The sequence below is a fragment of the Lygodium microphyllum genome, chromosome 30, assembly GCF_053477565.2.
Source record: "Lygodium microphyllum isolate KBCC chromosome 30, Lygodium_microphyllum_v1.1.10, whole genome shotgun sequence".
NCBI lineage: Eukaryota > Viridiplantae > Streptophyta > Polypodiopsida > Schizaeales > Lygodiaceae > Lygodium > Lygodium microphyllum.
The window spans coordinates 76,443,548-76,587,726 of NC_141164.1; the positions used below are offsets into that span (position 1 = coordinate 76,443,548).

General features: G+C 41.5%; 1 protein-coding gene across 7 annotated transcripts; it reads right to left on the bottom strand.

Moving 5' to 3' along the window:
- Positions 1-6,698: 6,698 nt before the first annotated feature.
- LOC148010011 (transcription factor HBP-1b(c38)-like) lies at positions 6,699-70,508 on the bottom strand. 7 transcript variants are annotated; one of them, XM_087672396.1, is made up of 11 exons: positions 69,936-70,506; positions 39,145-39,576; positions 30,927-31,134; positions 30,622-30,804; positions 30,400-30,480; positions 29,951-30,010; positions 29,796-29,873; positions 29,568-29,604; positions 8,254-8,525; positions 7,682-7,918; positions 6,706-7,188 (listed from the first exon to the last, which is right to left on the bottom strand). In XM_087672396.1, exons 3-11 carry the CDS (start codon positions 30,972-30,974, stop codon positions 7,039-7,041), a joined length of 1,146 nt encoding a protein of 381 aa, XP_087528522.1. In that variant the 5' UTR covers positions 30,975-31,134; positions 39,145-39,576; positions 69,936-70,506; the 3' UTR covers positions 6,706-7,038. The 7 variants fall into 7 exon arrangements, with proteins under 7 accessions (XP_087528526.1, XP_087528527.1, XP_087528525.1 ...); XM_087672400.1 differs by lacking the exon at positions 39,145-39,576 and having other exon boundaries at positions 6,699-7,188; positions 30,400-30,474; positions 69,936-70,508; XM_087672399.1 differs by lacking the exon at positions 39,145-39,576 and having other exon boundaries at positions 6,701-7,188; positions 30,622-30,801; positions 69,936-70,508.
- Positions 70,509-144,179: the final 73,671 nt, after the last annotated feature.

Genomic DNA, 144,179 nt, shown 5'->3' on the forward strand with positions numbered 1-144,179 from the left:
TATGGTCTGTTTGGCTTTTCACTTTTGATTTCATCCATTTTAGTACATATTAGTGATTTCTCTATTTTTTTAATAGCCACTTGTAATGAAGTAGTACTTTGATTCCCTTTACATTCAACCACTGTAAATAATCTAATAATATTTTTTAGGAAAAAAACTTATTTTGAGTGGGGATGGGAAATAGGGTACATAGGGTGGAGGTATAAAAGGTGAAGGTAGTAATCATTTTGTACCAGTTTTGACATAGTACAAGTCTTTTCTTGATTCATCTCTCTCCTCGCAGCTTTCATGGCTGTCATCTTCCATTTTTTGTGTTTTCTCTCTCTTTGTCTAGTGTTTCTCACACTTATTTCTTCTTCTCTCTCTTCTTGCACTCTTTCTCTCTCCTAGAATAGACTTTATCTCTCCTGTTCTTCTCTCTCCTAGTTCACTTCATGACAAATTTAAAGATCATCAATGTCCTTTTGAGTCACAACTCTTCTTCAATAACCTTATGTTTAACATTCATTGTTTGCAAGGCTACATAGAGCCTCTCTACCATGCAGATCTAGGGAAGGAGTCCCTTGTACATGTGTGGTTGCTATACATCTCCACCATATTGGTCTATCCACTTAATCTAACTTCTTGGATATTTGAAGGGAAAAGGATAGCCTATTTAATAGCTAAATAAGAAGACTTATAGGCCACATCAAGGCTCTCTCTAGTCTAGATGGGATCAACTATACGCTCTTTTACTTAGATGGAAACTTGATAGAGTTAACTCATGTCTCTATCTTTAAAAGGAATTCAATGCCCACTTAAATTTAATGTTGTGAGCCTAATATCCTTGGATCTAAATCTTAGAAAGAACCTCAATTTAGACTCTACTTAACTTCCTTTGTATCAATCATTTGAAAGAGTATAATCTGCTGCTAGCATAACGAGAAGTAGGGGTTCTACTAGTCCCTTGATGGAAGTTCTTTGACTAGTGCTCCTTTCCATTGTCTAATATTCACATTCCTTTTTTATATTAATTTTCATCGGTACTAAATTTGACATCAATTTCTATAACTTATCGTGCAATGATTGGATTTTGACCCCATAATAGGAGGGAACGCTTCTTGCGAAAACTCCAATAACTAATGAACATCAATGATTGGATTTTGACCCCATAACATGAGGGAATGCTTCTTGTGAAAACTCCAATAACTTATGAACATCAATGATGACACAAGACAAGGCGCATTCAAAGGATGTTATTGAATGCAAGAGCTACAAGGTCCTCACAAGATTCATTGTTAGATCATGTGTAGTGATGTTTGTTTGATCACAACAACATACTGCAAGTAGGAACCCACGTAGCTCAAACTTTCTTGATTGAATTTGAGAATACATTAGGAATGAGGGATCAAGCAAAGATTCTTCTAGCGGCCAAATAGATGGATAAATATAGAGCTAGGGATAACCTTAACAACTTCATTGAACAATTCAAGTAAGTCTGTGGAGGGGAACAACTCATGGATGACGCCAAACAGGCACATGCATTCAGATTATGCCTATGAAAAAAACAAGTCAAACATCACTTGCCAAGCTTGGTGCCGCTAGAAAAGCTTTAGAGTCACATTGCTTGAGGATCACTTCATTAAGTGCTTTGTAGAGGCCAGGTACAATGATAACCTCATTGTTTCACTAATGGACAATATTAAGCAACAAGAAGAGTAGAGTATGACAGACTATATCTCCCAAAAAGAAGCTTATTTAAATGTGCCCCCCATAGCAGAGATGTAGTAGAGACAAACACCTCAAAGAGTGAAAACCAACCCCTCATGAATAGCAACAACCCACAACATAGATGGTCGAGCCTCACATGGAGTCCCTCTCATCAATGCCTCTCTTCATGATGGCTCCTGACTCAATGTTATTTAATCAAACCAAGGGTTGTCTCACCCTATCTAACAGGCTTGAAGTATGTAAGTTATTAAGCCAATGGCAACCTTGGTTCTGAGGTAAACCTAAAGCTAACATATAGATATTTGCGAAACTAAGAATAGTGCCAATCAGCAATGGTTGAACCTCCACCAAGTCTTATTTGATTGTTGCCGAAGTGACCTCTTCATATCCCTAATGGGAGAGCAAGATGTCAATGATGAAGAGAAAATTGAACTAGAAGAAGCATTGATGGAGGATGAGAGTAAAGATGAATCAAATAACGACTTTATTGACTACAACATTGTGAATGAACCTTCACCAAGTTTTATTCAGTTATTGAAATGGCCTCTTCATATCCCTAATGGGAGTGTAAGGTGCCAATGATGAAGAGAAAAGTGAACTAGAAGAAGAAGCATTGATGGAGGATGAGACTAAAGATGAATCAGATAACGACTTTATTGACTACAACTTTGATGATATAACAATAGATAAGATCTTGGTTAACCCAATGCCCTCTCAAGCTAGAAGGTTTAATCCCTTGAAATGCTAATGTGAAAGTAAGCAGGACATTATTTTAGGCCATCTGGTATCCGAGAACAGCATTCCCATCAATACTAGCAAGGGTATTATCGGTGCTTCATACTAAATTGCATTATAATAGCAATACCATCTTATAAGCTTCTTGTTACCTAGGAATGAACTTATGAATATTAAGATTTCTATGAAGTACTTGAAAAGAATCTAATGATTGAACCTATCTTACAAGGCCCAAATTGGATAGCGACTTTCCATGTACACATTGATTCATCCAAGATTACAACGGGAGTGGTATTGTGCTAACCTAGTGAACACAAGAGGAACTTCCTTGTGAGTCTCACCAAACACAACTCACTGAGGCATAAATGGATTATTCAATAATAGAAAGTTTCATGACTATCTTTTGGCCACACCATTCACCTTTTTTTAAACCATCGAGTGCTTCTATACTTGGTACATAAACCATACACTAAAAGAAGAATCACTAGATGGCTCTTACTCCTATTAGAATTTGACTTCTCTCTGGTCATGAAGAAAGGAAAGAAACATTTTATTTTTTATCACATATTACACATAATGAGTGGAGAGAAAGAAATTGGGATTGATGATAACCTCCTTGATGCTCACCTATTTAGAATATAATAAGAGGCTCAACTATTCAATGCAAACTTAACACCGATTGTGTGAATAATATTGTATATATCTTACAAAATGGATTGAGAGAGCAACCAATCGAAAAGGCACAATCCAATCATTTGCTAATCAAGGCTTGACTCTACCAAATGATCGTTGGTCAACTAGATATGTTAGGGTAGGATGATCTTCTTCAAAGATGCATATGTGAGCATAAAATTGAGGATATGCTACAATAAGCACACTAAGGGATCATAGATGGTCACTTTGATATGAATGCCATGACAAGGAAGGTATTATAATCCCAGCCGTGGTGGCTAAAAGTGCCCCTTTTTCCCCATGGGAAAATGTATAGAACGTCTTGTGCTAGTCAACTCCTAAAAATTTGCATATGCTCATAGATAATGGCATTGACTAGTTTGCCATAAACCATTACGATGAGTCCATGTTTAAAACTATGTTAGGAGGCTCATGATATCATACCTTTCTAACAACCTTGTAAGTAGATGTGTAGCTCTATTTATCTACCATTGCAATGCATAAGGTGGCCCCCCAATTAAATCTTTATTGTGTATTACACAATCAAGATAATAAGACCTTATTGTGGTTGAAAAGCTACATTTACATTTTTTGCATATTAAAACAACACATGACAACATCCTAAGTAACCAACCTTACAAACTCAAAGCTCCCCAACCATCTCAAAATTCATTTTGTAATTCATTATGAACTTGTTAAAATCCTATGCACCCAATCCCATACACATTCTAGATTATGAGAAAATTGTAACAAATACACAAGGATTATTAGAGATGCAACCTAACAGAGTTCTAGACAGTAGGGTAAAGTTTCTTAAGAGTTTATATACTATATGAATTCCTAGTCCAATGGAAAGAGCTTTAAGAGGAAGATGTTGTTGAGAAACACGGATCTAGAGCTAGTTAGCTATGCTGGATGCAAATCAAACACACGATACATTATCAAAAATGAGAGATTGTAACTCAAGTGAATTAGGTTCCAAGATAGATTAGCTTGGACTCATAAACACAATCTTGAGTGAATCAAATTGATAGTGCCGTTACATTGAAATGAGTGTCAAGTACATGCTTATATAGCCTTTTTGGATAGTACCACTCTTCCTCTCTGTGCTCATGGGATTTTGGACATCTCTTCTGGAGCATACAACTTTTGTCATCTCTCTTATACAAAGCCTCTTCTAGGCATACATCATTTGATTTCTCAACAACAGATATCATACGAGCTCTTATAAAATAATACCCCCAATTCCTGTCAAGATGAGGACATCTCAATCTTTGTAAGTAGAAAGAATGTAATACACTACTTGTTGCTATGATTCTAAAACATTTCCATTTTCGTGTGGATACCTCTCAATGGTTGTAAATGTTATATAGAACAAAGATAAAATGATATAAGATTCTACCTCTCACTCCCTCACATTGCCAAGCATGCTATGAGAAGAGTGAGTAAGTAAGAGTGAGAGTGAGAGGATAAAAAGTTGTGGAGAAGAAAAGAATTCGCCCAACAAGGAGGGTGGGTAGCTTTTGTTCACATGAGGCTATGTATAATCACATGAGACATTTCAAGTATGAGACCATTTCAACCCATGCTACCTTACAAACCATTTTGAAAAACTCCGATAAGCAAGGTAACAGGCAAGGTCAATCAAGCTTGAAAAATCAATCAAAATCTTCCACATATCCCATCATCTCTCTCACTTGGAGTGATGGACTCTACTCAAGCATGAGCCCACAACTCTAACAAAGTTCCACAACATAAGTTTGATATACATTTGTTTATAATTTTTATGAGCTCCGAGAGACAACTTATCTAGATTGATAACCAATAGAATGTCTCATGTAGGAAGGGTGAGAGTGAGGAAGGGAGAAATAGGCTATGTTCACGCAATCCCTCTAGAGATAGATTGTATCCATGGACAACCCTTCTAGTTACCACCCATGAATCAATCTACCCCTCTCCTTGCCTAGCAAAATCCATTTTCTTCATATTATTGATAATACCCCTTCATTCCATTGCTCCTATATATAACCATATTTATAGTCCTAATTACCTCCCCTATTTGTGTGCACACACGTGTGTGTGTGTGTGTCCATGTGCACGTAAAAACTCTCAAATACTACCCAAAGTTTCCAAACAAAGTAAATACATCTACAATGTCATCACAAGGCATTCAAATTCAAGGATTTGACCTCTTGAAGCTTGAGACGAGGACTTTCTCATGGAGGTTGCAAGCAATAAGACATGTGTCAACAAGTGGCAACTCAGTCTTGTAGGGGGTTATGTGCATTACAAGTCTCTAATCAAGTCCCCTCAATTGTGCGGCTCTACTACAACATCCTATCCTTCAAGATTTTTAATCCTATCCTTCAAGGTTTTTTTTTTTAAGACAATAAGATGTGAGTAATTGGAACCAAGTAGAGCAATTCTTGTTCTTTTAAGTCACCATATAATTTAAAAATAGCTTACTCGAAATTGTTATAGCATTAAATCTATTAATGCGTTTAAGGAAATCAGCTAGATACATTTCTCTCATCAAGCATTAGGACTTGGCTTGCATTGCAAGAAATTGAATCCTCTTATTAGAATTTGAAGAGATATTATATGGTATGGATACTTTTATATATGCTAGCGATTAAAAGCATCTTGTGTGAACATCCAAACAAGTGGATTTAATCAATGAAGCATGACAATTGGTCTTCAAAAACTAACAATGTTTTCAAGTTGCTTGTTATCTATATGTAACAATCAAATGACAAGACACTTTGGTGTATAATAGATACGATTAGAAAGGCCATCTAAAATCTTGAGCATTAGGCCACTTTAAAGATCATGATATATAGGTAAGAACTTGTGTATCTTTGCAATTTGTTTCCATTTTGCAACAATGATATATAGGCCTATTTGTGTTGACTCCATCAATCCACTTGAACTATATACATTATATAGTCAAAAGCTATTTCACATATGGTTTGACATGCATGATGCCCTTGCAATCCCTTGATGAGACATCTAATACAAGCTTGGATAATGTAATGGCAATAGGTTGTCTACTCAAACGGATAGAATTGTTATTGTTATGAGAGCACTGAACGCAGCAAATAACAAACTTGGATAGCAGTATAACAAGGTAAAGACACCAATGGCAAGATATGATGAGGATTGCATTCATTAACCGCCCTCCAGTAGATCATTGCACCAGCCTCAAAAAACCCCATTTTACCCTAACAACTTATGACTTGTCCTAGTGTTCATTCATGAAAAAGTTTTTTGAGAACTCGTACAAAAACCTCCGACTTCGAATTTTGTGGGCTTCTTAGTAAGGCTACTATCGGCATTTCACAAAATTGTGACTGAAATAAACCTCATATTTATCAATCTTAAAAGCTGCTCTACAAAAACCTCAGGGTTTTCTTCAAGTTTTTGCAATTCACTTGACACTAAACCTTGGTTTTTCGCGAGTGTGCCTAACCACCACTCCCACGGACAAGTCTTGCAAAAAAAATCTCGATTACACGCCACATGTAAAACGCCGTGCTATTCTAATTACCTAATTTCTACATTAGGTCCGCGCATTTAACACAGCAATTCCTCAGCCAGCTCTCAATCCAAAATTGGTGTAATGATCATGGTATACAATCTCATACAAGATATATAATTCACCGGCCACCAGCACAAACACAACAATGGAAAACTGCTTCAAAACCACCTGCAAGTTTAAAAGGGATTTATTTGATATTTTCCCAGTTTTGCTTTCCCAAATCTGACTAAGTGCTTATCAATTTACAAGTACAGTAATACCCTTTCCTGCCTAGATCTCATTTCTGTGTGAACTGTAGATGGGACACTAAAAACTAGCTGATGTTAAGAGGTATTGCATGAAGACAGCTTTCCACAGGTTTGCAGCCCTAGAGCACTCCGGACTCAACTTTCACGAGGTCGAGCTATCCACAGGGAGCTCAATGCGCGCAGGCGCGAAAAGTAGTCTCCCATGGCAAGCAAACCTCGACCTGCCTGTCGTGTCGTCAGAATACGATGCATCTGCTGGAGTGCCTGTTGTCGTAGATTATCAGCCTGCCAACAACACAATTCCTTGCAGCTTCAGATGTTTGACAGAGAGGAAAGAGATGATGTGGAGTGGAAAGACAATTTCAAACCAAAAAACCTGTTCAATCTGCTTGAAACCACCATGTCACTCAGTCTAGATGTATAAGGCGACCCACATAGCAATAAGCAAATATCATAATTGCGAGCATTCTACGTTGTACAAGATGTTTACTGCAAACACCCCAAACAACGCAGCTTGCAATTATAATATTTGCTTATCTTCGAGACTTATCATTAGAGAGAAAAGAAAGAACAAATACTTGAAGCTGAATATGACAATTACTTAGAGAATTATAGCCATAGCCAGCAGGCTTCCACCCAAGTGGATTTACTTTACCATGGCCCATCTTCACAACAGGTCATTAGCATTGGTAGAGCATATAATTTAGCTGTTTGGCTACATCCCACCCATGCCATTTTGCACACAGAAAGCAAGCTTGGTGCATGTGTGCGCACATACCTGCCGCACAAAGTTCTCCAATGTGCTCAATTTTCCCATAGCTATGGCCATCTGACCCATATAATTCGCAACATTTGGAGTTTCCAAGCAGTTAGCCGACAATGTTTCTGCAAGATTATGCTGCAGAGCCTCCATGCTTTGAGAAAGTGCATCTTCTGCCTGTTGGGAAGACTGTTGCAACTTACAAACAGCTAAAAGCTGTTCCTCTGCTAGGGGTTCTAGTTGTGGAACAAGAATCTGCCCAAATGATGCCGACAAATTCATTAGATTATTTTCATTAGACAAAACATGTTCTGAATTTAGAAAACTGATCAGAAACACAACAGTTCTGCAGTCTGGGACAAACGGGTGGGTCAGTGGTTGGGTGTGGATGCATGTGTGCATGTGTGCATGCGTGTCTGAGTGCACACATGCACACTCAGGTGCATGTGCTTGTGAGAAGGAGCCATGTGTCCTACTAGGCAGTTTTTTAAGCTCTCTACATGGTTTTCATCCGCTAGCCCATAAGCCCCTGTCCATGTGATTTTCTTTAATTGAACAGTCTTCACAAAAGAAGGAAAAGAGGGAGAAACCTTTAGAAGTTCTGAGGGACGAAAACCTCCCATCCACATAAAGCAGCGTTCTGCAGGTGTCTTCCAAATCCCAGAAACAATATGGAAGACATCTGCTTTGATGGCTGTACTTTTGAGCCGGAAAAGCTCATCATAATGAGCTACCCCATGATCCACCAGGACACGCAAGTCATTATCACTCACATGAGCTGCCAAGGCAGATCTTAGCTCTGAGGTGTGCCTGTTTTGTTCATCAACCCACCTTGCATAGTCCATATCAAATGCAGCAGAACCTGTATTACCAAAATACATTACTCAAGCACTTATACCAGGTCACACATGATGTTTGCCACCCTCCAAGGAAAACAAACTCTTAAGTTACCAATTAATAATGCAGTTTTAGCATTTGAAGACTGCATTAAAAGAAAAGCTCATGTAGCTTGATTTTTGAAGGGGGCTGTTTGAAAGCTCAAATTTCTAAATGGTATCAAGGAACTCTTGGTTTTTCTGCTTTTGAAACTGAATTGCAAGCCTAAAACAATCCAAGTTCAAATAGCGAATTTTCAAAAGGGAATGTTTGAAACTAGAAACTGGAAAGAGTAAGGAGCTACTTTATTAATAAAATGGAACATAAACTCATAAGTATTCTATTATCATGCCCTTCAAGATGCCTGTTTGGCACTTCAAAATCTCGTCATGGCCTTCAAGCTGCCTTCCTGACTCTGATAAGCATAGAGTTATAAATGCCTTATAGACCAGTTGTGCACCTGACAGTATCTATATACTGAGTGGATGAGTTACACCTACTACCTTGCCTCCTCCACACATTGTGCAAGACTCTCTCACTGCACTCAAATGAGTATCAAGCTTAACTTGGTTCCATCTCTTCCCAACTTAGCTGCAAGCTAGACATGAGCAGCACTCAAACATGTATCAAAGGGCCAAACAGACCTTGTTGATTAGAAATTTGGCTTTTACTCATCAATAACCCAAAGCTCTCGATGATCGTGCAACAAAAAAGCTTAAATGTGAATCCTTTGATGTTATTGACTCAGTCAGTCCAACATTTCATTCCATGCATAAATAACTCAACATCTGCTTCAATGTTCTACATGAATGCCATCAAAGATGCCAGTTTTGTGTAAGGTTTAAGCATTTAACAATATAACCAATTCATGAGTCACAAAAGGTATGCCCGAATAATAGTGCATGTAAGTGGCACACCTCATTGTTGTAAATATTGTACTGATAAGGGTTTTATGTAGAGGTCAATTTGTGGCATTATTGATATCTATATTACATGACATGGGTGCCATGACATCTTACTAATTATTGAAGACTAATGGCATGTGTAGTACCAATTTGATCATATGTCAATTGACTCCTGAGTCCATGCATTTGTGAAGAGTTGACTGCTTCAATCACGTGAGAAAGTAAGAAAGCTGAACAAAAGCAAGGTAAGACAATCCTGTTGGGGTCATCATTGAGCCTGCCCTCATGTGCAGTGTGTGACTTTTTAATTATGAATTGTCTTTGCAAGATATTTACTGCCTTAGAGCTGGCCCTCCATGGAACAGCTTGAATTGTGAAGAGCCCATTTTTATACCAAGCTTGTAACATGTACAAGTGGCAAGAATTTTACCGTTTTTTATTTGTACTAAAAAACATAGGACAAATTTCAAGGCCCTAAGATGTATGTTACATGTAGCACTAATCCTTTTAATTAACTATCGGCACTCAGCTATATCAAAAATTACAGGTATGCTCTGATAACATGTCAAAAATAACAAGTATGCTCTAATACCGTGTCAAAATAAGTTACAGTGCAAAGAGATAGTAGGGTTTGCAGGGAGTAACATAGTGTGTATGGCAAACATTGAGAGAGAAGAAACTCAGAAACACAAGAAGAACACGGTGATGATGCACTGAATCTGTTAGCAGATTAGTCAGCTCAGATTGAGTCTGTACTGCAAAGGCTACAGCATTTTTATAGTATTTTTACTGGCATTTTCTGGTGCCCTTTTATAGGGCTAGGGAGCATTTAATGCTGGCCGACTTCATTTAATGCTCACCCCATTTTATGCCTATATATTGCCAGGCTCCTACTCCTCTTCAGTACTTCAGCCATCATTTGTAGATTCTTCTGAGGAGAGAGAAGCCGGTGCCAGGGTGCCTACACAGCCAGTGACTCACTGTTGTATGCTACTGTCTCGTGTTCGATATGGATTCCGTTTCCCGGGCATACATCTGAGTTCTCATCTATATTTGTGTTTACTCTTTCTCTTGTCTTGTGTTTCAGCAATTAATTTCAGCATGTTGTTTATGTTTCCATTGCTGCACCACTTCTAACATGGTATCAGTTTTCAGGTTTTGTGTTTCTGCTGTGTTTTTATTGCTGATTTCAGGATTGTTTTCCCTCTTGCTGATCAGGCAGCTGCTGCTCCAATCAGGCGCCGAGTTTTGCCTGCGTTTTTTGCTGCAGTCAGCATCCGTACAGCTTGCACCTTCATTTCAGCCTGCATTTTGGTATTTTTGCATCTCCTCCTGGCTGGGTGCTTACATCATCAGGCCGTTTTTGCTGTTTTTGACTGATTTTTTTACTTTGTGCAGCAAATTTTGGCTTCTTTTGATCAGCTTTTGGGTTATACTGTATGTGAACTCTTGTTTTTTGTAGTCTATGCTCATGGTTTGGTTGTGTTCCCTCTCCCCATCCCTTCTTTTCTCTACTTCTTTTCTACATCCTCTCCAGATGACTCCTCCATGCACATCCACTGATGACAAGCTCCATGGACCTGATTATTACACGTGGAGTGCGGTGATGAAGGCTTGGTTTATTTAGAAGCGGTTATGGTATGTGGTTAACGGAGCTGTGGCACATCCTCGACCACCTTCTCCAGTTCCATCTGATTTTAATGAAGACAACCATGAGGAGACAGTGCTTACATGGGATTTGGATGATGCCCGTGCTTATTCAGCCTTACTTCGATGTATTTCCAAAGAAGTCCTACTGGCGGACACCTCCTGTACAACAGCTTCAAATGTATGGTCGAAGTTACAGTTGATGTACGAGGCTCCTTCCACCATGAGGGCCGTTACTCTCTATGGCCAGCTCCAGCACAACCGAAGTTTGAATCCAAAGATACGATTCAATCCTTCCTACTTCGTGTTACCCAACTCCAAGACCAGCTTCGTACTATGCAGTCTGCTCTATCGGAGGCACATCTTGTTGGTACGGTACTCTACAAGCTTCCTCGGGAGTTTGATGGCGTGGCGAATGCTTTACGGGCGCAAACATCTACGACTCCTATCAGTTTTCTTCACATGTCCTCCATGCTACTTGAGCATGAGGCTACTTTGCAACTACAAGGGAGGCTTCCGTCACATTATGGAGGTTCAGGCGAGGCTCTTACAGCTTCAGAGAGGGGTTCAAAGATGAAGAAGTTGAAAGCCCAGTGTTACCACTGTGGCAAGAAAAGTCATTTACAAAAGGACTGCAAAGAGTTAATGGCTTCCAAGAAGAACAAGAAGCAGAAGACGAAGCGGGATGCAGACTCCTCTAACGAGTCATCCTCTGCCTCAGATTCCGATCCCGATCCTCCAGCCAAGGCGAACTCCAAGGCGCGGAAGGGATCCTCTTCTTCGGATCAAGGGAAGGGCTTAGTGGCCCCTTCCTCAATGCTTTCTAGTGGTGGTGATACGGACATCCCTCACGACTCTCCAATGCCAGAGAGAGAGTATGAGAGGGTGGTGAGATGGGGTAGCCGTTCCTCATCTATATGTCTATGCAGATGCATAGGATCCAGAGAGGGAACATCCCTGACGCATCGCCCAAAGTCTGGCAAGTACAAATCCTGGAACTAGAATTGGCATCCAGGTTCATGATGGGCTGGCTACTTGACAGAGAGCGAGAGGCTTTCGTCTGGAGCCCACATGAGGGGGCACTTTGGCGGTTTTGGCCGAAGGCGGGGATTCCATGGTCACATGTTCAGAGACATCTTTGGCAGATTGGTCTTGTATGTTGAGTGACATAGGTGACATAACACAGAGAGTTGCTATGATTCTTCTCTATTGTCAGGTGGTGCTATTATGATCAACATCGACGTCAGATACTCTTCGAGGCATCTTGGTGGTGGGCTGGCCACTCACTGCTTGGATATCCATGGTTCTTCTGGTGGTTCTATGTTGTATAGTTTATGATACCCCATCATTGTACTATTGTATTGTATCAGATCACCCCTGATCTGAGAGAGGGTGTTAGCAGATTAGTCAGCTCAGGGTGAGTCTGTGTTGCAGAGGCTACAGCATTTTTGTAGTATTTTTATTGGCATTTTCTGGTGCCCTTTTTTAGGGCTAGGGAGCATTTAATGCTGGCCATTCAACATTAAATGCTAGCCGACTGCATTTAATGCTTCCCCCATTTTATGCCTATATATTGTCGGGCTCCTGCTCCTCTTCAATACTTCAACCATCATTTGTGGATTCTTCTGAGGAGAGAGGAGCCAGTGCCAGGGTGCCCACACAGCCAGTGACTCACTGTTGTATGCTGCTGTATTGTGTTCGATATGGATTCCGTTTCTTGGGCATACATCTAAGTTCTCATCTGTATTTGTGTTTATTCTTTCTCTTGTCTTGTGTTTTAGCAGTTTATTTCAGCATGTTGTTTATGCTTCCATTGCTGCATCACTTCTAACATGAATCATGCTATGAGAAAAAAAGCTGATACAGTGGAGCTCAAGCTCAGAATATAACTGCACTATCCTATCTAAATCAGGTGGCAGCACCTATGGGAAATCTGCACAATGAAGAGAGCAAAATGTAGTCCTTTGGGCATTGGGCTATTGAAGTAATTACTAGAAGGTGAAGGATAGCTGTCGAGGGAGCCAACTGCAGTCCTCTCATGCCGTTCAAGATGTGGAATATGATCACCAACTGTCAAGGGGACGAACCATAGTACTCTGATGCTAGGGAATTGGGGAGTGACCTGGGCAGCAAAACGCAAATCCCAGAATGTCGAAGCTATCAAATGCAAGGAGAGGAACCTAGATGTTGATGCTAGGTGGATAATGATGACGCTAGATGATGGAGGACGAGCCTAGCTACAAAAACATAGGTCCCAACAACCTCTGTGACAAATGAGTGACGCCAAGCGATGGAGGAGAAGCCAAGCTACAAAAACACAAGTCCCAGTAGCCCCTGTGATATAGACGAATGATGCCAGCAAATGGAGGGAAAGTTAGGTTGCAAAAATGCAAGTCCCATCAGCCCCTGTGATAGATGAGTAATGAAATCACTGACACTCGGTGATGGAGACTGTCACTAGAGACTAGGATGCTAACACCAAGCTAGAGATGATAACGCCATGCAAGGAGAAGATCTCCACATTGAAAAACGCAAGTGAAGTTGAAGCCTCATGGAAAAGGGTGTTGATGCCAAGCAGATGATGGTGACGCCAGGTGGAAGATGTCTATGAGGGTAGTGGAAGAGGCTAGGGAGATAAGGGAAGTGGTAGTGACGGAGGAAGAGGGGTGAAGAATGATTGAAGGGAGTGGTAGGAGTGGTAAATGAATGAAATTACTGCCTATTTATAGCCTTAAGGTGTCTAGGGTGGCACACTACTGTGTGGACACTCACTAAAAAACTAGCCAAAATGTGGACACTAGCCCTTTTTGGGGCTATCAATGCAAAACCCTAAATGAAGTGTGTAAATTGAAAAAGTGGTTCCTCAACACACCCTCTTAGGCCCAAAAAGGAATGAAGAAAGAGGAGTGAAGAGAGATATGATAAAGAAGAAGAGGATCCTAGAGATCCAAGATCTCCACCTAAAAGGTAACCTGTAGTAAGGAACACTAGACAGGATGAACTATAAAACCTGACTCCACCTTGTGAGAGAAGCCACTAGCTCCGTAACTCCATGCTAGAAGGAATTTGAAGGCCTCGTCACCAAGTCGCAAATAGATCTCCAATGCCCTGATCTAGGTGGTCGTTGAAGATCCTGGGTATCAGTAGGAGAAATGACTGCTCGAGAACAACCATCTGAAAATAGTAAATGGTGAGTAACAAACTTCGCGATGAGGAGGTGCCCCGCTAAGGGTGGAGATGCAAGGGCCCTCTCTGAGCCGAACAAGTAGAAGCCCCCTCTTAATGGCAAAGAGAAGAGAGTACATCCCCCTTTGTGAGAGATAGGGAATCTAAAAACTCATGGATCACAGACTCCGAATCATCTAATGACGAAAGAAGTGCCACCGGTCGTGCCGAAGGTATCTGGGAGGTCAAACGCCCAAAGGTGGCCTCTCAAACCTGGGTAGTCAAGGGTGGGAAAAGGTAAGGCTCATGCAAAGCCAAGGGTGGGCAACAATCGCTCTCTCTCAATGGAGCGGACTATAGAGCCAAAGTAATAGAAGGTGTCAAACAATCACTGTCTCTCGAAGGAGCAGACTACAGAGGGGACAGTATCCAACAATCAGTATCTCTTGGGGGAGCACACTATAGAGCCGCAGGTTGTCGAGGTGGCATTCCTGAAACCCTAGAAGAAATACAAGCAACCTCTGTAGCACATTGCAGCAATCGCAAGGAGGCCATGGTACCAATCGATCCTCTTGTGGCTCGAAAGGGCTTAGTGCGCATCAGATGCATCTTATTGCCTTGAGCATAAAAATCTGAAATCTAGTGCAGAATAAACTCTGTGGCCCAGAAGGGAGAGGTAGCGCAATGAGTGCCTAGGGCTAGACGCATATACTCCGGCGGGTTAGGAAGCAAAGTTCCATGTCAACAAGCAACAATGGGAGTTCCAATGATGCTAGAAGAGAAAAACCCAGTGATCGATCCATCTGCCTGTGGAGAAGTCATGGAACCAAAGTGTCAACCTGTAAAAGGGTGAGTGGAAGAGGAAGAGAAGGGTATCTCTATCTCCTGGTGATGCAACAAAAATAAAGGGGGAGATCAGTAGATGATGCCAAACCCGCAACTTGTCTTTGCCTTCTTTGATAAACAGGGTCTTTAGCTCTCTGAGCTCCTACACTCTAATACCATGTCAAAAATAACAAGTATACTCTGATACTATGTCAAAATAAGCGACAGTGCAGAGAGACAGTAGGGTTTGTGGAGAGTAATGCATGGTGTGTACGACAAACATTAAGAGAGAGGAGAAACTCAGCAACACAAAAAGAACACGGTGATGATGCACTAAATCATGCTATGAGAAAAAAAGCTGATACAGCGCAGCCAAAGCTTAGAAAATAGTTGCACTATCTTGTCCGAATCAAGCAGTAGCACCTATGGAAAATCTACACAATGAAGGGAGTGAAAAGCAGTTCTCCGAGCAGTGGGCTATAAAAGTAATCACTGGAAGGTGAAGAACAGCTGTTGAGGGAGTGAACTACAATCCTCTAATGCCATCGGAGATATGAAAGATGATCACCAGCTATCGAAGGAGCGAACTTCAATCCTCTGATGCCGAGGAGTAACCTAGGCAGCAAAACACAAATCCCAGAATGTCAGAGCTCCAAATGCAAGAAGAGCAATCCAAATATTGATACCAGGTGGATAATGATGATGCCAAATGGAGGATGAGCCTCACTTCAAAAACCCACGTCCCAACAACCTCTGTGTGTGACAGACGAGTAACACCAAGTGATGGACAAGAAGTCAAGTTGCAAAAACACAAGTCCTAGCAACCCCTATGATAGACAAATGAAGCCAGGTGATGGAGGAGAAGCTAGGCTGCAAAAATGCAAGTCCCATCAGCCCTGATGATAGACAAGTGATGAAATCACAGACACTTAGTAATAGAGACTGTCACCAGAGGCTAGGATGCTTATGCCAAGCTGGAGATTATGACACCAGGTAAGGAGAAGATCTCCATACTAAAAAATACAAGTGAAGGTGTAACGTGAAGGAAAAGGGTGCTAACACCAAGCAAATGATGGTGATGCCAAGTGAAAGATGCTCTAAACGCAAGGCTTGATGCTCGAACAGGGGACCTAAAGCAAAAGAGGAAGGTTGAAGGCAGCCACGAACTGCAATGTTCTCCTGAAGGTGTGTGAGGGCAATGGAAGGAGCTGGGGAGAGAAGGGAAGTGGTGGTGATAGAGGAAGGGTAAAGAATGACAAAGAGAGTGGTAGGAGTGGTGAATGAATGAAGTGACTATCTATTTATAGGCATAAGGTGTCTAGGGTGGCACACCACTATGTGGGCGCCCACTGAAAAAGTGGCCAAAATGTAGACACCGACCCTTTTTGGGATTGTCAGTGTGAAACCCTAAATGAAGTGTGTGAACTGAAGAAGTGGCTTCTCAGCAAGCTAGCCACAAGAAGATGTTATCAAGACTGAATTACATCGGCATAGACTTACCAGCAACCTCTACTTTTAGGTGATCTCAATGAAATACACATGCCAAGTGGTGAATTAAAAAGAGACAATAAGCATTCTAACAAATTCAAACATGATGCATGTAAGTGCACATAGGATATAGAAATCTGATCATAGCTTGAGAACCAATTAGCTTCATTAATTTTCCAGTTCTGAGAAAGATTTTTTTTCTCAAAGATGGTAACAATAGAACAAGAAAAGAGAGGGCGAAGGGATGCATCTTGCTACTCTAAATTTAGTTGCCTTCTATTTTGACTCCTGATCAGCAAAGTAATCTATAGTTAGAATGGAAGCCTATGGGCAAAAAATAAAGAAACATGGAAAAGTTTTAACAGCATGTTTCTCAAGAATTGTTGCATTGGAGGTTATAATTGTGGATTATTAAGGAATGGAACCTCCAAATCACCCAATGTCTTCTACAATCATACCACCTAACATCTTGCCATAGCAACATCTCTGTACTCAGCATCTATACCGGATAAAGCAACTGTAGATTGCTTCTTGCTGCTCCAAGTAACTACAACACTTCCAAGTGTAAACATGAAGCCACTACCAAAAGTACCCAACAACTTACACATCTTTGCTTGCCCCATAAAAAATTTCGCATACAAAGCAGACTTTACATACCTAAGTATGCATCTAAATGCGCATCTAGATGAGGCTTGTTAGGCACCTACATAAATTGACTCACAAGTTTGGCCTTGTGATAGTCATTGCAAATTAGACTCTCTACTATCTATCTAAAAATACTAGGGTCTTCTCTCTCACCTCCAATATTAGCACTTAGCTTTACATTCTACTCCAATGGCATTGACATAGGCATACATTCTGTCCTACCATACTTGGATAACATATCCAAGCCATACTGACTTCGAAACAATCAAATACCATCAGTACACCTAATGACCTCAATGCCTAAAATGTATTGAGGCTCATCCATGTCTTTTATCTCAAATTTGAACTCCAAAAGACCCTTGACATCAACAATCTCTCTCATTGTCACTTGTAATAGTCAAATCATTGACATAGATAGCGGTAAAGACCAAACTTATGGTATCCTTCCTCATGTAAAGTGAGTGATTTGCATCTAAAACATAAAAACCAATGTTACAAGATAGTTCTTGATCTTGTCTACTATGCTCTAAGTGTTTGTTTAAGCCCATACAATGCCTTCTAAAACCTACACAAATATGTGGGATGCTCCATATCCTTCTAACCTACCAATTGCTCAATGTACACCTCTTCTTGCAAGAAGGCATTCTTTACATCCATCTGATGTAAAATCAAACCTTCGACTACTGCCAAAGCGATCACATCTCTAGACTAAACCATAGTTGTCATGATAAAATATGATACTAAATGGTACCTTAAGATTTTATAAGGTACGGTACGATAATAGTATGAAAAAAATTAACTTGATTATTTTGGACTAAAGATAATAGAATAGATGTTTAAAGTCTAAATAACAAACCTATCATTTATTCGCCCAACAAACAAGGCAAGCCTGAAAAACTAGATGGGCATCCCTTCCTTATCATTCACAAACAAACTTTTGATTGTAGGCCGCTAAGAAAAGCTCCATTCTGGGTGTCTTCATTCAAGTGATGGTTGGTCCCGTTGCTTTTACGGAACCCCCTTCCTGTATGGTCGAACCATCGCCCATCAGTACTTAGCCAACATTATCAGATTCTAAATTCAAAGAGATGCCTACTGTACCATCTTCATATTCTACCAATTCTCCAGCCCTCTCTCTCTCTCACTGCAATGGTTGCAAATGAGCTATCCCTTGGCCTCTTGGCTCTTAAACCCCCTCCCGGGTTTGGCAAAAAAGTACCAATTTTTTCATACTAAATCATACGAATATATACGGTACGTTAGCATATGGATCGTACCATGCGAATCAATCCATACTACGTATGGAGACAACCCTGGACTAAACGCCTCCTTATAATATATCCAATATGTTTGAGAATAGCCTTTAGCAACCAAGCTTGCCCTATACTCTTGCCCTTAGGTAATGACACTAAATCCCAAGTTTCATTGGCCTCTAATGGAGCGGTCTCCTCATCCATGGCTACATCAATGTGCATGACCAACAAACTCCTCAAAATATATGCACTCTACATCCTCAATAACTTCCATCATGTAAGTATAATGGTGAACTGCATAACCTTCAAGCCAAATCTCTTGATAAGATATCTAGCCTTGCTCGAACCGCATATCACTAAATCACTCATTGGAGCCATTACATGGCCATGTGATTTTTGCATACCTGGTGTCCTAACAAAAGGGATACAAAACTCATCATCTAGACTTTTGAAACCACTAGAATCTCCATTAAGAAATATATGATTGTATATGCATCATTACCATCAAAAACTTTACTTTTTCCTTTATCCATATTAGTTGGCCTTTTCAGATTTCTAACTATAATAGAAGATACTCTTGAAGATGTAGGACTGCTTGTTAGTCTCCCAAACCAAGGGCTAATTACAAATCCACTACTAGATGATATCTTTGGTCCATTTTTTTTGCACATACCATTATCATCATCATCATCATCATCCAATGTATCATCACTAGATGCATACCATTTGCTCATCTTATCACAAATGATATCCTTACTTGCTCTAAACTCACCAATGATAAGGTTATAGCAGTGACACCATTTTTTCTTGGTAAAGTATCCAATAAAGATGCAATGTGATACGTTGGGCTTCCTACTTGTAAAGCATTCTTCAAGAGCCATACCATGAACTGTACTTGTGGGAGTTTTGTTCATAATATAAACATCAATTTAAGCCACTTCTTCCCAATAATGATTTAGTATACTTTTCTCAATCATCAAGGCCCATGCCACTTCTGCAATATGCTAATTTTCCCATTCAGCAACCACATTTTGTTCTGGGGTGTAAAGTAAACTACCCTTTTATGCCATGGATCACCAAGAAATCACTAAAGTCATTTGAGAAGTACTTGTTAAGCTTAGAAAACTGCTTTACCAACTAAGCCTTCATTAGCTAATTTTAACAACCCCTAAACTCAAAACACTCCAAAGTTTCTATGTCCCATAAGTGAACGCCCAAATTTTCGGTGGGATTAACATCTATAAATAGAGAGGCTGTGCCAGGCAACAGGTTACTGTCATCTCTCCCAATAGGTGATTGCTGTTGTTGTTGCGTTTTTGTTGTCCAACAGGTAGCCTACACTAGTAAACACCTCTTCTATTTTCGCCCAACTATTCTTGCCCCAAGTGATCAATTTTAAGTCTTCTTTGGCGGTACACTACTCTATTTACCAGATTTCAGCCTTCAACTGTTGTGTTTTGGTGACCAACTTGCTGTCCTTCATTATTCAACAGTCTCTCATCTCCGACTAGTGGTTACAATACTTAAGATCTGTCTCCAATGGACGTCACTCTTCAACACTACTACTCTGCCCTTGGGTACTCTATACACTTCATCATTTATAGTTTTCATTCACTCAAAGTTGTGTTCTTTCTCTCTCTTTTTGCTTGTGTCCGCTTCTGTGTTTGAGTTTTGAGTTTTGCTTTTAGTGTTTGAGTTTTGCACGTTTGTGTCTGTATCATTGTGTCTCTATTGTGGTCATACACTAAGTGTTTACTCAATGCAAACCCTAGCAACTACTCAATTTTCTTCACCCCCCTCCCCCCAAAGATGTCATACAACAACCATCACTTCATGAGGAGCATGGAAAATAGTCTCTTCAGAGCCCTAGATACCTAGACATATACATGTCACATGAGATGCGAGTAGCATTGGTCAACTCACACCTTTTCTAGCCAGCTTGAGATCGAGACAAGGAGAGCAGCCCACATTCCTAGAGACGAGGATTTGCAGACTGTGTCAAGAGAATGTAGAGAGTAAGGAGCACTATATTTGCAAATGTAGAGCCTATAGTACATTTCGAGCGAGATACCCCACACTATTTAGAGATAACACCTCCCTAAGACCAATCATGGAGTCTCTAGACCAACAATGCTTGGGCCAATTTCTACTTGAGATCCAAAGGCTCTACACAGCATTACTCAAATCGAGCACCCTACATAGAGGGGACTGACAGTTACAACTCAGGATTTTTCCAAAGAGGAGTGACAGTCTAGAGAGCGAAGGAGATCAAACCTGTACATCGACCGATGGGGCAGGGGTGCCAAACATAAAGACTACACCACAAAGAGATGATAGAGATCTGTTGGCAACACGAGAAACACATGACACAGCTGAGGGTCCCGTCTAGATGCTACTCGTACACTCTCGTAAAGGATGTACGACATACTATATCAACCAATCCTAACCAAATGGAGCTAGGTAGGATGGCACGGCATATATCATTGTTCATTACTTAGTTACACATCCAGTCATACAATGCTTTACTCTCTCCTTTTTTTATGTATCCCTACATGGGTGCTATATTGTATATTACTTTACACTCTACTCTACACTATATACCATTGATTAGCATTTAGCACATCACACTTTGATATCCAATAACTATTACCATTATATACTCTTTTGTCTCATAGGCCATTTTTGGCCTCAATAGACTCTCTGTCATGAGAATATATATTTTTTAAACCTCACTTAACATGTGGATTAATTTTTTATCACATGGTTAAGTAAATACCATTGATTAGCATTTAGCACATCACACTTTGATATCCAATAACTATTACCATTATATACTCTTTTGTCTCATAGGCCATTTTTGGCCTCAATAGACTCTCTGTCATGAGAATATATATTTTTTAAACCTCACTTAACATGTGGATTAATTTTTTATCACATGGTTAAGTAAATTTTGTACATGTGAGGCGTAACCCGGATTAGAGTAAGTTTACGAGCCCGGGACCCAAGGAAATCATAAGATGTCACAAACAAAAGTTGCTATAAGTTATGTTGCACAGATACTTGGTGATATCTTGTACTAGTTATTAGCCTAGGTCACTCATTTAGCCATAAGTGTCAGTTGGTGAAACTAGAGAAATACCTAATATCAATTTGATGGTCAAATATGGCACAAAGTCACTTGGGAATGAAAGTTGCCTAGACAATGTGTGTGTGTGTGTGTGTGTATGTGTGTGTGTGTGTGTGTAACCAACCTTCCTTCTGTGGATGGGTGGTAATTTCCTAATTACAAATTAGTTACAGTAGTAACATTTATTACAAAATTGAGAAATGCAAGTTAACTTACAATCTTGGACAATGAATACCCTATTGGCCCCAAAATTGGCACCCCTTCCGGTATTTATTTAACTTATTAAAGAAGAAGTTGATGTACAATGGGATTCTCCCGATCCCTTTTGGTATTCCAACTCCCCTTGCTATCCAAAATGACCAGCAAGTCTTTAATCTGACTTGCCCCTTGATTCGGGTAGTCAATTGGCCTTCATCCACTTTAATGGAGATGGAAAATGCTCCAAATTCATTGATTTGTTGATCCCTCCACTTGAATTTGTCTAAAAACAACTCCAAGTCTTGGAACTTCCAATTTTTGGTACACTTCTCGAGGTTGCTGTTAAACTGGAATTTCTACTACAGATTAGGGTTTACAGTAGAGAAATTTGAAATTTCTCAACCTCTGGTGATCTAAATGTTATAATCTTCGGAGCAAGATTGTAGAAAGGCTAGGAGACGAGAGAGAATGCTGAGGAGAGAGAAAATTCAGACTTTCTTCGTGAAGAATTAAAGAAAATCTATCATTTACTGCTGCTGCTCTGTCTCAACAACTTGTAGATGCAAAGAACTAAAGAAAATCAATCATTTGTTACTATTGCCCTGTCTCAATAGCTTGTAGTTACTGTCACTTATTGTTGATTGCTTTCTCCTACCCCTGGCTGCCTTTTGCCTCAGAAAGTTCTCCAATGGTTGCAAATCAGACTAATAGCATCTCTTTCCTCTCTCTTGCAGGTTGAATACACTAAAAATGCCTCTCTCCAGCCTTGAAAGACGTTTTTCAGTTTTGCATGGCAATTTTTGACAAGTGGTAGCCTTCCTAAATGGTTTTTCCAGCATTATCAATAATTAAATATTAATCTAATAATTATTTTGATGCCTTGAAAAATAATTTGATTGCTCTCTCTCTCTCTCTCTCTCTCTCTCTCTCTCTCTCTCTCTCTCTCTCTCTTTGCAATTATTTAATCACATGAGAAGTACAAGAGTCACAGTAGAGTAGCAAAAGAAACTATCGTATGCCAACAAACTACTACTTGTGCATTTTGTTCATATAGCAAAAGAATGGCATTGTTATGACATTCAAAATTTACCCAAGAGGCCTGGTCTTAATGAATGTAAGCTTGTGACTACTATAGAACTTGGCTTATGCCTTTGTCTTAAAATCCAAGCAATCCTAGCCCATGTTCGAGGATTACTGTTATGGTAGATTTCTTACATGATTTCAGCAGATGTGGTCCAAGGCCGAGTCAAAAATAAAGGCATTACGGGTACACAAATGTGCTAGAGAGTTGTCCATCTAAGAAATTGGAAAAGGCAAGAATAATCCAAATGCAAAGAAGACAATGAAGGCATCTTGCCCAAGACCCAAGAATGGATGGGCATTTGCTGCTGACGAGTCACCAAGGTCCACACAAGAAACAAAGCTCCAAATCTATCTCACCAAAGGGCAAGAGATGAAGAGGTGAATCGGTGTCTCATCACAAGTAGTGCAAAAGAAAATGGCCCTTCCCCCAATAGAAAAACCACCGTTACGCAGCCTCCACACAAAAACTTTTCCTTGATAAGGAATCTTGGACCTCCACAATTGAAGAAGTCTATCCCGCCAGTTCTCTCTACTATCCCAAGCATGCTAAAATTTATTTTCTTTCTTAGTGATCCATCGCTTGTCCTCTACCATCTTGTGGTAAATTTGATTAGCTAATCTTTTCTAAAAATCATCCGGTTTCACAAACATGTAATCGTGCCAAGGTGAAGCAAGCAATGGATTATACTGCTCAAGCTAGTCCTACAAGGTCGACCAAATGTGGCTATAACCTCTAGGCACTTGAAAGGTGAAGCAAGCAATGGATTATACCACTCAAGCTAGTGCTACAGGGTCGACCAAATGTGACTATAACCTCTACCAATCGCAGCCCCAATCAAGCCATCCAATTAAATTTATCTCACTACAACTCTTTATTTGGCCGATGAAGCACCCTGGATGTGGCCAACACTTCTGCATGTAATGAATTAGCCTCCGTTCGAGGATGATCAGGACACCAAACCATAAAGCGAAGTATCTCTTGCCAAGAGGCACCCAAATGAGTTAGAAGAAATGACCACAACAATTTAAGAGGCCTCATAGAATTCAGTACATGCCACCAAGATGCCTGGATAACCATGCGACGATGGGAGATACCAATCTCCTCGATAAAGAATTTTGCAACATCAATCCAAGGATGAGTCTGCACGCAAAGGGTTTGCAAAAGCACCATTCTCAAAGCTATCATGTGAAGATTAACATCCAATAAAGCAGCTCCACGCAACTGTTTTGGAGTTGTAATATGCTACCAAGATATCCACACCTCTGACCCAAATGATTGCCTTTTTTTTTCTATAACGTAAAACGGATAGGCTACACCAATTCCATCAAAGACTTCTTGGTCCAAGGAAGTAGGGGTAGGAAATAAGAGACCACACTAATCATGATAGATTGTGCCACTTTGAGCCGCACATGAAGAGGCCAGCCCTAAGACTCTCTCTCTCTCTCTCTCTCTCTCTCTCTCTCTCTCTCTCTCTCTCTCTCTCTCTCTCTCTCTCTCTCTCTGTGAACATCAGTGAACAAAACTGAAGTAATGAATGCTACCTTGGAAGAAGAGGCTAGGAGACAGGCTATGGTTTTACATGTACGGGTAGTAGGATGGGAGGAGAAGAGCAGCCCACAAGAAGATGCTAAGACACTTGCTGACAAAATTGGGGCTTCTGACGTACCTATCGTCAGTGCTTGGAGAGTGGGAAAAGAGGACTCTAAGTCCAAGGCTCTAATTCTTTGCTTTGGAGACACAAAGAAAAAAAGGACTTCCTCTCCAAGAGGAGAGCCCTCAAGGGCGAGAAGATTTATTTGGATGAGGACCTTACCCCGACACAAATAGCGCATCGCAGAGAACACATACCCAAGGTATTGGAGGCTCGCAAAGAGGGAAAGTGGGCTGTTTATAGGAATGGACAAGTCATCATCACTGACAAAAGGACTTCATGATGGTATGAGGCCTATGAGACACTTCGGATGTCAATATGGAATTGTAATGGAGTCCTACGCTTGGATGCTGGTTACTTTGAAGATAGCTTCCGAAACATAGATATAGCAATGTACACAGAAACATACCAATGTAAAGGCAGCCGACTACCAGACGTGCGGGGATACAGGTGGGAAAGTGCATTTCGTCCAGCAGCTAGAAAACCAGGAAGCACTAGAGGTTCTAGAGGTGTGGCCATACTATACCGAGAAGACCTCAAAGGTATAGTGCAAGTAATGAAAAGAGATGATGATGCACGATACTTATGGATTAGGATACATGCAGGAAGAACACGTGATATATTCATCGCAATATGCTACTCTCCTCCTGCAAATTCTACATATGCCACACGAGATGGATCACCCTTTGATGTACTTTATGAGGATATCATGAGATATGCTAGCATTGGGGACATATTATTAGTAGGAGATTTCAATGCACGCACCAGAGATAGACAGAGTGACTTCTATATGCATGATAATGCCATGTTCAAAGAGATCGACATAGATGAAATAGATCTACGCAGGAGAGCCCAAGATAAAGAAGTGAGTACCTATGGAACACACCTATTGACTTTGGGAAGTGCACATAGACTAGCCATCTTTAATGGCCTGCCACAATGGCCAGGATCTGACAATTTGACATGTTGGAATCACAAAGGAGGGGCAAGTACTATGGACTACTTGATAGCCTCACCAGCATTGATACCAAACATCCAAAACTTTAAGATATCTAAGAGACCAATTGGCATAGCAACAGATCATGCTATTTTGGCACTCGCCATCTCTTGTGTACATATGAAACATGAAACACCCTCCCTAAACATCCCAAGTACTACTTTATAGAAGACACCTCACACATCTACAGTGGTTCTCTGTAGACCAATTTACATACATTGGACTTGAGTAGATCGTTGGAAGAATATACAAGGGATTTAGCAAAGGCCATACATGGATCAGCCATGTATGCATTCCCACACACCTTGCCCCGATGTAGACCCACACGATTTACTGCTCCCCAAAATAGCTGGTATGATGATGAATGTAGAGTCACACGAGCTCGCCTACAGAGGGAAGTGGAGCTAGGCACTCAACACATCGCCAAGCAAAGGCGCTCTTCAAACGCCTTGTGCGGAAGAAGAAACGAGACTACTAAGCGAAAGCAAAAACAGAGATATATCAGCTATTTTTGGGGTGGGATAGCAAAAGCGCATGGAAGATGTTCCATGAAAGATAGTCCTCCCATACAGATTACATCACCAGATGCGTGGCTTGACTATGGGAGACAACTGTATAACCTGCCAAGACAGCCACCTATGCAACCCCCACAAGCTTGTAGGCCAACACAATAGTCATTCTTCACATGGAAAATGGTTAGGGATGCAATTTATAGATTACAAAATGGGAGGGCACATGACGAAGATGGACTAGTAGCAAAACATTTCTCACATGCTTGTGACATATTAGCACCCATATTAGCACATATGTTCAATAGAGCAATATGTGAAGGTTTCCCTATGAGTTGGTCAGACAATACTATAATCCCGCTATTTAAAAATGGTGATCCCCTGATTCCTAGCAACTACCGGACTATTATGATCGGTCATACTTTGCCCAAGATATATGGATCTATATTGGAGCATGAACTCAGTGAGTGGGCTGAAATGCAAGGAAAGAGAGCACAAGGACATGCAGGTTTTAGACGAGGATATACCACGCTGGACCATATTCTCACACTTAGAGCCATTATTGAGGAGGGTCGAACCCGAGACGAGGATTTATTGTTGCTTTGTAGACTTTCGCAAAGCTTTTGATACAGTGCCTCGTACACGCATCATGCAGAGATTGCAGGACATTGGAGTACCAGAGGGTATACGATGGGGTGTCTATGCATTATATGAGGCAGTGACAGGTCATGTACGAGCACCTAGGGGGCTATCAGAGAGGATTGACAGTACTATAGGAGTGAAGCAAGGATGCCCACTTTCACCCACATTGTTCGGTCTATACATAGATGAAGTGTTTGATTACATAGATCAAGGAGGAGCTGGAGCCAGCCTGGCAGGGGTACTGATACCGATATTACTTTATGCAGATGATATTGTTCTCATTTCAAATTCACCAAAGGGATTGCAGTGCCATCTAGATGCTTTGTACATCTTCTGTAGAGATAAAGAAATCACAGTGAACCTTGGGAAGACCAAAACCATGGTTTTCAATACTTCAGCAGCATGGGTGACTAGATCTATGTACCAGTTCACATTTGGGGGAGACATACTGGAGCATGTGAGGGAATATGTCTATTTGGGAGTCACCTTCTCTGGCCCACGTTTTTCGTTGAGAGGGGCATCAGAGGCATGTCTAGCACATGAATATGCAGCACTAGGGGCACTCGAGAGTCAATGTGCTCACATACAGTTCCAGGAGCCCCACACCAAACTCTGGTTGTTTGGCACCCTAGTCACACCTACATTACTATATGGAGCAGAGATATGGGGTTGCAGCTTGTACCACAGGCGTCTTAGCCCACTCACTGATCAGATTGGAACAGAGAGGGATTATTATGATGGTTGGGATAGCGTGGAAAGGCCATTGATCATGATGATAGCACGCATGATTAGGAGTAAGCCCTCCACTCCACATCCCATTGTCAGAGCAGAGCTAGGGGCAATGCCTATAGTTATGGAGACACTCTTCAGGGCAGTGACCTTTTGGCACAGACTATGGGAACTTCCACGCCATAGATACTCTAGATTGGCACTAACCTCATCTAGACAACTAGCAGTTGGAGGCGAGAAGAACTGTTGGTTTTCACAGATGACTATTTGGATAAGCCTACATGGTTTGGATATTGACTGTCTTCCACCTTGGGATTATAGCCTTGGCTGCCCTACACTTTCTCTCAGCCGATCAAAGTTGAACCAGGTGATCAGAGCTGATATCTTGAGGATTGAGACAACAAGGACATGGATCCATCCACCACTCCCTCTTGGATCAAGGATGAAGTTCTACAGGAGTCATTTCTTCTGTCTCTCTAATGATGGTTTCACTATTCGTCCAGCATATATGGACACTCATCTCTCCCATAGCATACGCATTGCTATCGAACAGATTCGCACCTCCTCACATAGACTTCAAATGGAGATAGGCAGATTGACAAATACCCTAGCAGAGGATAGGAGTTGTCAGCTCTGTGGTCGAGAGCCTGAGACGGAGGAGCACTACATATGCAGATGCACAGTATACTATGACATACAAGGACGGTACCACTGCCTCTTCCATGATGGATTTGGACCCCTTCGTCGCATCATGGAGAGGACTAGAGATGCCTAGGTCTTTTCCTCCTGGAGCTCGAGAGGCGCCGAACTGCACTACTACGAGATAGGAGGCCAGCTCACCCAGAGGGACACACACAGAGAGCAGTGACAGACTTCTTCTAGAGAGCCGACCCTACTGACACTACCAACCTAGCAAAGACAGAGCCACCCCGCCAGACACCTTACAGGCCACACCGTGGTGTCACATTGGATAGAGCCACTTGCCTTCGTCGAGCACGACGACCCCGTCTACCAGCACCACGTCGGAGGAGGCCACACCACAGTCAGATTAGAGCCATTATCACGAGACACTGTAGACTCACCACCAGGCATATCAGTGAAGCAGCTAGGGACCGCATCATAGTTGAGATCATGTGCAGATCTTGACATCACCTACAGCCCATAGTCCCCACCACACTTTTGTACATGGTTCTATCAGATCTGGTTCTCCTTTCCTTTCCTTTTCTTTTCTATTGATGGAATAACACTACACATGGTTCAACCCTAGTATAGTCCCATCATATAGTTATTTTCAGTATTGTTTCATAGGCCACCCACTTATTTGTAATGTTATCTTTACCTTACTAATGAGATGACATTAGACATGGATGTACTCTGCATTTTGTCTCATAGGCCACATTGGCCTTATGTAAACGTTAATATCTCTCTCTCTCTCTCTCTCTCTCTCTCTCTCTCTCTCTCTCTCTCTCTCTCGCACAAAAACCGAACCGTACATGATTATTTTCTAATGATTTTAGCAAAGACAAATATGTAGGCCTTACCACCTTTTCTATTAAAGACGCGCCACTTAGACCTCAAGATTTGGGATTATTGTGAGGAACTCAGGAAAGGCTGGTTCGCTTTGGATCTGACTATAAAAAGGTTTCCAGACTTTACACACCCGGATATGAATCTCGGAACAAACAGCATGGAATGAATAATCACAATTTACATGAAAGCAGCAAGATGCTGCTAGTGTGGCACATGGGTGCAGAAAGCAAGCTTGACAATCCTGGTAGTTGTATGTATTAATAAGGTGTATGATTATTATACAACACGATCTAATAAACATGCTGCAATGAAACTGAATGGCTGTTTCAAAAATGGCTGGTATTCAGTTAGAAACTCTATGATCACAAAAACTGAGTGAGCACAACATGAAAGGTGGATAAAAGACCACCCCAGCCAACATTCTGCTTCTTCCATTCAAGTTTGATAGGCAGTTTGTAAGCCCTTAGCAGTGTCTAGTATTCCGTTCAATCTACCCCTTGACAGGTACCTAGGCAGAAGCGCTATTATTTTCCTCACAATGTTAAGATGTGCCTCAAAATAAGGAGTCTAGTAGTATGGAAAATTATTAAGACCAATCAGACTTGCATCTCTGGACCGGACAAAGATGCCTACCTGAACTTATAGATCGACCATGGTCTCCATGTGATCCCTGTGAATATGTAAAGGGAAATCATTCTACATGACAAGAAAAATAACAGTCTTGTTTACTGACCTCAAAAGAATTTAACAAAAACAAGAGCTGGCAAATGAAAAGAAACGTGAAAGGAACTTTCAAATTAATTTCTCATGTAACAGCAATCAGCTTACATTAACCTGCAACATTCAGGAAATATCACCTACATGTTGTCGTATGCGGTCAAGCTCTTGTTCTATTTGATTCAGCTTCACCCGACTTGACTCCAGTTGTTGAACATAAGCCTGCAGACGACAACTCAAACTAAGGAATTGTTTGGAAAGGGGAAAAGCTTGATTTATGATTACAACCAACCACCTGCCTTCTTTCTTAAGCGACTTTTGCGGGCAGCTTCACGATTCTGTGCAAGTCGTCTCTGTGTCTGTCTCATGCAGGTAACATACATAAAGACAATCCCAGATGTTATAAGAGCAACAAAATGAAAACTGTATAGATTGTGAGGCAAATTTAACTGCAGAAGGTGCTTGGAGATGCTTCAAATATCCTCTACGTGATAAGGGTGCTGGGTAACCCTTGGACAAAGTCTTGATCAACAGATTGTTTTTTAGGAAAGTGATGTGCCCATAATACGACAATGACCTGGTTTTGGCCTCATTGCACAATTTTTTATGTAGTGAACCATTCTAGCCCAAATGATTTCAGAAAACTGAGGTAGGTTGCACAACAACAACTAATGTTCCTCAACGTTATGTTGGCCTTGAATGTTCCTGAGGATCTTTATTATGTTTCCCTTTTACTACAGAAAATTACCTTAGAGTCTAATGTTTTTGCTCGTTCATGGTCTGAGGATCCTGAAGCTACCGCTAGTTCTCCATGGTTTCTATTCTGTACCTAAAGGAAGTCATGTAAAAAGCCTACATCAGACTAGCTTATGCAATGCTTACACAACTCAAGACACATTGTATCAGCATACTCAGCAAATTACAAGACACCACAAATTAAAAGCAGAAAAGAAAGCAAGAAATACTATACCCTTTCCTCTCGTGCATCTGCATCCATGTCAGTTGAAGTTTCTGCTCGAGAACTGTTCTCAGCCCAAGGCTGAAAGCGACCCGTTGGAAGGTCAAAACTCATAAGGCCCGTCTGATCTACAGACCTTGGTCCAGAATGTGAATCAATTGTTGAGCTAGAAAGAGAACTCAGCTGGGAAGACTGCTGCTGACAGACAGTATGTACCATACATAAGCTGACAGAATGAATGAGAATGGAAGCGAGGTGGACAATGCAGTATATGTATGAAAATTTGGAATATCAAAAAAGAGTGATGGCATACAAACCTCTAGGGAATTGTCCAAAACTAGGGGATAAACAGAGTGTGTGCTCATTGCAGTACAACCATAAAGAGAATAAGCATCAAAACTCTTTCATGGTGGAAGTGAAACAGGTAGCTAGAATTGTTCAAATCACCAACAGCAACCCTTGTGACCTGAGCAATTTTTCCTTCAATTGGTAAGCTTAGCAGACTCACGTGTAGAAACTTCTGCACTGCAGCAAAGAGACCCTTGACAACATGAGTTTCTGGTTTCTCACAATAAGTAAGCTTTACATTGAATTGATGGGATCTGTATGCATTCAAATAGGAAACTTTCATTCTTTTCAGACACAGCAAAAAGATTCTTACTAAGCAATAATATCTGATCCGTGCATGTTGCAGGAAAAAACATCCCATTCTGACAAAAACACTGCTTTTAGGTGCACATGAAAAATACAGATCAATTTCATAGCTTCTGTTACATGCATGATGTCATAAGTTTAAGGTGATTTTGGCATCCATTATGAAAAGCTAAGATCTGAATCTTTGCATGAAACATAAACTGACATTATTTGATCATGCAACAAGGTGCACACAAGACATCTCATCTGCCTGCTTGTCTAGCTGAGTAGCCATTCTAAGGACTGTGTAACTAAACTGAACAACTGGAAGAGAGCCGTGCATTTGAAGTGCAAACTCGGTCCAACCAATTATGTCATGACTGCTGAGGTAATGCTACCACCACACACATGCTGCACACAGCACTAATAGGATGACATGCAGCTAATAAGCCAAGTATATGTGCCTATGTCAGACTTTAGCATGACTGCTATAATAATGACATGCCACCAGTTCTCAAGCACTACAAAGTCTAGAACAAGCGTTAAAGCCACAACTTGAACTGTGCAATACCCACCTTGAGTTATTGTATCATGGAAAGCTTGGAATGCTACTCCTATGGTTGAGTAGATATAGTGTTCTCTATTGCCATATCAGAGAGAAAGCATGAGAAGGTATGCACAAGAGGGAGAGAGCACTCAAGTACAAGAAGATCTTGCTTAATGGGTTGTTCACAACGACAGCTAGTACACTCTCTCTACATTTGAGAGTGACCTCTAAACTGTTTAAATAGCCTTTGGCTAGCTAGGGTTAGGGTTTCCCCCTACCCTCCAATCCATTCACACTCATTTACCCTTATCCACCCTTGAATACATAGGGTTCACATGCCTATCTCTCAACACCCCCCCTCAATGCCAGATTGGCATTGGATTACAAGACATGTTGATGTTCCCTCCCTCAAACGAATGGAATGCCTTTATAAATCAGGGTACTATAAAGAAATACCCTAACACAAAAACATAAACAGAAACTGTATGACAAAGCACAGACTGATAAAAGAACACAGTTAGGGTTAGGGTAACTCAGAGACAATGAACACAATGAATGAATGAAGTGATATGACTACTGAATATGTGATGCTCATACAGCAAACACACTATGCAGTAAATGAATATTGAACCTCGAACTCCTGTATCTCAAGGATCAAGGCAGGGGTAATGAGCTAGAGAGTGTATTGTACTCCAAACGGATCCCGAATCGCAGCAAGGCAGCCTTCGGATATCGAACACCAACAAACATAGCGGTGAGAAGTTGGATCTGATGCAAACAGCAGTGAGGAGAGAGAAAGACTAAAAACGTAGGCAAGATAGCCTACAAGAGAGAGAAAAATGTCAAACGACACCTGCAGCAGCTGGGCGACAAATTGCAGGAAGCAAATGCAGGGCTGTGATGATGTGGCAGGCTGTACGGCAGTAGGTATGCACAAGAATAGCAGTCGCCTAGCTGGAATCAACTCCAAACTACGTGAAGAGGGCTGGAAATCAAGCGCCCACTGATGGAGATAGCAATGGACAGCTCCGGCTGAGATGTCCTCCACGAACGGGGTGTGGGCAGCAAGCTGAAACACCTGAAATCTGCAAAAACGAGATTAGGGCTGAATGGAGAGCAGCATACCTATTTATAGAAAATTTGGGCCCCCCCAAAAGAGTTTGTGCATATGGGACACAGAAACTCTCTAGGAACGCGTTTCTTTTAAATAAACAAGGTTTCTTCATTAATTAAGCATGTTTTAGGGATGTTTAAGTAAAGCTAATGCATTTTTAGCTCAATACCCCCTCTCAAGCCCTACAATGGTGCTACAAGAATAGAGGCCAGCCAAGCCCTTTCTTGGTTTAACTTTTACCCCAAGGCGTCCCACCCCAAAGTAGCCAAAGCATTGGACAAAGGATGTGCGTTGGCTGTCCAATGGCCTACTAAGACTACAGAGGCGATGGTTATCTTACCAAGGGAGCCCAAGTGATCACCCCATAAAGGACACGGCCTCGAACAAAGGGTGCATATGAGCTGCCCAGTGGCCTACCAAGCCCTACAAAGGCGGATGGAATCAGCTATGGATTTTTTTATTTTCTTTTTTTGGAGGACTTTTTAGGTTTGATAGATTAAGCATTAAGTGAGGGTTTCAAATCAAGTTTCGTTCTATTGAGTATCCGTGCCCCAAACGAGAGAGTGATAAGGGATGGTTAGACCCAAGACCTTCATAGAACAAGCATACTATCCCTACCATTGCTGGATATCGATGATGAAGAAAATGACTAAGATGTGTGTATAGCAAATATGTCAAGCAAGCAAGACAAGCAAAGCAAGCAAGTAAGCTAGGAAAGATTGCCTTGGAGACTGCCATGTACAATGCCACGAATATAGTGGATCCTAGAGTCCACCACTCCAAACGACCGAAAATGGCTAAATACGCGCAAATGCATGTTTACATGAACAAAATGCCAATGTATGGGATAATGCAAAGGAAGATACAAGATATCATGCTCATGCAATATGCTATGCAACAGTGCCACTGGGATAGTGCCCTCGCAGGGAAATTGTTCACTTGTCCAAGTGCCCTTTTACAATCATGTCATCCTAAGAGTGCGGATGAAGTTATAAATGTCCATAATACAATACAAAAGAATAAATGATTGTAATGTCTAAAAAAACCTGTAAGCATCATCACTATCACAATCAAGAGCAGAAGCCGCCCCCTCTCAAACTGGAAGGGAAAGTAAGAGGAAAGTACACTCTCCCCGTCAAGCTGAAGTAGGGGAGGGTGTACCCAAGCCGATCCTGGATAGCGGATATACTGAAGACCCGGCCGGTTGACCACTTTGGTCAAGATATCTGCAAAATTATCTGATGATGGCACAAACTCTAGGCGAATAATGCCTAGCTCAACCTGCTCTCTGAAAAAGTGAAAGTGGACTCCCACATGCCATGCCCGCGGTGTGATGATCAGATTGCCCGCAAGGGCAATGGCACTCTAGTTGTCACAGTAGACAACTGTGGGAGAGTCACATAGAAAGTGAAGCGCCGCCAATAAACTCCTCAAATAGATGGCCTCGGTGGTGCTATCGAAGAGAGCCCGGTACTCCACCTGCGCCATGGAAACCGCCACCATCTCCTACTTACGGCTGGACCAAGAAATAGAAGCCGTGCCCAAGGTAAAGAGGTAGCCACCATAGGAATACCGGGTGTCACGATCGCCTGCCCAATCAGAATCAATATACCCCTACAAACATAAACTAGAACCATATGTCACGCCATAAGAATAAGTACACCACAAATAACGCAACACACGAAGACATACAATCCAATGTAGTATCCTAGGTGCTATGAAATACTGACTAAGTATGCTAACTGAGTAAGCTAAATCTAGCCAAGTGTGAATTTACCAAAGAAGCTTTCCTACAACAGAACGATAGGTATGTTCATCAAAGGGCTGTCCTAGGGTATCCTTCAACAAGTGAATAGTAGGATCTAGAGACGTGGCCATTGGCCGTGGCTGATCCTGAGTATACTGATCCACGAGTTGAAGTGCGTACTTCTGTTGTGACACAAAAATACAGCCCCCAGAACAAACTACCTCCATCCCCAAGAAATAGAACAACAAACCGAGGTCTGTTATCTCAAATGTAGCTTTAAGCTTAGCCTTGATTTCCGCTATGCTAGCAGAATCTGAGCCTATGATGAGTAAGTCATCAACGTATAGCAAGATATGGCTAACCCCCTCTGCAGTAGATCAAACATATAAGTTTAGGTCATAAGGGATAGAATGGTATCCGTGAGTCTGCAAGAACTCATCCATCCTATGGAACCAAGACCGCAGCGCTTGCTTTAGCCCATAAAGAGCTTTATGCAAGCTGAATACCTTATCCCTAGGGTTCCCTAAAGGAAAGCCTGGTGGCTGCTCCACATAGACTTCCTCCTCCAAGAAACCGTTCAAGAAGGCACTCTTGACATCCATCTGATGTATCGACCAACCATGGTGAGCGACTAGTGCAAGTAGCAACCGAAAGAAAGTCAACCACGCAATAGAGACGAAGGTCTCTTCATAATCAATGCCATGCTTCTATCGAAACCCTTGCATGACAAGGCGAGCCTTGTACTTATCTAAAGTCCCATCACCTTTTAGCTTGGTCCTAAAAATCCACTTTGTCCCGATGACTTTCTTGTGGCTCGGACGATCCACCAATGTCCAAGTCCCATTTTGGTCAATACTCTCTAGCTCCTTCTCCATGGCCTATCGCCATTGAGGGTGCTAAAGAGCCTCCTGCCATGTATCCGGCTCTGAATGCACTATATAATCAACTATAAACAGCGACACATGATGCATGAGGAGCAAGCCGGATATATCTTCTAGGTCCCTTAAGAGTGGAATCCACTGGTAGGATCCCCGAATCGCGCATGGTCTATTGGTACCAGCAAAGTAATGGGTCTTGAGGAGGGGGCCTGGGAGAGAAAGAATCTGAAGAAATGTCAAGAGTGGAAAGTAAACCAGGCTCAGTAGGCACGATCTCAATGATGTGGAAGAAGGAATCGGATTAGAATCTGGTACAAAGGACTACACGATATCCCTCTCATCAAAGATCACATCCTGCCTAACGATCACCTTGTTTGTCCGAGGATCAAACAAACGATAGGCTTTTGCTTCAAAGGAATATCCCACAAAAAAATAAGGAGATTAGCTCGAGGAGTGAGCTTTCCTATCTTGTCATCAGGCGCACGTGTGTGTGTTCGCATGACACCCCAAGACCCTGAAGTGGGAAATAATAGGCCAAGAGCCAAAAAATGCCTCATACGAGGTCTTCTAAGGAAGAGCCGCAGTCCGGCACCGGTTGAGGATGTACACCGAAGTGTTAACAACCTCGACCCAAAGGCGCTCAGGGAGCTTTGCTACAAACAGCATAGAGCGTGTCATTTCCATGACTATTCGGTTCCTCTTCTCTACGACTCCATTCTAAGAAACTCCCCGGGTAGAGGTGAGCTAGCGCGAGATGCCATGCTTCTGTAGAAACTCGAAAAACTCATGGGAGATAAACTCACCACCCCTATCACTTCTCATGCAACCGACACGACGACCAATCTGGTTATGAACCAGCAACACCCAAGCAGAAAAATATGTGAAAGCATTTGACTTATGCTTGAGAAAGTAAACCCACATGCATCTAGAATGATCATCCACTATCAAAAAGAAGTATAGTGCGCCGTTCAAGGCAGCAATGGATGTCGGCCGCCCACAAAGATCAACATGAATCAATCTAAGAGGCGCCTCAGCATGATGTGAGGTCTGGTGAGGGAATGGGGTACAGTGTTGCTTCCCGAGCTAATATACTTTATAGACATCTCGAGCTAGCTTCAGGCGTGGAAGGCCCTCAACCAACTTACAACGTGACAATTCATAAAGAGAGTCATAACCAAGATGCCCTAAGCAAAAATGCCAAAGGCGCTCATTGTTCGTAGGCTCCCAAGATGTGGCTAAGGCCTGGAAGCTATGGAACACGAAGCCCGCAGTTGTCGGCTCGGTCAAAAAATGTGCCATGTGGTATAGGCCATTAGACTATGCCTCACCACGAGCAATTACTAAACCAGTCTGAGAGTCAAGGGCCTGGACTGTGATCGTTGTAAAGAAGATTGCTCGCCCCAACCGGCAAAGCTGCTGAACAGATAACAATTTACCCAAGCTAACGGACATGATATACATTGTCCAACGAAGCTAGATCTGGACCCTTGTCAGTGGCAAAACTGATGCAATCTTGAGCCTGAATCTTAACCGAGAAGTTATTTCCTACGCGGACCCGTCCGGCTCCAAGGACTAGGGAACGGACAATGTCCACTATAGGAGTCATATGATGTGTAGCTCCACTATCTACAATCCAAACAGGAGCTGAAGTGCTTGGCTGTGACGAGTGGGCCTCTGCGGTAACCTCGTCAAGAGGCAACTCACAGATGTGGACGAGACTCGTATCTAATGTCTCCATGGAGATAATGTGGGTCTCTGCAGACAAGTCAGACAAGCCCTCTGAAGTTGAGAACATTGTCGATTGAGATGGCTAAGCGGTGGCACTATGAATCTAACTTTTAAACTCCCCTTTTCCATCACCCTACCTCCCTTGTTGGGGGTTACCCGACTAAGGGGCAGGGATCTGCGACTTAGGTTTTGGTGTTGTGCCTCTTGCCTTTGATCGACACTCGTCATCAAAATGGCCAGCCTTTTGACAATGTTGACAATACCTATTCTTTTTAGGTACATTCTGCCACCCAGGTTTGAAAGATTGGGATGTTTCTTGTGATTCCCCGAATTGATTTTGCTTTTGATTTTAATCTTGATTTTGATTTTGAGTTTAAAGTTTGATTTGTTTTCCCTTCCCTTGTTGCCCTTTCTGAGAATGAGTAACAAGAGCCCCCTCTGAAGAGAAATTCATATGAAGCTGATCGAACAACCGTACTTAACGCAACAATTGACACTCAAATTCATAGAATATAGGCATAATAGGCTTTGAAACTATACCTTCCACAAAATTGAAGTATTTCTGGGGAGTTTATTTAGAAACAATGTAACCTGATCGTCAGAGGACTTGGGAGTCCCCATAGTGGAGAATTCAGCGAGAAGACGCCGATACTCAGCCAACTTAACTTTCAAGTCATCCCGGTCAGTGATTTTGAAAAGCTGGAGCTCACGGTCAAGATTAATACAACGGGTCATATCCCGAGCCGCATAGCAGTCAGTCAAGTGTGCCCATCGCTCAGACGCTAAGTCAAAATGCTGAAGCTGAGAATGAAACTCAAGCAATAAGCCCTGTATCAGCTCAACAATAGCGGAAGCATTTCTAGCCTTCCATGAGCGAACAACCTCGTATGGGACAAGTGCGGGATCGGATTGGGGTTCCAACCCCTACACAAGATCCCATAGGTTCTGGGAGTCAAGGACATATCTCATCAAGTTCGACTAAGTAGTAAAGTTTGACCCGTTAAAACAAGTCTTGTCATTACATACATGCTTGGCAGAAGATGAAGCTAGAACTATGAGGTGTCGGGTAGGTGGGGTAAGATGGATGTGGTGGATAAGATGGTGAAGATGGGGTAGGCAGAAGTAGACTGTGAGTGTCCAATGAGTGCCAATTGAGACGGAGGCACTGGAACATGATTGTTTCCATAAAGTGCTGGTGTAGGTGGAGGCACTAGGACACATAAGCCCTGTCCAAAGTGAGGCTGGGGCATAGCAGTATAACCAAAAGGTCCACTAGGTAAACCCATGGAGGCAAACTGTGGAGTCAACTGGTCCAACTCGGGAGAGTGTGGGGGGGATACCTAGGCTGCAGTGATCCCGAAAATGTGTATGAAGTAGGTGGAACACCACCCAGCTGAGGGAAGGATGAGGTCCTAAAGGATGTGCATGTTTCCATAATCCCCCGATGTGATACACGGTGCGATATGAGGTGTCTGAAATGGAAATGTAAATGGTGTGAATGGAAGTGAAGAAGCAGCAGAAAAATATGGTGGGATCGGTGGGTTTTGAAAATGTGGTGTGTGAGGTACAGATGCATTTTGTTCATTTTTAACATTTAATGATTGAAAATGAAAGTGTAAAGATGATGATGCACAATGCAATGAAAAAAAAGAAACACCAAATTCATTCTGATTTTGTGAAGTAGACTAAAAAGAAGAAAGGTTAGAAGAAGAGATACCTCTCTTTTTCTTATAATCCCCACAACGTGTGTTAACATACAAGAATTTGTCCTCAAGAAAACCTTTTCCGTAGACAGCATATTAAACTCTTTATTCCACATGATCTCTATTAAAATATTGCAAAGAAAAAGAGGTAAAAGAAGAAGGAACAAAAGACGAATCCAAAGTACCTTGCATTGGAGTGGACGGAAGAGGATGAAAGAAAGGAACATACTTTGGGTCTTGTTCTCCAAGAGGAGGGCCCATCCCTGATAAAGGTCTCGACGGCCCTGCAACATCATCAGATTTACACGCAACATCTGAAGAGAGAAATTCATACATACCTTCATTTAGAAGCTTTTCTTGAAGCGCAATCCTTCGATCAAGCTCCTCAATCTTCTTTCCTCTATAAGCTATGATCAGTTTGTATTCTTCAAAGATCAGCTTGCCTAGCTTTTCTTCCATGTAATCCGAAGTGTCTTTCACCATATCAGAACTTTGTGGAGCAAGCTGATCACCCCACTCTCGCTCGATTCTCGGCATAGTTGGTTTTGGAGGCTGAATCAGTGTTGTTGTGTTTGAAGTCATTTGAACCTGCTGTTGTTCTTGCTTCTTGTGTAGAGCTTTCAGATCAAAGGCCTAGGTTTCTTAGAGAGTACCACACTCTGATACCATATAAAAAAATACCCTAACACAAAAACATAAACAGAAACTGTACAACAAAGCACATACTGATAAAAGAACACAGTTAGGGTTAGGGTAACTCAGAGACAATGAACACAATGAATGAATGAAGTGATATGACTACTGAATATACGATGCTCATGCAGCAAACACACTATGCAATGAATGAATATTGAACCTCGAACTCCTGTATCTCAAGGATCAAGGCAGGGGTAATGAGCTAGAGAGTGTATTGTACTCCAAACGGATCCCGAATCGCAGCAAGGCAGCCTTCGGATATCGAACACCAACAAACATAGCGGTGAGAAGTTGGATCTGATGCAAACAGCAGTGAGGAGAGAGAAAGACTAAAAACGTAGGCAAGATAGCCTACAAGAGAGAGAAAAATGTCAAACGACACCTGCAGCAGCTAGGCGACAAATTGCAGGAAGCAAACGCAGGGCTGTGATGATGTGGCAGGCTGTACGGCAGTAGGTATGCACAAGAATAGCAGTCGCCTAGTTGGAATCAGCTCCAAACTACGTGAAGAGGGCTGGAAATCAAGCGCCCACTGATGGAGACAGCAATGGACAGCTCCGGCTGAGATGTCCTCCACAAACCGGGTGTGGGTAGCAAGCTAAAACACCTAAAATCTGCAAAAACGAGATTAGGGCTGAATGGAGAGCAGCATACCTATTTTTAGAAAATTTGGGCCCTCCCAAAAGGATTTGTGCATGTGGAACACAGAAACTCTCTAGGATCACGTTTCTTTTAAATAAACAAGGTTTCTTCATTAATTAAGCATGTTTTGGGTCTGTTTAAGTAAAGCTAATGCATTTTTAGCCCAACAGGTACAAGAGTGCTTATAGGTAGAGGATTTATAGATTTAGAAGAGTCGATCATCAAGTGTTTTGGAGACAAAGTTGGTCTCCAATTCTTTTGGTACTTCAGGGGTGGTAGGGCATTACCGATGATATGCCAGGTCTTCTTACATTTGTTGCACTTCATCTTGTCAATATATTTTTTCCAACAATTGCTTACAAGATGTCCCTTTTAATTGCAAAATGAGCATTCAATGGAGATAGTATGAACCAAGAGTTGCTCACGGTCTGTTGAAGTAGATGCCTGACTAGTCTTGCCTTCTTTTTTATTTATTTTCTCCTCATCCAAACAAGATCAGATAGTGCTTTCCAAGGTCAGAGTAGGGATGTTTGTAAGAGTAGCCACAAGGGTTGGAAATACCTTCTTTTTTACAGCTTTCAAGAGAATTTCAATAGCATCTTCATCATGAATTGGAGCTTGACCAAGGATAGTTGTGCCATGAGCCCCTTCATGTGAGAGATGAACTTACCCAAGTCTTCTCTTGCTTATACTCCAGGCTAAAAAAATTCGATCTTGAGGAAAATTTTGGAGTTATTTTCTCTAGCCCCATAATTTCAAGCTAATCCCATTTCTCCTTGGCAATGGAGAGTTGGTCAATGTGATGAATCAAAGATTCATCCAGATGAAGCATGATTATGGCTTGGGCTCTTTCATCATCTTTTACATCAATTGGGTTGGATGGGTCCATAACTTTGGTCCCTTTGATGAAGGGCCAGTAGCCCTTCTTCATCATTTTACACTTCACTAACACCTGCCATGGATGAAAATATTTTCCATCGAACTTACGGATTTGAGGTCTAACATTGGCATAGGCCATGGCCATGACAAGAAGGTCTTACCGATTGCACTAGGTAATGGCAATGTCTAGTCCTTCACACAACGGCCAATAAGTGCGAAAGCAAATGAAATGATTGATAAGTAGCGGGCTCAAATGTGATGTTCTACAAGATAAGGTAAGGGATGATGACAATGGTCCATGTGTTTATAACTAGCACATAGCCTTACAATGATCAATGGAATGATGATACTTAGGCACGTACTGATTCATGCTTAAGGTCTACAACTTTTCAAATTTCTGAAAATAATCAATTATTAGTGCTAAGAAGCACTCATTGCCAAGCATAGGTGAAGCACTTGACATTAGAGTGATTGTAACCAGCTTGAGAAGTCACTTTTGGTTGAAGATGCTCTGAGTTTAGAGCTTTCAGCTTTGCAACAAACTCCACATAATCTAAATCAATGATTAAAATCGCTATTGATGACTTCAATTAGTGGAAAAACTCAAAAAACCAAGCTTTGAAGCTTTGGCTATGGTTGCCACAAAAAACCACATTAGGGTTTTGCTAGGTATGGGCAATAGAGAAGCTGAACCCTTTCAGCTGTAGATAGCTCACTTGGGGAGCTACAAATGCCCCATGAAAGCTCCAAGGATTGTGCCCTGTGCTGCTAGCGCTACTGCTTGATGCACGTCACTGTCTAGACTACACCAGATTTGGGGTAAACTACAATGTCGCGCTGCTGCACCCACAATGTCAGAGTCTGATGTGCCAAAATGCTACATCACGAGCTAAGGAAAAGATCTTTAGAAGGAATCAAGAGAAAATATGGCTTCCTTTGCTCACACCAGCTCCTCCAACGCAGGTGTGTCTAAACTAGCTATGGTGAAAAGAAGGATAAGTTGAAGAAATGAAGGTCTCTTGTGTACTTAAGCCAAGATGTGCTTGTGGGAAGCTCACTGGATCAAAGATGGTTCTAATACCATGTTGCAATATTAGAGTGACATCATGAGAAGGGTGTGCACAAGAGGAAGAGAGAGCTCAAGTACAAGAAGATCTTGCTTAATGAGTTGTTCGCACGTACAACTGGTACACTCTCTTTACATTTGAGAGTGACCTCTAGGCTGTTTAAATAGCCTCTAACTAGCTAGGGTTAGGGTTTCCCCCTATCCTCTAGTCCCTTCACACTCATATACCCTTATCCACCATTGAATACATAGGATTCACATGCCTCCCTCTCAACATTCTTAGCATTTCCTGCTCGCATATTTTGGTTAGGCTCATCTCACTAACTATTCACTTGCTAGTGCAACCTACAAGTGCACCCCAATGATACTCCTTATGTGTGGTCCTCTCTAAGGAACGGCTCTAAACAATCTCTGCCATGTAAAAGGAATTGGAGGAGACTGCAGTCTTTAGATAAATCGTGGGTCACTCCCCATCTCGGGCACAACATCGTAATTGGCTTCATCCTAGCTTGTGCATCGTGATTCAACACCTTGCACGAAGTAGAGATGTTGCTAATGGGACAAGGTATCTTTGCAGAGGTAACACACAAGCTTGTCAACACCTCCTTGCTTGTGTCTGCAAAGGGGATTATTTAATGGTTCTTTGATATAGTAGTTTTACTATCTCCTTCTCTAGGTCTCACCACAGGTTCTTTAGACACCCTATCACTCTCCTCTTCTCAGGTCTTGCAATAGAGTACTACAAGCTATTAAAGGACTTTGGTAGGCAACACTTGGCAATCAAGGAGGAAACATGCCATGCAAGGTTGGGCAGCCTGTGGGGAGGCAGTCTAGGCTGGTTAGCACTCATCCACCCGAGCAAGCAAGACGAAGGGGAGAAAGGTGAGAGAGAGAGAGAGAATTTATGAAAAAAAAAAGAGAGAAAGAAAGAAAGAAAGTTATATTAACGTCTACGAAAGGCCAAGGTGGCCTATGAGACCAAAGCGTTATAGACAAAATGTCTGGGAAACTTTCCAAGTCCCACTATGATAAACTAATTGGGTAGGTACAAGGTGGTATATAGGCTGGGTACAATTCATATGTGTTCCAAGTATGGTGTGGAACTGCTCATGGAGCTTGGTCATCCTAAAATGTCCCGCATGGGTCTATCTAACATCGAGAGGCTGAATCGGGCCCCTCCGGTGGCGGCGTAGTATCCCTTGTATCCTCAACATGTGCCTCTTGCGGGGGCGGGGGCGGGGGCGGGTTGGGCGTGGGCGTGGGCGTTGGGCTTTGCTTCTTGCTGTGGCGATGGATAGGGTGGTCCCCTGCAGCCGGGAGGTCAGTGGGGCTGGAGGTTGCTCAGGAGTGGGGATGGTAGTTGGCTTTCGGTAGAATTCTGTGAGCAGGCATTGGGCGGCTCCCTGTCTCTACTCCGAGGTCCGGAGGAGGTGGTCTCTGTGGCGCCGTATTTCCAGCAGGAAGAGCCCAAGGCATCTCTAGCCCTTGAAATCCATCACTCTGGAGAGTGGCCCGAATCCTTCTCTGAACAAGCAGTGGAAGCATCCCCGGATCTTGTAGTACGCTAGGCACCTGCATATGTAGTGTTCTTCTGTCTCCAACTCGAGCTGGCAGATTTGGCAAATCCGATCTTCTAGGGAGAGGGGGTGGGCCCAGTATCTACCTGTCTCGATCCGTAGCTGGTGTGAAGATGTACGGATCTGTCCAATGGCACATCTAACTCCATGGGACAAGTGTGTGTCCATGTAGCTTGGGCAAGTAATGAAGCCGTCCGGAGATATATGTAGAAAGTGCTCTCGGTAGAAAGCCTTCTTTGTCCCTAGGTCTTCTGTAGCAGTCACCCATGTCTTGGCTGTGTATAGCTTAATGATGTCCATTTTGATGATACAGTTCACCTCCTCCCGGCTGAGATCCAAGTGGGGGAAATCTAGGCTATATTGTAGTGGGGACAGTGCTAGCTGTTCGGACGACTCCAGCGTGAGTCTGGGGTACCGATGTTGGGGCAAGTCCCATAGTCGATGCAAGAAGGCCACTGTTTGGAAGTGGCCTTAGCTACGATGGGCGGTGCCCCCATCTCTAGTCTGATGATCTCGTGTGGCACAGAGGGCTTGCTCCGGATCATCCATGAGATCATAAGTACCAAGGGTCTCTCCATCTGCTCCCATCCCTCATAGGTGGCCTCCTCCTGAGGCAGTGGTTGGTCCTGTGGGGCACTCCTCGTGTAGTAGAGACCGGATGCCCATATGGGAGCCCCGTACAAGAGTGTTGGTGTGACTAGAGTGTCAAATAGCCAGAGCTTTGTACGGGGCTCCTGGAATTGTATGTGGGCATATTGGTTTTCCATGGATCCGAGGGCTGCATAGCCTCCAATCAATCTATCTTCTGCTGCCTTTCTTAAAGTGAATCTCGGTTCTAAAAATGTAATCCCCACATAGACGTATCTTTGAACCACTTCTACGGTTTCCTCGCCGTATGTGAAGGGGGTTACTGACCGTCGAATCCATTGGGTTGAAGTGTTGAACACCATGACCTTGGTCTTCCCCAAGTTCACGATGAGGTCTTTATCCTGGCAGAAGGCCTATAGTGCTTTCAATTGGCATTGTAGCCCTTCGGGCGTGCTGGGGATGAGAACCATGTTGTCCGCAAATAGTAAGATGGGTATTAGTATCCCTCCTAGGCTAGATCCCTCCCCTCCCAATCTATCCATGTACTCATTATTAATCTCATCAATGTAGAGATCAAATAAAGTAGGTGAAAGTGGGCATCCCTGTTTAATTCCAATGGTACTGGTAATCTCCTTTGACAGCCCCCCTAGTGTTCGGACTCGGCCTGTGACCGATTCGTATAGTGCCAGTATCCCCCAACACAATTCGGGCGGGACCTCCAGTTCTTGTAGTCTCTGCATGAGCCTGGCTTGTGATACTGTGTCAAAGGCCTTGCGGAAGTCCACGAAGCAGAGTAATATACCCACCTTCCATGTGACCTGCCCTTCTCTATAATGGCTCTAAGTGTGAGGATATGGTCAAGAGTGGAGTACCCCCTCCTGAACCCTACTTGTCCAATCGCCCGAAGCTGGTGTTGCTCCATCCACTTGCTCAGCTCAAGGTCCAAGATGGATCCATAGAGCTTGGCCAATACATGGCCAACCATGACTATTCGGTAGTTCGTAGGGACCATGGGATCTCCAGCCTTCAAGATAGGTATTATGGTGTTGGCCAACCAGCTGGCAGGGAAGCCCTCACCCAAGGCTCTATTGAACATGTGGGCTAGAAGGGGTGCAAGTATGTCCCGGGCATGGGTTAAGAGCTCTGCTACTAAGCCTTCATGGTCCTGGGCTTGGCCATTCTGTAGTCTGTCAATGGCGTCCCGAACCCGCTCAGTTCTAAAGAATGTAGGTGACTTGGGTCTGCTCGGTAGTCAGGGCAGCGGGGGCTGCTCGGGTATTTGTTGTGAAAGATGTGGATCTAGAGCATGGCTATGGCGGCTTGTAGGCATAGAGTGAACTCATGATGACATTGACCAAGGACTGAAGACCAACTGTTACACAAGTGAATTAGGTTCCAAGATGGCAGCTTGGACTCATAAACACAATCTTATGTAGAACTAACAAAGTCAAGTCACTTAATTGAAAGTACAAAGCATCATGACATTGTATTCATTCCATCTGAAAAGTGGTAGTCAAGTATAATGCTTTATAGTTGTTGGATGGGTACAGTTTTCCCTCTCTGTGCATATGAAATTCCTGCAACCTTCATGTCTTCAACCCAAACTGCCTCATACAAAGAGGCTATATTAGGTGTGATTGCAAATATCTCAATACCCCTCCTCAATCACAACCAGAAAGTACAAAGTGTGTAGAGGCTTTTAGTAAAAGCAGCACCTGCAAAGTGTGGGCACACCATAAACATGGCAAAACACCAGAGGCTATCATAGAAAAAGCTAAGTGTGGGTACCACAAAACATGATGGACATCCAGAGGCTATGGCAGAGGCCTTACAAAGGCTGTAGTACAAGACTACATGAGGAGTTTACAAACTTATGATAAAGACATTTGGGCTAGACATTACAAGGCTTAAAAAGTCAGTAAAAATTTAGATCAAGGACCAGCAAGCCCTTGCAGTTTTTAGCATTACTTTTGATGTAGATCTTCAATTCATTATAGGTCTTCTTGTCGGAGTAGTCCAGCTTGCTCTTTTTGATCATGTACTTGCTTTCACTTTGCTTGCCTCTTCAAAGTCTTCATGATTTTTATGTTTCTTCTTCTTATTCTTTTTCTCTTTGATCTTTCCTTCATGGTCATCATGCTTGCATTAGTCATCTGGTTCTTTTCTTTATGGTCCCCCTTAAGCAAAGGTACAATTTTTGAGGCAGTAGAAATGTCTTCAAACTTTTGTACTTTCATGTCTTCAAGGTCTTCAAATGGATACACTCATGGCATTTGGATATAGGCAGCTCCATGTCTTCCTGTAGGTAGAGTAACATCTTCTATGTAGTGTAAATGGACCATAAGATACATGTTACTCTTCATGAGAAGCATTGAAACTCAACTTCAAATCCTTGACTTTTTGACCAGCAAAAAGAGTTGAAACCTAATGTGTCAAAAGGACACAAGAAGGTAGTGTAAAAACACACTATGCTTAGTGCTAACAAGCAATATCTTGATGGTTATGCTTCTTGTGTGCCGGCTTGCAAATGCCTTCTAATCTTCCTTATTAAATGCTCAAATCTTTGTTGGAGCTTTAGTGAATTGATGGATCTGAAGGTCAAAACCTTGCTTGAAAAAAAAACAAAATATGAGCTAGATGTAACTTGGCTATGGCTTCCACCAAATTAGGGTTTCACAATCGACTATGTTTTTTCTGATTTCAGCTCGTATAGTTAATAATTCCATGCACGGATCACTGAAGAGGAAGCTTAGACCATGGCCTTAAAAATCCCTATGGTCACGGGTCTCGATTTGGCACGTACAGCTCGCAATGATGGTATCTCAGCCGCATGCGCTTTTTGACAGCGATGGCGAATTTTAAGCAATGTCATGGCAAAGACGGGCTGATGTTGACGATTGTGGTGCTAGGTGGTGGCGAGGGCCTGGGAAGTGGGGGGTGGTGGGCCTCTGCTAGGCGGCGGTGGGTCTTGTCTAAGTCGTGCACGGGGGACAGTGGTCCGAGTGGCGGGGGGATGGTCCACGGGCATGGGCGGGTTCTTGGGCGGCTGGTGCTTGGCGTTTGACTGGTCCCCCCCTTCGTCCGAGTGATGACATGGGTTAGACAAGTGGTCCAAATGTCGGGCGTGACGTGGCCCTACTTTTTGTGGGTCGGACAGCAGTGAGCGAGCAACAAGCCTAAGGGATGACGCGGCGACCTCCGAGTAGGTGACACAATGGATGGCTACGCGATGGCGAGGAGAGAGAGATAGATATTGCTCCCGAAGCTAATCAGGCAGTGACGGGAGATGGCGTGGTTGTGGCACGATCACTCAACGGGTAGGTGACGAGAGAAGAAGAAGAAGAAGAGAGAGAGAGAGAGTTGTAGCCGCACGGAAGGTTTAGTCACTAATATTGGCCATTTGGTTTCGAGTGGTTGAGCTATTGATGTCTCCAAAGGACCAACTCTTTGGACATCCCAAGTTTGTGGACCCTGTGGAAGCTAACATGAAAGCGATCTTTCCTTTCTTATGCTTGTCGGGTTATTGGCATATATGGACCATGAGGAATGCATTTATTTTTTGCTCCTCATCAGGCATGCAAAGCCATATAGCCCACTTGAAAGGGCTTCTTCATTGGCAGCTAGACTTGATTGAGTTAACAGATATTCTCCCTAGAGAGGATCCACTTGCTTGGCACACTACAGTTTCTTCTACTCCCCTTTAGTCACTCTGCTTCCTTTGTAGGCCATCTTGAGTTTTGTAATTATGTAATCTTGTACTTTTTTCATAATTAGTACAATTATCTTTTATGGAAAAAAAAAGAGTGAGTCGTAGCCTTTTGGCTCCTTGTGTGTTTGCTACCTATTTTTAAGTGTGCTTGATTGGCCAAAAATGTTAGCAATTACTACATTTCGTGGAGTCTATGCATGTATAGTAGATTGTGTGCTAGATATGATGTGGGCTGCCAGTTTATTTGTGCCTAATTATTGCCAATTGGTATTTATGATGGCTCCATTTATTGCACCAACCTTTGGCCAACCTCATTTATGGGGTGCATTATTTATGGCCAACCTAATCATGGGTGCATTATTTATTCACAAGTTCTTCATCCTAGTGGAGAGAGAGAGAGCCGGTGCCCGTTGTTAGAGATTCTCGACCTGAGTCTTGTACTATCTTGTGCATTGGTACATGGATTCCATTTCCCAAGCATATCCCTTTTGAGTTCTTTTGTTCTTTGCAGTAAAGAAGATACTTCAATGCTATCATTGTGGCAAGAAGCAACATCTCCAAATGGCCTACAGAACAGCAGCATTGGGAAAGGGGCAAGCACGAACAAAGCAAACGGGTAATGACTCCATCAATGAGTCATCATCATTTTTAGGTCCAAGTTCAAGATGGAGGCACAGGCCTCCTTTCCAAATAGCTAGTATGGGTGATGCAATTCATACCTCATAGATTATACACTCTTTGGTTGGCTTCACAGCCTTACCACCATTGGTGAAATAGTGTGCATGGTGACTTCTAGCATTGGATAGAGCTTACTCTCTAATACAATGAGCATAGCACTCTAAAATATGTGCATAGTCAATAGGATTTTTGTTGCATTGGCTTGGATTAATGAAAACCTCTAGTGCCAAAGCAAGAGTGTGAGAGGGTGGTAGCAGTGGGGCAGTTGAACCTCATTCATACATTCATACATGTGCAAAGGATCCAAAAAGAGGCTTCCCTTATGCATTGATGAAGTCTAACTATTTAGAATCCTGGAGTTGGGATTCACATCCAAGTGCATGTAGACTTGTTTCAATGTAGAGAGCACGGTTGGCCTCTAGTCAGAGGTCACATGCAAGGACACTTCAACAATCTAGCTAAAGGTAACGAATCCTTGATCATGTATGCTACTGCAAAGGCATTGTTGACAAGCTCGAGAGATTGTTATGACTACATTAAATTTTCAAGGCTAGTATGATCAACATCAACACTCGGAGTCTCTCTCAAGCACCTTGATGGTGGCTTGTGCACCCACGGTCCGATTTGATGGTCAATGTTGAATGTACTATGATTAGTCATTATCATTGTATATTGTATTGTACCAGATCACCCATGATCTAAGAGAGATTGTTAGCATTTAGTGCATCTCATGGGCGAGTCTATGCATGTATAGTGGGCTATATACTAGATGTTGAGCTAAAATATGCATTACTTGCTAATTAGCCTCTTAAACAGCCCCAAGGGCCAAAACACGCTAAAAATGCTCTTTTAGAGTAAAACCCTAAAACAGGGAGCGGTTCGAAAGAGTTCAATGGAAACCCTAAAACAGGGAGTAGTTTGAGAAAGTTTAGTGGAAACCTTAATTTTTGGGGCGCCCTTCCACATCTATAAATAAACAAGCTGCCCCCATTCAGCCATCATCCTTGTTTGCACGTTACACCAACCCACACACCCTCTGCTGCTGTTGGCGCCCAGTTTCCAGCCTGCAGCCTGCCTCCATCTACTGTCCAGCTATCATCGATTGCAGCCACATCATCTTCAGCCTGTCCATTGCTGTAGGCGACAACTCTCAACTACTGGCGACTGCTCCAAACTGCCCCAAACTGCTGTTCAACCTACTGTCCATCATCTCCAAGGTCAGCCACCCTGCATTTTCAGCATTGCAGGCCCTGACACTCTCAGACACTGTTTCAGCCTGCTGTTTACAGCAGATTGTGCATAGTTTCCAGCCCCCGATCGGTGGTACACTACTGTGTTTACCAGTTTCCAGCCTCCAGACTACTGCGTTTTGGTGATCAACCTGCTGCCATTCACTATTCAGCACTCCTACACTCCAATTGGTGGTCACAGACTTGGGATCCGTCTTCGATGGACGTCACACTCCGACATTGCTCTGCCCTTGAGCACACTGTACACTCTTACATTCATTTACAGCATTCATTCACTTCAGAGTTGTGTTCTCTCTCTTCCTTCTTCTGTTTGTGTTTGAGTTTTGAGTTTTGCATTTAGGGTTTGAGTTTTGAGTTTTGCGTTTAGGGTTTGAGTTTTGCCCTCTGTGTCTGTGTCTGTGTCTTTGTGTTTCTGTCGTGGTCGTACACTCTGTGTGTCCTCAGTGCAAACCCTAGTAGTCTTCTTAACATGGTATTAGAGCCGATGTTCTTGTAAAGAGTATCCTATGGATATTGTTGAGAGCTAGTCTTTGTGCGAGGCACACAATACGACTCGTAACCGAATCACAATGTCCCAGACACCTTCTTCTCCAGTCCCTATGATGTCTTATCAGGCTTCTCCATCATTGGAGGCCCTGAGACGGCATTATGGACTCGGTGAGGAGTACAACACTCCAGCTTGACCAGATTTCGCTAACATGACAGGGTAGGACTTTGAGGAGTACTATCGCAACAAGTATGGTGATGTTTACACCCCTCCTACTAATTTTGCTACCATATCCGAACCGGTTGGTGAGGCTGGCCACCTCTCCGATCATGGAGGACATACGGTATTCAGAACGTCTGGCGATCCATCTTCATCATCTCAGTCATGTCCTGTAAACGCCCCGAACAACGTAGTATACTTAACAATTATGATATTTGCTTGTTTTTGAGATTTAATATAAAAGAGAATGAACACTTAAAGCTGAAAATGAAAATTACTCACAAAATTACAGCCATGAAAATGTAAAAGTAATGGAGACAAGATTGAGGGTTGAAGATGGGCAACCCCCCCCCGAAGGAATGTATTTCTGCTCAACCCAAGTCCCTTAGGGAAGAGCTCAGTTACAATCAACCTGAGAGTGAGAAGAAGTAATTCTCACTCTCACAAGATCATACAAAGATGTACAAACACACATGCATTATCTATTATGCAATGATAAGAACTAATTTCTTTACAGTATGAGAGAAGAAAAAGGGGAATTCAGCCTTTCTCCATCGTTGATCAGCAGTACATGGATAGAGCTTGCTTCTTGTAGCTAAAATGGAAGAAAGAGCTCAAGAAGGAGATGCTGTAATGAATTTACAGGCTTGCTGTCTTGTAAAACAACAGTGATAGAAGAGGAAATATGGAGGAATTTGATAATGGAGAAGTGGGGGATGATGATGGGGATGGATGGGGCCAGTTTCTGGCTATCTGTGGATGCTGTACATGAGTTTACAGCAAAGAAAAATGATGTTGAATGAAGAAAAACGAGCTCTTATTTATAGGAGAGGGGAGAGCTAGTACAAAAGGGGAAAGTGGAGTAGCACAAGACAAATGTCCAACCACATGTCATGAGATGTAACAAGTGGTGGGACACTTGGAAACTTGTGTGACAAGTGTCTTGACACTTGTCTCTTCTCTATGGCCTTCCTTTTTGGGTTGAATACTGTCAAGAATAGAAACAACCAAATTTAGTAAGCACAGTCAGAGTACAGAACTTACTATTTTTAGAATGACATCCCTATTTTTTAGGACTAGCATTTTTACGCTAATTCGAGGCTCCTAAAATTTAGGGACCTCCTAAAATTTAGGGATCTCCTAGAATTTAGGGACCCCCCCCCAATATGGGTATCATATGAAAGCTTTTTCCGTGTACATCGCAAAAATGGTATCCGAATCTTCATGTGACTTTTCTATGCAAAGAAATGTGCATTTCAAGCTTTCAGCCCACACATGCACATTATACAAGCATTTCATGATCATGCCATCTTGATGATTGTAACTGTCTGTTCTGGTGGATCTAGCCCACACTTCAAGGCATCAATCCTTTGTGTGTGCGAGTCTAACCCCGATATGCGTGAGTTCTAGTCACAGGCGCCCAATCGGGTCATATAGGTGGAAGTGTGAACTATCTTTTCTCTAGCCCACCGTGTGGGTCCACCATAACCTGTGACCACTCATCAGTGGCCAGCTCCAATGCACTTTTCTTTATATCTAATTAGTGCAAAGGAAATAAATTTAATAAATCATTATATAGACAAATTAATGAAAAAGGATACAAATTCTGTTTCTATAGAGTTGTGACATGTCCAATGTCAGGTTTGTACAATTCTTTTGTGTTACATTAATTAACACCCTCACCTATTTCTTCTTTTGAGGTACAGGATCCGGATATTTGGGTAATCCTTCATGAATCTTTCATCTACCCACTGTGCATCTGTGGTGGGTAGATTCTTGAATTTTAGCAAGAATTTTCGTGTCACAAGGCCACTTCTCGTGGTTCGATTCTTGAGAAACAAAATCTTTTCAGGTTCCAAGAGTTGCTCTGTTTCTTCAACTTCTGGGGGATCTTCAGTAATGGGTTCCTTTGGTTCTGGTCCTATGTAAGGTTTTAGCAAACTTACATGAAAAGCATTGTGTATTTTCCAATGAGTAGGAAGCTCAAGTCGATAAGAAACTTCATTTATTTTCTCAATCACTTTGAAGGGTCCAAAGTATCTACTGGAGAGCTTTGGAAAAGCTGAATTTTGACCAGAACCTTGTTTGAGCCTGCTTTTATCAAACTTTAGCAAGACATATTGACCTTTTTCAAAAGCCAAAGGTCTTCTTCGTTTATCTGCTTGCTTCTTTTGTCGCTCTTGGGCAACTTTGATAGTGGCTCGAACTTGATCCACTGCGGTTTTTAAATCTAAATCAAACTCATCAGCAGCAAAAATCTTATCTTTAGTGCGAATAATTGGAGGGGGAATCACTTTACCCTGTACTATTTCATTTGGAGCTTTCCCTGTGGATGAGTGCACTGTATTGTTGTAAGCAAACTCCAATAATGGAAGATATTTCTCCCATTGTGACTTATGTTCACTAACATAAGCTTTCAACATATCCAAAAGAGTGAGATTCATCACCTCTGTTTGGCCGTCAGTTTGAGGATGAAAAGCTGAGGAGAACTTTAAAGTGGTTCCCAAATTCTCAAATAAAGCACGCCAAAAGTTACTTGTGAATTTTGAGTCTCTATCTGAAATGATCTCAGAAGGTATACCATGTAATCTGAAGATATGTTGAATGAAAAGTCTTGCAGCTTGTGCGGATTTCAATGTTTTATGACATGGAATAAAATGTGATTGTTTGCTGAATCTATCAATTATGACCCAAATCATATCATGACCTTGAGGTGTTCTTGGAATACCTGAGATGAAATCCATTGTGATAGATTCCCATGGATCTTTGGGCACTGGAAGAGGTTGCAACAATCCTGGAATCTTCTGCCTATCATATTTGGATTTTTGGCATACCAGACAAGCCTCGATGAAGTTATATGTATCTTTTCGTAATGTTGGCCAATAAAAGTAGCGCTCAATTGCACTTAGAGTGGCTGCCCTCCCTCTATGCCCTGCATAAGGGGGTTCATGACTTTCTTTAAGCACCTTTTGTCGAACAGGAAGAGTGACACAAAGGCGATTGTTCATGAGAAGGTAACCGTCTTTGATGGAATAATCTGGATGAGAACCTCCTTGCTGTAAATTTGACCAAACTGCTGCAAAATCGGTATCTTCATCATAAGTATTCTTCATCGTTTGAAAATCTTCATGATAAGCCACTGTAATAGTTGCAATGCAAGGCACTCTAGAAAGTGCATCAGCAACTACATTTTGTTTCCCTGGAGTGTACATAATTTGAAAATGAAACATAGACAAGAAATTTTCCCATCTTGCATGTTTCTCCTGCAAATGCTTTTGAGTCTTGAAATACTTCAAGCTTTGATGATCGGTTTTAATAAGGAATTCATTGCCTAAAAGATAATGTTTCCATATCTTTAAAGCATGAACCACTGCTAAGAGCTCCTTTTCATAAATGTCATACCTTTTCTCCACATCATTTAGACGGCGGCTTTCAAAGGCTACGGCATGGCCTTCTTGATTTAGCACTGCACCAATACAATCACCGCAAGCATCTGCTTCCACCACAAATGGTTTTACCAGATCTGGAATGATAAGAACAGGTCCAGAAGTAAGAGCTGTTTTCAGCCTTGTGAAGGCTGCCTTCTCTTTTTCCTTCCATTGGAAAGAGATCTTCTTCTTTGTAAGGTCATGAAGTGTAGAAGCCATATGTGCAAAATGCTTGATGAAACGGCGGTAATAAGAACATAAGCCAAGAAACGATCGCACCTCATGTACATCACGAAGATAAGGCCATTCTTGGATTATCCTGATCTTTTCAGGATCCATCTGAATCCCTTCAAAAGAGATGACATGCCCAAGGTAATTTATTTTATGCATGAAAAATTCACTCTTTTTACCATTTACCAAGAGTTGATTTTGTTGTAGTAATTGTAGAACAATTTCCAAGTGTTGATGATGCTCCTCTTCATTCTTGCTAAAGACAAGAATATCATCAAAGAAAGTACCGACATATTGTCGATGCTCTCTAAAGATGCGCTCCATCATTCAATTAAAGGTGGCTGGTGCATTGGTTAATCCGAAAGGAACCACCAAGAATTCATAAAGACCGTATGAAGTGCGGAAAGCAGTTTTGTGTACATCTTGTGGTATTACCCTAATTTGATGATAACCACTCTTTAGATCAATGCGGCTGAAAACCTTTGAGCCTCCTAGACGATCCAAAATGTCGTCAATTCTGGAAATAGGAAACCGATTCTTCACAGTGATATTGTTGAGGGCTCGATAATCAATGCACATCCTGAATGTGCCATCTTTCTTTTGAACAAGAAGAACCGGTGAACAAAATGGTGAGCTACTTGGCCTAATTAGCCCACGGTTGAGTGGGTCTTCGACTTGCTTTCTGATTTCTTCTTGTTGAGGACGGCTCACACGGTATGGTGCTATATTAGGAGGAGAACTACCCGAGATAATATCAATATGATGGTCTTCTGGCCTTTCTGAGGGAAGCTGACAAGGAAGATCTTCCGAAAAACAATCTTTATACTTTTCCAAGAGCTGAAGTTGCTCTTGGTTTTCAGCATTCATATTATCTTTTACATCAGTGACATAAAGCAGACAACATTGAACACAATCCTTAATTGCTCTAGAGACTTGCATATGGCTTACCATAGGTATGGTGTCTCCAGAAACTCCAGCTTGGATCTCGTACTTCTTGCCTTTTTTGGTGAGTTCTACCTTCTTTTTCTGAGAGAAGATGGTTGAATCTACTCTATGATTCTAGGGCATGCCAAGAATCACATCGCAACCATCAAGGTCTCCGATACAAAAGGTATCTTCGTCACTGTAGCCTTGAATTTGAAACTTGAGCTTGCCAATGTAGGGTATCACAGTCTTCACTGTGTCACCTTCATCAACATTCAAAGCTTGGCGAACTTCTGCCGGAGTGTCCATCTCTTCATTCTTTAATCCAAGCTCTTTAGCTAATTGCAAGGAAATAATATTTTCATTCGCCCCAAGATCTATCAAGAATAGTGCTTGCTTACCTTGCAACTATCCCCAAGCTTTTAATAATTTGCGCGTCTATGGAGTGTGGAGTTGTGTTTGCAACTACATCACTAATAGCATTGATTTTCACTGGCGACTTAGGCTTGTTGTCAGAAACCTTGCTTTGTCCCTTGTTTGGACATTGCTTCACTATGTGGCCTGTTTGTCCACATTTAAAGCACTTCCCTTCTTTCATGAAGCGTTGCTTTTTTTCTTCGGAAAGTTGCTTTGCTTGTGGGTATAGATTGGAGCGAAATTGAGGAGCATTAGGAGGTGCATAGGGCTTCATCTTCTTTTGATTTGATGGCTGCTTTTGCCACTGTTTTTGTCCTTCATTTGGGGCTGAATACTCCTCATCATCAGCTACTCTCTTCTTATCATTCTTTTGGAATGATTTGTTGCCATTGTGCTCCATTTCCCATGTCTCAGCATGGTCAATGAGTTCCCTGAGACTAGAACAATGATAATGATTAAGAGTAGTACGAAGTTTAAAATGCAAACCTCCTTGAAACTTCCTAAGCTTTTCCGAAGTGCTGATCTTCTTGAAATGTTGGACCTTCAAAAGTAGCTCCCAAAATCTCTTCGTATAGTCACCAAGTGACTCATTTTTCTTTTGCCAAAGCCGATCCCATTCCATTTTTACATCTCTTTTGAAATGAACAGGAAGAAATTGGATTTGTATCAGGCGAACAAAGGACCGCCATGATTTTGGGGCAGCATGATCATATTCCAACCCCGTCCACCAAGTATGGGCTAAGTCGGTTAAATGTAAAGCTGCAAACTTAATCTTTTCTTTTTCTTTATACTTGTCACGACCATACAAAATTTGAAATTGACGAATAAACTTCAGAAGAAGATCAGGATTTCGGGAACCATCATACATACTGAACTTGATCTTCTTTTCAAGTTGAGATAGTGACTTAGTCTTCTTCTTCTTCTTATGCCTTCATCCATGCTCGGATCTTGAGGTTGAAGATGATGAAGTGCTTGATGGGGATAAAGATGGAGACGAGGGTGAAGAATGTCGATGCCTTTGACGATGATGAGGTCTTCCACGAGAAGGGTGAGACTCTTCATTACTAGAAGAGGATCCATCAGAATAGGCGCCAGATGACTTTGAAGAAGAGGATGAGCTTCGACACAATCTCTTTCTTTGTCTTGAAGTAGAATGGGACTGCCTCTTAGAAGTAGTTGGACTTCTTGATCGGCTCCTTTCATTGGTATGGCTTTGTCTCCTTGAAGTAGATGGACTTCTTTCCTTGAATTCTTTGGGATTCTCAACTTTTTCTAGTTTGAGAAGTTGCTCACGAATTTGCTGATTCTCCTCTCTAAGACTTTGAATGGCTTGAAGGATAGCACTTGATTGATCCATTGAGACTAAAGAAAAAAAATATGCTCGAGCACTCAATGCAAGGGCTGAAAACAAACAAACTTATAGTTGTAAGCACTACCAATGTTGGGGGTGAGGACCGAGCCAAAGCTCTGATACCACTGTAAACGCCCCGAACAACGTAGTATGCTTAACAATTATGATATTTGCTTGTTTTTGAGATTTAATATAAAAGAGAATGAACACTTAAAGCTGAAAATGAAAATTACTCACAAAATTACAGCCATGAAAATGTAAAAGTAATGGAGACAAGATTGAGGGTTGAAGATGGGCAACCCCCCCCCGAAGGAATGTATTTCTGCTCAACCCAAGTCCCTTAGGGAAGAGCTCAGTTACAATCAACCTGAGAGTGAGAAGAAGTAATTCTCACTCTCACAAGATCATGCAAAGATGTACAAACACACATGCATTATCTATTATGCAATGATAAGAACTGATTTCTTTACAGTATGAGAGAAGAAAAAGGGGAATTCAGCCTTTCTCCATCGTTGATCAGCAGTACATGGATAGAGCTTGCTTCTTGTAGCTAAAATGGAAGAAAGAGCTCAAGAAGGAGGTGCTGTAATGAATTTACAGGCTTGCTGTCTTGTAAAACAACAGTGATAGAAGAGAGAATATGGAGGAATTTGATAATGGAGAAGTGGGGGATGATGATGGGGATGGATGGGGCCAGTTTCTGGCTATCTGTGGGTGCTGTACATGAGTTTACAGCAAAGAAAAATGATGTTGAATGAAGAAAAACGAGCTCTTATTTATAGGAGAGGGGAGAGCTAGTACAAAAGGGGAAAGTGGAGTAGCACAAGACAAGTGTCCAGCCACATGTCATGAGATGTGACAAGTGGTGGGACACTTGGAAACTTGTGTGACAAGTGTCTTGACACTTGTCTCTTCTCTATGGCCTTCCTTTTTGGGTTGAATACTGTCAAGAATAGAAACAACCAAATTTAGTAAGCACAGTCAGAGTACAGAACTTACTATTTTTAGAATGACATCCCTATTTTTTAGGACTAGCATTTTTAGACTAATTCGAGGCTCCTAAAATTTAGGGACCTCCTAAAATTTAGGGATCTCCTAGAATTTAGGGACCCCCCCAATATGGGTATCATATGAAAGCTTTTTCCGTGTACATCGCAAAAATGGTATCCGAATCTTCATGTGACTTTCCTATGCAAAGAAATGTGCATTTCAAGCTTTCAGCCCACACATGCACATTATACAAGCATTTCATGATCGTGCCATCTTGTTGATTGTAACTGTCTGTTCTGGTGGATCTAGCCCACACTTCAAGGCATCAATCCTTTGTGTGTGCGAGTCTAACCCCGATATGCGTGAGTTCTAGTCACAGGCGCCCAATCGGGTCATATAGGTGGAAGTGTGAACTATCTTTTCTCTAACCCACCGTGTGGGTCCACCATAACCTGTGACCACTCATCAGTGGCCAGCTCCAATGCACTTTTCTTTATATCTAATTAGTGCAAAGGAAATAAATTTAATAAATCATTATATAGACAAATTAATGAAAAAGGATACAAATTCTGTTTCTATAGAGTTGTGACATGTCCAATGTCAGGTTTGTACAATTCTTTTGTGTTACATTAATTAACACCCTCACCTATTTCTTCTTTTGAGGTACAGGATCCGGATGGCTTTGCGTATGTGAACTTCAATAGAGGGGGCTCACGAAGCAGACGAAATTCAAATACATCTACAGCTTCTGTTTCATTTGAGCATATTACACACACTTCTCACTTCCCTCCCATCCCACCCTCTTCTATATCACACCTTGATCATCTCTCATCATCTTTCCAAAATCTTAGATTATACTCCACATCTGCTTCACACACCCTAGGGGTTGCATCTTCCATCTCCGCTCCTAGCACCTTTCCCTTCTCCACCCCATTCTCTACCTCGTTGCACCATGGTACTTCATTAGGGGGAATGCCACCCTTTAACACAGTACCTCTCACCTTTCAACAATTAGCACACCCATAACTCCTGGGTCGACTGTGATGGGCATCCCCCTCACTATCCCCAGCTTCACATCTCCCATGACCACTCGTACGCAAGGGTTTCCATCCTCAGCTTATGGTGCGTCTTCACACTCTCCTTGGGTTACACCTACGCAGGGATTCCCATCTTCTGCTCCCAGTGTTCCCATCCCACCTCCTTGGGTTCCTCATGTGGCTACCATGCCCATGCCTATTCAGCCCATCCCTACATATGGATCCACCTTGCACACTACCTGCATGCCTGGTGGGCACTCTGGGGCCCATTCCCAAGTGTACTCCACTCCCCCAACCTACCCCCATTACATTTTTTCACACTATCCATCTCCGAGCACTACCACTCCTGTTGCAACGGCCAAGAATGCCTTCACGGATAAGACACATTTTAACGGGTCAAATTTCACAACTTGGTCGAATTTCATGCAACAAGTGCTTGAGTCTCAGGGTCTTTGGGACCTTGTCATTGGTCTAGAGCCTATGCCGAACCCTCCACTAGCTCACCCTAACTACATCCGTCAATGGAGAGTCCGCAATGCTACAGCCAATGTTGAGTTGATGCAAGGATTGCTTCCTGAGTTTCACTCTCAATTGCAGCACTTCCCGCTCGCGTCAGAGCGTTGGAGTCACCTTCTCGACCGCTATGCGGCTCGTGATCGTACTCAGCGCATCAATCTCGACTTTGAGCTTCAAGAGTTCTCTCTTAAGAAAGGGGATGATCTAAAAGTCAAGCTAGCTGACTATAGGCGGTTACTTGCCGAGTTCGCCACTACTGGCTCTCCAAAGTCAGATAATGATCAGGTTACATTCTTCTTGAATAAGTTGCCCGCAAAATACTTCGATTTCATTCAACACATTATCTCCCAAACTCGATTGCCAACCTTCTACGAGTTTGAGTGTCAATTCTTGTGTTATGCAAGGCTGCATGATCAAGTCCACAAGAAATCCTCATCACGGCCTTATTCAGAGCAGAGGGGGTTGGTTGCCTCTTCTTCGGGAGGGAAAACTACCAGTGGCAAGAACTCGCTAGATGCGAAGGCAAGCCAATCAAAGGGTGACTCCTCTTCCTCAAATGGAACCAAAGAATCAAGACCTCTCTGGCAGCAACTCCCTAAGAAAAACCGGTTTTGCACACACTGCCAGAGAGCAGGCCATGTGGACGAGGAGTGTCGCTCCAAGGCCCAAGGTCTTCCACCTAAAAAGCCTCAACAGACCGCTGCGACTCCACAGTCCAGTGGGGCTACGCCTTCCGCTCCTGCTTCATCTGCTCCTTCAGCACCCGTTGTTGCTGCTAGACATGTGGCTCGAGTACAGCCTTAGCAGCCCATCTCTTTCACTACCCTTGAGGGACTGGTTGATTGGTCTGCAGGTCTCGATCCCGTTGAACTTCATACATCTATCTCACCTTCCTCCCCACCTCGTCAAGCATTTCCTTGGCAAAGCCCTGCTACTGGACGTACGCGATGGTGGCCACCTTCTTAGACTAACATGTCTCTAGGTCCTTTCGGATACCCTAGGTCTAGCATTCATTTTTCACACTCTTAGAGTCGGGCCCATAGGATTTTTGTCTCTACATTTTAAGTCTTCCGTTGCATTTACTCACACACACATACACATTTGCATCTTTGCACTTGTTTCTTTAGTTAGCTTTTCATTTTAGTTTTGTTTTGTTTTTGGAGCATCTCACTACTGACCTCTGTGATTATAGACTTTGATCTCCTTTGCAGGTTTTGTTTTCAATGTAGGGCTAGCATGCAGGTTTGCCCAGTCCTATCTGGGCTGGAGACTTGGGCTGCGCGCCATTCCTTCATGGTTTCATCGTCCTTGGAGTTTTGCTCTTCTACCAACATGGAGGCTTCCCCTCCCGAGGCAGATCATGCAGCATCTCTCTTGATGCTATCATGGCGGTGACTTCTACCTAGCTCTTCTAGCTGGGATGCTTCCTCCTCCTCTTCATTCCTTATCGTTCTCGGCACCACACGAAGACCGACATCAGGCTCCTCTTCCCTCTTCAGCATCTACATCTAGGTTGAGAGGGGGTTCCTACCCTTCTTGGTATTCTACAGGCTTCAGCACTTTGTCTTCGACATCAGCTTCTCCCCCCTGTTGTACCTTACCCTTTGCATTGCATGATTTCATCATCTTTGTACTAGGGCGCTTGGGCAAGTGAACAATTTTCCCATGAGGGACACTATCCAAGTGGCACCTGTTGCATGAGCATTCTTCAGCATGTAGCATACTTTGCATCTCATTGTGCAAAGCACCACTTGAGCGGATCCTAAGTTGTTTCCACTGGCGGCTGTTGTTACCACACCACCATCCTTCTTCATCACATGAATACCTCACCACCTACTTTTCCTCGTCATCGACACCCTGAGTGGATGGGTTATAGCTTGTACTGTTTTCTGTTGTGTTGGGTCTACCCTCCCTACTCTCGTCTTCTGGGTCACTATTCCTCAATCGGTCGCATCCCATTAAAATTTACCACACTTATTCAAAAAAAAAAAAAAATACAAAAGTTCCATGTAGTTCCATCCGCCTTTGTAGGGCTTGGTAGGCCACTGGGCAGCTGACGTGCATCCTTTGTCCGATGCCCTCTCCTCTCTGGGGTGACTACTTGGATTCCCTTGGTAAGATAACCATCGTCTCTGTAGTCTTGGTAGGCCACTGGGCATTGATGTGCACCCTTTGTCCGATGCCTTGGCTGCTTTGGGGTGGGACGCCTTGGGGTACATCAACATCACAATGGCTGGCCTAACCTTTCGGCTCAGTTTTGGGCCTGAGAGGAGACGTTGAGCTAAAATATGCATTACTTACTGACTAGCCTCTTAAACAGCCCCAAAACACACTAAAAATGCTCTTTTAAATTAAAACCCTAAAACGGGGAGCGGTTTGAGAGAGTTCAGTGGAAACCCTAAAACGGGGAGCGGTTCGAGAAAGTTTAGTGGAAACCCTAATTTTTGGGGCGCCCTTCCACATCTATAAATAGACAGGCTACCCCCATTCAGCCATCATCCTTGTTTGCAAGTTGCACCAGCCCACACACCCTCTGCTGCTGTTGGCGCCCAGTTTCCAGCCTGTAGCCTGTCTCCATCTGCTGTCCAGCCATCATCTTCAGCCTGTCCATTGCTATAGGCGACAGCTCTCAGCTGCTGGTGACTGCTCCAAACTGTCCCAGACTACTGTTCAGCCTGCCGTCCATCATCTCCAGGGTCAGCCAACCTGAGTTTTCAACATTGCAGGCCCTGACACTCTTAGACACTGTTTCAGCCTGCTGTTTACAGTAGACTGTGCACAGTTTCCAACCCCCGATCGGTGGTACATTGCTGCATTTACCAGTTTCCAGCCTCCAGACTGCTGCGTTTTGGTGATCAGCCTGCTGCCATTCACTATTCAGCACTCCTACACTTCGACTGGTGGTCACAGACTTGGGATCCGTCTTCAATGGACGTCACACTCTGACATTGCTCTGCCCTTGAGCACACTGTACACTCTTACATTCATTTACAGCATTCATTCACTTCAAAGTTGTGTTCTCTCTCTCCCTTCTTCTATGTTTGTTTGAGTTTTTGTGTTTGAGTTTTGAGTTTTGCGTTTAGGGTTTGAGTTTTGAGTTTTGTGTTTAAGGTTTGAGTTTTGCCCTCTATGTCTATGTCTATGTCTTTGTGTTTCTGTCGTGGTCGTACACTCTGTATGTCCTCAGTGCAAACCCTAGCAGTCTTCTTAACACTAGATATGATGTGGCCTGCCAATTTATTTGCGCTTGTTATGCCAACTGGTATTTATGATGGCTGCATTTATAGCACTAGCCTTTTGTGTTCGCCAACCTGCATTTATACAGCACATTATTTCTAGCCAACTTGATCATGATTTGAGCCTGCTCTATATCTATAACAAAGTTGAAGGAACACTCTTATCTCTTTGACATCTTCTTTCCTTTCTTCTACTTGCCTTGTGCTTTACTTGAAGATGATGCTACAAAGGCACGGCTCTTTGCTCCAACTCCACAAGAATTTGACTCCTTGTGACATGCACTCTACCCAAGCACCATCAGGACTAGCTCCTTCCAAGTGATAGTATCCATCATACAAGAAGTGGTGACAAAAGATGTGAAAAGTGTCACAGCAAGGTCTTCTTAAGCCCTTACTGAGGGATACAAGCTCATTCTGAATCTCCTCCATCTTGTTGATGTGATCATTCAACCTAGGGGAGTCTATGATAGAGAGATATTGAAGCTTCAACTCGAGGGTCATGCAATGCCCAAACATCCAGACCTTCTAAATGTCAAAGTGCAGTGATGAGGAAGTGTAGAACAAAGACTAAGAGAGGCTGAACATAGAGAGAAGAGAGAGAGAGAGAAAAGAGACAATGTAACGCAGAAAATCTGCAGTATAGTAGGCTGTATAGGAGTGCAGAAATATACACGGGTGCAAAGAAAATATCTGTGTGTGTCTCCACCTTGAGAACCTCGATCTCCGTCAGCCCGTGCACTGTCAGTCTCAGCAGACCAACTCTGTCAGAATGTATGAGAGTGTGCCACCAATTGACTAAAAATAGCCGGAAAAGAATCGTGCCTAGCACCAGGTCGGCTGCAATAAATGCAGCCAACTGCATAAAATAATAATAAAATTGTCCGACTGCACAAACTGCTGACCAATTGCACAGTCTGCTGCCACGTGGCAGCTGACATGGATCTTGCTGTGACCTGCTCTGCTTATATGGCACCTCTGTTGTCCATACTACTGACATGGCCAGGGAATCGCATCCCGAGGAAGGTACTCATAGTTCAGGGGGCCAAACCGACCATGCCATAGCTCGAACTGTGTTTGAGAAGTAAGAAGAAGTGAGATAAGAACCGTAGAAGACTTCAATTTGTAGATGCCATTCTCCTCATAACCTACAAAGAGAACCTTCCTTGATCCACAATCAAGAACTCGAATAGCATCACTGTCAAACTCCACCAAGAGGCCAAGAGAACAAATCTTATGGACTGAAAGCAAATGATACCCTAAGCCTGGCACATGTGGGTACCACCACGTCCATCTGGAATCAGTTGCATTTCACCCCGCGCAACAATAGACACAGAAGAGCTATCTCCAATGAGAATCTGCCCACGTGAAGGTCGCAAATGGGCAACACCAACGAGAGAAGTAGTCATGTGCCCTAAGGCACCACTGTCCACAATCCACTCTAGAGCCTGGGGAGCTGTCATTGCAACATCAGAAGTCTTCAGTGTAGAGTCCTCAATGACTACTAAGTGTAGAAAAGTAACTGATGAGGGTGCAGCCACCGCTCCAAAATCCTTCATGTCCTTCTTCTTGGTGTCCTTGTTTTTGTCAAGGCAATCCTTCTTCCAATGACCAATATTACCACAAATATGGCAAATCGATTCCTTTTCCTTGTCCTTCTTGGATTTGTTGTCCTCCTCCTTCTTCTTTTGGTCCTTTCCCTTCTTCTGAGAGGCTTGACCAACCAATGCCTCCGATTTGGAAGCATTCTGTCCCTTCAATTGTTCCTCTTGGTCCAAGACCATCGGAACTAGCTCTTCCCACCGAAGAGTCCACTCCCACCCTAATGCAATAAGAGCGGAATAAAAGGTACTGAATCGTGGCAGTAACTGGGACAACAAAGTGATCGCCATATCTTCGGAGGAAATATGGCTTCCCCGCATTTTGAACCTAGATCTGAAGCTACCGAAGCTTGTTGATGTGTTCCGAAGCGAAGAAGACTTATTCACGGACGAGGTCTACATCTGCACCTCCAAAGAAACCCTCTTCATTAGGGTCATCCGGTTATACATCTGGTCGAGCTCCAGCCATATCTCTCGAGCCATCGATAAGTGCTTGATGTGAGCTATCACGGCTGTAGAATAAGACAAAAAAAGAAAAGAACGAATCTTGGCATTCAATTTGTCCCAATGAGACTAGGCCTTGGTCAACTCTGCATGAGCAATGGAAGAGAGTTTGAACTCATCTCATGCCGAGGGCCTGTTAATCTCTCCATCACAAGCTCCGCCAAATCATAAGACTCCAGAATGGCCAGCATCATCACCCACCACCAAATGCAGTAATTGTCACCATCAAGCTTCTGATCCGATGGAAGAGCCGGTAGGACAGGCACCTTCCTGTCCATGATCACCTAGAACTCCAAATCAGTCTCTATAGACATGGTCACCTACAATGCCTGCACAAACGCAAAAAGCAGCCCCCTCTGATTGTATAAACACAGCCTGTTAATGTTATTTCCTGCACTTCCCAAACCTTCTTCAACTGCCAAAGGCGATGAAAAGGTAAAATCTACCGTGGAAGGCCTAAAACACAGCCTTCCTCCCCTTCGAACAGCAATAACCTGTAGCAAATTTACCAGCTCGACTCCTTTCCCGCACGGCCACACTCGCTTCAGCCTTGTTCCAATGCGCAGCCCTCTCGCTTGCCCTCGAATGCTGAAAACGCAGCCTTGTGTCGCGCTGAAATCTCCTCTTCAAGTAGGTTCTTCAATCAGTCCATCCGATTTCACCGCTCTGATACCATGTCAGAGTGCAACGATGCAGAAGCATAAGACAAAGACTGAGAGAGAGTGAACACACAAAGGAGAGAGAGAGAGAGAGAGAGAGAGAGAGAGAGAGAGAGAGAAAATGACTTTTACCTTTTAAAAAAAAAGAGAGAGAAAAGGAGACAGTGTAACGCAGAAAATCTGCAATATAGTAGGCTGTATAGGAGTGCAGAAATATACACGGGTGCAGAGAAAATATCTATGCGTGTCTCCGCCTTGAGAACCTCAATCTCCATCAGCCCGCGCACTGTCAGTCTCAGCAGGCCAACTCTGTCAGATGTCAAATCAGAATGTATGAGAGTGAGCCACCAACTGACTATAAATAGCCGGAAAAGAATAGTGCCCAGCACCAGGTCGGCTGCAGTAAATGCAGCCGACTGCATAAAATAATAATAAAACTGTCCGACTGCACAGTCTGCTGCCACGTGGCAGCTGAAGTGGCTCCTGCTGTGACCTGCTCTGCTGACGTGGCACCTCTGCTGTCCGTACTGCTGATGTGGCCAGGGAATGACTCACTAACACTAAAGAGATGCAGGTGCAAACTTTGTTGCAATGCAGATATGTCTCACATGCAAAAGAGCAAAATCTGTACAACTCAAGAAGAGAAAGGAGACAGCTCTAGCATTGAGCCGATCCCATAAAGATGCCAAGTCGGCAGTTGCTCCAACACAAGGATCCACGGTAGGTTGTGAAATTAGGGACCGTCACAAATCCCATCAGTCCAAGCTGCACTTGACTTTGCACAACCATCGGGAGTAGTTCATCCTATCCAGCTTTTCGGAGGCACGAAGAGAGGGTAGAACAAGCACCGGTACGGGGGGTGCCATGATGGCCAATCATGGACCAGTAGCAATAAAATATGTAACAGGAATAGGATTATATGAAGGTGTTTGAGAAGGAACCCGCTGATCATAGTCTGTCTAGTGATCCACGTCACCATCATTGTATCAATATTGGTAGTCTTCACATGATCATCATGGTCACGACTATGTGAAGGCCGGTCTTCTCAATCTCAATGGTCACTTCAATGGTCCTCATGGTCCCAATCCACTCAATGCCCCCAACCGTACTGGCCTGCCGTCTGTATCCTTCAAGATTCCTGCAAAAAAAACAAAAATGCTGCTGCCGATGGAGAAAGCAACCTGGAAAAATGATGCCTTCAGTCTGTTCAAGGCTCATCTGTCTATTGTACAGCAAGTCTAATGATGTCAGCAGTAAAGAATGGGGAGTGTCCGAGGGGAGAATGTCAAAACACAGTCGATTAGAGGTGCAGGCCTGCAAAATCACAAGGTAGACAGTGGCTGGAGCATAAATACAGCCTACAGATGGACTTAAAAATGAGCAGACAGCCCTGAAAGTTGAAAAAAGTGTCACCCAGCATTGAGATGTGCCACCCAACAGAAAACGCAGCTTGTAAGGGTTGTTGGAACTGAAAGGGCAACTGTTCTGGCTGAGAAACAGGCCATCCTGCACAGAAAAACACAAATGCAGATTGGCAGCATTGAAGGAAGCCACGCATCTTGTCGTTACATGGACAAATTCCCTCTTGCAGGAGTGTGGCGACCACCTCCCACAGCCTAGAGACATCTCCCACAGCTAGGCTGAAACATGACACACATGACTGCTAATACTTTCAGCCTGGCACCCCTCTTCCCAGAGTGTGGCGACCAGCTCCCACAGCCCAGTGATATCTCCCACAGCCTGGCAACCTATCTACAGCACTCTGAAAGTTGTGTTTATTGATCAGAGTGGCTGCCCTACTGTCCTTGGTGCCTGCCATCATTCATCAAGCTGTGTTTTGTTGTCCTTGAGGCATCCAGCTTGCAAGCATCGTCTCTAGGAGCTGCAACACCTACATTAATGCTGCTGCTGGTCTGAGAGAGCCACCCAGCACATCAGCTCTCTTCTATGGCATTCGTCCTTGATTCAATAGCCTATATTTTACACTGTGGAAGCTCTTATCTGCTGGCACTTTTGTATTTTTTCCTCCAATTGACTACCCAGCAATCACCTTCATAGCAGCAATCATTCCAAGTGATTTCAGCATCTTCTTTATCGCTGATAGCTCCTAAGGACTGTGTTCTTCTCCCTTTACTGTTGCCCTTCATCATCCAATGTCTTCTCCAACATCCCCCTGCATGGATGACTACATTCACTCCCTCCACATAGCATTCCTACACAGGTGCCACCACCTAATCAGCCAGGACAATGTAGTCATCTCTGAGCTCTGACTGGCATCATCTGCTTGCTCACCTCAATACCAGTACTAGAGACATGAAACTTTGAGGCTCTCACTCCATTGTATCAACATTCAGCATAATTCATTTCTTCATTCTTTTTCTGTTTTTCTCGGTTCTTTGTCACTCCAGTTGCCACACACACTCTATGTTCCTCCTCACAAACCCTATTGATTCTCAACACATCCCATGTGCACATCTCTTGCTAGTAATGTCCCATGCCACACTATTCAAGAGAAAAGTGAAACCATCAAGCATGGACCATCACAATCTTGTGAGCTTCCAATGGATTTGTACATGTCATTGTATAAATTATAATGCATAAAAGAGCAGGTTGCCACTCTGATTATCAATTGAAACATCCATGTATAGTCCACCTTGCGCATGCGACACAACACAAGCCATATCCACAATAGAACGAAACACAAGGAAATGATATTGGACTCAACTCTATGCTATAGCGCCAAACAGGCTCGCCCTTGAGGTAGGACCAGCAGCATAACAGGCCATACTCACATCACAAGGGCTGGCATCCCATACCACCCACGCACCCACACCATCTTGGTGTACCAACGTGACTATCACTGGGCCTCAAGTGTGAACGTATGAGAAGTGGCACAAATGAGCTCTTGAATCACAAGGGCTGGCATCCCATACCACCCACCCACACCATCTTGGTGTACCGACGTGACTTTCTATGGACCTCGAGTGTGAATGTATGAGAAGTGGCACAAAAGATTCCTCGACCTCCTGAACTAAGGCGGCATTCACACCTGGTCACCAAGTGACCCGCAACTAGGAACAATGCTGTGGGCACCCATCGAAGATGTCAAAGAATAACACGACTCTAAATAAAGGAAATCAACTTTGTTTCCTTTTGGGGTCTTATGCGAGCTGAATAAATTGACCACTAATTTAGGGTTTTCATTTCTTAACATAGGGTCTCAATAAGTGGGTTACTGCACAAGTCAAGAGTTTTGAGCAAGTAAGTTCATTAAGAAACCATTGCCATCAAGTCAGATACAAGTTTTCTTTTCTGCACATGCGTGAGCTGTTCTTATATGTCTAACCTTCAGTGTGTATATGCCTTTGTGTGCATGTTCGGAGGTTGTATTTCATTCACTTGCTGTCCAGTTTCATGGCTGCTGATAGTTCTACTTCTGGGAAAGAACTAAGAAAGAGTGTTGTCAGCCCCTGTCAGCATGGTGCTTGCAGCCTGTATTTTGACCGGCCAGTCTCTGGAGTGGTGTTTTCAGCTTGAGCCCGTTGAAAATCTGTGCTTTTGGCCTGTTTTCAGTCTGGCACTGGCTGCTCTTCACTTCCTGTGTGTGCTGCTGCCTTGTTTTATAAAAGGTAAGAATGAGAAGGTAATAGTAGCAGATGCCATCCTACCATATCGAGAGACTTTCTGGCACTGGCTGCTCTTCGCTCCCTGTGTGTGCCCTGCTGAAACCTCCCCACAGAAATCTACAACGCTTTGCCAGATGCATAGAAGTGCATACACAACATACGGCTAAGGGTGTTCAAAGTGCTGATATCAGTGCATATATTAGAACGACTGGACTGCACTCATTACTGCTTCTAACAAGCACCTGGAAAATCTGATACAAGGCCAGGGTTAAAACTTTGGCATTGGTGACCAAATCTTTTCTTCTACAAACAGTATACCCGTTTGCCTTTATTTCACAAACGGTTACCAGTGTTCAATCTGAAGGCTGAGAAAGTAGCCAAACTAAACCACATTTTGAAGCCAAAATGTAGACTGGACTTTGAAGACTAACAAAAGACCTCCATAGTACACATGAACTGCTTCAGATCTCCAAAATGCTTCGTGCTGCATACGACTTTAATTTTGAGGTCTTTGAGGAAGTAAGTTTATCTAGCCTTGCATAGAGTATGTGATTGGAGTGCAATTCCATGTTCATCCCAAATGGTTAAACAGGTATTTGGATACTCGTACGACTGAAGCAGGGGGTTTTCAATCAGTTCAGAGGTGGAGGAAAGGGGCAGGAACTTACTCGGAATTGATCAGATGTGGATGAGAGCGGTACTGCTACTTCATTTTGTTCAGTGAACTGCTGTACCTCCTCTAGATGTGGTCGTATAGGCACAATTTTTACTGCTACGTAAGTCAATCTCTCAGGGGAGATCTCAGTCTTGCGAGGAGGGTGGCTGAAAAAGAGGGCCTTCTCTCTACTGCTGTCAAAATCGCAGAGGGGGCGAAACAGGGCAATGGAAAAGCAAGACTGAGGGACGGATTAAGCCTTGAAGGCGCAGTTGGGCACGAAGGAATGCACGTCGGAACACGAAAGGGGTATTTGGGCAGTGCTGATGGAGTTGCCCTGTTGCTTGGACTGTGAGAGGCTCCGTCACTCACTCCATCTCAAGCTGACTGACAAGGTGATCGAGAGAGGGGGCGCGAGAGAGCGAGAGAGAGCGCTGCCTGTGATGTGCCTGCGCACGTGCGCACGCGTTCCGTCCCTCGATATTGCGCGTCATGATCGGGCTTGGGCACGTGTGGCCTGGTGGACTGTAGAGCACGTGAAAGGGGCGACTTTTTGTTATTGTGGGAGAACTCAGAAGACTCCTGGAAAAGTGTATGTGTGTGCGTGTGTGTTCTGTGGGGATGGGGGGTGGAGGATGTGGGGGTAGGTGAAGGGGGAGAGCTTCATAGATGCACCCATCATGATAGGTCTTGCTCAACCTCACAAGGGCTTCACAGTTCGAGGCCATGCCACACATACCCACTTACCTCGACTTGTGGAAGTCTCCTCATAAGTGAATCTCTCTCTCTCTCTCTCTCTCTCACATATTTAGCTGAAACCAATCTTTATATGTTAATTTGTTAAACTTCTTGAATACCTTTCCAACTAGAGAGACACTCCTTGGTTGCTGCTACCTTGTGATTCACAATTTGGAGCCACGCCGCATGCCCACTTATCTCAACTTGTCGAAGTCTCCCCATAACTCTCTCTCTCTCTCTCTCTCGTATATGTTAATTGGTTAAACTTCTTGAATACCTTTCCAACTAGAGAGACTCTGCTTGGTTGCTACCTATTGATTTAAAGACTAATGAAAATACCCAATGCCCCTTATGGAATATCCATTAGCAACCCAAAATCTTACCAATGATAATGACTTTAGTAGTTATTTGATGATCTCTCTCTCTCTCTCTCTCTCTCTCTCTCTCTCTCTCTCTCTCTCTCTCTCTCTCTCTCTCTCTCTCTCTCTCTCTCTCTCATGTCAAAAGGCCATAAATGTAAGGAGCATGTCTTAATGGGTCTTATCACATGAACATGGCCTCTTTGTCTCATCAATGGCTAAAGCAACACCACTCTCCATCCATGGTTTGTTTCACCTAACCTATTACATCTACCTTTGTGTAGCGATTGTAAAAATTGACTACCAGTGCAACAAATTGTCCAAATTCGGAGGTGGGGCTTTGACCTATCTTCATATTGTATCACACAAGCTGAGTGCATGATAAGACCAAGGATCAAGCAAAGAAGGCAAATTGAATCTATAACATATTGCTTCAAGCCAAGAAAACCTATAAAAAGTGAGCATAAACCTCCAAGACATGAGGTTCGAAGTTGCCATAAAGGTTTCACATGGTGGCTAAGATGAGATGCATAGCAAGCACAAGCATTGAAGCAAGTAAATTAGGCACATGTGGGACCTACTCAATGCTAGAAAAGAGCACGTTGTCCAATTCATGTTTTATGGATAGTAGTGTAACAAAAACAAATTGTCCAACTCATTTCCAGGAAGTACAAACAACCAAAACTTCCACTGAGAACGAATGTTGGAGAACCTGATTCTCCTCTAGAATACAACTTTATCCACTCTCCTTGTTTCACTCTTCTCAAGGAATGTTTTTCTGCATAAGTTGACAACTTTGACACTAAATTTTGGAGCTTTGAAATAGTACTCCTTACACATAAAAGCTGATGGGGGAGACCACAATCATGTCACATTTTGTACCCCACCCTCAATGATGCTTTATGGACACAAGTTTTGTGGTACTTTACAAAGTTCGAGGCTTTCTTCTTGTGTATTTGTGGGTGCATATGTAGGATACAAAAAATGGTAACTTTCATTGCTAACTTTCTTGTGTCTTTGTGGGTGCATGTGTAGGATACAAAAAATGGTAACTTTCATTGCTAACTCCCATACATTGCAAACATTAAAGCCTAGGTGGTGAGAATTTGAAATCCTTGCAAAGCATGTGAGCCTTCACAAACAACATTTTATAAGACTTTCCTTGTCTTGGATGTCTCAAAGCTACATATAGCAATGTGGTATCTTGCTTATAACTCTAGGACGTCTCAGATTCACACATAAAAATGTGTTCTCTTACAGCATCTCAAAAAGTTCTATTGATTTATGTAATGTGCTTGCTAATATTTTGTATAGAGACATGATAAGATCTATTATTTAAGATTGTGAAATGTGTTGTGGAAGAAGATACTTTATTATAGCATAAAGAATAGGGTTGTTGCATCCTCAAAGCTTGCATCACACACTTATATGCTAGCAATTTGCATCTATTTCATGAGCAACGTTGTACTCCTCTTTTAAAGCATGAAACATGTGTGCTAACAATACGTTATACTAAAGAACCAAAGTATAGTTGTAAGAATATTATACATAGCCATTGAAACTTTTGTCTCTATTTTCAAAGTTCTAACACAAGTTACCTTGGATATAAAATTATATGACATAGGCATTGCTTCAACAAGACAATCGTGACATAAATTCTAGTTGCAACACAAATTTTACACAAGAGTATGAGGTATTTTAAAGATGGTTACTAGCACTACATAATTCAACCATCGTAAATTACAAGGAAGTTGAGAAACTTTGATAAAATGGCTTTGTGTGGTCTAACTACCACAAAACAGCATGATTATACAAGTTAAATTTACATATTACATATAGCAAGAATTGAGATGAGATTGAGATAGAGAGATGCCTTGGTAAAAAGGTCATCCAACATATGTAATTCCTCTTCTAGCCTATCTTTCTTATTTATTTTGACAAAAGTTGCTATTGTTTTGTATATCTCCATGCACATCTACTTCTCATTTCTATGGATAATACATTTGTATTTCCAAAACTTGGCCTATTGTGCATTTAGAAAAAGGTCAATCATTCATAGAAAAGAAGGCGTTCCTTTATCAACATCTTAAACTACTCGAAGCTTTTCTTTTTACCATCATTATGCTCGAGCATTGGCCAACTATCAATCAGATGTTAGAAGCAATTGACATGTTTCCCCAACTTGAGCATTTTAGGAGGTGGGGAACCACAATTATGTGTCCATCAATAACTTATGTCAAAATAATGATGTAAAAGTTCCAATGCATTGCATGCCTACTTTGGGCTCCCTAGAGTGCCTCAAACTACTCAAAACTTTAACTCTCATGATGTTTGAAATAATGCTTTGTATTGCTCAAATAAATAATTGTGGATATACTTGAAACTTCTATCAAACATGACTATATCTAAAATGGAAAAATTTTCACCATTGTAAAAATCTATATATATTACGTGCATTTGCCAACTTTATGCTTTGTATTTCTAAAAGAAAACAAAATGACCTTGAACTTGAAAAAGAAATACTAAAAAACTCAATACTCAAACTCAAACATGAAGCTTAAACAATGTTCGAGTGTAACATTACATTCATATCCATACTAATAGTATGTTAATCAATTTGCATCAATCAACCTTTTTTTAATCAATGAGCATTGACATAGAAGATCAAAAAGTTTAAAACTAGACGATGAAAGGAGCTTTGAGGTATTTAATGGAGAAACACATCATGTACAAATAATAACAAAGAGGAGATTGTAGTATCAAATCTTATGTATCCATGTATATTTTTCCATATGACACCTTGTGTCTAGAAAGAATTTTAGAAAAGTAACAAGATGTAATAGACAAAAATGATGCATATGGCAACTCTGATTTATATCATTGGCCCATTCTAATCTTGTCACCATTGCTAACAAAAATGGATGTGGTATTTACATAGTACTATTGGTTGAGATATAGGGGCAATTTGCTCATTATTGACTTATGGTATTTCTAATTAAGGAGAGTAGAAACTTTCATGTAAAACATGTGTCAAAGCAAGAGTGTGCATGTATGTATGCATGTGTGTGTGGATGCTTTTTCTTTAGGGGGGACACACACGCGCGTGCATGCACGTGCGCACACACACACACACACACACACATAATGAGTGAGTGAGTGACTGAGTGAGTGAGTGAGTGAGTGACTGAGTGTGATGTGCCCACTTGAAACGTCATTGGCAGCACAATTTAGTGGTCCATCGAGATGATTTTTTTGGCAATGCCGCTCAGTACTCTTCCAAGTAACACGAAGTTTGCTACTAGACTCTTTCAAGTCCACTTTGCGATGGAAGGTCTTGGCCATCCCCATGAGAATCAACCTGAATTTTGGTTTCTAAGTAACTTAAGGTCTCCCATTTGGAGTTAACCAGCGTTGGTCTTTGAGCAACTTTTGTGCTAGATTACTAGAACTAAAGCCGACTCATATCGCACTTGGTTCAAGGAGAGTGAGAAACGAGGGGGAGTATGGTTACATTGACCCCTCTGTCCATAAGGCAAAGTCTCATTCCATCCCCCTAAAATGTTACAAAGTCAGGGTTCTAATTGATTTTAGGGTCAAAATTTCCTATAGTCTAATGTAATGAACTTGTGAGAAGCTCTTGACTTACCAAGATCACCTTGCCTTAGGGTGGATCTCTCAGAGATCACGCCCTCTCGCTTCCCTCAATTGGGTAGTTTTAGTTATTTACTTACCTAACACATTTAAGTTGTACACATCAAATTAGCTTCCTTAATTAATCCTTTAAATCATAGTTTTTGTTTACATAATTCAAAATCACAATACACAAACCATTAAACAAACCCTTTGAAATATAGTTTTTTTATTTAATAAAATTTCTTATTGCCTTCTGTCCATACAGAAGAATGGGTCAAGGGCCATTATTTCTCTAAGATTTTTGCCCCTAATTAGTATCTAGGCCTCAAAAATCTTGAGTCATGTAGAAGTTTGGGCGATTCCTAGGAGCCTAAGAGTTTACTAGCTAGAGCACCCCTAACATCCTCAACTCCTCTTGCCCAAGGACTTCACAAAGTGACCTCTTGTCATCAAGGTTGGTCCAAAAACTCTTCGAGGAGGCAATTTGTTTCTCCCTTGGAAAGAGACCCGCAACTAGCCTTGTGGGAGATCCAGTGTGCTTTCCTTTTTTTCCTATTGCAAACTTAGTGTATTAGGTTTTTTCATTATTCAACCAAATTTCTAAGTGCATTGAGTCAAACTTGTATGCATTGGTATAAGCACAAGCAATTTCTTCCAAGTAATATTCCTAACAAATAAAGAGGCAATTGAGCGAGATCTTAACTTGGAGGCAACCCTTTCCGACTCAATTTTCTTCTAACTCTTAGGTTTTCCCAAATTCCCTTCAGCTTTGATTTTCTAGCTTTCCTTTTTCTTAACCTTTGATTAATCTTCCTCTTTTTGATCATTTCCTTAATTATCATTGGCCTTTGATTGTGATCTTTTGTTCATAACTCTTATCAAGGATTGGTCATTAATCCCATTGAGAATCTAGAAATTATCCTAACTTTGGGGGAAGGGTGGGATTTATAGAATTTTGAAATCTAAAGTGGGATTCTTCTCCTTTAAGAAGTAGCCCTAATCGATCATTTTGAAAATCTATTCTAATTTTCCTATAGGTATTAATGGAATATTCCTTGATATTTAAGACTTTCGTAAGAACAAAGATAAACATTCTTAATACAGTTTTCCCCATTCACATAATTTATAAATGCAAAAGAAATTTATTTTTAATGCAACTTTCATCTTTTCATGATTTATAATGTAAAGGAATTATGCTTAATACAACTTTCTTCTTTCCATGAATTATAACATGATTTATAAATGCAAAAAGAACTTATTCTTGATGCAACTATTCGTTTATAAGGATCTTAAGATGATTGCTCAATGCAATAGTATGCAATTTATCCTAGCTTTGAATTATATAATTTTGACTTATAATCCTTATATGTCCTATTGCTACATTTCTAACCATGTATTGAACCAACATTAATTTACGAAGGAACGAGATCTTGTATTGCATGAGATGGCGTGTCAATCATGTTTGTAATGGCATTGGTAGCTCTCGTGCTCCTCACTCTAGAATATCTCCTATTGGGGGCCATCATGAGAAAACCTCCATGGCACTAACTTTGAACTTTGACGGTCTTGAGCTCCAGATGGATTGGTGGCTCCTTGTGGAATCGCAATTTCACTAGGAGAGGAGGGACTTATGTTGAAATACTCATGGGCCAAAGCAGTGCTCCTCTTGCGATTGGGGATGTCTTCGTTTGTTCTCGCTCTTTTTCTTTCTTTACTCTCCTTTCCCTCTATCCTTCTCCCCCCTCTTATCTATTCCTTCCTTTCCTTTTCCTTTTCCTTCTCTTCTCTTCCTCTTCTATTCTTCTTCTTTCTTCTTCCCTCTCTTTTCCCTTCTCCTCTCCTTCTCTCCTTCACTTTCTTCCCTCTTCACCTCTTCTTCTCCCCTTCTCCCTTTTTCTCTTCTCTTCTCCTTTCACTTATTCTCCTCCCTTCTCCCTTCTCCCTTCTTCTCTTCTCCCTTCACTTATTCTCTTCTTTATTCTACTCCTTCTACTTTCTCTCTTCCCCTCCTCCTCTTCCCTTCTCACTAACTCACTTACACACACACACTCTCTCTCACTGTGTGTGTGTGTGTGTGTGTGTGTGTGTGTGTGTGTGTGTGTGTGTGTGTGTGTGTGTGTGTGTGTGTGTGTGTGTGCACGCACGTGTGCACACAATTGGCTGGGGGAGGGGGGAAGAATGGAAGTATTAGCCTTAGCCTAAGTCACGGCTTAAGGTTTTATAGCCTTATCAAGGCTCATAATCAGATCCGATATGGTTCTTTATTCTCCTACTTCACTGTGCGTGATACTGTTGAGTACTAAAATGATTGTATTTTAGCTATTTTTTGTTGATTTTTTTGGATGGTTTTTGGTTGATATAAGGGTGTGTTGATTGAATTTTGATGACTTTGGAAACATTTTGGAATTGTTTGAGTATGTTTGGGAGAGTCATAATGGTATTTGGTTGCGATACAATGTTTTGATAGGTTTTGTAATGAGTCTATTTGGTTTTGATATGGTCTATGTTGCCTCTATTTTGATATATTTTCTTTATGTTTTGGTAAGGTTGAGATTATGAATAAGACTTTTGAGGAATGATTGAGAACATGTTGAATGGTTTGAAATGGTTTTAGTTGAAGCTACATGGTTTGTATAACTTTTGTTGAGCTTCTATAGAGCTTTATGCTTCTACTTTGTTTTTGCCCAATTTGTCTCTATGAATGTTTTGTGGGATGGATATTTAGCTTGGAAATGTTTTGTAATCTTGGAGGAGGAATGACGCAGGCACAAAATAGCTCGAAGAAGTAGCTGAAGAAGATTTGACGTAAAGACTACAGTGATAGTGACAATAGGGAGCTCTCAAGGGACACTATAGTGGATCTAGTGACTCTTCGTATTAGACATACATCTTGGGAGGGATATCCATGACTAAGAGAGGGTTATTGAGGATTATTCATTGTGGTTCTATTGTACTATTGAGTGAGGATATGCGTGAGAGAGATCAAGTATGAGAGATAGTCATTTTCTATGCTTAAAAACATTGAATCTATATGAGAGATTGAGAGTAGACTATGAGAAGACATTGAAGATGAATACTATGTGATGAAATTTCATTCAAAGTGGAGAATTATTTTGTGTTTTTGTGGTTTTTTATGGATTTTAAGAAGAATATGAAAAATATGACTAATTATGTTAAAGATAAAGCTGTGGGAGATTCTTTCTATGATGTTGTATGAAGACTTTGTCACATAATATTCGATACAATGATACTGACAGAAAGCCAAGGTTAGGCTTGTCTTAAGTTATGTAGAAACTTTTTCTTGTTGTGGTTATGTAAATGATGAAAATATGCTTGTTAATGAATACAATATAGATTTTCTTGTAGTAATATCCTTGTTTCCTTGGTGTTCTCTTGAGAGCTCCATGTTTTTGGTGCACAATTGTGAAAAACTACCATTAATAAGCACCAACAGAGACTGAAAATGGAAGAAGTGGCACTGTTAAAAAGAAACAAAAGAAATGGAAGATTGTAGAATCCATGCTATTGTTGAAGAATTAGATATTCTCATTACCAAAGCCACTTTTTATAAGAATTGCATCCCTCAATGACAGAAGCATTTCTCCAGAGACCAAAGCCCTTTTGATTTTGTTCTATTGTGAGTACACACAAACTGGGTGGAGCTAACTCCATGATGAATGACACGATCAAGAGGCAAGCACTAGAACGAATCTAGAGATACGTGAGAAGAGAGAGGGAAAAAATCAAAGTTAAGAACAAGCTAGTAGTAGAAGCTTCCTTTAACGCTCTTGTAGCACTCTTTACAAAAGTCCCCATAGCGACTCAAGGTCTCTTTCCTAGTCAAATCCATCCTGGAAATATTGATGATGAGAAGCCACTAAATGTAGTTTTGTTGCCCATCTGTTAAGGGAAAGTATAATGAAGACCCTGATCTTCATGTAGTCAAGTTCATGGTATCGTGTGTAGCAAAAAATGTCAGAACCCTTGAGCACATTGGTTGGCAATATTTCCAACCACTTTCAAAGGCACGACATTTTAGTGATACGAGAGACAAGCAACATGAACTTTTGGCACATGGGATGACTTGAAGTTGACCTTCCTTACTAAATTTAGGCGTGAAGGTTTTGAATAGTGGATGCGAGAGGAGTTTATACAGTCCTCTAGTAAATGGGTGGAAGCATATGTTTGTAGAATGGAATCCATACTGAAGAGATGGACCAACCATCATTTGGATAAAGGCATCCAGAAGGGAGTTTTCCTTAGAGGCCTACAACCAGAAGTTTGTAAAAGTTTGTGGAATTGAGAAGACCAATTAACTTGCAAGTTGTAGTGAAAGGTGCGAGACTGTATGATGAAGTTGAAGCAATGTTGTCGATGAACTTAGGACGAGGAATCTTACCTTCTCCCACTCTAGGAATGGTATACCCACCAAATGCAAACCCCAAGGACTGTTCCCTACCCCTATCTTCAAATGCACACAGTGCCGCAGTACAATGTAGCAAATTCACAATGGCTGTAGACAATAGTACCTCAAATCATGGTTCAACCACAACAATAGTGGCCTCAAACAATTCCCACAATGGTGACTCAACAACAACAGTGGACTCCTACCAATTGGAATCAACAACCACTAGCCTCAACAGGATCTCTAAAATCAGAATTAGAACAGAGGAGCCTCTACTCAACCCAACTAGTCTATGCATCAAGAAAGAGTTGATGGATGTGATTACAAAATAGCTGCAGATGATGAAGGTGAATATCGCCAACATATCCTGTAACGTGCCCGCCTATTGGCTGCCCAAGCACATTTTTAGCGGTCCATCAAGAGATGAGTCCAAGTGATGCCGCTCGGCACTCCCATGGAATGTCACGAGGTTTGTTGCCTAGGGTTTTTCGAGTCCGCCTTGCAATGGAATGTTTGCAGCCGAACCCACTAGGATCGACCTAAAACTTAAGTCCCTAGAGGTTGAGGTCTTTTGACAGTATTCTAGTGTCGGGTTCTGGACATCCTACTTTACGCAGAGATACCCAAGCCGAAGCAGACCCATGCTGTACTTGGTTCAAAGAGAATGGGAAACGAGAGGGATGCGGTGCTCCACCTCTCTGTCCATAAGGCATAACCCCATTCTGGTCCCCTAAAATGGCATGAATCGAGGTTCTAACCTAACGATTTCTAAGCATCGTTTGTCAGTAAAACCTAACCTTGTGAGAAGCCTCCCAATTCTCTGGGACCACCTTGCCATAGGACAAACACGTCGGGGGTTCCGTCCTCCCGCTTCCCTCACTTGGCGTATTTTAGTTGTCTACTTAGCCCTATCACTTTTTGGTGTGACATGTAAAAATAGCTTTCTTAATTAGCCTTTTAAAAGGATAGGGTTCGCTCACGTAATCTTATGACACTGACACGAAAACAAATTCAAACAGGATCCCTGGAAGTACCTAATATTAGCAATTTATCAGAGATACAAATCTTGTTCAAAAGGGACAATATTCGCAATCCTTAAGGATGCACTTTTAGTTCCACCAAGTTTTTGCCTTGCATTAGTAGCAAGGACCTCTCGAAAATCTATTTCGAGTCACACTGATCGTTTGAGTAGGACCCAGAGGCAGGGAATTTATGGCCAGAGCCCCCTGGCATCCAAGCGTCCTCCTACGTTCAACCCAATCTGTGGAGAGACCTCTCGTGGTAGGTTTGGTCCACGTTCCCGTCATAACTATTTAGAACCCCCTTGGCTAGGGTTGGCAGCTAGCTGGGGGTGGTTTGGCGCGCCCTCCAAAAGTTCAACTTGATTCACTATGCTCATTTATGAGTTTGGGGTTACACAATCTCTCTTTTCCTTTTTTTTTCCCCTTTTTAGTTGAAGTAGTGTACCTAAATTTACAAGCACAAACAAAGGTGCATGTGAGTGCTCAAGAGACTTGCTAAGGTGGGGTCCCTCTCTTGACCCTAGCGTTTGTCCTCCTTACCTTAGCGGTAATTTCCAATATCCTCCGAAGGATAGGGAATTTCTTCATTCCGTCCCCCTATGAAGTAACAATAGATTGGCTTAATTTCTTCAAAACCCTAAATAAGTTGAGTTGAGCCCTATCCTTGCGTGTATAAGGTTCATTTTTATTGAGCGGCTCTTGAGCAATTGTTAGTATTTCATATGTGCGGTTTACAGTTATCTTCAAGATGAATCCCTAATAGCGCAACTGAAACTGGTCATGATGCCACGCAATTTAGAGGCGTATCTTTCCTAAGACAATGCTGCAATGCAAGCCTTTGCTTTTGGGAATTCATTTCGACGCGCTTATGCAAAACACAAATAGAGATTTGTATTTTTTTTCTTTTGGGTGGAGGACGTGAAGTTATCAAGCCTAAGGCAAAAGCAAACCACTCCCCTTTGAAGGTTTATAGGGGCCTAATACCTATTTTAGTATTGCAATGGCCTAGATATACTTAAACGTCATCGTAGCAATTCAAGAAATTCATGTACTTGATTCAAACCGTCACTTCTACCTTTCCCATTTCACAAATTTTGTGATGCAAAGAAAAAAGTATGATTTCCGCTTAATTGATGAATATGCATGAGTGTTTTAACAACCCATTTTTAGGCATGCTAATGTTAGTGGATAATCTAAAGTATTATGAGCATAATCAATAAGGTCCTTGCTTCTTCTTCTTTTTTGTGTGCATGAATGTAAAATCTTCTGTGCAATTTACTTGTTCAAAAACATACCAAAGTGCAAGTAAGCACAATTTCCAATATGATAAAATGATGTAAACTAAATGGTGGTTAGTTATGATAGACTTTCGCCGAATAGCTTTCCCTTCCCAATGAAGTTGGCCTATGTCCTTAAGACCTCCCATTAGGGTAGGGTGTATGGAACACACCTGATTACCTAGTGACGTGGTTCCTTGACTTGCAGCTCCATCGGTTGAGTGGGATTCGTGTTCGATTGGACCTTACTTCGTTTGGGAGGCATCGTATGATTTGGCTTTTGCTTTGTGGCTACGCACCGAGATTACGAGAGAGATGGCTTCTCGCGGAGAGGACTCGTCTGCAAGGACCTTCTCCAAGAGGGGGAGAGAAAGAAGATGGCAAGCTCCGAGAAGCTCAAAGCTCTTTAAGGAGGAAGAAAAAAAAACTATTTCCTTCTCTCTCTCCCTCTCTCTCTCTCTTCTCTTACTCTCCCTCTTTCCTCTTACTCTTCCTCTCTCTCTCTCTCTCTCTCTCTCTCTCTCTCTCTCTCTCTCTCTCTCTCTCTCTCTCTCTCATTTTTCTTTTGTTTCTTTCCTGCATGAAGGGCCCTCCCTCCCACGCTTAAGCCCTTTTTTTAAGGTCTTGGGGGTGGGGGGGGATTAGTAACAGACGCCCTCCCTTCTCCTCCCATGTCACGCATTAGCCCCCCCTGCCCCCTCTAGGGCACGCGGTAGCCCCCCCTTGCCACCTCCTTCGCCACACGGCACCCTCCCCCGTTGACATCACGACAGCCTCCTCCCCTCACGCCGTTCGCCAGTTGGCAGTGTAACTAGGGGGGTTTATTCTGTTAAAAAAAAAAAAACATTTAGGGGGGGAGGTCATATGGCGGGAAGGGGGGGGGGGGGAATGTTACATATCCAATCCTGTAGGAGATGGAAGAGATGTGATGCGATCTAATATATGGTGCAGAAAGTGCCATCATGTAGGACATTGAGCCACTAAATGTATCCAAAAACCAACTATCCTTGGAGCCTTCTATTCATACTATTTAAGAAAGAACCATACAAAAGATATCTAATATCTTAAGGAGATGTATGAGCGAAGGAAGAAAGATGAGGAAGCAAGATTCAACTTGTTAGAATCCAAGATGACCACCTAGGATATTAGATTAAAGCCTAGAAATTTTGGTCCTAATTTTGGCCCAATGAGGTTTCCCTCTCAAAGTTACAGAGAACGATAGTTTAGCAATGGCCAGAGATTAAAAGTCGAGTGTTACAGATGTGGCGAAAAGGAACATATCTCATCAAATTGTCCAAACCCTTGAAGGTCCATGGACTACAAACCCTTATGCACTTGATGTAAAGGAGAAGGACACACTGCAAAAGACTGTCCAATCCAGCTCATGTGAAAGCTACCACCACTAATAACCAACAAAAGATCCAAGAACTTGCCTCCAACTTGGTGCAATTGGAAGTTGCTCCAATAACACATGCCAAGAAAAGAGAGCCCACTATTTCAAAAGAGAATTTTCCCTTTACCAAAATGGTGAAGTTCAATCTACCAAAGGAGAAATAGAGCAATACAAAATAGGAGAGTGCAATATAGAGCAGTCCATATGGCCAAAGGTCCAAGAGATAGAGGACATAGAAGTACCCCTAGTGATAGAAGAAGTGTAGATGTTGCCACTATTAGAAGAAAGAAAAAATATGAAAGTGGGTGTTACCCCATTCCCTAGCCGATTAAGCCTGTGGATCCTATCAAAGAGTATGACTTGGTCAAAGACCTAGACACCTTTAAACCAAACCTAACATTTCGATAGTTACTAATGCTATCCCTCAACTCTGTTGAAAGAAATTCAAAATTATATTGACAAGAAGATGTGACCTAAGGATTGCTCCCCTAGTTGCCACTAAGTCCAATAAACCCCTAGAGCTTGCTTATTTTGGCACGATAAACAGGATTTATAGCCAAAAGTATAGTACATAGATTATCACAATACAATGTCACTAGAGTCTCTACCTACATATCCAAATTAGCTTCAACTTTAGCAACTAAGCAATCTCACAAGCTACTAATACAACACCTTTGCACTTTGCCTTAGTAAGTACTAGATAGTGAAACTATCAGTTTCTTCTTGCTAATCCAACCTAATCATGCCATTGCCAATGTTGAATGCATAGCCACTAGTATATTGTCTATCATAATGACATCCAATCTGCATCAGTGTATCCCATGAGCTTTAGGTCCTTATCTCTCTCATAAAAGAGTGCATAATCTACTGTTCCCTTAGCATAATGCATGATCCTTCTCATTGCATCCAAATAGGGATTTCTTGGGCTTTTGCATAAACTAATTGATAAGTCCAACTACATAGCTAAAATAAGGTCTAGTGATGCTCAAGTAGATCAAACTTCCCACCATGTGCATGTACATGGTAACATATGCAATTTTGGCTCTAGTGTCTACATCCAATTTGGTATTCTCATCCAACAAAGTATCAAGTGGTTTACAATTTGTCATGCCATACTTATTCTATAATAAAGCAAAATTAATACCTTAGTCAATATTTAGCCTTAGATCTAGGGTTAGATATAAAAGGCTAAGTTGTAACTTGCCAAGCATTTTTTGTCGATAGTAAACATTTCTTCTTTGAGGTTTCCACCTCCCACCATGCATTGAGAGTGTATACCCTTTGCCCACCATGGAATTAGGGTGGATTCCATGCCCCTCCATAGCATGAGGAGGATATCATGTCGCAGCGTCTCATGAATAATTCTTAGCTTTTGTATTCAAGTGGTAACATGATTCATGGCAGCCTAGCTACCTTGGCTATGGATTTGTTGGTATTTTAGTGTATTTATTGTATTTTACCTTGTTGTGGGAATTAGTTCATTTATAATACTATTAGAGCCTTGAATTTGATTATTGGCAAGGTTGTTTTCAAGTCTAAATCTATTTACTAGCATCATTCTAAGTAATTGGGATTCAAGATTTGGTTAAACGACTTGGTACAATTCAAACTATGACTAGTTCGAGTTCCCTACAATTAGCCTTGACTGGTTTTAGAGCTCTCAGAAAAGATTTGAAGTGGAATTGGCAGGTTCTTGGAGATTTTGGCATCTCATGGTCAAAAAGAGGCCCACTTTGGAGGTATTTGGTATAATTGGGATTAATAAAGATTAGAAAAATGCTTAAACAGGTTCACTTTTCACTAACCAAGGGTTCTCTCTCTCTCTCTATGAGGTTTTCTCATAAGCTTTCATGGAGATTCTTGCTTCAAATCTTTCTTCCTTTTTCTTTTTAAGCTCCAAAGATGGCATAGGATTCTTCCTTACCATATTTCCTACCCATTGAGTACCATTCTTGCAAGGGAAGCTTGGCATTGTAGTCTCCATGACCCTAGGATCCATCAATGTGATTTGTACTAAATTTTAGTAAAGATAATCATTCTCCAGCTTCATCTATGCTTCAATTAGGCTCTATACTCTCTAACAAAGAGCTCTTGGTTGTTGAACTCAAGCTCCTTCTCTTCTCTTGAGCTCTTGAAGCTTTATGAAAACCCTAGCTATGGTAGATTCAGGATGGCAAGTATATTTTGATCATTTCTTGAAGATTCGAGGGGGCTTTCGTGCTCCTTGGCCTCAGGAAGTTGAAGACAAGCATTTACATTCATCATTGAGTTGACATTGGATCTTCTTGGCAAGATTTGAAGCAATATCTTCATTTCAATTTGGGAAAAAATAGGGCAGCCACAAATTTCTTTAAATTTTTGCTTGAATCAGGCTCCAACAATGGGGCTTATGGTTTATTCAACTCAAGGAAGGTAGGAGTAAAGTCACACCACCAAATTTTGGTCAACATTGAGGCATATCATCAAGATCGATGGCATTTTCACTCTCTTGAACACTTGAATGTATGGTATCTTCATTAATTCTTGATGTTCATCAAGAATTAGTGCTTCTTTATTACTCAAAGGATCTTCTCCTATGGTGGTTGAAGACTTTTACTCAAGCATGGATTTCTAATAATCCATTGGAGCACTCTTCATTACTACAAGCTAAATATATATTTGGGCAAACATTATGGGACCAAGTTTTGATTGAAGCTGAACTTATGGCACTCAATTTTGATTAGTTGGGATGGATTATGTGGATGATTGATCAGTTGAAGTCCATTCAATACTCTTCACCCATCAGCAAACAAGACGTATTACTATTTAATGCTTTTAATCTCTCTTATTATCCCATTGTTGGACTGATCCTATTGTTGGAAAAGGGAGATTAAGAGTAATTGATTATCAAGCTTGATATTGAAGAGCATATAGAGCCTAAAATAGGGTTGATTGTGACTATTTTATATTTCTTTATCCTGTCCACTCAAGATTAGTATCAAAATTGGTTGTAAGCATTGATTCATTGTCTACATTTTATACTTAACATAGAATTTAACTTGTTGCTTGATCATTGATGCCACATGATTGAAAATATTAGTGAAAATGGTAGCAAATGGATAATACCCTATCCTTAGCTCATTTTAATTTAGTCAATTCCTATTTTCCACTTGCATTTCATAAAAGGATTCAAAGAGTTTTTCAGTTCAATGAACAGCATCATTGTTTTATTAGCCAAGTAACATGTACCTTGCCATGTTCATTCTCATGAGGAAAAAGAGGATATCAAGCGAGTCAAGAAGATAATAGAGAGGTGAACCTCCCTTTTTGATTATGACCTTAAAGGGGTGCATCATTTGGCTTGAGGAGGAACTTAGCACACCCATCGAGTCTTGGAACCCTAAAAATTTTCAATTTTAGGTGTATGTACATCATCTTTGGCATTGGTTGATAGTGGTACAATAGTATCTCTACCCATTTAGACATGGGAACAAACAATGGAAGAGGAATAGGGTGTTTCTTGCTCTCTTGATACCTACTTGTTCCTACAAGTCTTACAATTTTACATAGCAAGTCTCCATTATTTTACAAGTCTATTTTAATCCCCACAAGTTCCTCATAACCCTCTTCAAGACCTTGTAGGTGTTTACAAAGTTTGTTATACATAGGGAGTTCCTACAAGTCCAAATAGGGCATTTACAAGTAGTAGAGAGGGTGTAGGAAACTTCTATATAGCAGTAAATATCTTATTACAAAAATTTCTATATTGATATATAATTGAAGCTTGATAAACAGTTGCGTAGAGGGGATATTCATATATGTTTTGAATCACAAATCTCATCGATTTGATATCAGGAGCTCAAGTTAATTCAGTTTTACTGATAAGAGGTACAATGGGACAACACTTGGATAGCATAACAAGGTAATACTATTTGACATTATTTCACCTAGAATTTTATCCCAACTTCAAACCTCTTTAAATATTATATCCCCACATTATAAGCTTCCTATTGATGCACCTCTTCTAGCCTTGCCAAAATCCTGTCACAATCATGAATGTGGTTAACTATAAACGTCCTACAACCATCTTCGTCAAGCTCCTCATTCTTTTCATTGACTTCACATCCCTTGATAGGTACATCATCAAGAAATGGAAGAGTAAGTTGTGGGATAAAGTCCCTTAAGACTTTGTGCATGGTATTCATCATATGGGCTGCGGAGTTTGTTGCACCTTGTGGTAGAGTGCACATGCAGACCGATCCAAGAGGCGTCTTCATTGTGGTAATGTCTTGGCTTTCTAATGAAAGCTGAAATTGGTCATATCCTAAATATAGGTCGCCCATAGAATAAATTGCTCTATTTGCAAAAGCTTCAGCGAACTCATCAACACCCGAACCAACATTTCGGATTGTGGCATGATTAACATGCTATAGATCTTGAATGAATCGTAATGATTCATTTTTCTTGGGCATGGTAAACCATCAATTTGAGTAAGGTGTTGAAGAAGGTTCTAAAATCTTCATTTTGATCTTCTCATTTAGAAGTTCCAATAATTTGGGCAAATGCGTCCTTGGAAAAGGAATGGGCTTAAGGTTTTAAGGCGCATGTGGGACCATAAAAATGAGCATAGGAGCCACAATATTTGGATCCACACAACCTTTTTCACTTGACTGAGAATTTTCATCTATTTTAAGTTCTTTTATACTTTCAGATGTGAACTTATGACCAATGTTGGAAGGATCACGAAGACTTGGTTGATTTACTACCCTATCAGCCAGCCCTTCACTTTCAGGAGGCAGTGGGACTGCCACAGGCTTGACTTTCTTATCCACCGTCTTGTATTTTGTCTCTACTTGCGCTTCAGCCTTGTTGAGTAAACCAATGTCTTCATGCTTAACAAATTTTTGAATTGTTTGATAAAAATCCAATGTACATACCTCTATGGATTGATTTTTAGCCTGATTTTCTATATAAGCAGGTGTATACATTTCAGCAATGTGTCAGTAGTAATCAGTCCAAAAAAATGCTTGAAATATCTTCATTTTTAGCCATCATGTCATAAGTTTTAAGCACATAAATATTTTCTTTCAGCTTTAGTTATGGTTGGAAGAGACTTATAATAGCCCATACTATTGGTTGTACATACATATAGATTTGCTAGAGACACAGTTTCTGTAGCATAAGGAGGTTCAATCTTTTTACATGACGCACTGCCATAGCCTCCTTTTACAACAGTGCAGCTTGAAAACCCTTGAATTATCAGGCATTAGGAGGCACAGAATAATTAGCAGTTGATCTCTATTTCGATGATGGTTAACACACATAGTAAGAAATTGGACAGCTCCTTCATTATCCTTGCTTCAGATATCGAGCATAGGAAGAACCATCATCAAGAGCTTTTGTTTCCAAGCGAGCTTCAAAAATGTAAGTTTATCCAAGAACGATAGGGTAACTACAAGAGTCTTGAACAAAAAAGTGAAAATTGTCTTTTATATCTCCAATAGTTACATGCACATTAGGACATGCAATATATAACTCTCTAGAAGAGTTGTTTGTAGCTCTCATTTGTCACCTTGGATCAACATCTATGGGCCATCCATCGCTTTCATAGAGACTCCTTGCCATGACATTTATCTCAGAACCATGGTCTAAGAGTGCAATACATGGTGTTTCTTTTTCTCCAAATTTGACGTCTGTCTCCATTGTTGCTCTTGCCCAATGTTTACGGGAGTAGTGACTGCTTGGAATGAATTGGGCTTTTTCCTCATCATGCATGTGCTATAGACGACCTTCTTTTTGAGAGGTGGACTGCCCAACTGGTTTGGACTAGCCGACCATTATATTTTTAGCCTTCACTTATTTAATTTTTGCATCCATGCTTTCTTTATCTTTAGCTTTAATTGCTGCAATTAACTCTTTAACTGCTTCAAGTTGAATTTCTTGTGCAGTTAGCTTCTCTTCATCCTGCACAAAGACTCGAAGAGCTTGCAAAAAAGCATACATTGTTTCTTCAGCATCATCACCAACATATTGTCTTTTTCTTTTGATTACATTAATAATTACATCATGAAATTCACGTTTGGCAATTATGAGAATTTCACCTAAGGTGAACTCAATTTTACTTCCCAGAATTCGTTCTTCTAGAGCTCGTTTGAAATCGATTTGCAGATTCTATGTCAGACTGCAATTTGTAGCCTGCTGCCTGCTTGCCTTTCTTCTTTCCTTCGGTTTTCCTTGTTTGTGGTGCATCTTCCATCTCTTGATTTGGGGTTATATTTTTAGCAAGCTTTGGTTGTTCAGGCATTCTTCTAGTTACCCATTTTCGAGGGCTAGAAGAGGAAGGCCCTAGTTCATATTCTCTTCTTATCTTTTATTCAATCAAGACTTCTTTATGATTGACGTCAGTCAAATGTGCAAAGGCAGAAAAAGAATCTACTGGTTCTTTCCAACCAGTTATTCCTCGAATGCAATGATTGCCGTTAGTCAAATCATCTTTGGCTACTTTGCCGCATTCCATTTGATCTAATTCCTACATCCATACTTTAGATTGCACATTAGCTTTACATGCTTTCAAATCCAATTTAGTTGGCTCGATTTGTAGCCCATAGGTAGCTGCATCAATTGCTGCGTAGGCATTCTTTACAGTTAAATCTTCTAATCTTTTCTTCATTCCACCATTGCCAAAATTTGGCTCCAGTGGAAGACCAGTTTCAACTGCATGAATTTTTTTGTCTTTCCAAAAGACGAGCTTTTGTGCTTCAGCCTCACGGAAGGCAAAACACTCCCTCTTGTCATGTTGTTGGCTGTCACACCAAAGACAATGCCTCTTATAGCCTTCTCTCATGGGTCTTTGAGTTGATGATCATCCTCGTTCTTCAACTTTGACATCCAGATTCTCCACCTCGGAACTAATTTTTGTAAGATTCAGATGAAGGTCATGCATGCTTTTAATGAGTTCATTCATGACATCATTTTAGAAGGAACAAAAGAAGAAAGAGTTGGTTGATTAGTCAAAGGAATAGGGGATTTTGAAGGCGGAACAAGCTCCATCAATGGAGTTGTTGAAGTTGAAGTAGAGCCCAATCTTAGTCGCATCTCCTCTCTTCGAGCAATCATGTTAACTGCATCAGTAACATCTATCCATGCAATCTTGACTCTTGATTCGGAGGTAGCATCTTCTAGGCAATCAACAAGCTTCTCTTGCAAAATGGGATCTACAACCTTAAGGAATAATTCAATCTTCTTATCTTCCATACTTTGTTGGTCTTTAGCATCAAGTTGTCCAAATTTACTTTCAAACTCATGGTATAAAGCTATTGCAGCTAAACCTTTGTTGGGTTTCTCAACCCAATCAGTGAAACTTTTCTTCGTCATTAGGCCAGAGTCTTCTTAGAAGAATTCTTTACATAGGGCTTTTTTGAATGCAACCCAATCCACATCTCACTGAAAAAGACCATGGATTCTTTCTTGAAGACCATGCTTGGCTAGCGACTCCATGCATGTTGCAGTACACCAAAGAAGAGCATTTTCTCAACATACAAGCGAATGAAAAGAGAGACATTTTGACCATTAAATTGTTTTAATTCATTCCCAACTTCCTCTAGGGCCTTGATAGTTGTGGAATCAATATTTTCTTCATCTTGCCTTTGTTGTTGTTATTGTTGTTGTTGTTGTTGTTGTAACATTTGGATTTATTGTTGCTGAGTCTGCTGCAGTGTGCGCATCAACTGTTGTAGAGTATCTCATGAAGAATCCCCCTATCTTGGAGTTCTCTTACACAGACCTTCACATCGGGTTCACCAATGTCGCAGCGCATAGGATTGAAGGTCACCATAGGGGTTTGGCAAGAAAATTGGACAAGATAGATATAGATGTGTTTTTGGGGTTCAAGAGCTCAGACTCCAGAGATGATAGAGATAAGAGAAGGGGTGAAAGTTGTAATATTTTTGCATGAAATATTAATGATTTTTGATCCCGTATCCCGTGCAAAAATGCAACCCAAAGTAATCTCCCACATGTAAAGTTTTGGTGGTTTAGTGCTTACTCCGCGTGCTTCAATTAACAACTCACCGCATCGAGCATAGGAGGCCGAGGCCAAAAACCCGTAGGCCGCACGAGAACACCCTTTACGGGAAAGGCAAAAGGATAATGGTTAAACTTTTGCAAATTTTATTATTATTTACCCCCTCCCCTCAGTCGATGCATGGCAGGGGAGAGGGAGTGGAGCTAAGTGGAGGAGAGAGGAGTGTGGTGTGGAGAAGCATGAGGGAGGGGAGGTATGCAAGCCAGCCACGTGGGAGGCTATCTCCCCCCCCCCCTACACACTATATGAACCCGCTTAGGCTTGAGGGGGGAAGGAGAGGGAGGAATTGGATGCCGTGCTGCAGCCCGCCATCGCCGCCCTGCTGTGCCATGCAGTCCGCCAGGCTGCCGCCTTCTTCAGCACGACCACCATCATCATCATTATTATCATCATCTCCATCATTATTCTCATCATCATCCCCTCCTCCATCAAATTCTTCTCTCTCCATGTTTCTGTCAGAGACAAAGAAGCATTGGAAGCTTCTAATTTTGAGCTTCCATAAAGCCTGTTCTCCCGTGCATTGTGGATTTTTCTTAACACCACTTGCTGTAAGGGCCGTGTCCCGCGCAGAGGAGAAGAGCTCACTCATAGAGGGTTCGATACACGAAAGTAACCCAAGGAAAGGTTGCTGAATCAAAATATCTACGTCGTCTATGGCTCCCAAGAAAATGGCGAGAGGCGCACACGTGAGAGCTTCTACTCCAAGTTCGCGTGTGGGTAACACCCCCAACCCCAATGTCCACGTTCTTAGAAGATTAATTTTCGCATTACAAATGCAATTATTCATTCGTCTTATGAGTTTTAGTTGCATGTTGCACTTTGCTTGCATTTCCAATGTTGCAATCCTAAATGCATATTGCATAGATTAAAAAGATGGAATAGTTTAAATGCATCCTTGTTTTCCTCGCATGAAAGAACAAGCGCATAATGCATTTAGGCAATGATTTTCTAGATGTGATTTGTAGGAAATAATCGTTGACGTCCATAAAAATGTTGTCCAAGTAGTTGCATTGCATGGAAGGGATTTATGTACCATGCATATTACATGCGATATTAATTGCATCCTAGGTTCCCTAAGGGCTGAAGAACAAATTAAATCAATAATGGTTCCATATCATTCATGCATGGACTTCGTTTATCGAAGTTGGATTTGGGAATGGATGAAATTTCATATTAAAGCCTAAAATCATTTGCATTAAACGAAAGGCTTATAAGCATAGTTCTTGATAAATCAATGTAGGTTTCTATACGGGTTAGTCCTAAATTGTCAATCATTAAAGCTTGGTTCCGTTGCATCATTATAGTTTTAGCGCAAGGGAAAAGAAATGATCATGGAAATCTTTTAGCTGCATAGAAGGAAAAGTCTATGAATCACATATTTGCATGGAATGTTATGTTTTGCAATTATTTACATCTCTTCTAAGGAAGGATCACCTCTTGTCGCAAGACAATTAGTTCGATTAGGTAATTCACTTGCAATGGTGTAACTCAAAGGATGATTACCTCAATGCGCTAGGTAGAGTTTAGTACTCTAAAAATTCTGCCTAGTATCGCACTTGGGATGCCAAGCCAAGACTTTGGATTCCAAGATCCTACCCACATTCACGCAATGTTATGGTTAATGGGACGCCCATACAATAACGATCTAGGGTTTACCCTAAGGATAAATTAGCCAAAGACTAGACCTTTGTATGGATTTAGAAACCCTAGGGCCAAACGTTATCGGCCTAGTAAGGTTAGGGTTGGGTTGAATCTAGAGGAGTCCCAAACCCTACATCTTGACCAAATGTATTTCTTGACCAAGGAATGCCGTTTGATGGGAGAGATGGTCCTGCAAGTTAGGTGCGACACTTGTCTGGTGCAACAAGTTGCAACGTCGCATGATTTTGTGACTAAACCCCAAAATAGCAATTGCCACTCCTTAAACAAGGTTGGCAGGTTCTAAGTACAAGTTTAATTTGCAAGAGGACGAGTAGTCATCCTGTTACATCACCCTTTTGTGAGGCTGAGTTGCCAAGTTAGGGAAGTTATGTATTGCCTAGCAAGCAATTGACCAATCATGTTGGGGCGACGAGGTTGCCCAGAATTTACTGTCTTAATTTAAGGAACCTAAGGTGTTGGTTAATTTGGGTTAATAGGTTATAAACCCTAACCCAAGGATAAAAGGGTAAACTAACAACAAAACCCTTAGGGATCTTGCCAAGTCACAATTGATCCCGGACCGAATGCTGGATGCATTCGGAGAGAAGGATTCACACCTTAGCAGTTGGCTAAACAAACAACCACTGGATTGATTGTGTTTGTATAGTTAGGAGCACTGTTTGTACTTCCTTGCTCAAGGAATCTAAAGCTGAAAAAATAATTAATGCTTCAGGTTGAAGGCTGAAGGGAGAGGTAGCATCATTTACCTCTCGCGGTGGGTTTGGTCCACGTACCAAAGGGGTTATTAGTCGCGCCGGGTACGTGGACCAAACCCACCGCGAGAGGTCACTCCGTGGGTGCTACTTGGAGCAGGAGGACGCTTGGGTGCCAGGGGGGCTCTGGCTGTAAATCCCTTGCCTCCGGGTGCTGCATGAAAGGGATGAGAGGATCGAAAAACCATGCACGAGCTATGGCGGAGAGCAAGAGCAAGAAAAGAGAGAGAGAGACAATGGGAACTCCAACAGTCACAATGTGTGACCGGGCCTTCCTTTATTCACTAGTCATTGAAAGAATAAATAATAAGTGTGACAGTGACGAACGCCCGCCACCTGCAGTGTGCAGTGGTAGGTACTGTCAGTGTAGTAATACACGGGGTGGCAAGGCAGAGGTGCCTTTATCCCAACAACCTCCCACTTAAAGGTGAATCTGCCCCAGTGAGAGAGAAAAGAAAAGAAAAGACAGTACAAATGTACATAGGTACAAGGGATGAGGAAAGGCAACATCTCATCCAACGCCCCATCAATCTCCTAAGGAAGGCAAAGCGCTCAGTAGTGAGGTTTTTTGTGAGCAGATCTGCAGGATTGATGTCAGTGGAGATCTTGACAAGGTCAACATACCTGTCTTTCACGACACCCCGAATAAAGTGATATCTCACCTCAATATGTTTCGTCTTCACATGGAAGGCCGGATTCTTAGCCAACTGAATGTCACTCATAGAATCCGAATGCAGTGTAGGAACAACATCAATCCCAAGGTAAAAAACAAGATGGCCTAGCCAGATAGCCTCCTTGCAAGCCTCAGTGGCTGCAACATACTCGGCCTTAGTGGTAGACAAAGCCGTACACTTCTGCACCCTGGACATCCAAGAAACAACCCCTCCAGCATAAGTGAATACATAGCCAGAAGTGGACTTCCTACTATCTGCATGTCCTGCATAGTCGGAGTCAGTGTAACCCACAACCCTTGTATCCTGGCTTCCATAGCATATAGACATATCTGCAGTGCCCTTCAGGTACCTCATGATACCTTTCACGGCATCCCAATGCTTCTTGCCAGGTGTAGCCATATAACGTGCCATAACACCAACTGCATGCGCAATATCTGGACGAGTGGCTATCATGGCATACATGAGACTGCCCACACTGCTAATGCATAAGGGATCTTGGCCATCTCGGCCCTCTGCTCATCTGTCTGTGGACAATCGGCATGTGAAACCCTCACATGAGAAGGCAAAGGACAGTCCGCAGGCTTTACGTCCTGCATGCAGAAGCGCTCAAGGACTTTATGGATGTACTCCTGCTGTGAGAGATACAAAAGCCCCTAATGCCTATCACGCTTAATGCGCATCCCAAGAATATATGAAGCCTGTCCCAGATCCTTCATCTCAAAGCTCTTCTTGAGCTGAGCTTTCAGAGCATTAAGCTCTGCATGAGCTTTCCCTGCTATCAGCATGTCATCAACATAGAGAACCAAAGTCAGTAAACTGCTATCACGGGCTTTCTTCTGTAAAGACACGGATCCATAGCACTCCTGCTGTAGCCCTGTGACTGCATAAAGGCATCAAACTTATAATACTATTACCTAGATGCCTGCTTCAAGCCATAAAGACTCTTCTTCAATTTGCACACTACGGGGCCTACCATGTTCTGCAAAGCCCTTAGGCTACTCCATATAGATCTTGTCATGCAAATCCCCATACAAGAATGCAATCTTAACATTCATTTGATAAAGATCCAAGTCAAGTTGCGCGACCAAGGACAAGACCAAGCGTAGGGTAGTCATCTTGACGACAGGAGAGAAGACCTCATCAAAGTCAACTCCATGCTCCCGCTTAGAACCCTTAGCTACAAGTCTAGCCTTATAAGTTGGCTTGGGGTGCCCAGGGGTACTTTTCAGCTTGTACACCCATTTGCATGGCAAAGCCTTTTTGCCCTTAGTCAAGGCAACAAGATGCCAAGTCATATTCCTAGGAGTCCATCTCAGACTGCATAGCCCTCTCCCAAGAGTGATTGTCACCCCTGCGCATAGCCTCATCATAGGTGAGAGGCTCTCCTGCATCCGTCAACAAGACATAGTGCATAGAGGGCTCATAGCGATCAAGTGGACGTCTATCTCTAGTAGACCGTCTCACCGTAGGCTCTACTGCCTGTTGTCCAACTGCCTGCCAACACCCTGGCCCTGTGTAGGAACTACTGCAGGCTGTACTATTGGCTGTGCTGGAGCGAGGCTCCTCCTGAAAGATCACTCTGTAGATCTCAACCACCTTCTTAGGCTGCTTATGCATTTTGTGTTCATGGAAACTACATCATGGTTGCATACTATTTTTCGCGCCTGCAAATCCCATAGGCGATAGCCCATCTCTCCTGAATCATCATAGCCAAGAAAGATGCATTTAATGCTCTTTGGATCCAACTTACTTCTCTTGTCCTTGGGCACATGGCAGAATGCCTCACATCCAAAGAGACGGAGATGCGCATAAGAGGGTGGCTTACTAGCCCAAACTTCCTTTGCAACTTGGAAATCCAAACCACTAGAAGGCGATCGGTTTATGACATGCACTGTCGTACTAACTGCCTCAGCCCAAAAGCTCTGTGGTAGGCCTGCATGGCTAAGCATAGAGCACACATGCTCTTGAATAGTCCTGTTCATGCGCTCAGCCAAACCATTCTGGGGTGGGGTGTAAGGGGCAGTCAACTGACGCTTAATACCCCTGTCATCACACAACTGCTCAGAAGCACGCGAAACATATTCTCCCCCATTGTCAGTCCTAAGGCATTTCAGTCTATACCCAGTCTGGTTCTCAACAAGAGCAAGCCAACGCTGAAAGACTGCCAAGACATCAGACTTCTGCTTTATAGGATAAGCCCACACTTTCCTAGAAAAATCGTCAATGAAGGTAACAAAGTACTTTGCGCCACCCATAGACATACAAGGCATGGGCCCACAAACATCAGAATGCACCAAAGTCAAGGGCTCACTCATGCATGGCCTACCTGATTTCTTATGCGTAGACCTATTCTGCTTACCATAAAGACAATGATCACACGAGCCAAAACATGCATAGTCTAAAGGCGGAAGATACTGCAAAAACCAGAAAGCATTTTCATTCCCTTCAAAGACATATGCCCCAAACGGGCATGCCAAAGTGATACATGTGGGATAGAACCCACTGACAAAACATGATCAACTGTAGGACCATCCACTACAAGAGGATAGAGTCTGCCAGCCTTGGTACCTCTGGCCAGTACAAGTCTACCTATGGTAATCTTCTAGGCAAAGTCTCCAAAACCAATGTGAAACCCTGCATCATCCAGCTAACCTGCAGACATAAGGCTGCACGTAAGCGCAGGTACATGACGTACATCCTTGAGCACAAAAGAACTACCAATGAAAAACTGCAACTGTATGTCATCACTGCCCACAATAGCCAAAGACCTGTCATCTCCAAGCTTGACTGACCCTGATACAGTGCGGTAGGAGTGGAACCACTCATGATAAGGCGTCACATGAAAAGATGCGCCTGAATCCAAAAGCCAACACTATGCATATATGCTAGGAGTCTCAGTCAACTGTGAGCTGTCAGATGAACTAGCTGCCAATATAAACTCATCACCGTCAGATGGCTCCTCAGTCTGCGTAACATTGATCTCTTTGATCTTTACACTGGACTTCGCAGGTATAATACTGCGATCAGAAAACTTTTCCTGCACTTTATCCTTCCCCTTGTCCTTGCGCTTCTCATTGCACAACTCATGACACTGTGGTCTGATATGGTCCTTTTTCCCACAATGATGGCAAGTGACATTAGCGTTGCGCCCACGCGACTTACTACGCGACTTTCCACGAGATTTGGACCGACCCTTCTGAGAATCACAGCCACAGCCATTCCCACAGTCATTCCTGTCATTCTTGCCTCTAACTGTCGAAGCATGAGAAACACGAGAGGCATCCAAGTTCTTCCTGTTGATCTCTTCCCGCAGAAGAGCACTCTCTACATCAGACAATTTCAGCTTAGTAGTAGGAGCACACAAGGCAGTATGAAAGACATCCCATGACTCTCCAAGAGTCCCAAGCAAAAAGAGTGGGGTCGCCTAATCGGGAAATGTGATACCCTGCGATATCAGATTCTTCAAGATCACATGGAACTGGCTCAAATGAGCAGACATCGTCGCATTCTCCTTCATGCGCAGATCCATGAGCTGCTTGAGCCAATACATCTGACTAGTCGGGCTCTTCTTATCATAAAGATTCTTGATCTTTTCCCATAACTGCCATGCGGTCTGTGCCTCATCCACTACATTGTAATGAACCTGCTCAGTCAGAGAGAGTATGATTGTGGACTTACAGTATGCATCCAAGTCAAACTAGTCATCATTGCTCATACCTGCAGGCTGCTGCCCGCTCAATCGAAGTAGCTTTACATGGTTCTTCTGCACCAAGACCTGCCAAATCTGGCTCTTCCAATAGCCATAGTTGGTACCATCCAACTTCATGATATTAAATATGGCATTATCAGTCAAAGACAAAGCCATAATGTAGGCTGTAAATGCAGAGACAATTCAAAACTGCTTGCTGTTTTCTACTGTAAACAGCCAAAAAACCACTAAATCCAAGGCAAAATGACTAGGAAGCTGACTGAGAAGCTGCTGCCCACCAAATACGAGGTACAGTACACCAAATCAATACATTTCAGTATGAAAAATACAGCTCAGTCCACCAATAAATGCTTGCTGTAATAAATTGCAGACCTGCAATAATGAGAGCAAATTGTCCCAAAACTGGATCCAAAGTCAACTAGACAGTGCTAGGTCCAAAGCTGGCATGAAGAGGACAAAGAAAAACCAAATGACAGTGAAAATACATGAGCTTAACACTGAGACATGTCAAATAGCATCTGCCAGTAAGAGGCACACCCCTAGACAATCTAGGCAAGATGTACCTGCAACTGCCAAAACCTGACACAAATAGGTGTCTGCCCAAAATGAAAGCGGATCCAAAGCAAGAGACTCAGCTCATAAGCAATCCGGAGACCAAGACATACATCAATGCAACATTCAAAGGTCGGAGGGTAATCCCAAAGTCTAAAAAAAAAAACATATGCTCAAAGTCGTAAGCTGTTCCAAGACATGAACTGCTCAAAGTCGGTCATGCATACACTATGCTCCCACTGGCACAAATGGCGTACAGGTGAGCTAAAGAGCTCAAACAACCCAAGACAAAGTACTAGTGACAAGTGACCAAGTCAATGCGTCAGACGCATCCAAGAGAGCATGACATACATGAAGCAACTGTTGTAGCAACCACCACTGAGCAAGACATAATCCCAATGGCAAGATCTCTATCAAGTCAATACATCCAGTAGCAACCCAAAGTCAATATCCCTGTGAGTCGAAAGTGCTCAAAACATCCAAATCGGAGCTCCAAAATATCTGTCAAGCATGGACAAACTAAGAGGCATCAACCACGGACCAAAGCATGTAATGCATAGAGCTTATCCATCAAGTACAGACAATAGACATAAGCGGCCCAAATGCCAGTCAAGTCGACCAAACTGCCAATGACAAACCAATAACAACGGAGCAAATGCGATGCTCAAAAGCATTCCGGAATCACGATCATGAGTTCGAAGTCAATCCCCAAAGTGTAATAAATCATGGCATAACCCATAGCATACATCCGGTATCGATAGAGAAGCAATACATGTGACAAATGAGCTTTAGCCTGCTCATGTACAACAGCTCTAAATAGTCCAAAACTATCAATTTCCAGCCCAACAACAATGCCAAATCATGGGCAAATCGAATGCGTACATTCCCAAGACATTTGGGCATCAAGTAGGCCGCATACGAGCATCAAATAGCACAACCGGAATGGAGTGTAAGCAACAAATGCTAATGCCAATGTTGCTGCCCTGTTTTCAGCCTGTTATGACAGTTTATGACAGTCCCAAATCTGAAGAAATCAGCCTCGAATGATCAAGACCAATGCCCAAAGCTTGAATGACATCAAACATGAAGTCTAATAGCCCTCTTGATCAAGATAGAGAGCAAGAAACAATGGCCAAGTGTGGAGCTGAAGTAGACGAGTGCTAACTGCCTAGAAAAAATAGCGTAATCTGCCCTATTGGTGCTGAACTTGCTGCTCCACATGGGCTGAAAGGGGGTAATGGGGGGCTCAAGAAGGGCCTATCAAAGGCCTATGACAAGCCTCTTTGAGCCTTAATAGGTGTAAGGCACAATATGAGGGGAATAAGCTTCAAGGGTTTGAAGCCATGGCTGCCCTTGCTGTTTGCAACCTATAGATTAAAATGAAACCCTAAAAGAATGATCAAATACCTCAGTACCAATGCCTTGAAGGTGCCTCAATAGGCCGGGAAGGTGCTCGGGAAGCTGGGGAGTGACGGGAGCTCGGGGAGATCGGATATGGCTGCCGGGATGGAGATCCAATGCAAGAAGGGAGCCGATGTGAAGCTAAGCAAGCACCGAGAAGAGCTCAAGCAATCGGAAGCCAAGCTCTGATACCAGTTGAAAGGGATGAGAGGATCGAAAGACCATGCACGAGCTATGGCAGAGAGCAAGAGCAAGAAAAGAGAGAGAGAGACAAATGGGAACTCCAACAGTCACAATGTGTGACCGGGCCTTCCTTTATTTACTAGTCACTGAAAGAATAAAGAATAAGTGTGACGGTGACGGGCGCCCGCCAACGGGCGCCCGCCACCTGCAGTGTGCAGTGGCGGGTACTGTCAGTGTAGTAATACACGAGGTGGCACGACAGAGGCGCATTTACCCCAACACTGCACAAGAGGCCGACGTGACTCAGGATTGGATCTCGAGGCCCGCATACTAGTCTACAGGCGGAAACTTCTATTAGTACTCCCTAAAGATTGCTAGATTGCCTTCGGGCGGATTATGGATTAGCCTTCAGGATGGATTATGGATTAGCCTTCGGGCTGGATTATATGATGTATTCCAAAGACTGATAAATAAAATCAATTGTTGAAAAGGAACTTGCTTGACACTTTTTTCTATGTCAGTGCTAAGATTACGTGAAGGAATCGGTGATTAATTGGCTAATTAAGGAAGCTATTTTTGCATGTCCAACTAAATGTGGTAGGTAATTAGATAAGTAAAGCAACCTTGAGGAAAGTGCGATGGATGTGACCATGGGTCCGTCCTACGGAAGGGTGGTCCTGGTTGACCGGGAACTTTTCTCGAAGGAAATTGAGAGCAAAGAACGATGACCTAGAATCTAGGATACTAGAGTCCTGACTTATGTTGTTTTAGGGGAACGGAATGGGACTATGCCTTACGGGCAGAGAGGTCAAGCTTGCATCCCTCTCGTTTCCCATTCTCCTTGAACCAAGTACAATATGAATCCGCTTCGACCCTGATGTTTCTGTGTAAAGTAGTCCTGGGGTTCGGCACTAGCTACCAGATCGCAAACCCCGTGACATTCCGTGGGAGTGCCGGGCGACGCTTTCTAGAGTCTCTTCCCAATGGGCTGCTAAGACGTGTCCTACAAGTTGAGAGGTGGACACGTTACAGTTGGTATCAGAACTAACCAACGAGGAACTAATATTTACAAGAAAACTTAATGAGGGGAAGTAGAGCAAATGTTGCTGTTAATAACATTTCCTTACTTACTTATCAATGTTGACTTGCAGAGTTGCGAAGCATGGAATAGATTCTTGGTGTTCCAGGTTATGTTTATGACTGCGATACGTGCCTCGGATTATTGACAGAGGCTAGATATGATGAATATCCTAGACTGCATCTACAATTCTTCACCCTTGTACGTGGAACGTAGATGGACAGGTGATTTAGGAATTTATTACATAGCTACCCACCGACTTGCGTACCTTCAAACCAAATTGTAGTCGAAAGGGCTATGCCCATATGAATGAAATAAGACTTCTTTTTATCAATGATTATCTTGACTGTGAGTATTGATAAAGAAGCTAAGTGATTAGGTCACTTGGCTGAAAGCTGAACTGGGCATGTAATGTAATGAGAGAAACGTTTAGCAAGTTTTTAACATAAAGAATTTCAATGACCAAGCACAACCTCAAGTGCAGATTCCTAGTCTGACCCCTATACCAAGTACGGCTGTAATTTAGGAGAAGAAGTTTCTTCTCAAGCAAATCAAGCCACTAGAATTCAATGGTAAGGGGAGGACCGTCCAAACTGATGTTGAGATTTGGATCGAATCCATGGAGTATTACTTCGAAGCAGCAGGTACTGCACCCGCTAACCAAGCGATGCTTGCCAAATTGAAGCTTACCGGTGAAGCAAGGCTTTGGTGGAAGCAATAGTGCAGAGACCAAGGGATCTCGGAAGGATCAGTTACTTGGGAGAAGCTTAAGAAAGCTGTGCGAGGAAGATATCTACCGCTTGCCTACCGCACGCAAAAGATGAACGAGTTCTATGAACTGAAGCAGCTTGGTCTATCTCTTGATGCTTACTATTCAAAGTTCGTCTCTCTTTTGAAGTATGTGCCACAAATGGATATGACACAACAGGTGTTAAAGTTTTGTGCTGGATTAAACCCACCTATAAACACTCGCCTCGAATCAATGCGCCCGACAGATCTTCAGGATGCACTCATTCGAGCTGCACCCATAATACAGGAAGTGCAGACCAGGCCAAGAAATAACAAGACTTGGTCTTATAAGGATCAGAACAAAGGAGTGTATAGGTCCCAGGCGAAGAGAGCGCAAGGTCAGGGACAAAGGAAGAAAGCTAGGACCAACAATGTCAATAATTTTGTACCTACCTAAGGTAATGGCTGCAATCTCCGTTGCTTCCATTGCAATGAGCCTGGTCATTTCAAAAGGCAATGTCCCAAGCTTAACGGAGGACAATGTCAAGGGCCATTCCAAGGAACCGTCCGTGGCTAAGGAGCCGCCGTCAGGACCAGAGGAAGAGCCGCCAATGTTGCCAACAAGGAGATGTGCGATGAAGAAGACCCGACCATGGAAGTAGACTTTGAGAGGGCAATAGTTCATGCCGCTCTTCACAAGAAAGGCCCAAATCGCCAGTTTTGATGATTCAGACACCATCGGATTATCAAGGTAAAAGCTTCAAAACCTTGATTGATTGTGGAAGTACACATTTCTTTATTTCACCAGCTTGTGCAAGGAGATTAGGAATAGCCACAAAAGATGCACCTACCTTATTAGTGGAATTAGCAAATGGTCATGAGGTCACTTGTACCAGGCAAACTACTAAGGTGGAATTCCTACTGGGAGGAAAATCGACTTTGGTCAGATTCAGGGTTATGAACCTAGGTATCCATGAGTGTTTGCTTGGAATGGATTGGCTTAAACCTAATAATGCCCACAATCATTGTGGAAAGGGCCAAGTTTCCTTTCGAAATTCTGAAGGGGAATGGGTTACAACTCAAGGAGAGGCTGGGAAGCCAAAAATTCAACTGACCAAAGCATCTCGAATAATAAAAGGAGTTAGAAAAGGGCTACCTGCCTATTTGATTAAGCTAAATAAGCTAGATCAAAATCAGGAGTCTAGTGAAGAACCTTCATGGCTAAAGGAGTACGCAGACATATTTCCTGAAGAGTTGACAGAACTTCCTCCTCAAAGGGAAGTTGATCATGAAATCAAGTTAGTGCCAGGAGCTACAGCAATTGCAAAGAGACCTTATAGAATGTCCATCCCAGAAGCGATTGAGCTGAAAGAGCAACTCAAGCAACTGTTAGATCAAGGCTACATTTGTCCTAGAAGTTTACCATGGGGAGCTCCAGTGCTGTTCCAGAAGAAGAAAGATGGAACGCTTCGGCTATGTATTGATTACAGAGGGTTGAATCAATCAACCATTAAGAACAAATACCCCATTCCAAGAATAGATGAACTTCTTGACTGTCTTCAAGGTGCGAAGATCTTCTCCAAGATTTTGATCTTAGGTTTGGGTATTATCAGATACTGATCAAGGAAGAAGATATCCCAAAGACATCATTCAGTACAAGATATGGTCACTTTGAGTTCCTGGTTATGTCATCCGGGCTGACAAATGCACCTGTTACCTTCAACAAGTTAATGTAGGATATCTTTAGGCCCTATCTTGATGACTTCATACTCATCTTCTTTGACAATACCCTAGTCTAATCCAAACAGGAAGAAGATCATGAACCCCAGCTTCGCATCGTCCTTGAAATAATGAGGGCACACAAGCTTTATGCCAAAAAGAAGAAGTGTGCATTCTTCAAGCGACAGATTGAATATCTGGGATTCATTGTATCAGCGGAAGGAATTTTAGTGGATTCGGCCAAGGTCAAAGACATTCTGGAGTGGCCAACACCAACAACTGTCAAAGAAATACGTAGCTTTCTTGGATTGACAGGATGGTACATGGTCTTTATCAAAAACTATGCTTTGATTGCAACACCTCTGATGGATCTACTAAAGAAGCAAACATCAATTGTATGGTCAACTGCTGAACAATCCAGCTTTGACAAATTAAAGCAAAGCTTGGTATCAGCACTTATCTTGAAACTTCCATACCTTAGTAAGGAATTTGAAGTGATAACTGATGCTAGCACACTTGCCTTAGGATGTGTGCTTATGCAAGAAGGTCATCCTATAGCATACTCTTCAAGAAAGAGCCATGAGAGGAATTATGCTACCCATGATCTGGAATTGTTATCCATGCTCTCAAGCTTTGGAGGCACTACTTGCTGGGTAACAAGTTTACCCTAGTGACGGATCATAAAAGTCTCAAATGGATCTTTATCCAGAATGAGCTTAATATGAGGCAACGTCGATGGATTGAAGTACTGGAGGAATATGATTTTGAAATCAAATATTGGCCTAGAAAGGAGAATGTATTTGCCAATGCACTCAGTCGCAAGGCATTTCTAAATTCTCTAATCTTGCAAAATCCATCAACAGCCAGATCTCTAGCCACAAAGGTATCCATGCTGAACAACCCAATTCTTGAGCTAGCTAGAGAAGAGGCATGCCATGATCCAACCTATCAGAAATTACTAAGGGAGATCCCCATCACCCGAAGCTACAGGCAAAGTATCAAGAATTCTCTATCAATAGTGGTGGACTTGTCTACTATAGAACGAGATTATGTATACCGGCAAGCCAATCACTCAAGCAGAAGATACTTTGGAAAGCTCATGACTCCCCTTTTTTAGGATATCCTGGCTATGCCAAGACCCTCAATGCAGTCAGAAAGAGCTATTATTGGGAGAGGCTTAAAGGTGACGTTCTCAAATATGTCACTGAATGTTTGTCTTGTTAATGTATTAAGGCCGAACATGTCAAAATGCCAGAAAATTGCAACCACTTGACATTCCCCAAATGAAATGGGAATTCATCAGTATGGATTTTGTTGTTGGCCTGCCCCAAGTTCAGGGAGGATACAACTCCATTATGGTTGTAGTTGATATGCTTACCAAGGTTGGACATCTTATCCCTGTTAAGACAAACTATAAAGCCTCAGACATTGCAAGGTTATTTATTAAGGAGATATTCAAACTGCATGGGTTACCTAGAAGAATCATTAGTGATCGTGACTCACTGTTCACATCACATTTCTGGAGAGCTATCTTCGAAGCCATTGGGACTCAACTCTATTTCAGTACAGCTTACCATCCCCAAACCGATGGTCAAACGGAGGGAGTCAACCAAGTCATTGAGGATATGCTAAGGGCACATTGCTGTCGCGAACCCAAAACGTGGATTCAATATTTGCCACTTGTTGAGTTCAATATTTGCCTACAATGCTTCCTACCAACAAAGCATTCAGATGACCCCTTTTCAAGCATTATATAGGCACAACTGTCGTAGTCCTTTAAACTTTACAAATCCAACCCTAAGGGTTGAAGCTTCAAAACAGATGCTGGAAGATATGGATGACCAAATCAAGTCAATAAGACAGGACACCCAAGCCGCCAGGGACGGACAGAAGGCTTACGCGGACCTAAAACATCAAGACAGATCCTTCATTGAAGGAGATATGGTCTTCATTAGCGTATGTCCAAAGAAGAGTTCCCTATCCTTGGGTGAATGCAAAAAGCTAAGTCCAAGGTATTGTGGACCTTACAAGATCCTCACGTGCCTAGGGCCTAATGCTTACAGACTTCAACTCCCCGAGAACCTAAAAGCTCATAATGTATTCCATATCAGTCTACTGAAGAAATATGTACCTAACCCTAGTCATGTGCTTGATGATCAACAAGTTGTAATGCCTAGCCAAGGAGTCCTTGAGCTATGGCCTGACAAGATCCTAGATGTTAGGGAGAGACATTTGAGATCTAGAACCTTGAGAGAATACCTTGTCCAGTGGAAAGATTATCCCGAAGAGGATGCCACTTGGATGGATGAAAGTACTCTCAACCAACAATACCCCCAGTTCTTCTCGAGATGAGGACATCTCGATTCCTCTAAGGGAGAGAGAATGTAATATTTCCGCATGAAATATTAACAATTTTTGATCCCATATTCCGCGCAAAAATGCAACCCAAAGTAATCTCCCACGTGTAAAGTGTTGGTGGTTTAGTGCTTACCCTACGTGCTTCAATTAACACCTCATCACATCGAGCGTAGGAGGGCGAGGCCAAAAACCCGTAGGCCACACGAGAACACCCTTTACGGGAAAGGCAAAAGGATAATGGTTAAAATTTTGCAAATTTTTTTATTATTTACCCCCTCCCCTCAGCCAATGCATGGTAGGGGAGAGGGAGTGGAGCTAAGTGGAGGAGAGAGGAGTGTGGTGTGGAGAAGCATGAGGGAGGGGAGGCATGCAAGCCAGCCACATGGAGGCTATCTCCCCCCCCCCCCCCCCCCCCCCCCCCCCCCTACACACTATATGAACCCCCCTTAGGCTTGAAGGGGGGAAGGAGAGGGAGGAATTGGATGCCGTGCTACAGCCCGCCATCGCCGCCCTACTGCGCTACGCAGTCTGCCAGGCTGCCACCTTCTTCACCACGACCACCATCATCATCATTATTATCATCATCTCCACCATTATTCTCATCATCATCCCCTCCTCCATCAAATTCTTCTCTCTCCACATTTCTGTCAGAGACAGAGAAGCATTAGAAGCTTCTTTGGAAGCTTCTAATTTTGAGCTTCCATAAAGCCTGTTCTCCCATGCATTGTGGGTTTTTCTTAAAACCACCTGCTGTAAGGGCCGTGTCTTGCGCGGAGGAGAAGAGCTCAGTCAGAGAGGGTTCGATACGTGAAAGTAACCCAAGGAAAGGTTGATGAATCAAAATATCTACGTCGTTTATGGCTCCCAAGAAAATGGCAAGAGGCGCACACGCGAGAGCTTCTACTCGGAGTTCGCGTGTGGATAACACCCCGAACCCCAATGTCCAGGTTCTTAGAATATTAATTTCTGCATAAAAGGAATGCATTGGGCATGTTTAATTTCCATGAGGAAGTTACGAATGCAATTATTCATTCATCTTACGAGTTTTAGTTGCATGTTGCACTTTGCTTGCATTTCCAATGTTGCAATCCTAAATGCATATTGCATAGATTAAAAAGATGGAATCGTTTAAATGCATCCTTGTTTTCCTCGCATCAAAGAACAAGTACACAATGCATTTAGGCAATGATTTCCTAGATGTGTTTCGTAGGAAATAATCGTTGATGTCCATAAAAATGTTGTCCAAGTAGTTGCATTGTATGGAAGGGATTCATATACCATGCATATTACATGCGATGTTAATTGCATCCTAGGTTCGCTAAAGGCTAAAGAACAAATTAAATCAATAATGGTTCCATATCATTCATACATGGACTTTGTTTATCGAAGTTGGATTTGGGAATGGATGAAATTTCATATTAAAGCCTAAATTCATTTGCATTAAACGAAAGGCTTATAAGCATAGTTCTTGATAAATGTAGGTTTCTATATGGGTTAGTCCTAAATTGTCAATCATTAAAGCTTGGTTCCGTTGCATCATTATAGTTTTAGCACAATGGAAAATAAATGATCATGGAAGAAGGAAAAGTCTATGAATCACATATTTGCATGGAATGTTATGTTTTGCAATTATTTACATCTCTTAGGAAAATGATTTGCATCTCTTCTAAGGAAGGATCACCTCTTGTCGCAAGACAATTAGTTCGGTTAGGTAATTCACTTGCAATGGTGTAACTCAAAGGATGATTACCTCAATGCGCTAGGTAGAGTTTAGTACGCTAAAAATTCTGCCTAGTATCGCACTTGGGATGCCAAGCCAAGACTTTCGATCCCAAGATCCTACCCACATTCACGTAATATTAGGGTTAATGGGACGCCCATACAATAACGATCTAGGGTTTACCCTAAGGATAAATTAGCCAAAGACTAGACCTCCGTATGGATATAGAAACCCTAGGGCCAAACGTTATCGGCCTAGTAAGGTTAGGGTTGGGTTGGATCTAGAGGACTCCCAAACCCTACATCTTGACCAAATGTATTTCTTGACCAAGGAATGCCGTTTGATGGGAGAGATGATCCCACAAGTTAGGTGCGACACTTGTCTGGTGCAACAAGTTGCAATTTCGCATGCTTTTGTGACTAAACCACAAAATAGCAATTGCCACTCCTTAAACAAGGTTGGCAGGTTCTAAGTACAAGTTTAATTTGCAAGAGGATGAGTAGTCATCTTGTTACATCACCCTTTTGTGAGGCTGAGTTGCCAAGTTAGGGACGTTATGTATTGCCTAGCAAGCAATTGACTAATCATGTTGGGGCGACGAGGTTGCCCAGGATTTATTGTCTTAATTTAAGGAACCTAAGGTGTTGGTTAATTTGGGTTAATAGGGTATAAACCCTAACCCAAGGATAAAAGGGTAAACTAAGAACAAAACCCTTGGGAACTCGCCAAGTCGTAATTGATCCCAGACCGAATGCTGGATGCATTCGGAGAGAAGGATTCACACCTTAGCAGTTGGCCAAACAAACAACCACTGGATTGATTGTGTTTATACAGTTACGAGCATTGTTTATACTTCCTTTCTCAAGGAATCTAAAGCTGGAAAAATAATTAATGCTTCAGGTTGAAGGCCTGAAGGGAGAGGCAGCATCAGTTACCCTCGACTATCTGCCTGACCCTAACCAAGGGGGTTGTCAGCTGCACCGGGTACCTGGAGCGAACCTGCCACGAGAGGTCTCTCCGTGGGTGCTACTTGGAGCAGGAGGACACTTGGATACCAGGGGGGGGACGGACCATAAATCCCTTGCCTGCGGGTCTTGCATAAGAGACCGACATGACTCAAGATTGGATCTCGAGGCCCGCATACTAGTCTACGGGTGGAAACTTGGATTAGTAATCCCTGAGGATTGCTGGATTGTCTTCGGGTGAATTATGGATTAGCCTTCGGGCTGGATTATGGATTAGCCTTCGGACTGGATTATATGGCCAAACAGAGTGAGTCAATCAAGTCATCAAGGATATGCTTAGGGCATACTGCTGTCATGAGCCAAAAGGGTGGATTCAATACTTGCCTTTGGTTGAATTTGCCTACAATGCTTCTTACCAACAAAGTATTCAGATGACCGCTTTCCAAGCATTGTATGGTCATGACTGTCGAAGTCCCCTAAACATCTCAGATCCAACCTTGAGGGTTGAAGCTTCAAGGCAAATGTTGGAAGAGATGGATGACCAAATAAAGTCAATAATACAGGACATCCAAGCTGCCAAGGATAGACAGAAGGCATACACGGATTTGAAGCGTCAAGATAGAGTCTTCGAAGAAGGAGACATGGTCTTCATTTGCGTACGCCCTAAGAAGAGTTTCCTATCCTTAGGAGATTGCAAGAAGCTAAGTCCAAGGTATTGTGGACTGTACAGGATGTATTCTAAAGGGAGAGGAAGAGAGAAAATGAAATGAGAGAGGGAGAGGAGAGAGAAAAAATGAGAGAGAGAGAGAGGATAGAGAAAAAGAGAGAAAAACCATTAAACCTAATAGGGAAAGAGAGGGTGAGGGCGAGGGAGGGAGAGGAAATGAGAGAGGAAGAGGAGAGAGAAAAAGCGAATGAGAGAGAGAGGAGAGAGAAAAAGGAATGAGAGAGGGCAAGGGAGGGAGAAGAATGAAGGAGAGAGGAGAGAGAAAAAGAGAATAGCATCAGTTACTACCTCGAACTCCTTATTGAGGTCGAGAAGTTTTAGGATAGGTGCTAATACCAAACTTTGCTTCCAATCTATCGAAGATGTTTTGTTCGGGAGTTGACCATGCAATGGAAGTTTGCTTCTTCAGTAAGTCCGTCAGAGGTGCTGCAATCAAAGCATAGTTTTTGATGAAAACCCTATACCATCCTATCAATCCAAGAAAGTTGCGTATTTCTTTGACAGATGTTGGTATTGGCCATTCTAGCACATCTCTGCTGACCTTGGCTGGGTCCACTAAGATTCCTTCCGCTGATACTATGAATCCCAGATATTCAATGTGATGTTTGAAGAATGCACACTTCTTCATCTTAGCATACAGCTTATGCGCCCTCATTGTCTCAAGGACAATCCGAAGTTGGGTTTCATGATCTTCTTCATGTTTAGAATAGACTAAAGTGTCATCGAAGAAGACGAGCACAAAGTCATCAAGATATGGCCTAAAGATATCCTGCATTAACCTGTTGAAAGTGGCAGGTGCATTCGTAAGCCCGAATGACATAACTAGGAACTCAAAGTGCCCATATCTTGTATTGAAGGCCGACTTGGGGATATCTTCTTCCTTGATCCTTATCTGATAGTAACCTGACCTGAGATCAATTTTAGAGAAGATCTTTGCACCCTGAAGATGATCAAGAAGCTCATCTATTCTAGGAATAGGGTACTTGTTCTTGACCATTGATTGATTCAATCCTCGGTAATGAATACATAGTCGAAGTGTCCCATGTTTCTTTTTCTGGAATAGTACTGAAGCTCCCCATGCTAAACTGCTAGGCCGGATGTAGCCCTAATCTAGTAGTTGCTTGAGTTGTTCCTTCAGCTTAATTGCTTTTGGTATGGACATTCTATAAGGTCTCTTTGCAATTGGCGTAACTCTTGGTACTAACTTAATCTCATGATCCACTTCTCTTTGAGTCAGGAGTTCTGTCAACTCTTCAGGGAATACGTCCGCGTATTCCTTTAGCCAAGAAGGTCCTTCACTAGACTCTTGCTTCTGATCTAACTTGTTGAGTTTGATCAAGTAGACAGGTAATCCCTTTCTGACTCCTTTTATGATCCGAGATGCTTGGGCCAATTGAATTTTTGGCACTCCAGCCTCACCTTGGGTTGTGACTAATTCCCTTTCAAAGTTTTGAAAGGAAACTTGACCCTTTCCACAATGAATGTGGGCGTCCTTAGGCTTAAGCCAATCCATTCCGAGTAGACACTCATGGATACCTAGATTCATGACTCTGAATTTAACCGAAGTCTTCTTTCCTCCGAGGAAGAATTCCACCTTAGCAGTTTGCCTAGTACAAGTAACCTCACGACCATTTGCCAATTCCACAAGCAAGGTAGGTGCTTCTACTGTGGCTATTCATAATCTTTTTGCACATGCTGGTGAGATAAAGGAATGTGTACTGCCACAATCAGTCAAGGTCTTGAAACTTTTACCTTGATAGTCCGACGGTGTCTGAATCACTAAGAATTGGCGATTCGGGCCTTTCTTGTGTAGAGCGGCATGGACTGTCGCCCTTTCAAACTCTGCTTCCATGGTCGGATCTTCTTCTTCTTCTTCTTCGCACATTTGCCTATTGGCAACGCAGGCGGTTCTTCCTCTGCCTCAGGTAGTGGCTTCTTGACCACGGCCCATTCCTTGCAAAGATGCTTGGCGATGTCCTCCACCAAGCTTGGGACATTGCCTCTTGAAGTGACCGGGTTCGTTGCAGTGGAAACAATGGAGGTTTCGACCATTGCTTTGAGTAGGAACAAAGTTGTTGACATTGTTAGTCCTTGCTTTCTTTCTTTATCCCTGATTATGACCTTGAACTCTCTTCATTTGAGGTCTGAATGCTCCTCTGTTCGGGTCATTATAAGACCAAGCTTTGTTACCCCTTTGTCTAGACTGCATCTCCTAAATTATAGGTGCCGCTCGAATGAGTGCGTCCTGAAGATCTGATGGATGCATAGATTCGAGACGGGTATTTACTAGTGGATTTAAACCAGCACAAAATTTGGAAACTTGCTGTGTCATGTCCATCTGTGGTGCATACTTTAAAAGTGAGACGAATTTAGAGTAGTATGCGTCAAGAGTAAGCCCCAGCTATTTTAGCTCGTAGAACTCATTCATTTTCTGCGTGCGGTATGCAGGTGGTAAGTATCTTCCCTGCACGGCTTTCTTTAGCTTCTCCCAGGTAACGGATCCCTCCGTGATCTCTTGATCCCTGCACCATTGCTTCCACCAAAGCTTGGCTTTGCCGGTGAGCTTTAGCTTGGCGAGCATAGCCTGATTGGCGGGTGTAGTACCGGCTGCTTTCCTCCATGGATTCAATCCAAATTTCAGCATCAGCTTGGATGGACCTACCTCTCCCGTCAAACTCGGGTGACTTAATCTGCTTGAGAAGAAACTTCTTCTCCTGGATTACAGTAGTACTTCCTTTTCCACACATGTTCCACAACTTGCCCTTCATAAGTGTATATCCTTCAGTTTGTGTACTACTACAATGACAAAAAAGCTTCAAATGTGTACTTCCTATCATCAAATATTTTTAACCAAATGATATCATATCTAGATACTCATGCTAAGTACGATAATCGCCTTCCCCAACTTAGATGACTCAAGCATTATAGTCCAACCACTTTGATACTCCTAATCATATGTATGTATATTGCTTGAGGTAGGTGGGTGTGTGTGTATGTGTGAAGAACAAACATCCCGTTAGTACCTTGATAAGAATGTTGCATAAAAAGATAGATCTGGAGATGAGTAGTACAACAGCTTGACAACAACATACATTTAGTAAGAAGCTAAAGCTTCTTGCATGCACAGGCTTTTGGAGAATCAAATCTCATTATTTCTTTGGGGTTTCCGATCTTGGCATGCTACAACTAGATTTTTTTCTTATACGGAAACTATACAATAAGAAATTAGAGCATCTCATCCATTTTAAACTCTACCTTTTCCATTAATCCTTGATACACCTCAAGGGACAACTTGCATATTGTTGTATGGGTACACCTTAGGAGGGATGCCAAGGGGCATGGTTTATAACTATAGGAACGGACACCCTTACCCATGTAAAGGCATCATGCATTCAACCAAAGAGTAGTTCTAGCATATGATGTTTGACTCCTTCCTTATCACTCTCGCATATTTGTTTATCACACCATCTCTCCTTTTTCACCTTGTAGGATCACCCCTACAACACTTGATGACCATGTTAATTGGAATTTGAGCTTTGGAGATGGAGCTCCCATCTTGTAGTGTATAACATCGAGCATAGTGTAAACCTGATGGACGTCGTGTGCTTGGAGGAGCCAAGAGGAGCCCTCATTAGGGGAGTTTTAAGGTCTCAAAAATTCCCTCTAAGAAATCCTAGAGAGAGAGAGAAAATTCTAGAAAATATAAATATTTTTTAAGATTTTGAAAAAAAATTATATTTTGGTGAGTAAATATATAAAAAATTATTAATAAGTCATTGTCGTGATATTCTTGTGGTCACATCAAACCTAGAAATCTAGGCCACCATAAAGGTGACAAAGATTATCATAATAAAGATCTTACTCATCCTCATTAAAGTGAAAACTAATATTCAATTTGAATTTTATTTGACGTTTGATCATGTCCCTCTATTCTCACTCTCTTCTTTCTTTCCCATCCTTACGAGTTTCTTATTTGTTTTCCTTCTTGTTTCTACTTCACATAGTTTTTCAATCCAATCTTCTAATCCCATCCTTAGCTATGGATAAATCATCCAATGATCTTTACAGCTCTAGCAAAAGACATCTCTATCATCTTCATATTGAGTTGTATAGTGAGGATGAATCAATAAGGAAGAGAACAAAACCCATTACTATTAGAAAGTCTATGAAACATATGCTTATGCTTGAAGGAAAGAAGAATCTTGATCTTTGGTTAGATGGCATGCTATATCCCAAAGATCCTAACAAAAATAGCACTCCACCTTTCTATAATAGCTTTACGCATTGATGAGGTTCATTGGTGATGGTTATGATGGGTTTCTATCTTATATAGTTAACTTGGTTGTAGAAAAGGATGTTCTCAGATTGGAGAACCATCTTTTATCAAAACAATATAACAAGAGTTATTTCAAAAGCTAAAGGGTTGTCAATAGAGGATTCATTTGTTGGAGAAACACATCAAATCTTATCAACAAAAACAAACTATTTTAGGCCTTTGAGATCAACAAAAGGCTCTTAAACATATTGAGAGTCTCAAACAAGGAGGTGGTTGTAGTAAAAGAATCCAAGCAGTAAGATACATTTGTTTTTCATTTAAAAGGTTTTAAATATGACTTTCTTTATAATTAATTATATTGATTTGTAATGTTGATTTTGTTTAGGTCTCTTCATCAACTTAATGCAAGTAAAAGAGTTTCTTTAAACGCACATCAATTTTATTATCATCTTCTTCCTTCAATAGTTTCAAAAGATATTTTGGAGAAAAATAAATTTAAAAAAGGCAAAGAAATAATGATTAGAGTCATTTATATAAACGATCATTCTTTGGATATACTGAGTTAGTACAGAAGACACTAGATAGTATTGGTATCCGTCGAGATACTTATATACAACTTTTCCAGCTTTTACAATCAAATATGAAGCAAGGACAAGTATGCAATTGCATGCTGCCAAGGCCATTTGTGATTAGAACTATCAGATAGAGAGTGAATAACAAAGTGATGGAGATTCTAGGTGAGCCTTTCCATATCAAGGGTAGCTTCAAGGACAAGAAAAATGAAGTTTTATTCAATGAATTTAAAAATATTTTCCTTGACTTTTCCACCCTACAATAATTAATGATCAGATTCTATGACTTGTCACACTAGAAGAGGCACAAGGAGTGGCTAGATTTGTGGTTAAACTTAATGGAAGCGAGCTTTTGATATGCACAAAACTAGAGAGACTCTCTATTACCTTAATGAATAGAGCACTTTCATCAAATCATTGCAATCACTCAATGCCATCTAGTGTCCAATCATATCCAATCAGATTACAACATCTAGTTACTAGGAGTATTCAAAGTAGATGTAGAGAATTTTGATATATTGTATCGGGTTCTTCATCGCACACCAATACCTCATGTTATTAAGAGACTACAAGTAGGAGAAGAGCTATTTGTTAAAGGATTTGGGAACTATAAGATTGAGTTGCACATAGCTAGTAACTTAAAGATACTCAAATGTATGCACAATGTATCAAAGAAAGACAACTCCAGATCTCCTTACCTATATGGCATGCCCCCAGCCATAGAGTTGAACTGTAGTGGAAGCTCACGCTCATCCATGAGCCATGGATCACTTATTTCTTCAAGAGTTTCAAGTGAGAACAAATGGCTATCTCTCAACTAGTCGACACATCTTCGATCCTACGGGTGTATAGTTAGCTTACCTTGATGCCCAAATGAGTAGCTTCCTCCCTCAAGCAAGCCGGTAGCTCCACAATTCAAGATGCAGGCTCAAGAAACCATAAGCCTCCTCCTTTGAGCTCCATCCTCTATAGCTGTGCATGAGACAAGAGAAGAGAATAGAAGAGAAGAGGAAAAGAGGAGATGATGGAGAGCTTCTCCACCACGGTCCCTCACCCTCACACACTCACTCCCCCACACTCTTACACACTCTCTCTCAAGCACTCACAAGCAAGCAAGAAGGAGAGAAGAAGAGAGGAAGAATATACCACTTTAGCCACACACGAAAGAATGAGATTCTCATTCACTTTTTAAATTTATTTACAAGTACTAAATCCCTTGGGCGCCTATCCCCTTTTTTACATGACTGGGCATCTTGCTAAGGTTAGCTTTCCCTATTCCCTTCTAGTTTTCTTATCCCTTCATCTATGCCCATTTAGACTTTACAATTTGCATAGGAGGGAGCATGGCGCTCTTTTACAAAATTTTAGTGGCGCCTTTGTATTTTAAGATGTGCCTTTATCTTTGACTTGGCCTTTGAGGTCTCCCTTGCGCTTTTGGCACACCTAGCTTGAGGACCCCTAGGTTTAGTGACTATGGCCTACATGTAGTGAGATGATTCATTTAGTTTCTCATGTGGTTTTCTTCTCATGATCTCTTATTCTTTTATTTAATTTCTCTTTTCTGTCTTTTTCTTTCTTTATTTCTCTTTTCTTTTGAATAAAAAAAAATATAATCTTTGTCATTAGAGTCATGAGAGGGAGAAGTTGAGGAACTTAAGAGATTTGTTAAGGAATTTCCAACCTTGCATGTATCCTTTGAGGTTCATTTGGTGCTTGGAGAGGAGTAGTGGAAATAAATGGATGATTACAATAAGTGAAGTAGCTATCATTCATATCTTCTAATAGATCTAAGCAAAAAGAGGGAAGGAGGGTAGCTTGCATCATTAACCTAGTCATAGTGATGGTTTCTATGCCATTTGGATAAAAAAAGAGTGGCAGTAAGCAGTACCCTTGCGATGTAGGATCTAGCTTTAATAGTACTCTAAACAGTCTAAGATAATTACACATAGTTAGGAAGGTTGGGTCTGGGTATGAAGTGAATTCATTAAGAAAGTGGACTATTGAGTCATATAGGTCTTGCATCATGAAAGTGAGGGCTTCCTCAAGCTTGGTGGTGTTAACATTGTATATCCTTCGGAAATCATATCGACCGTGGATATCTGGATTGTAATCCACTCCTACCCTTCTTGGATATGGCATGAAAGTAGGGTTATTTATTTCAAAGTGTAGGGTGTTACAAAATGACATCCAAGCCTTTGTGTTGCCTTCCGAAATGCACCTTCTCCACTTTGGTTGGCACTCATAGCCCTTCACTATTTTGGGAACTTCATAGACTTTGTTCTCCCAGTAGCATGGAGCCTCTATTTCCCATTGGGTAGGATTCTTCTCTCTCTCAAAGGTCCACTTATCTCCCAACCTCCTTAATCACCTCTTTCACCACTTGATTGATAACACTCTACTCAATGAGGTGGAAAATAGGATATCAAAGTCAAGTGGTTCACGATCATTCTCTCTCTGCTCCAAAAATATGAGTTCAGTATTATAATTTACAGTGAATCAATCTTCCCTCGGCAGGATGGGCACTGTTGGCACTACTGCTGATTGAGCATTTGGGTATCCATGATAGTGTTGAGGAAGGTACATTGTTGATTTTCTAAGCTTATTTGTGTAGCCTCTGCCCTTCTCTCTATGAGCACCTTGTTCACTTCTACACGAGCTAGACGGTGTGCTAAGTCTTTTACTCTTCTTTCACTACTAGTTGTCCATTCTTCGGCCTTCTTTTTCATTTCTTTGAATCTTTCTCACTACCTTTTGAGTTAGAATCATTAGGCTTTGCTCTTGTTCCTCAATTCCCCTTTCTAATATCTTCTACTCTTTTAGCTCTAAGGCTACCTTCTTATTCAAATTTTCCATGTCTTCTTGATACCTTCGGGTCCTCTCTTCTCTTGTTTCTTTTAACATCTCCATGGTATCTTGGATGTTTTTCATCTCCCCTTGTAGCTCTTCATATAGCACTACTAGATCTTCATTTAGTTCTTGCATGCTCATGAGAGCTTGTGTTTCTTGAGTGTTCTTTGCTTGCCATCTTTCTTCTTCTCCTTCCTTGGCCTTGAGCTCCTCCTTTAGATCATTTATTTAACTTTGGCACATGGCCACTTGGCAGGTTTTTTCTACTTGAAAGGCTACCATAGTTTCCTTTTCAGCCTCTAACTTAGCAACAACTATTTTATTTTCTTCTTTTACTCTCTCAAGCTATGATAGATGTTCCTTAACATAGTTGTCATACTTCATGGACGATGGCAATGCGATTGGGCTATTGGTTGTGGATGTTTCAATTCTCTGTATTTTAGGATCTTGCCTCAACTCGGCATCTGCTATTACTGCTAGTCTCTTTGTCCTTATCGAGAGAACTTCACCTCTCCCTCCTAGGCCATTTCTTTATTGGCCAAAAACTGCACCCAAGCCATGATGTTGCTGGAATCAAATTTAGGTGTAGAGCCTTGGGTGGTTGTGGTTGTTGAGGTGGTTGACACTAGGCTAGTTGGAAGCAAGTGCAATAGATATTTACCCTTGCCCTCCATAACTAGCGATGCTAAAGCTTCTAGCACTTGGGTGCTAGAACTTGGGCCTTCTCTCTAGGTGGGCTCATAGCAGCCAACTCTTCTTTCCTTGAGTGCTACTGTATGGACATGGACGTTGCTAAAGTTATGTCCTCTTCCTTCCTCCTTATTTCTTTGTCTTCTTCATTAGCTTTTTTTCTTTCTTGCACCTCCCTAGATTCACTTTGGGCCTTGAGGTAGTCAACTATTTCTTTCTTTCTTCTCTCTTCTTCGGCCTTCCCTTTTCTTCTTAGACTTTTTGGCCACTCCATGGCTAGACCACGTTTCATGTTTTCCTTCTTTGTCACTCATGGTCCTCTCACTGGATTGCTCTTGTTCTTGATGGAGAGGGGACCTATTTGGTGTTTTGCTAACTCCCTCATCTTCTTGTGCTTCCCCTAATGCCTATCCGATGATGGCAATCAAGACCCCACCAAATCCAATGTTCCAAGGCTTAGACGATGACTTTTTCCTTGCCTTGGAGGCCGGAGACTCACCTCGTACCATTGGTCTTCCAGCTCTGGCCAGTGCTTTTGTTGAAGTTTCTATTGTGTTTTTCATGAAGCCATTCAGGTTTACTTTGTCTAGGGATTTGGCTGCAATGCTTTCCAACATAGGTACATTGATCCAGCTCATTAGCGCATTGTACCTATGACTAGAGAACAAGGCATGGACCATCTTCACTTGTAGTTGGACTTCCAGATTTGAGATGTCGATAAGACTGATGCCGTCATTGGTGTTGACTAGAATCTTGTCAATTCCTAGCGTATCATGCACATCTCTTCTAGGTAGTCTCTCAACTTTGTTGGGCAGTCCCAATGCTCTCTCCAACAACTTAGGCTCAGCTTTCGACCTCCATCTTGCAAGTTTCCTTTTCTTCATACACAATTATGGTGCCGCGGTTCTTGTTGACTCTTCAGAGGAGTTATGCGCACCTTTCATAATCCATGACTTGTTTGAATTTCTCTACGTACTTCAGCAGATTTCGTTGCTTCACTATCTATTTTACGACCTATTCTTCCATGGCCATATCCTCCAATTTTAGGACATGCTTGAACCTGAACTAGTTGAAGGACCTTGTCTCCACTGACATGCCGTACTTAGCTTGCTCCTCTTTTGATAATGGAATTTTGTTGCTCTTCTCCTGACCTACCATTGTGGGTCCCTATCATAACACCACAACTCACCATTAGTTTTCTTAAGATAATGAGTACAGAGTGATTGTGCACTTAGAGAAAAATGAAAAGCTCAAGTATAGAAATAGAAATTTTCTTCATAATTCACACAATCCAATGACCATCCATGAGAATTTTCTTAACATATGTTTTTCCACCTTACCCCTCCCCATTTGAAAATGAGAAAAATCCTTCCAAGGATTAGAGGTTGAAAGGTTAAGGCCATTTAGTGCATGCTCATGATGTTTCACTTTCGCATGAGCCAAGCGTAGAAGTTCATGTTGTAATCCATGTTAGCATGGTGGTCCATGTCAACATGTCGGATGCTTACATGAGTAATGTAGGTGAGGACATCCATTAGGAAATCACTGAATTCTATTCTGTTGGCAATGTGTAACTCCTCCTTTGTCAAAATGTGATGTAAGTAAGGGTGATGCATGATGTGCTGTTCTAGGAGCTGGTTTGCAAATGGTGGTCAACACCCTATAGGAGGTTGGAGCTACGTAAGTTGGGTTGTGTTTCAAGGTCATGATTGAACATCTTTGCTCATCATTTGGTCATGATTTGATAGCCTTCTTGCTCCCATTGAAGTTAGAGAGCATACCTTTTTTGCAAGAAAGAGGAGTGTCAACCAACTATTTCAATTCCTCAATTTCTTGGTCAGTGGCAAGGACCGTGCCCTTGTTGTAAGACGTAATGAGGCATTTCTTGCATGCTTTTTTGTGGGAAATCTTGGTGGCAATAAGTTTGTCAACTACCTAGGGAGCCTTAATGAATATAAAGTTTGATTCTTCCTATGAGCAAGGTAGCATGAGTACCTCCATTGCTAAAGACTCATCTAAAAGACTTAGGTCTAATCGGTCATAGCTTTTAGCAAGTGTGGTAAATGTGGCATCCAAGCACTGAAGGAAAACAACCAAGTCATCCCCCATATTTTCAACTAATTTTGAGGCCAAGATAAGAATCGATCAACATTCGTAGGAGGGTTTAAGATATGTCAAAGGCTAGGGTTTGAGGATAGGGTTTGATCGGACTCGATAACTCAATAGTTGTGATGTTTGTGGTTGCAGCTACTCATGAGAGTGTGGTTTATCCTCTTCTATACTAATCATGGTTTGTGATTCTTACATTGTGATATCGGATGTTTGTGAGGCTTTAGGGGCACTAGTAGTGCTAGGTTGGGTCAGTTTGGAGTCAACAAGCTATGATTTTGGTCAATAGATTCATTAAGGCTCTACAAGTTTAATGATGTTGAGCTCTATGAGCTTTGCAGCTTTAGTTTTTTGTGGCTTTAGTGCCTAATTTGTTGTGTAGCTTTGTTGAGTCAAGTTTGAGGGTGGGATTTGAATAGTGCCACTGGCTCTCTTGGTTTTAGGCACAAATATCCAGGCATTGCTCTCGTAATAGCCTTGTGCTTTGCAATAATGTCTTGGGGACCCCTCTTGGCTTGATTGTTCATCAAGGCCTATAGTTTCTTCTTTGCCTCCTAGGATTTGAGCATGAAATCCTAGGCTTGTGAGGTTGTGGTTGTATGCTTCTAGGTGTGGTTCAGGGGTTTTAGTTTTGATCTCAGTGGTTTGCTGGTGGTGTGGCTTGGTGATTTTTGACAAGTCATGATCCCCCTCCTTAGGCTTGGTGATGGGTTTCTCTACTAGTGGCCTTGTAGGCTTTAATGGAGCTGTGATGCCCTTATTGAAACCTGTGACTATTCATACATTGCCAATGGCAAAGTGAATACATTGAGGCTCATAGTCAACATTACAATGTGCTTGGTTTTAAATGAGCATCCTAATAGTGATTTCTTACTAGCATCTTTTGTATTTGGTAACACATAAAAAAGTACGGATATGCTTTCATACTTGATAGAGACTGCGACTTTGTACTTTCCTGAAAGGGCATATGATTGACACCCAAATAGGCTAAGTTTGGCATTGGTAGGCTATAGTTGTGGGTGGCCAATTTGAGTCCAATCATCGTGAGTTAAGATATTAAAATCATCTCCCTCATCGCTCAATGCATCGAAGGTATGTATTTGTTGGGCACTGACCATTATGTACATGTAAGAGCGTGCTACTGCCTCTTCCTCCTCCTCATCAATTCCCATTATTGCAGCAACTCAAACCTTCATAGGGGAGTCTAGCATGGGAGGCTCATGTAGTGGATGTGTGGGAGGATAGTACTTCTTTATGCAACTATCATTGAAGAAGTCTATGCCTTCTCCATCTAGGGTCTCAAATTCTACATTGCTAGTTTGGCTAATAGTGTAGACTCAGAAAGACCCTACTCCCTTAAACTTCATCTTCTCTTTATGGCTTTTCATTGAGTACAATAACACTAAGTTATCTTGCTCAAATTCTCACTGCTTAGCGTGCTTGTCAAACCAACTCTTGCTTCGTGTCTTTTCGCAAATCAACACATGGGTGGCTAGAAGTTGAGTCCTTGATAAGCATTCTAGCTTGATTAGGTGCTTTGTCCATGCCTCCTTTGTTGAGATATTTGCAATCACACCTACTTTAGTCCCTTTGTGAGAAGTAGTGAGAGCTCAGGACCAGAATCCCATATGCACAATAGGAGAAAGTACCACCACTCAATTCCTATAAAGCATTGTACTTGCACTCTTTTTCTAATGCAATGATAGTACTCTTTTCTTTCCAGTAAAATTTCATGTCACTATCAATACACAAGATTGTGTTTATGAGTCCAAGTCTCAATCTTGGAACCTAATTCACTTGTGTAATAATTTGTCCTAGTCAGGGTCAATGTCTTCATGAGTTTCTTTTTCCTCTTTCAACCTCCATAGCTTCCGCATCTACCATGCTCTAGATCCCGCATATTTCACATGGTATCAGAGCTCAGTTGAGCATAGCCCAACTCTCCTTTCACTCCTCTCAGCTCCTTTCCATCTCTTCTCAGCTTAGTTTGAGTACTGGACCCTATCTCCAACTTCATTTTCATTTCTACCTTCAATGAAGCTTCCATGGCAACCATAGACAACAACACCATGTCAGTCCAAATCTCTCTGTACTTCCTTCTGGAGAAGTGTTTCTCTACTTCCAAAGCTCCTTGTTGGCACCTCAATCATTGAGATTGGGCAACTATAGCTTCAGCATTGCCTCTTTTCAGAGTTGCTGCCATAACTGTGTTTGTGGACAGCACCTACCTACCTCTGTTGGAGCAGCCATATCTCATCAACTAGGTCATATCTCTTCGATCTTTCTTCTCGAGAGTTGTTCTTCTTGGCACAAAAATCAAGGAGATTGATGTACACCATGCCCGGCATTTGTATTTTCCCAAATCTGGGCTCAGTTTTGACAGCGACCACTTTGAAGGCTTAGATCTCTTAACTCGAACATAATGAGTACAAACCCTCTTAGAGGGAGCTAGACCCATTAGTGAGGGTCCTCCATCTCAAAGGGTTTGAGCAGACTTGTGGAGGGCGTGGGAGCTCATTTACCAGTTGTTGCTAGTCCCTGTTTTGACAGGACAGCCATAGCCACTTACCTTTAAGCTCATTTTTCCTCATTTTCTCTCTCCTGTCACTTAAACCAAGCCAAGGCCACTCTAATATGAAGTTTTCAACAAGTATTAAACCATCAAATCAGCAAGGAGGAAAAGCTATGAAGATTTTTTGAAGATCATCAAGTCAAACTCAAGCAATAAACATCAAATTTCAAACTAGTATCTTTTGATACTTCATTGCCATTGCTTGTGTCTTTTGACACATACAAAGATCAACTCATTCCTCGTTATTCTAAATCATTTGAAGCTAATTTGTGGCTGGTCTCTCAAGTCTAACATGGGCAAAGATTCTCCAACTGCCCGTTTCAAAGGAGTCAGGTTTCATACGTGGCAGACCCGCATCAAATTGATCTTGATGAAGAAGGGCCTCTGGGCCATTACCACTGGAAAAGAAAAGAAGCCTCGTGATGAGGATCTTGCTGTCACTTGGCAAAAGAACGATGATAAGGCTCAGGCCATTATCAAACTGGAGCTAGACGACAGCTATATCCACCATGTGGATAATTGTGAGACCTCAAGGTACATGGAAGAGACTTTACATCTTGTTCGGTGCACAGTCTAAATCATCAAAGTATGGTCTCCTAATTGAGTTTTTCAGGCTTGAAATGAAGTCCAGCACATCACTTGCCACACATCTAAATTACATGGAAGGACTTCTAACCCAACTTGCAGGAATCAACATTAAAATGGAAGAAGATGTTTGCATCGTTGTTCTACTTAAGAGTTTGCCTCATGAATATAATAATGTATCAACAACTTTAATCAACATGCCAAATCCTGAACTTGTTGATATCTAAACATCACTATTAGAGGAGGAAAAGAAGCTAAAAACTAAGGAAGAACCAAGTACCTCTAGAGATGAGCATGTATTATATGTTGGCAATAGGTACAAAGGCAAGAAGGATCAACTCTTCTGTGACTTCTGCAAAAGGATCGGACACACCGAAAAGTTCTACCATGCCAGAAAGAGGTCCCAAAAGGCCTATCTAGTTGCAGTCAAAGAAGAAGAAGAAAATGGAGCAAAGGAAGAAGAAGAAGAAGAAGAAGTCCACCAGGAGAAGGGCAAACCTCATCAGTCCTTCTATTCAGATAGACTTTTTTAGTTTTGTATTTCCTAGCCCTAATGCCTCAAACATAAACTTGTAAACTCCTCAGTTATCCTTGTACTACAGCCTCTGTACACTTTGTGAGGTCCTTGCTATAGCCTCTGGATGTCCATCATGTTTGTGGCACCCACACTTAGCCTTTTCTAAGACAGCCTCTGGTGTTTTTGCCATGTTTATGGTGTGCCCACACTTTGCAGGTGTTGCTTTCACTAAAGCCTCTACACACTTTGTACTTTTGGTTGTGATTGAGGAGGGGTGTTGAGATATTTGCAATCACACCTACTTTAGTCCCTTTGTGAGAAGCAGTGAGGGCTCACGACCAGAATCCCATATGCATAGTAGGAGAAAGTACCACCACTCAATTTCTATAAAGCATTGTACTTGCACTCTTTTTCTAATGCAATGATAGTACTTTTTTCTTTCCAGTAAAGTGTCATGTCACTGTCAATACACAAGATTGTGTTTATGAGTCCAAGTCTCAATGGAACCTAATTCACTTGTGTAACAATTTGTCCTAGTCAGGGTCAATGTCTTCATGACTTTCTTTTTCCTCTTTCAACCTCCATAGCTTCCGCATCTACCATGCTCTAGATCCTGCGTATTTCACACCTTTTCGTCCCATCTATCTTGGATGGCTACTTTTTGGCTCAAGACAAAGAACTTTATAACTAGAATGGCTTCAATTGTCTCGTAGGTTAACTTGAAGGGAGTCTGGCCCTACCACTATTTTATAGGCTATTTGATAGGCTCATAAGGCCGCCATTAGTTTGTTGTCCCAGTCACTGCTGCCTGAGGCAAATACTACTTTGGTCAGGATGTTCACCAAGTTCTTATTAGTAAACTTAGCCTAGCCATTTGCTTGAGGGTAGTAGGGTGAGGATTTTTGATAGATGATCAAAAAGGTTGATAGGAGATGAGAATCACTTCATTAATGAAGTGTGTGCCTTGATCACTAACTAGTTCAATGGGGCAGCCAAATCATGAGATCACCTACTCCCAAAGGAACTTAGTAATGGTTCTAGCATCATTTTTCCTTGTGACTCATGCTTGTGCCCACTTTGTGAGACAGTTTGTAACAATGATGATGTACTTGGCCAGTGAGTACTGTGTCGTAGGACTAATCAGTCCACCAATGAAGTTGATTCCCCATTTCTCAAATGGTTGTCTTGCAATGATTGGACTTAGCTCCATTTTTTCCTTGTAGTAAATAGGTACCTTGGTCTGTTGGCACGAGTGCTTTACAAATCATGCTGCATCTCAAAAAAGAGTAGGCCACCATAGTTGAGGTTGTAGCACCTTTCAGGCTGTCGTGTCTTTGCTGAAGTGCCCTCCTACAACTGAGTCGTGTGCTTCTGCAAGTATATCATGCATCTCATGTTTTCATATGTATCTATGGAACAAGTCGTCTTGCTCTACCTATAAAGTTGTCCTCCTATCAAATGATATGGTTGTATTTTAAGGATGAGTTGCCTAAGTTGAGCCTTCTCAATGGGTCTTTCAGGTAGTCCCTGATCAAGCACTTGGACTTTGTCGTTTTTCGAGTATGGCGCCAAGTCAACTCTAAACAAGTCCCTTTTGCTAAACATGTTAAACACATGTGTGTCGAGCAAGTTATCTGTGATGCTCTGTCCAATGACTTCTCCTATGGGTATGCGAGACATATGGTCGACCATGTAGTGCTACTTTCCTTTGCGTACAACCATAGAGAAGTTGAACTCTAGAAGAAGAAGTAACCATCAAGCAATGCATCCCGTAGCATAGGGTTTGTTAACAAGATAAAGAAAGGCTTGATGGTCAACAAAAAAGGTAAAAGGTGTAGCCAATAGACACTGTCAAAATTTCTTTATAGCAAACACTATGGCTAAACCCTCTCTCTTTGTCATAGAGTAGTTCATCTCCATATTTGTGAGTTTCCTACTAGTAAAGCTCACTGGATAGTCTAGACTGTGTTCACTAGGCTGGCACAACACAGCTCCCATGGAAAACTTCGAGCTACCAATGTGAACATCGAAGGTTATGATCCAGGTTGTGGGGCTCTTAGAATCGGTGTGGTGGTTAGAGACTTGTTCAAATTTTCATATGCGCATTGGCATTTCTTAGTCCATTCAAATATTATCAGCAGTATGTATAGAGGTCTAGTATTTATTGTATAATTCAATACAAATTGCTGATAGTATCCTGTATGGCCTAGGAAGCATTGAAATCCCTTGTAATCGATTGGTGCTGAAAGATCGACAATAACCCTAACTTTTGAGAAGTCGGTGGCAATGCCATTCTTTGACACCACGTGCCCTAGGATGCATCCATGATTTACCCAAAATTGGCACTTTAAGGTGTTTAGAGCTTATCTAGGTGTTCCTTCCAATTAGAGTGAGCACATAAATAATCAACAAATACTTCTAACTCTTGCCTAAGCATGTCTTTGAAAATGGCACCCATGAGCCTTTGAAATGTGACTGATGTGCTCATCAACCCGAAGGGCACGACTACTAGGCAAAGATGCCCCATTCGGTAGTGAATGCGATTGTCTGCCTATCACGAGGATGCACTTGCACCTAATTGTATCCGAAGAAGCCATCCAAGAAATTTTAGGCCTCTTTACCAACTACCCTCTTGAGCATATGCTTAGTGTACAACAACAGATAATTGTCTCTCTTTGTAGCAGCATTGACTTTCTTGTTATTGACACACACTCTGATCTTCCATTCTTCTTCATTAGAACCACTGTGGATGAGACCTAGTCTATGTGCTCGATTTCATAAATGAATCCTGATTTCAAGAGCTTATTGATTTCCTCTTTGATAGCGTGATCATGTTTGGGATTCATGAGATATGGTAGCTACTTGACTAACGTTGCATCGAGTGTCATCAAGATGTTATGAGTCACTATACTTGGATCTACCTCTTTCAGCTCATTGAGGGACTAAGCAAATATGTCTATGTACTCTTGCAATAGAGCTATAAGACGTGCCTCCTCTTCCTTGGTCAAGTCATTGGCTATGAAAGTAGGTCAGGGCGTCTCCCCTTCCATAGCTAGAGTGGGTCCTTCTATAGGCTCACTCACTTGAACTTTTCTTTTGGCTCCTAGCAAGATCACTATCCTATCACCTTTCTCAAATATCATGAATCATTTTGTTGGGTTCCACTGCTCCTCAACTTGTAGATCCCTAGGCTATTTTCTTCTTTCCTCCTTCAACCCTCGGTGCCTTAGGTGGAGTGGTAGGTCTCCTTGGTGGATTTGGTCTTAGGTGGTTGGGGTATCTTAAGATAACTATTTGAGCTTACTTTCAACTTGGAATCAAACTCTTGATCTTTGCTAGAAGAGGGAGTCTCTCCTAGAGGTCATAGCTCAGATGGTAATTGTGTTCTGAATACTAGTGCATCACTTGATTAGGCAAGGCCTGCTCGTTCATAATCAATTGCTCCTATGTGCTCCAACCAGGTGCGATCGCAACCCATTTATCTAACTCCTTTCTTGATTCTAAAGATGTTTTTCTTTTGCGGTTTGGAGTCTGCCCATATTTGTTCAATCACATGCCCCTCAGTGTGGTACTCTTTCATGTCGATCTCTTCTTTGCTTTGGTCACTAAAGGAACAATAGTCTTTGTATTCATCATCTAAACTATCATTATTTGACTACTCATAATGGGTGATCCACATTATTTGAGAATGGTAGATCAATTCTGGCTAGCACATGCATCCAATCTCGCTCATCCTCGGGGCACAGGAAATACTTAGTCAATAGCCCATAATATTTTCTAACTTGCACATCACCCTTCACCATGGTTGAGATGGTGTCTAGGTCAGCTGGCATAGTCTTCCAAGTATCCATATCTACTTTCACTACTTCCATTTGATTGCCTAAGAAGATTAGACCATTCCCCAGTCTTCTATGAATCATGTGTTGCGCATCTAGAGTCGGCCTAACATGATATTGTAGTCCATTCCTTTCATGACTATGAAGTCCACAGAGAAATGGACTCCTGCAATCTTCAATGGCCAATTTTTCAAGACTCTGAATGGATTTACTTTCCTTTTGTTAGCCATTGTGACATTGAACCTAGCATTCTCGACAAGTGGGTTACGCCAACTCTGGAGAGTACTACATGGCTAAGCATAGTGACTCCTACTCCCGTGTCTACAATCCCTTTCCTTGTGATATCACCTAGAGCTAGGACTGGTAAGACTGTGTGCATCTCTATGCCTTCCTAGAAAGCATTAACGTGTAAGGACTTAGGTACTGAGTGTAGCATTAGGCTTATATTTGCGTTACTCTATTGTGGTCTTGCAAGTCACTCCCATTTGCTCTAGCGATCCTTCCACCCATTTCTTTAGCTTGTGCCATAGCATCAGATTTTGCCTAAGCAAATCTCCGAGGCTTAGAGTCATAGGGGTGGTCACTAGCATTGTGAGGAGATTGCTATCCACTTTCTTCTCTCCTAATTTTTCACTCCTTGGCCAATGGCCTTGACTAGTTTTTTACCCGTAGTGTTCAAACTCCATTAAGGATGCATCCAGGTTACTAGGCCCTGGCAATGTATGCCGGCCTGCTTCATCTGTTTGTGTGTCATATTATGCAACGGGATGGGTGTGGCCTCCCCGTTGAGCGTTTGGCCATCAAACAACCCCAATGGAACTAATGGTACAATTTCCAAACTAGAGGATGGTTTTCATCTAGGCCAATCAACAAAGAGGTGGGTGATTCCACACTCAATGCATCTGAGATCAGTCTTATCTTGATTTGCTTGCTCCCTCTCAGAGCAACATGAAGACACATGTCTTGGATGAGTGCAAGTCCAACAAGAAATTGGCTCTTGGATCTAACCTCCTAAGCCTCTACCTCTCCCTTTTCTTGATGCCATCAATGGCCACTGGTTGATAGTCCATGAGAACTAGATTTCCCTCTTCGTGCTACGAGATGTAAGGGTTCATACAAGGCTTCTCATCATTCGACTCCTCCATGTAGTGGATTGGATCGTCATTCAATGGATGGGTTACGTAAGGTCCAGGTGGCTTAGGTATGCATGTGGGATTGATTTCCATCCTTGGGATGGTTGGCTTTGCATCATTAGGTGCTGGAAGGGCCAATGGGGCTCCTCTCCCAAAGATATTCAAAGGCCTATTTCCTAGGTAAGGCTGGTTGTAAGACTCTAAGTGTGGGAGTCTCCTTGACAGTCTGGATGCATGGCATCATGGCCAATCCTACCACAATTGGTGCAAGGTCGGGACCTAGGGTCTTGATACTCAGCTTGAAGGTGGTTTCTGCCACAATACACACATTGGACAAGTGGGCCTGTAGGTCTTCTCACCATCTCTTGTAGTCTGGCAAGCTCTATTTTCATCTCTACTAGCTCCTAGCTTGGGTCAACGCCCTTCGCTTTGTCTTAGTTGCTTGGTCCTAATAGGTTGCTAGATGTTGTTGCCCTTTCTGAGGTTCTAAAGTTGGCTAATTCGAGCTCTTGGAACTTCTCTCCTTGAGTCAATCATCCACTTGTATGGCCTCTTCAAAGACCCTAGCTAGTGTATCTCTCTGCAAGCTTGAGTTTCCTTCGGCCTTGTATATTTTCTCATTCATTTGCATATTTTGTTTGTAAACATGGTGGACACCACTCTCTCATTGGGTCATATGTTAGTTGGGATTCTCTTATAGAGACTCCGCACCTGAGTAACATAGTCTGTGATACCCTCTTTGTCCCTCTACTTGACATTCATCAACCACACCATAAGATTATCTGAGTACCACTCCGAGAATCTCTTAATGAAGAGACTCTTGAGGTTATTGAAATTGTTCTGCTCTGTAGTGTCTAAGTTTGTGTACCATGTCCTACCATTATATCGCCCAAGCATAGGCTGAAAGCTTGCGAGCACTAAGCGAGATTGGTGAGGCCATTAGCCTTGAAGACTTGCTCAAATTTCTCTACAAAACTATATGGATCGTTGCTCAGCTAGTATTTTTCTAGCGGTTTTACAAGTGTCATGATTTTTTATTGGATTTTGGAGCCCTATGTAACTCTTAATCCTTCAAGCAATGACATTTGCTATTGCTGTTGCACTTTATTCTGCCAACATATTGTCTATTAGTTGCTTCGTGAGAAGCTCACTGAGTGTTAAATCTGCCTCTAGTGCTCTTTCCCTCTCTACATTTGGTGCTGTTTGATTTCTATATACTAGGGCCAGGACTTCTCACATTTCCATGTCTTGCCGCAATCTCCTAGTATGCTACTGCTAGTTGTTTGCGGCTATGATTTGCAAAGTTTTTTGTGCTAGCTTTGTTACCTCCTTGAGGTTTTCTATGATGTCTTCTGATGGTTTGCCATGGTAGTCCAGCCTCATTTGCACGTCATATTATTTCACCATCTACTCGATTTCGACTAGGAAATTCCCCAGGTCTAGCTCTTCATTTTTGTGGTTTATACTCGTTTCTACCATATTTATGGTCTCTTCTTGCTCCACCAAGTTATCAATGAGGTTGATCAAGTCAAGCAATGTCGTGCTCCCAATGGTCTCAATCCTTATATGTGTTTGGCTTTCTGTGTTGCGTCTCTCACTTAGTCTTACCAATTGGGGTTCTTGATCATCCGTCTAGGTTTGAGGGTTGTCTCCTATTGGTGGGTTCATTCTATCCATTAAGTTTGAGTGTATTCCTTCTAATTTATAAACAATTCTCAATTTATATTCACTCAATGTGTGGGTTTTGCTCTTTTCTGTACACTATGCAAAATTAGACTTTCAGTCTGTTCAAGTACACTTTAAGTGTTGAAAACAATGTGGGTGTGAATAGGAGATAATAAATGCAGCTTCTACCAAATAGGGCTTTAAGCTCGGTCACACTGCACACTCTCACTGGTCTCTAGGGTCTATGCTAGGTTATTCAACTTGGTCAAGGTCAATTAGAGCTTGTAGGTTACTTTCTGGCTCTAAGAGGGGCTAAAAGCTGACATGACTGTCACAGCAGCTGTTGTGTCTAGTTGTCCGACTGCAATTTCTAAGGTCAATTGCACATGTAAGGCTTTCGGAGTCTTCCCCTATTACGAGAGGTATTCTGTTTCATCGCGATGCACTAAATTTGCCAATTTTTTTTTCTTCCTTTTAGATTTTTTATCTCATTCTATAGTGTTTAATCCCTAGAATCGAATGTCCAATTTTCAACTATCCAATTTTCACGCGTCTAATTCAGACTTGTTTGATTTTGGCATTTGATTATAATTGGTCTGAGTGGCAAATGACTGAGCATTCAAATTCAATTTTGAAGGTGAATGATTGTAGGCCATTTTATCACCCAAATCCGATAGGATGAATGTCCAATCAAACAAGCAAAAGGTGATTTGATTGTTCGATCCTAATTGGTCTAATTTTGAGAATTGGAAGGATAGCGTCCGATTGGACAAACTGAGGTAGTTTGAGCATCTAGTTGCCCAGAATTGGATGCCGGAGTGTCCAATTCTGGGAATTAGACCCTACGAGCCCTATCTGATTCCAATAGCACAAAGGAAGTGATGAAAAAAAATCAAATCGAAGAAATGATTTTGGCCACGCAAGAATGCAATGAGCTCGAGAATACACGAATGGATACAGAGGAAGGTTTCTATATACATGGTATGTGCAAAAAAAGCTGTCAAGTGTTTTTCTGAAAGCTAAAAACCCCTAGTCTAACTGTAGTTAGGTTTGGTTTTTGGTAGCTTAGTTGTTTGCGTGATTGTTTGTTTTGTCATTTTGTAATTGGATTTCTTCTGTTTGTCTATTTTAGGATTTTTTTTTGTCATTTTGTTTGATTTGTTGAGTGTGAAGCTTGATAGCCTTAGTCGAGCTTGGTATTTTTTTGGATAGGTTGAAGCTAGAGTTTGTTAGTAGCTGTTGAAAATTGTGAAACAAGGCTTGTTTTCTTGCTGAGACTCTTGTACATCACAGGGATTATGGGTTCATGAGCACTTCACGTTCACTTGTTGATATACTGTACTCGAGGGTCGTCTCCTGAATTATTCAAATACTTCCATGCCATGGGTTGGGATTATGCACGTTTTGCACCATCATTGAGCACTTGCATGGTATGAGGCCAGCTGCAACTATATGCAGTAAATCTTAGTTGCACATGTACATGAGAGAGCACATTCATTGACCATGCACATTTCTTGCACGCACGAGAATTGGGATGTTCATCACAAAGTTAGGAACCATTGGATGAGTATGTAAGGTGGTTGGGTGAGTAAGAGGGTCGTGAAGGACGCTGCCAATTGTGAGATGGGTTGTTCTTATCTGGTCAACATCTTGAGGACCATCATTTCTAGAGCGATGGTGAGATTATGGTGGGTGGAGTGGAGATTGACATTTCTTTTTTTGAGCATTGAGAGGTGAGGATAAGGAAACTTAAAATTAACAAGGAACTTTGTTTACATTATGCATGACGCACGAGCACATGTAGATATGCTAGGCATAGTTCTTCAGTGCATCCATATTTCTTCATGTGAGCATCATTTGAGTGGTTGCATAGCATGATTTCCAAATTGCATATTTTTCAAATCATGTGGATTATTGAGCACGAAGTTTCTTATAGAGTATGTTATTGGATAGGACATGTGTCACAAAAATCAGGTACATATGAAGAAAATATCGGTTTTTGAAGACTCAAGTTGGGGAGTTTGCATGAGTCAAATTTTTTGGCTTTGGAGGAGATCTCAAGGCATAAAATAACATGTCAATCATGGCACAATGAGCAACATATCCACAAAGAATTTACACAAGAGTAGTGTAATCTGATAGATAATAAGAGGCTGATTTAATGAGCTTGGGATGATGTAGCCACGGGGTACTTTCAAGACAAAAGAGCTATCAACTTCCACAACAATCTTCATACATGATATCTTTGCTAATTATTGGATTAATAGAGGCATAGTTCCATGCAAAACTACGATAGAGAGATGAAGGCAAAAGGTGACAAACCATCCGACGGGTCATGTCAATGATACGGGCCTGACATGACCACCTAGGAGCGACGTCAACAGTTTATATTTTTGATCGTGGGCGGAAGCATAATACTAAGAAGGATCATCAAGGTGACGGATGACAATGCAAATTTGGCAACTATTTCCATCCTTCAGGGGGATGATTTAGACGAGCTTTCTATGCTGGGCTAGGAATCTCCCACAAGGAACTTTAGACACTAAACTAGATGGTAAATAGCCTTATAACTAGTAAATACACATTTTTTTTCTAGTTATAACTAGGGTTTTTTAAATTGGAACTAGGTTTTTAATTTTACTAGATAGATGTGAAGCTATAACTAGTAAAATAAGTGTCTATATGGTAAAGCAAGGCAAATTTCTATAAATCACCTAATATAGCCATGTTTGTTGGATAAAATCATGAAGCTATGGAATAATGTGCATGCATAGTAAATCAAAACAAATTTGTATAGAATATCTAACATAGTCATGCTTATATAGTAATGTTAAGTAATATACATCACAATTGATAGGCCTAACCATCAGCCATGTAGTCAATCGCAAATAAGACAATGTCGATACACACTTGTAATGGATATGTTTGTATGCATCCAAAATGTACATGTGCTATAAGATACATTTGTGCATTTTGATAACTTTTAATTCTTACTCACATAGCACAAATAGTTTACACATCCACAAATAAAATATCATTTTTAGCAATATAAATATTTCCTTGTCACATTAAAACAAAGAAGAATCTCATTCAATTCAACTCAATGCCATGGCTCTAAATCTTGAATTTCCCCTCAAATCCCCCCTGAAGTGTGGGATATACCTAGCATCCATACAAGCACAAATAGTTATCAAAAGTTATTTGAGCCCCTTACAAACAAGGAGCATATCCATCCATTAGTAAAATAGAAATAGTTCAAATTGTAATAGCCTTTTCCTTAAATGAAAGACATAGAACCTCTTGAGTATGCGAAAACTTGAAGAGGGGAGCTCTCAATAGATAGTCATGGCACATGGTCTATTAACTAGGATAGTTGTATTAAGATGCATGTAGCATATTCAAGGGGTGAACAAGGAGTAAGAGATGATGGAACACATAGCACTAATATAAAGCAATAGAAGCAAGACAATGGGATGGAGATGAATTATGCTAACATTGTCATTGCTAGCATGAACATGGAAGAGCTAGAGAAGAAGATGTGGGGTGACCAAAAATGTTTCAATGAGAATTAAAAGAGAGTCACAATAGAATTTGAGGAGCAAGTACTATCATGTGCATGAGTGGTATCCTTGTTGCTATGCATTCGGCAAAGCAATGATAAGTATTCTCTATGCAACATGTACATGTATTTTAAGGGAAGGTCCCCCTTGAGGATGAGTTTGCTAGATTGTTTTGGCTTACCTATGGAACAAAGTGGTGCTCACATTGTTTTGCTTGCCATTAGACTTCTTTTGGGTATTTCTTTCATCTAAACCAAAAAGAGATTGGGTTTTGGGTTCACTTGTTTGGCTTAAAGTGAGCCTTATTTACATGCTTCCATGGCATCTTAATTTTATTCCTGAGGAGGTCTTGCAAATTGAATGCCCAATATGGGCTAGTTTTCATGGACTTCCTACTTTGCTAGATGGAGAAGTAATGTGCTAGTAGAAGTGCTAGGTAGAGCACTCTATGTTCTTACAATAATATCAACTAGTGGAGCAAGTGACCTCTCGTACTTTGGGATAAGAGGAAGAAGATCCTTGAGATGCTCTAGATTTTTTATCCTAATGGGATTGAGTTGTTGGTCGATGTCAGATTCTCCCTCTTCTTGGATACATGCTTCAAATGCAAAAAAGATGGGTGCTTTGCAAAGGAATGCCCAAAAAGGAATTGAGATAAGAAGAAGCAAAGGAGAAAATAGTGGAGATAAGGAAGAACTTCAAAAGAAGCAAAAAGGAAAAAACATAGGTTGAGAAGGGTAAATTCAAGGAAACAAACAAGCCTCAAAAGGAGGAACCTAAGGAGAAACCTAATTATCAGTCTCGTGATCCTAGAGATGCTGAAGTTAAAGCGGGATGGAAACAAATAATTTCAATGACCAAATTCTTTGAAGTCTAATGGAGGTAAGAAATAAAAAATTTCCCTTTAAAAGCTTCTTGCAAATGTTCTGTTGACAAGGCTATTTTGCTATTTTGGATTATGGAAGTTCGAACAAAGATATAATGTCAATTAGTTGGCTCACTATGATCTCTTGGAATGTGAGGTGCCTAGGAAGTCCATCCAAGAAGGATGTGTTTAGTAGGAGAAAGAAATTGAAGCCCCTCTCTTTCAACACCTCCTTTCTAGAAAGGGAAGGATTCAACTTATAGTTGAAGGATGCTTAGAAACAAACCAAAAATCCAATGGCTAATCCAACATAGAACTAGATGAGATCCACTGCTATCATAACTAAAATTACCAATATGCATGGCAAAGATCAAGATTGACTTCAAAGAGGGTTGCATGTTAGTAGTTAGCAATGCAGTGAGTATATTATTATGACTCTTTCTAAGTGTTCTAGTAATGGGATGTTTTATCAAGTTCTCAAAGAAGTGGAGCATTACATGGAGGATATGCAAAAACATAAAGGTGAAGTTGCCAAAATTTAGTCTAAGGGAAATGGTATCTTATGGGGCTGGTTCTTCGACCAATTAATTTTATGAATGATGAAGCAAAAGAAGCAACAAGATTTCATCACTATGATAGATGATGGAGGAGGAATCGTGGAATTTATGTAGGGATGTTTCAATCTCTTTGGAATGTATTTGTAAATGGTCTATGCTTAGGTCCATTTGAGGTAAAGATGTCGAATGCCAAAGGGTGTCCCACTGTCCCATTACTCTTTGCCACCATAATCACCAACCCTTTGCTTAGGAATTTGGATTTGAAGGTGCAACGTGGAGTAAGCAAGGGGCTTTCTATACCATTAAGAAGACACCTGGTCTGCCAATTCTTTGCCAACAATAACTTACCAATATTGTGCAAGTAGAGAGGCAATTAGTAGATGTATTTGATAAAAGTGTATGAAAGTTTTCTAGAGCTATCTCGGGTTGTGACTAATGTGAGCAAAAGCAAGCTTATTTACCTAAGATTGAATGAGTTAGCAAAGTTGCTAAGGGATCTAGGCTTCCAAGTAGCAAAATTGGAGCTATAGTTGCTTGATTCTAAAGAATTTGGGTGATTTCAAGATTTCTAGCATCAGACCTTAATTATTGAGCATATGATGGAGGAATTTTTTTGATTATCTTGTACATTATGTATGTTGTGAGTTAAGTAACAACAACAGTGACCAAAAATACATGCACAGGAAAGGCCTAATTTTGGCATCATGAATCCAGTGAGATTAATGAAGGTTGAAGATCCATAGCCTAGATTATCATATAAGACATTAGAAGTGAAGTAGGACTCTTGTTTTCCACATTGTAACCAAGGGAATGGCCAACAATGAGAGAGGGATGGTCAATGCTAGCTTGAGTTGATCCAGACCACCTATAGGTGGATACACTTGAATTTGTGTGTTATCTTGGAGATAACAACTAAAAAACTTTAATGGCCCCCTTTATATAGTGATTACGCTTGCAAATCTAAAGTCTAACATGCAATTATCTATATCTTTTTCTATCAAAATAGTTTGAAGAAATTCTAGTAACTGATGAAAGCATGTGTACAATTCTAGATCACTAGAAGGAGACTTAGCCCCATTGCATAAATTCATGTAATGCATTGTTCACCACATAGTCCTCTGAAATAGTCCCCTAGCATAGTAAGTTGTTCTGGGTTTCAATAGGCATCCATCTTAAGTAGCACCTATGCCCTAGAATCTCATGTCAAGAAGCATATTAGACTCAACTTGGGAGTGTATTATGGTGGTGTTCATGTACCTAAATACTAACCAATTATTTGAAGTCATTCCAATGCATATTCTATCTTACCAATTTGAGCAACAGTTCGATTGGCAATCTTCCAAAGCGGCTAGGTTTTTTGCACAAACTCTAGGGTCTAAACATAGCTTTCAATAGGCTTGAATGTGAAAAAACAAACTAGTGAAATGTACTAAAACAAGAGAAATACTTAATGACATTGATCAACCTAATTATAACATATTGGATGCCTACCTAGGTGTCATAGCAGTTCAAAGCAAGCATCTTGAAGAAGAAGATCCTTGAGATGCTCTAGCTTTATGATTGGTGCACAAATCGGATGATGTATGCGTACGTAGTGAGTGCCGGAAGGTCCCCAAGAACAAAGAACTCTACTTTTTGCTCAAAAACCAAGAGAGAAAATTTGCACGACATGAAGCAAGAAGACTAATTGGGTACAATCTCCCCCCATGCCTTGTGTGAGCGCTCCACAAAGCATGTATTTAATATATTATTCATCTCCAAGCTCAAAAATAGCCCAAATTTACAATTAGCATGCTTTAGCTTTTATGTTTACTTTTGTCCAAATAAAGAATAAAGCGGTTGGGCACCCAAAGAGTCGGGTTGTGCCCAAATACAATGTCCAATAAAAAATATTTAAATTATGCACCCATGCACATACAGAATAATAAATATATGTCAAACACTTTAATAAATAAGTGCGTCAAAATAAATATTGGGCCACGCCTGAGATGTGCGTCCATAAAAAATGATAATTTCTTCTAAATAACTTGAGTATACGTTATTGCCCAGTGCTTCCCAGTGCCACAGCCACCTGCTCTACACATCAGCCGAAGCATTCACAATTGCTAGAAACTAATAAAATTAAACCGACAAAAGTAAGTACCTAGCAGTCTTCAACTACAAAATAAATAAATAGGTTAGAAGTCAGTCCTAACCTTAATTTATTATGAGCGCGCACTCTAAACTCATAAATGTCCATTAATTTAAATATGTAATTTGCGGAATCACCCGTTATGGAATCACCCACTTGCACATTAAATTAATGAGATGCCCGAAAAGGAGAGGCATCCCCATCGATGTTTCGCACAAAGAATCCTCCTTGTGTACGAGCCCTGGCAATAAATATAATTTTACAGAATCCATCGCAAAACCTCATGGAATCCATCGTGGAATATGCCTCCTGGCATCAATGATCCTAATGGGATTAAGTTGCTGGTCAATGTAGAATTCTCTCTTTTCTTGGCTACATGATTTATATGCAAAGAACGTGGGTGCTTTGCAAAGGAATGCCCAAAAAGGAATGGAGCTAAGAAGCACCCAAGGAGAAAAGAGTGAAGATAAGGAAGAACTTCATGCAACATAGTCACAAAAGAAGTATAAAGAAAAAAGCTCATAGATTGAGAAGGGTTTTCCAAGAAAACAACCAACACTCAAAAGGAAGAACCCAAATCCTAGAGATGTCAAAGTTAAAGCAAGATGGAAACAAATAAATTCAACCACCAAAGTCTTCGACATCTAATGGAGGTGAGAAAGAAAAGCTTTCCCTTTAAAAGCTTGCTTGCAAATGTTTTGTTGACAAGACTATTTTTCTATTCAAGATTATGGAGGCTCAAATAAAGATACAATGTTAATTAGTTGGCTCTCTATGATCCCTCAGAATGTGAGGTTCCTAGGAAGTCCATCTAAGAAGGATCGGTTTAGTTGGAGAAAGAAATGGAAGCCAGTCTCTATTTAGGTTTAGCGCCTCCTCTCTAGAAAGGGAAGGATTCAACCCATAATTGAAGGATGCTTGGAATCATATGATAAGGTCTTAAGTTCTTATCTACACAATCAAAAAAGATGGTAAATTGCAAAGCACTCAATAGATAAAAAACTCCATAACTTGGAAGTTAGGTTAATACTCTTTTAGTGATAGTCATTAAGTTGAATGTTTTTGCATCTGCTTTGTAAAGTTGTTTTTATGGGCTAACTTGGAAGTTACCTAAGTGCCCTTTTAGTCCTCTCCATTGGAGTAAGGGGGCCCAAGTTTGTGACTTGTATTGGTTCCTCCACAACCTCTAACTCATGCATAAGAATTGAGTGAATTACTTTCACACAACTTTTCAAATCATAAGTGAGGTTGGAAAAATTTAAATCTTGAAATGAATAATAGGAAAATATTAAAAGATGGAGTGCCATCAATGTTATGCAAAAAATTAAAAGAGATATGTTCAGGATAATAATTAGGAATACTATTTGAGTCCTTGAATATTGATGAGTTAACTACACTTTTATAAGAACATACCAACAATGAATCGTTAGGTTACTTGTTGAGATTTAAAGGTGCCAATGTCAACAACTTGTGCTTAGGCATGCCCTTTATCAAGAGAGCATGCATGTGTTTGGGTTGGGGGCTATATATGCTAGTAAGTTTTTAACACTCCTTTATGATTGTTCATATCTATCATAGGCCCTACTAGTTGTCCAGTATCACAAGCAAGAGAAGATGGTATTGCAAATCCAAACACCATGACCTTCTTTTGATCTTAAATTTTAAAAAATCACAAGATGATACGAAACTCCCATCTCCCAACTTGCATATGGGTTCTGCTTCTACACTACCAGTAAAATTTTGAAGACCTTACAACCTTAAAAATTTTGAAGAGCTTAGAACCTTACGAACTAATATCCTTAATTATTTCTAATCCAACTTATTAGACTTTTGACTGGTATACATGGAGATGTGGCTCTACTAGATCTGATTGTCAATGTACTCCCAGTACACTAGTTGGGATTGGTTGCATGCTTCGACTACACCTCCTCTTTGATATTCACATGCAAGGCTTATGCAAGGCAATGAATTTAGGAAGGCAACCCCGACTCCACACATCATCAGTATCCTAAGATTCTTCATGATCGTCATATCAAGATGGTCTTTCTAGCATGGCAGTTCAAAAAGATTGGTGTGTTGTCGTTGAGGTAGCACAACATCTCTATGAGGGAGTTGACATTTTCCCAATGCTCTAAGTTATATGCACTAGGCAGTACTAGATGCATGCTTGGACTACTTGTTCTCTTTGATATTCACATGCAGGGTAAGGTGTTGCTACATCAGACTATCAGTGTACTCCTAGCATACTAGGTGTATGCTTTCACAACTTGTTCTCTTTGATATTCACATGCAAGGTAAGGATGCTACAACTATAACTTGTATTCTTAAAGGGTATAATGCAAATCGAAAAAGTATGTGCAAGCAAAGTGTTACCATTTGGTGGAAATTCTCACCAAGTTTGTTTAAATCTTGGTAAAAATGATCGTGCTAATATTGTGAATGCTTCATTCTACATTGTAATGTATGGAGAAAATATATATTAAAGATGTAGACTCTATTAGATATACAAACAGGTCCACTCGAGACTTGGAAACTACAAATATCACTAGTGAGACATTGAAGCGACTTCTCTTTTACTAGAATTGTTTAGAAAGAAAAAAGAGAATTTCAAGAAGAAATTGACATCTGGACAATAGAGACACCCACCCCAAATCACGGCTTGGACAAGGTAGTAATATTTTCCGTGTGCATAGCGTGTGTAGTATTCACAAACACTTTTTTACTATTGCCTCAACTGTCTGAGAAGTGTGAATCAATGCAAGCTAAGAACCCTCCATTAGATGTCGTTTTAATAATTAATTATAAAATCAAACAAAAATTTTAAAAAGAAATTTCTCATCCTACCATTGCAAGCACCAAACTGAATATATTTTCCCTCTGTTACATTTGGAATTCCTGCCTTTCCCAAACCACAACTTTTTTTCTTTTTCCTTTTCTTCATTCTAGAACAAAACAATGGATCATACTTTGTGGATGGGCTACTAGGCGAAAGGGAACGAAACAACACTCGATAGCTAGTTGAAGTTAACGTTCTCTACATCATACTATTCTAGCACATCTTCATTGCGGCCTAAAAATCTGTATAGCTCTAAGGTAAGAAAGCATATCTCTTAAAAAAGGTTATCTAATTAATTGACAGCTAATATAAATTAGCACCTATTATCATCTCCTCTATATAATATGATAATCATAGTTCATGAGAAGAACTAATATTTCTACTCTGCTAGAATATTTGTGTCTACCGAGGAGTCTACCTGCAAAATTTAAAAAGAAAACTCAAGGGGAGTCGGACCCCAAACACAATTTGTGTCTACCTACAAAATTTAAAAAGAATATTTCTATAGAGAGAGACATGATTGCCTTAGAGGCAATCATGCCTCTCTCTCACTCACTCACTCTCTCTCTCCCTCCCTCGTGCATATTGCTAAGTAAGAGCATATGACTTTAACTCCACATATACACATGTATAGCTCCCACAATATGCACACGAAACTATTTTCTCTAATGAAATTCAAAACTTAAAAACAAAAAGTAAGTGTATTTACCTATCAAAATAAAAGGTTGACTCTACTTTTACATCATCTAATGACCTTTCATATTCTTATCCAATTTGTGTTTTATTTTTTTTTAAGATCTCCAAAGCAAAACCATGAAACGATCCCATGACTAGTATAGACAAACCTAATTCTCTCTTAAAGGCTGAATAATCAACATCAACAAAATTTTGTTTGTTGAGCCAAAGATGTAGACTATTACAGAGACATAGTCTATATTACAAATATATTTTTGGGATAACAATTAGGATTATTTTTAAGAGACCTTGTCTATAATAATATACCAACAACAAGTCATTGGGGTATTTGTTGAGATATTAAGGTGCCATCGTCAACAACATATGCAAATTGATTTGAAGCATTGGGTAGATATGAATATTAAAGGATATATAAGATCCAATTAGACACTAGATGTTGGAAACAGGTCTATTGGAGATGTAGACTCTATTAGATATGTAAATAATTCCACGAGTCTTGGTAGCTAACATTATCACTGATGAGATAAAACATTTTTAATTTAAAGAATCTTGAGTGTTACCAAGATCCTTTTAAGTTTTCCAATTTTGATGAGATATTGAAAATCTCTACAAGACTTGCGTTTGGAATGATGATGATCGACAAAGTCTACTCACTGTACTCGCAGAAATAGTTGATGCAGTGCACGCACCAAAAATCACCAAGAGTTGAGTCATCGAAGGTCGGGGGGGGGGGGGGGGGGGTTGGGTAAGATTTTATAACAAATTGGTGATGCTATCAATATGATCATGTGACTTATCTTTTTCTAGAATCCTTCAAAAAATAAATAGAGAAATAAATATTGATAAACTCAATTTTTTAAAAAAAAGTTCTCATCCTACCGTTGAAACACTAACCTTAATATATTTTCCCTCTATTACGTTTTGGAACTCCCACCTTCTCTTCTTTTCTGAGTCAGTCAGACACATTAGAGGTGTCTAGTCAATTATTGGTGACCTACTTTCATACCTTGTAGGCATGACTTAGACTTAGCATCTTTTGTGTGTTATACAATGAATGAATAATGGAAGAAGAGAGAGTACATTTCTCTCTGTTTTCACAGCTTCCATTGTTGTCTTTCTCTTCCCCTCTTTTTGAGCAATATCATCATTTTACTAGAACCATATTCAAGGATCTCTCAAGGATAGGGATACTAGCATGCCTAGTATCAATCCCAAGCCACCTCATACTTGAGCTAGTCAAAGAGGAAGTAACAAGGAATGATGAGTATCTTTTTCCATTCTACAACATAGCAGGCCATACTCTGTGAACTGAGCAGAGGTGCACAGATTTCATGATAGAGAAAGAAAAGACACTTGAGAAGTCTTGAGTCAAGAAGCAACAGTACTCAGCTTGCTGTCGAGCTTTCTGGAGTTTGACAATATTGTACCACATCATTCGATCGACGCAGCTTAGTAATATTCTGCAATCTCCAAGTGTGCGCGCATGTACTCGAAAGTACATCTCTTGATTGAAGGGTTATCTAATAAGCTGAATAGCACGTACCTATCATCATCTCCTATAATATAATATTAATCATAGTTCATCATAAGAAGTGTTAATATTTCTAATCTGCTGGACTCTCATCGACTCATTGGTGCATTTTAATTTTTTCCCCCACAGCATGATAAGGCCTGAAATATAGAGATGTCATAGATTTCAGTATCGGTCACCATCACTAAGCTCCAGTCCAGGTACAATTTTGCAATGTATTATAAGCTTCTTTGTAATACGTTTTTTTAATATAGTATGGCTGTACTGTCATCAATATATTATAATGATCATCTTTTCAATGCACTATGGTCGTCAGCTGGCTTATAATTGGGTGTATGTGGAATGAACCACACCCTTGCTTGGCAATGTCTAGAATAAACTATTGCTATAGGTCTCTGACTTGTTGACCATGGCACCAAACCATGCATCAGAGCATCATATCAACTGTATCAGAGCAGAAATGTCCATTTTGGGTTGTTGTTCTCCTATAGAGATAGCACTAACTTTCTCTTCCTCTGGTTGCAATAGCTTACTGCTCTCCTGTACATTGATGATACTCTTATTATTTCTATTACAGCTGAGTCTTGAGGAAGGACGTTGCCCAGTAAGCTTTGGTACTAATGATCTGAAGTTGGCCACATCAATCTTGACCACTTTAGGGGCCTTGATACGAACTATCCTAGTAGCTAGGGACTGCTTAATCTCCTACTTGATGGGGGATGGTTATAAGCTAAAGTCAGGGTAACTATTCATAGGTCGTAAGATGGAGGTAACCAAGCTGTTGAGGTCCTTAAGCTTGTATCATCTGTTACATATCTGTAAAATAGAAACAACATTTGTGATCCAAGTGAAAGATGCAATAGAGATCATGAGTAGGCTTTTAAATCTATTCAAGGCCAATAGAGATAGCTAGCCATACCAGCCATGAAACCAAGAACAGCTTCATGGGAGAGAAATTCTATTATTACTTGCCTGACCATATTCATCACCACCAGCTATTACTTGCCTTGCTGCATTAAGAGCTACCAAGTCTGATGGATCTGCGAAGTGGCAGAATGGAAAATAGTGTCATGGTGGTCCTCCACCCCTTCCTTTTTCCTGCATGCATCCCTATACTGTGCAGCAGTACCGCTTTGACATCTTGCGGATATCAGCAGCACCAACAGCAACAAAAAAATTGGTCAATACCTTATACATTAATAGCACGATTGATAGTCATGGGCATTGACATGCAAGATGGACAGTCATGGGCTTTTTGCAAGATGGAGATGACAATGATATAGTATAGACATGTAATGCATTGCCATATCCATGACCAGTCGAGGTCATTGCATCTAATACTTCAAAAGAATAATTGGTCACATTGCTAAAGATTAGAAGCTTGCAATTGTATACAATGATCATCAGAGCAACAATAACTTTTAGTCCTGTCATACCAAGCAAGTGATCTAGGACACGATCTGTGGCCTTTCCCAATTACATTGAAGGACCTGCTGCAATTGAAAATGCTTCATACATGAGCATATCAACTGGGAATTTAAAGGCTCCAACCAGATTTTGCATTCCCTTGATAAAAATCATGTACTTTACTTACCTCCTATGCCAGATTTTACATTCCTTGCATTGCAACATGATCAGAAAGAGGCTCAGCAGTAAGAAGGCTAGAAGCACTACCCTTGATAAAAATCATGTACTTCCAGATTGGTTGGGGAAGAGTAGGTTGGTGATCCCTGAAGGAATCTACCATGGTGACCCAAAACTTTTGAACTTGCTCCTAATAAAGCTTGCAAGTTCAAAACCCAAGTTCAATCATCTACTACCCAAGTTCAAAACCAGCAAAATGATGATGTTAGAGATAAATCTCGACATGAATTATGAGAGTGCTGCAACTTCAACTTCTCATAGTGGGTAAAATACCAATCCAGTGGAATTCTTCTGATAATGCAAGCTGCCAATCATTAAAGATACGAAAACTTCTCAAGCCTATCAATCATTTGTTAAGTTAAACCCCAAAACAAAAAACTCAAGATGGTGGATACAAGTATGCAAGCAATAATTGGGCCTTACCTACTGCATGGTGAGACTCGATTAATTGCCATTGCAATGTGGGCATGTAGCTCCTCCCTCTCCTACATGAAAATCTGAGTGATGAGCTCCCAAA

Excerpts from the sequence above, each read along its gene's own strand:
- LOC148010011 (XM_087672397.1), bottom strand. The coding sequence starts at position 30,974 with ATGAGCACACACTCTGTTTATCCCCTAGTTTTGGACAATTCCCTAGAG. Across the intron at positions 30,011-30,399 it reads CAAAAACATTAGACTCTAAG|ACACAGAGACGACTTGCACA; the intron begins GTAATTTTCTGT and ends TGCATGAGACAG. Across the intron at positions 8,526-29,567 it reads TGGTCGATCTATAAGTTCAG|GTTCTGCTGCATTTGATATG; the intron begins GTAGGCATCTTT and ends TTGGTAATACAG.